This window comes from Tachyglossus aculeatus, chromosome 6, assembly GCF_015852505.1.
Source record: "Tachyglossus aculeatus isolate mTacAcu1 chromosome 6, mTacAcu1.pri, whole genome shotgun sequence".
Classification (NCBI taxonomy): Eukaryota; Metazoa; Chordata; class Mammalia; order Monotremata; family Tachyglossidae; genus Tachyglossus; species Tachyglossus aculeatus.
In genome coordinates, this window is record NC_052071.1 from 60,764,933 (window position 1) to 60,907,412 (window position 142,480).

Sequence of the window (142,480 nt, forward strand, 5' to 3'; positions counted from 1 at the left end):
ACTGTATCAGGCTCCTTGCTGACTTCCCCGCATCCTGTCTCTCCTAACTCCCGTCCGTACATCATTCTGATGCTCAGATCATTTTTCTACAAAAACATTTAGTCCATGTTTCTCCACTCCTCAGGAACCTCCAGTGTCTGCCCATCCACCTCTGCATCAGACACTCCTGACCATCACCTTTAAGGCACTCAATTGCCTTGCCTCCTCCTACATCACCTCACTACTCTCCTACTACCTCCCAGCCTGTATACATCACTCCTCTAATTCTAACTCAACCTACTCACTGTACCTCGTTTTCATCTATCTCACCACCTTTTCCAGAGTCTAGTCCCCTCCCCCTCCCCCAGGTGGGCTTCACCTGAATTTAGTGTTCAGTAGATAATAATCCCACAGCACAGAAATAATGGGAGTGCTCCTTCAGTGTTTGGGGGTGGCTAGTTTTAGAGTATTTGTTAAGCACTCACTATGTGTCAGGCACTGTATTAAGCACTTACAAGCTAATCAGGTTGGATATGGTACATGTCCCACATGGGGCTCACATTCTTAATCCCCATTTTACAGAGGAGGTAACCGAGGCACAGATAAGTGAAATCACTTGCCCAAGGTCACCCGGCAGACATTTGGTGGGGCTGGGATTAAAACCCGGGTCCTCTGATTCCCAGGCCCATCCTGTATCACCAGGTCATGCTGCCCCACCAGACTCTTAGAGTCTTAGAGGAAGGGTGATCAAGGATCTTATCCCCATTACACAGATGAGAAGACTGAGGCCCAGAGAGGTGAAGGGAATCACCTGATGTTATCCAGCAGACCAGGGACAGAGCTGGGACTAGAACCCAGGCATTTTGCTTCTCCGGCGACCAGCCCCGGTGTCATTTCCCGTCTCTCTCTCTTCCACTCCCCCACTTTTTTCTTCTTTTTTTTTAATGATATCTAAGTGCTTACTACGTGCCAGCCATTGTACTAAGGGCTGGCATAGATACAAGCCAATCAGATTGGACTCTGTCCATGTCCCACATGGAGCTCACAGTCTTAATCCCCATTGTACAGATAAGGTAACTGAGGCCCAAAGATGTGAGATGAAGTGACTTGCCCAAGGTCACACAGCAGACAAGTGGTGGAGTCAGGATTAGAACCCAGGTCCTTCTGACTCCCGGGCCTGTCCTCTATCCACTAGGCCACACTGCTCTCAGAGGGACCCCATCCTGTCTAGAAGGAGCCCTGAAAGAACTCAGAAATAGCAGTCTCCCCATGTAGAATGGCCCACCCAGATAATGGATTCAGGGACACACAGGATGCTACTTGGCACCTAGCACGCAGTGTCATGTGATGTCACACACTCCATTTAGTGGGAGTCCAGCCAAGAGTCCCAAATTTATGGCCTGTAGATGGGTGGCGGGGCTGCGGTGGCTCAGGAACTAGGAGGCAGTCAGTCAGAGGTCCTGAGCTGCTGTGCCCCCCCATCCCGCCAATCCCCCTCAAAGTGGGCGTCTTGTCTGAGCGGTGGCAAGAGTCAGTCAGTCATTCCTATTTAGTGAATGCTTACTATGTGCTGACCATTCATTCATTCATTCAATTGTATTTATTGAGTGCTTACTGTGTGCAGAGCACTGTACTAGGCGCTTAGCACTGTACTAAGACCATTGTACTAAGTGCTTGGGAGAGTACAATGTAACAAAGAATAGACTCATTCCCTGCCCACAATGACCTTACAGTCTGTCGAGGTGGAGGGAGGAGGCTAGGGGCTGATGAAAATAATAATAATAATAATAATAGTATTTATTAAGCACTTGCTATGGGCCTGGCACTGTACTAAGTGCTGGAGTAGATATACGCAAATCAGATTGGACACAGTCCCTGTCCCACATGGGGCTCACAGGTTCAAACCTCATTTTACAGATGAGGTAACAGAGGCCCAGAGAAGTGAAGTGATTTGCTCAAGGTCACTCAGCAGGCGAATAATAATGATGGCATTTATTAAGCGCTTACTATGTGCAAAGCACTGTTCTAAGCACTGGGGGAGATACAAGGTGATTAGGTTGTCCCACAGGGGGCTCACAGTCTTCATCCCCATTTTACTGATGAGGGAACTGAGGCCCAGAGAAGTGAAGTGACTCGCCCAAAGTCACACAGCTGACAAGTGGCGGAGCTGGGATTTGGACCCATGACCTCTGACTCCAAAGCCCGGGCTCTGTCCACTGAGCCATGCTGCTTCTCTAGTGACAGAGATGGGATTAGAAGCTAGGTCCTTCTGAATCCAGGCCTGTGTTCTATCTACTAGGACAAGCTGCTTTACTAGGCGACACTGCTCTAGGTTCATTCATTCATTCAATCATATTTATTGAGCGCTTACTGTGTGCAGAGCACTGTACTAAGTGCTGGGAAGTCCATATCTTACTGTGAGAGGACAGACTGGCTGGACCCCCGGATCCTGACTGCTGTTGTCCAAGGAAGGCAGAGAGGAAGGGAGGAAAGGCTGGCCGAGACCCCTGTGGCCCGAGTCAGAGAGGAGAGTTTGGCCAACACCAGACAGGCTGTGACATTGTCTCTGTGATGGGTCTGTGAATGACGGTGGGACTCCGGAGGGGCCTGTTGCCAACACTTTCCCGTGGAAAGTTGGAAAGGGCCCTGAGCACTGTCCAACTCCCTGCCCCGTCCATCTCCCTGGGGCTGGGCAGCTCAGAGCTCAGTCTGGCAAGGCCGGCAGATGGCCGAGCACCGCTGGGGATTTCTTCCTGGAGCTGGTTTGCCTGGCACGGAGCGAGGTGCGGCTGTCCCCTCGGTGATTTGCCCCAGCACTTCCCACATCCGCGGACCGGAGGAGGAGGGTGGAAGCCGGGAAGGGAGGTTAAAAGGGTTCATGGCGATGGTCCAGCTTCCTCTAAGCATCGCTAAGCAAGAGATGGAGCCGTGCCCCTCCCCTGCTCAGGATGGTAGCACACCAGGAAAGGGCGGGGGGCAGAGAGAGAGGCCTGAGAAAGGGGTCTCCACCCTCCTGGGTAAACGGGAGTGGAATCTTTGAACCTTCTGGAAGGGGCAGTCAGAGGGAAGGGCAGGCCAGCCCCTGGGACTCAAAGCAGAGGGCATCCAAAGACAATTGATTGATGGTATTGATGGTATTTACTGAGCACCTACTGTTTGTAGAGGATTCTGCTGAGCACTTGGGAGAGCTCTGCCCTCAGAGTTTCCAGTGTGGTAGAGGAGAGTGGAGATGGGCAGGCACAGATGATGTACTTAGTACAGTGCTCTGCACACAGTAAGCGCTCAATAAATATGATTGAATGAATTTGCTGACAGAGGAAGCAGGAGGAATATCAGGTGGTGGCATGAGGGTGTCAACGTAGAACCAGTGGACAGGTAGCTGTAGACAAGGCTGAGGGTAGGTGTGAATATACAAGTGCCAAAAGTGGCCAGTGGGTGTCATGACTGAGGGGAAGGGGATTAATCAGGGAAAGCCTCCAGGAAGAGGTGGAATTTCAGGAAGACTTTGAAGATGAGGATGATGATGGTGGTGGTGGTATTTGTTAAGCGCTTACTAAGGGGCCAAGCGCTGTTCTAAGCACTGGGGTAGATACAAGGTTATCAGGTTATCCCAAGTGGGGCTCACAGTCTTAATCCCCATTTTACAGATGAGGTAACTGAGGCACAGAGAAGTTAAGTGACTTGCCCAAAGTCACACAGCCAACAAGTGGTGGAGTCGGATTAGAACTCACGATCTCTGACTCCCAAACCACGCTGCAGTGTCCTGGTGTATTTGAAGGGGGAGGAAGTTCCAGATTGGGGGAAGGGCAGGGGTGAATGGATAGAGGCAGAAGAGTAGAGAGCAAGGGACAGGGAGGAGGTGAGTCTGGGCCAGTGAAGAGGTGTTTTTGTTGTTTTTTTAAATGGTATTTGTTAAGCACTTACTACATCCCAGGCACCGTTCTAAGCACTTAATTAAATACAAGATAATTGGGTTGGACACAGTCCCTGCCCCCAAAAGGCTCACAGTTTTAATCCTCATTTTACAGATGAGGGAACTGAGTCCCAAAGAAGTGAAATGACTTACTCAAGGCCACACAAAAGACAAGTGGCAGAGCTGGGATTAAAACCCAGGTCCTCTGACTCCCAGGCTCCTGCTCTAGCCATTAGGCCATGTTGCTTCTCTAGTGTGAGCTGGGGAATATTGGGAGGGAGAGCAGGGTCAAAACCTGGAAGCCGCAGGTCAGGAGCTGGTGCTTATTCCCGGGGAGGCAGAGACCAAGCGACATCTCAGGAAAATTATCTGGGTGGTGTCACTAAGTATGGGGCCAAGGGGGATAGGCTGACAAGAGGGAGACTACTGGAGGGTGCCCCACGGGCCCTGCTCTTTGGGGCAGGGACACCGATGGAGGCACAACATTCTCAGTGGTACTAATTGATACCCACCCCCAGCCCCACCCCACTCAAGTTCTTCTAAACCCTGTTCTTCCACTCTCTTACACTGGAAACCCCATGGGCTAGGGGACTTTGTCCCACCGGATTATCTTGCATAATAATAATAATAATGATGATTATGGTATTTGTTAAGCATTTTCTATGTGCCAGGCACTGTTCTAAGTGCCAGGGTAGATACAAGATAATCGGTCTGGACACAGTTCCTGTCCCACATAGGGTTTACAGTCATAATCCCCATTTTAAAGATGAGGGAAGTGAGGCACAGAGAAGTTAACTGCTCCAGCACTTAGAAGAGTGCTTTGTGCTTAATAAATAGATAATTGATCAATCATGTTTATCGAGTGCTTACTGTGTGCAAAGCACTGAACTAAGTGCTTGGGAGAGTATGATATAACAATACACAGACACATTATAACAATAACAATTATAACAATAATTATAATTATTGTTAATGTTATAACAATAACAGACACATTCCTTGTCCACAATGAGCTTACAGTCTAGAGGGATTGACAACAGTCTTAAGCACTTACTATGTGTCAAGTATTGTACTAAGTGCTGGGGAAGACACAAGATCATCAGGTCCCACCTGTGGCTCACAGCCTAAGAAAAAGACAGAACAGGCAGTGAATCCCCATTTTGCTGTGTGATTTTGGCAAGTCACTTAACTTCTCTGTGCCTCAGTTACCTCATCTGTAAAATGGGGATGAAGACTGTGAGCCCAGTGTGGGACAACCTGATCACCTTGTGTTTACCCCAGTGCTTAGAACAGTGCTTGGCACATAATAAGCACTTAACAAATACAATTATTATTATTTTACAGATGAGAGAACTGAGGAATAGAGAAGTGAAGTGACTTGCCCAAGGTCACATAGCAGACATGTGGCAAGCCAGAATTAGAACCCAGGTCCTCTGACTCCCAAGAATCTGCTTTTTCAACTAGGCCACAATGGGTTCCATTCCCATTAATATTATACTCCACCATTTCCCCTAATTATAATTTATTTTAATGTCTCTCTCCTCCTGTTGACTGTAAGATCCTTGTGCTGCAGGGACCATATCTACCAATTCTGTTATTGTACTCTCATGCACTTAGTACAGTGCTCTGCACACATTTAGTACTCAATAAATATGATTGATAACAATAATAATAATAATAATAATGGCATTTGTTAAGTGCTTACTATGTGCAAAGCACCGTTCTAAGCGCTGGGAAGGATACAAGGTGATCAGGTTGCCCCACGGGGGCTTCACAGTCTTAATCCCCATTTTACAGATGAGGGAACTGAGGCCCAGTGAAGTGACTTGCCCAAAGTCACACAGCTGACAATTGGAGGAGCCAGGATTAGAACCCATGACCTCTGACTTCCAAGCCTGGGCTCTTTCCATTGATATCAGAGCAAGCACTGTACAGGGTACCAACAGGGAGCTGTGTGATGGAGTATCATAGTTATTGAGTACTTATGTGCAGAGCTGAACTAGGTGACTGCTGTGTGCAGATCACTTCGAAGCAGTGTGGTCCAGTCGATAGAGCACAGGCCTGGTAGAAGGACCTGTGTTCTAATCCTGGCTCCCCAGATTGTCTGCTGTGTGACCTTGGGCAAGTCACTTCACTTCTCTGGGTCTCAGTTACCTCATCTATAAAATGGAGATCAAGACTGTGAGTCCCATGTGGAACATGGACTGTGTCCAACCTAATTAGCTTATAATAAAAATAATAATTATGGTATTTGTTAAGCGCTTACTATGTGCCAAGCACTGTTCTAAGCGCTGGGGTACATACAAGTTAATCAGGTTGTCTCACAGGGGGGCTCACAGTCTTAATCCCCATTTTACAGATGAGGTAACTGAGGCACAGAGAAGTGAAGGTCACACAGCTGACAAGTGGCGGAGCTGGCATTAGAACCCACGATCCCTGACTCCCAAGCCTGGGCTCTTTCCATTAAGCGATGCTGCTTCTCCATCTACCCCAGCGCTTAACACAGACCCTGGCACACAGTAAGTACTCAAAAATACCATCAAAAATAGTGAGTACTTAATAAATAGCATAAAAAAATCAGAGAATATATGCAGGGTGGATAATATACAGGACGTATTTATTGAGTGACTAATGTGTGCAGAGATTTGGATTGGGTGCTTACTGGGTGCTTTTGGTGCTAACCTCCACATTGTGCCTCATTCTCGCCTGTCCGACGTCGACCTCTGGCCCTCGTCCTGCCTCTGGCCTGGAATGCCCTCCTTCCTCAAATCCGCCAAACTAGCACACTTCCCCCCCTTCAAAGCCCTTCTGAAAGCTCTCTGCCTCCAGGAGGCCTTCCCAGACTGAGCCCCCCTTTTCCTCTGCTCGTCCTCCCTCCACTCTACCCCCTCCCCTCCCCACAGAACTTGTGTACATATCTATTATTCTATATATTTTATCCATGATGTGTATATATCTATAATTCTATTTATATTGATGCTATTGATGCCTATCTACTTGTTTCGTTTTGTTTTATTGTCTGTCTCCCTCCTTCTAGACTGTGAACCCGTTGTTGGGTGGGGACCGTCTCTATATGTTGCCGGATTGTACTTTCCAAGAGCTTAGTACAGTGCTCTGCACACAGTAAGCGCTCGGAAAATACGATTGAATGAATGAATGAATGAATACTACGTGCAGAGCACTGTACTGAGCTCCTGTTTTGTGTAAGCGCTCAATAAATACGATTGATTGAATGAATGAATGAATGAGTAGAGCATCGTATTAGCAGGTTAACGATGCAGTCACCGGGAAAGATGGGTGAATCTTGGGGTGTGTGTGTGTGTGTGTGTGTGTGTGTGTGTGTGTGTGTGTGTGTGTGTGTGTGTGTGTGTGTGTGTGTGTGTGTGTGTGTGTGTGTGTGTGTGTGTGTGTGTGAGAGAACTTGCTAAACTGCTGCCTCGGAAATCCTGGGCGGGGGTCGGGAGGAGGGCGGAAGGACTGGGGTTTGGTGTCAGGTCGGTTTATTACACTGCGGGTAGCGCATCTTATCGGTGATCCTCCTCCCTTCTCCTCTTCCCCCTGCTATTTCCCTCTTCTTCTTACCCTCCTCTTCCTCCTTCTCCTGTCCCCGCCTCCTTCCCCTTCCCCCCCCCCACCCCCACCACCTCGGCCTCCTTCGCCCCTTTACCTCTCTTCCTCCTTCCCCCGTTATCTCCTCCCCGATATTAAGATAGGGTGGGCGGAAGCACAACAACCTCCCTGACGCTTAACTCAGTTCCTGAGCTCGGCTTCGCCTTCCCCCCACCCCCGCCCCTCCCTAGGTCTCCCCCTTGCCCCCCACCTCCCCCTGGTCCGGGATCTCATGGGCCTGCTGACCTTCACTTCCCTCTGGTGGGGGTCTCAATCAGTCAATCGGTGATATTTATTGAGCGCTTACCGTGTGCAGAGCACCGTACTAAGCGCTTGGGAGAGTAGACTACAATACAGTTGGTAGACGAGTTCCCTTCCTACTAGGATCTTACAGCTTGGAGGAAGAGACAGATATTTAAATAAATTATGGATAAGTACATAAGTTCTTTGGGGCTGAGGGTGGTGTGAATATCAAGTGCTTAGAGGGGACAGAGCCTAACGCATACGTGATATAGAAAGGAGAGGGAATAGGGGAGATGAGGATTTAATTAGGAAAGGCCAGTTGGAGGGGATGTGATTTTAATAAAACTATGAAAGTGGGGAGGGTGGTAGACTCCTTAACTTCCATCTTCAACCACTCACTCTCCACTGGTTCCTTTCCCTCTGCCTTCAAACATGCCCACGTCTCCCCCATCCTAAAAAAAAAAAGCCTCTCTTGACCCCACCTCCCCTAATAGTTATCGCCTTCCTTTCCAAACTCCTAGAACGAGTCGTCTACACCCACTGCCTCGAATTCCTCAACGCCAACTCTCTCCTTGACCCCCTCCAATCTGGCTTCTGTCCCCTACATTCCACTGAAACTGCCCTCTCAAAGGTCAACAATGACCTCCTTCTTGCCAAATCCAACAGCTCCTATTCTATCCTAATCCTCCTCGACCTCTCAGCTGCCTTTGACACTGTGGACCACCCCCTTCTCCTCAACAGGCCTATCCAAACTTGGCTTCACAGACTCCGTCCTCTCCTGGTTCTCTTCTTGTCTCTCCGGCCATTCATTCTCCATCTCCTTTTGCGGGCTCCTCCTCCTCCTCCCATCCCCTTACTGTAGGGGTTCCTCAAGGGTCAATTCTTGGTCCCCTTCTGTTCTCTATCTACACTCACTCCCTTGGTGAACTCTGCTCCCATGGCTTCAACTGTCATCTCTACGCTGACAACACCCAAATCAATCAATCAATCAATCAATCAATCAATCGTATTTATTGAGCGCTTACTATGTGCAGAGCACTGTACTAAGCGCTTGGGAAGTACAAATTGGCATCACATAGAGACAGTCCCTACCCAACAGTGGGCTCACAGTCTAAAAGGGGGAGACAGAGAACTGAACCAAACATACCAACAAAATAAAATAAGTAGGATAGAAATGTACAAGTAAAATAAATAAATAAATAAATAGAGTAATAAATATGTACAACCATATATACATACATACAGGTGCTGTGGGGAAGGGAAGGAGGTAAGACGGGGGGATGGAGAGGGGGGCGAGGGGGAGAGGAAAGAAGGGGCTCAGTCTGGGAAGGCCTCCTGGAGGAGGTGAGCTCTCAGCAGGGCCTTGAAGGGAGGAAGAGAGCTAGCTTGGCGGATGGGCAGAGGGAGGGCATTCCAGGCCCGGGGGATGACGTGGGCCGGGGGTCGATGGCGGGACAGGCGAGAGCGAGGTACAGTGAGGAGATTAGTGGTGGAGGAGCGGAGGGTGCGGGCTGGGCAGTAGAAGGAGAGAAGGGAGGTGAGGTAGGAGGGGGCGAGGTGATGGAGAGCCTTGAAGCCCAGGGTGAGGAGTTTCTGCTTGATGCGCAGATTGATCGGTAGCCATTGGAGGTTTTTGAGGAGGGGACTAATATGTCCAGAGTGTTTCTGGACAAAGATAATCCGGGCAGCAGCATGAAGTATGGATTGAAGTGGAGAGAGACACAAGGATGGGAGATCAGAGAGAAGGCTAGTGCAGTAGTCCAGACGGGATAGGATGAGAGCTTGAATTAGCAGGGTAGCGGTTTGGATGGAGAGGAAATCAACAGATCTGCCCCTGCTCTCTCTCCCTCCCTTCAGGCTCGTGTCTCCTCCTGCCTTCAGGACATCTCCCTCTGGATGTCTGCCCACCATCTAAAACTCAATATGTCCAAGACTGAACTCATCTTCCCTCCCAAACCCTGCCCTCTCCCTGACTTTCCCGTCACTGTTGACGGCACTACCACCCTTCCCGTCTCACAAGCCCACAACCTTGGTGTCATCCTTGACTCCACTCTCTCGTTCACCTCTCACATCCAGTCTGTCCCCAGAACCTGCCAGTCTCACCTCCGCAACATTGCCAAGATCCTCCCTTTCCTCTCCATCCAAACCACTACCTTGCTGGTTCAATCTCTCATCCTATCCCGACTGGATTACTGCATCAGCCTCCTCTCTGATCTCCCAGCCTCCTGCCTCTTCCCACTTCAGTCTATACTTCATTCTGCTGCCCGGATTATCTTTGTGCAGAAACGCTCTGGACATGTTACTCCCCTCCTCAAAAATCTCCAGTGGCTGCCTGTCAACCTACGAATCAAGCAAAAACTCCTCACTCTTGGCTTCAAGGCTCTCTATCACCTCACCCCCTCCTATCTCACCTCCCTTCTCTCCTTCTACAGCCCAGCCTGCACCCTCTGCTCCACTGCCACTAACCTCCTCACTGGGCCTCATTCTTGCCTGTCCCACCGTCGACCCCCGGCCCATGTCCTCGCCCTGGCCTGGAATGCCCTCCCTCCGCACATCCGCCAAGCTAGCTCTCTTCCTCCCTTCAAAGTCCTACTGAGAGCTCACCTCCTCCAGGAGGCCTTCCCAGACTGAGCCCCTTCCTTTTTCTCCCCCTCCTCCCCCTCCCCATCCCCCAACCTACCTCCTTCCCGTCCCCACAGCACCTGTATTTATATTTGTACAGATTTATTACTCTATTTTACTTGAACATATTTACCATTTATTTTGTTAATGATGTGCATATAGCTTTAATTCTATTTGTTCTGACGATTTTGACACCTGTCTACATGTTTTGTTTTGTTTTCTGTCTCCCCCTTCTAGACTGTGAGCCCGTTGTTGGGTAGGGACCGTCTCTATATGTTGCCAACTTGTACTTCCCAAGCGCTTAGTACAGTGCTCTGCACACAGTAAGCGCTCAATAAATACGACGGAATGAATGAATGACTGTAGGATATGAATGGGGAGGAAGCTGATTAAATCCAAAAGTGAGGAGTTTCTGTTAGATGTGAAGGAGGATGGGCAATCAATGGAGTTTCTTAGGGAGTGGGGAAACATGGGCTGAATGTTTTTTTGGAAAAATGATCCAGGCAGCAGAGTGAAGTATGGACTGGTGTGGGGAAAGACAGGAGGCAGGGAAGTCAACAAGGAGGCTGATGCAGGAGTCAAAGCGGGTTAGGATAAGAGCTTGGATCTTCATGGTAGCAGTTTGGATGAAGAGGAAAGGGCAGATCTTAGCAGTGTTCTGAAGGGGGATCCACAGGATTTGGTGATAGATTTGAATATGTGTGTTGAATTCATTCATTCATTCATTCAATCATATTTATTGAGCGCTTACTGTGTGCAGAGCACTGTACTAAGCGCTTGGGAAGTACAAGTTGGCAACATATAGAGAGAGATAAGTCAAAGATATGGAGGTTATGAGCTTGTGAGACAGGGAGGGTTGTGGTATTGTCTACATTGATGGGAGAGATAAGCGGAGGACAAAGTTTGGGTGGAAAGAGGAGGCAGTCTGTTTGAACATGCTTAGTTTGAGGTGTCAGGGGGGACATCCCACACCTCATCCAGTTCACCTCCACATGGACTGTAGACTGTAAACTCGTTGTGGGCAGGGACTGTGTCTGTTACATCATACTCTCCCAACCGCTTAGTACAGAGTTCTGCACACAGTAAGCGCTCAATAAATATGATTGAATGAATGAATGAACATGGATGCATCCTGCCTCTCCCTCCACCACCTTACACTCAGCATGGCCAGAATCAAACGCCCCACCCGCCTGCCCTCCTTTTTCTTACGGTATTTGTTAAGTGTTTACTATATGCTAGACACTGTACCTAGCGCTGGACTAGATACAAGCTAACCAGGTTGGTCACAGTCCATGTCTCACATGGGGCTCACAGTCTTAACCCCCATTTTACAGATGAGGTAACTGAGACACAGAGAAGTGAAGATTTGCCCAAGGTCATACAACAGAGAAGTGGTGGAGCTGGGATTAGAACCCAGGTCCTCTGACTTTCAGGCCAGTGCTCTTTCCACTAGGCCTTGGCTTTCCCTCTCAGGGGCTAACACCCAATCAATCAATTGGATTCATTGAACTCATACTGTGTTTAGAGCACTGTACTAAGGCTTTGAGAGAGTACAATGCAATAGACGGTAAATATGATTCCTGCCCACAAGGAGCTTACAGTCTAGGGGGGAGGCATACATTAAAATAAGTTATAGATAGGAGAAATTGGTAGATAGAAAGTTATAGATAGAAGAAAGGGAACTAGTCTACCAACTCTGTTGTATCGTAATCTCCCAAGCACTTAGTATGGTGCTCTGCTAATTGTAAGAGCTCAGTAAATATCTACAGTTGATGGATTGATAAGTACATAACAGTTATGAGACAGAGGGTAGGGTGAATATCAAGTACTTAGAAGATACAGATTCATTCATTCAATCATATTTATTGAGTGCTTACTGTGTGCAGAGCACTGTACTAAGTGCTTGGGAAGTACAAGTTGGCAACATATGGAGACGGTCCCTACCCAACAACCGGCTCACAGTCTAGAAGGACAGATTCATTCATTCATTCAATCATATTTATTGAGCGCTTACTGGATGCAGAGCACTGTACTAAGTGCTTGGGAAGTACAAGTCGGCTACATATAGAAACGGTCCCTACCCAACAACCGGCTCACAGTCTAGAAGGAGGAGACAGGCAACAAAACAAAACATGGAGACAGGTGACAAAATATGTAGACATGTAAATGGTACATGTTAAGTGCTTACTATGTGCCAGACACTGGGGTGGATATAAGCTTATTAGATTCGACACAGTTCCTGTCCCCACATGGGACTCACAGTCTTAATCTCCATTTTACGGTTGAGGGAACCGAGGCCCGGAGAAGTTCTGTGACTTGCCCAAGGTCACACAGCAGACAAGTGACAGAGCCAGGATTAGAACCCAGATCCTCGGGTTCCCAGTGCCATGGACTATGGAAAGATCCAAATGTGTTGGTGGCTTTGAAGGTGGGAAGAGGGATGGACTATCAGATATGAAGGGCGAGGGCGTTACAGGCCAAAAGGAGGATTTCATTCAATCGTATTTATTGAGCGCTTACTGTGTGCAGAGCACTGTACTAAGCGCTTGTTGTGGATGTGGGCAAAAGGTTGTTGGTGGGATAGATGAGATTGAGGTAGAGTGATGAAATTTGCATTACCCCAATCTCCTACCCTATAAACCTCTTGGGTTCTCAGTTGATTTATCCATTTTTCCAACCTCTTGATGGTACCAGTCGTATTTAAGTTTCTCTTCCTGCTCCCACTGTAGATCTATACTCTCTCCTCTGCCTGCTTCACTCATTCGACTGTAGGTTCTCTGAAGTCAGGGTTTGTGCCTTTCACTTTTATTATACTCTTCCACAGGCCTAGTACAGCTTTTTCCACCAACAGGTACTCTGTAGATATTAATCAATGAGTAAATGAAGTGTCATCGCCTTCCCAAAGCCAGGGTTCTGAGGGCATCGCCCGAGTTATGCTCAGCTACATGACTGACCAGTTCACCTGGGGTGGTATGGCATGGCAGCCCCAGCCCTGCCGCAAAATAATAATAATAATGGTATTTGTTAAGTGCTTACTATGTGCCAGGCACTGTAGTAAATGCTAGGGTGGATACAAGCAAATCCAGTTGGACACAGTCCCTGTCCTGCATGCACTCACAGTCTTAATCCCCGATTTACAGATGTGGTAACTGAGGCACAGAGAAGCAGTGCGGCTTAGTGGAAAGAGCACGGGCTTGGGAGTCAGAGGTCGTGGGTTCTAATCCCAGTTTCACCACTTGTCTGCTGTGTGACCTTGGGCAAGTCACTTAACTTCTCCATGCCTCAGTTACTCATCTATCATCATCATCATCATCAATCGTATTTATTGAGCGCTTACTATGTGCAGAGCACTGTACTAAGCGCTTGGGAAGTACAAATTGGCAACATATAGAGACAGTCCCTACCCAGCAGTGGGCTCACAGTCTATAAAATGGGGATTGAGACTGTGAGCCCTACATGGGACAACCTGATTACCTTGTATCTACCCCAGTGCTTAGAACAGTGCTTGGCACATAGTAAGCTCTTAACAAATACCATAATAATAATAATAATTATTATTAAGTGAGTTGCCCAAGGCCATGCAGCAGACAAGTGGCAGAGCTGGGACTAGAACCCATGACCTTCTGGCTTCTAGGCCCATGCTTTTATCCACTATGCCCTGCTGCTTCCCCTATAGTGAGGATTGGCTCCCTTGGGTCTCTGCATCATCTCCCAGTGGCCCCTGGGCACAGTGTCCCAGTCCAGCCTCCCTCCATGCACCCCACACAGGGCAGCCACCCATCCTCCAGTGCAGCGGAAATCAATCGGCCAAGTGCAGCTCAGTGCTGGAGGCTCGAATGCACCCCAAAACCTTTCTGTGATCTCGCCTCGCCCCTTCTGGCTAGCACTGGTGTGTGTGGCACTTGTGAAGCAGCTCTGGACTCACAGCACGGGCTTGGGAGTCAGAAGGACCTGGGTTCTAATCCCGATTCTGCCACTCGTCCGCTGTGTGACCTTGGGCAAATCACTTCACTTCTCTGGACCTCAGATACCTCATCTGTAAAAAGGGGGATAGAGACTGTGAGCCCCGTGTGGGACGGGGACTGTGCCCAACCTGATTAGCTTGTATCTACCTCAGCGCTTAGAATAGTGTTTGACACATAATAAGCAACAGGGCTCAGATCCCATCCTGCCCAAGGAGGGGGTGCAGGGCATTAGGGTGAGCACGAGAAGGAAGTGGGACTGACAGAGAGTCATTCAGAGGAGCATAGCGTCCGGCCCAGCCATACATCCCGCTGGGATTCTGAAGGAATTCGAGAGCTGAAGCTGTTGACATCTGTGCAAAGGCTTGGAGCAGCTAGGCCTGGCCATAAATGGCAGGGTGATGCAGACGGCATTAGACCTTGAGAGATGATCATTACCGAAGCTATGTCACCCCGGCTCAGCCCTGGCCGACAAGGCCTACACTCTTGTCTCCTTCAGGGAACCCTGGGAGAACTGTGTGCTGATTGTCCTCTCTCAAGGTGAAGGATGGATCGACCAACACCCTTGACTCTCCCTCCTCTGTTCCTCTCACCCAGTGACCTAGCACGGACCTTCCTACACCCCTGACTCTCCCCTCTCTGTCCCTGACTTCATTCATTCACTCATTCAACCGTGTTTATTGAGCACTTACTGTGTGCAGAGCAGTATGCTAAGTACTTGGGAGAGTCCAACAATAAACAGACACATTCCCTGCCCACAATAAGCTTACAGTCTAGAGTGGAGAAGACAGACATTAATATAAATAAATTACAGATATGCACATAAGTGCTTTGGGGCTGGGAGGGGAGAAGAACAAAGGGAGCAAGTCAGGGCAAGGCAGAAGGGAGTGGGAGAGGAGGAAAGGGGGGCTTAGTCAGGGAAGGCCTCCTGGAGGAGATGTGCCTTCTAAGGCTTTGAACTAGGGGAGAGTATTTGTCTGTCAGATTTGAGGAGGGAGGGCATTCCAGTCCAGGGGCTGGAAGTAGGCGAGGCGTTGGAGGTGAGATAGGTAAGATGGAAGCACAGTGAGAAGGTTAGCGTTAGAGGAGCGAAGTGTACGGATCCAGTCATAGTAGGAGAGTAGTGAGGTGAGGTAGGAGGGGACAAGATGATTGATGCTTTAAAGCCAGTGGTGAGGTGTTTTTGTTTGATGTGGAGTTCGATGGGCAACCACTGGAGTTTTTTGAGTGGAATGACATGTCCTGAATGTTTTTGAAGAAAAATGATCCGGGAAGCACAGTGAAGTATTGATTGGAGTGGGGAGAGGCAGGAGGCTGGGTTGTCATCAAGGAGGCTGATGTAGTAGTGTGGCTCAGTGGAAAGAGCCCGGGCTTGGGAGTCAGAGGTTGTGGGTTCTAATCTCAGCTCTGCCACTTGTCAGCTGTGTGACCTTGGGCAAGTCACTTAACTTCTCTATGCCTCAGTTACCTCATCTGTAAAATGGGGATTAAGACTGTGAGCCCCCCGTGGGGCAACCTGATTACCTTGTATCTCCCCCAGCGCTTAGAACAGTGCTTGGCACATAGTAAGCTCTTAACAAATACCATCATTATTATTATTGTTATGTAGTAATCCAGGCTCTGTCAGCCAGCCCCTGACTCTCATCCATTGACCTAGTATGGACCACCCAACACACCTGACCACTTCTCCATCCCTGACTCTCCCCAGTGACCAACCACAATTGAACCAACATCCCTGACTCTCCCCTCTTCATCCCTGACTCTTCCCAGTGTCCCAGCATGGACCATCCAATACCCCTGACTCTCCCCTCTCCATCCCTCACTCTCCCACAATGATCCAGCACAGACCATCCCACATCCCTGACTCTCCAATCTCCATCCCTCACTCTCCCCCAGTGATCCAGCACAGTCCATCCGACCCCCCTAACTTTCCCTACTCGATCCCTGAGTCTCCCCCAGTGACCCAGCATGGGCCCTGGTGATGCCTTCTAGACGGGCCAGTGCTCCCAGCTGCCTTCAAAGCCCTCAGTAGGAACAGATTCCCTGTTCTCAGTACCTGCCGGGGGAAAAAAACTTTCTTGCTGTTCGTTCTGGACTTGCCGCCTTCCACCCCCTAGCCCTGTGGGGGTGGAATGTAGTGAGAAAAATTTCAGATTCTCCCTGCTTTGAACTGGCTACTCTGTGCAGAGTGCAGACTGAGCACTTACTGTATGCAGAGCTGCGTACCGGTGCCTCCTATGTGCTAAATACTCTGGTGCCTTCTGAGTGCAGAGACCTGTGCTCTAGTGCCTGCTGTTTACAGTGCACTGTATTGGACTCTTACGGCAATCAGAGCACTGTGCTGAGCCCCTAAAATGTGCAGAGTAGTGTGTTCAGAAAGACACAAGTGCCAAATGAGTTACCCCTCCCAACACTCCGCCCCCCTTCCTTCTGCTCCCCCCGCGCCTTTTCCAGGATGAAAGGCTGGCGCCCCATCCCAGGCGCCAACTATGGAGCCAACTAGTTTCTTGGAAGGGCCCTTTCCCCTTCCTGCCCCTCCTTCCCCTCTCCACCCTTTCCCCTCTCTCCCCTCCCTTCCCCTCCCAACTCGAACTCCCCCTCTTCCCTTTCCTCCCCCCTTCCCTCTTCTTCCCTCCCCTTTCCCCCTTCTTTTTCCCCTCCCTCTCCTTCCCCTATGCCCCTTCCTTTCCCCTTCCTTTCTCTCCCCATCTCCTTCCCCCTCCCTTCCCCTTCCTGCCCCTCCTTCCCCTCCCTCCCCCTCTTCCCCTCCATCCTCTAACTCCCCCCTTCCCTTTTCTCCCCCCCCCATCCCCTCTTCTTCGGTCCCCTTTCCCCCTCCTTGTCTTTCCTCCCCCATCCTTTCTCTCCTCCATCTCCTTCCCCTTTCCTCTTTCTTTCCCCTCTCCCACTCCTCGGTGTCTCCTCCCCCCTTCCTTCCCCCCCTCCTTGGTCCCCCGTCCCTCCCTGCCCTTCCTTTCTCTGTCCCCCATCTCCTCCCCCCTCCGTTCCCCGCTTGCCCCTCCCTCTCTTCCCTCCCCCCTCCCTCCCCAGGAGCCGGCAGACGGCCCCGGCCCTCCGAGCCCCCAGACCAGCTCGCCGAGCCAGCTGACCGGGTCTCCCGCCTACGGCTGGTTTTCTGGGGGGCCGCACACTAAGACAGGCCAAACACGCATATACCCAGGACGGACACACACAGACGGGCGCGAGGAGAGAGAGAGAGGAGAGAGAGACGGACCCACACAGGGCTCCTCAGTTCGAGGACGGACTCAGCGCCGCGGGGAGCCGGCCCCCCACCTCCTGGGGCGGGCCTGTTTTGGGGGATCCCTTGACCCGTCCCCTCCCACCCAAGCTCCGGCCCTCGTCCTTCCTCCACGGGGCTTGAGCCGCTCCTCTGCCCAGGACCGGACGCCAACGGTCAGCACAGCAGGTAAGAACCGACCGCCCTTCGACCCTCTGGACTCTTGACCCCCTCTTCCCCCAACCACCACCCGCCCTGGGCCTGGGGCCGCATCCAGAGCCCGGCGGGAGTCCGCCACCCCCTCCCCACCCCGCTCCCGAGAGCCGTAATAATAATAATAATGATGGCATTTGTTAAGCGCTTACTATGTGCAAAGCACTGTTCTAAGCGCCGGGGAGGATACAAGGTGATCAGATTGTCCCACCTGGGGCCCGCAGTCTTCATCCCCCTTTTACAGAAGAGGGAACTGAGGCCCAGAGAAGTGGAGTGACTTGCCCAAAGTCACACAGCTGACAAGTGGCGGAGTCGGGATTTGAACCCATGACTTCTAGCTCCTAATAATAATAATAATAATAATAATGGCATTTATTAAGCGCTTACTATGTGCAAAGGACTGTTCTAAGCGCTGGGGAGGTTACAAGGTGATCAGGTTGTCCCACTTGGAGCTCACATTTAATCCCCATTTTCCAGATGAGGTAACTGAGGCACAGAGAAGTTAAGTGACTTTTTTTTGATGGCATTTATTAAGCGCTTACTATGTGCAAAGCACTGTTCTAAGCGCTGGGGAGGTTACAAGGTGATCAGGTTGTCCCACTTGGGGCTCACATTTAATCCCCATTTTCCAGATGAGGGAACTGAGGCCCAGAGAAGTTAAGTGACTTGCCCAAAGTCACACATCTGACAAGTGGCGGAGCCGGGATTTGAACCCATGATCTCCGACTCCAAAGCCGGGGCTCTTTCTCCTGAGCCATTATGCTTCTCGAGCCAGGGCTCTTTTCACTAAGCCATGCTGCTTCTCTGTGTCCGGAGCCTGCAGAGACTGCAGGCTCAGCCCTCTTCTGGGGACCGACCCCTGCTCGGGGGGCGTCCGGGGGGGCAATGTTTGGACGGCGAGGGTCCCCGCGGAACGGAGGAGCCCAGCGGGCACAGTACCCCCTGCCCCTTGCTGCCACCGCATCAGCTGCTGCTGCTGCCACGGGGCCGGTGCCCTCGGGTGGGTGTCCCTGGGTCCCGCCTGGGGGGACGGGGGTGATGGTTTAGTGCCCCCGGGACCCGGCTGTGGGAGCGATCAATCAATCAAACAATCAATCAGTCAATCGTATTTATTGATCGCTTACTGTGTGCAGAGCACTGTACTAAGCGCTTGGGAAGTACAAGTTGGCAACATATAGAGACAGTCCCTACCCAACAGTGGGCTCACAGTCTAAAAGGGGGAGGCAGAGAACAAAACCATACTAACAAAATAAAATAAATAGACTAGATATGTACAAGTAAAATAAATAGAGTAATAAATACGTACAGACATATATACATATATCCAGGTGCTGTGGGGAAGGGAAGGAGGTAAGATGGGGGGGATGGAGAGGGGGACGAGGGGGAGAGGAAGGAAGGGGCGCAGTCTGGGAAGGCCTCCTGGGCGATGGGACCGGTGCCCTCGGGTCCCCGCTGTGGGGGCGATGATACCGGTGCCCCTGGGTCCCGGCTATGGGGGAGATGGAGTCGGTGGAGGCTGTGGGGGTGATGGGTCGGTGCCTCCAGGTCCCAGCTGTGGGGGCAATAATAATGATAGCATTTATTAAGCGCTTACTGCATGCAAAGCACTGTTCTAAGCGCTGGCAGTGGAAGCTGTGGAGGCTCTGGGGGTGATGGGTCGGTGCCCCCGGGTCCCGGCTGTTGGGGCGATGGGATTGGTGTCAATCAATCAATCAATCGTATTTATTGAGCGCTTACTGTGTGCAGAGCACTCTACTAAGCGCTTGGGAAGTACAAGTTGGCAACATATAGAGACAGTCCCTACCCAACAGTGGGCTCACAGTCTAAAAGGGGGAGACAGAGACCAAAACCAAACATACCAACAAAATAAAATAAATGGAAAAGATATGTACAAGTAAAATAAATAGAGTAATAAATATGTACAAACATATATACATATATACAGGTGCTGTGGGGAAGGGAAGGAGGTAAGATGGGGGGATGGAGCGGGGACGAGGGGGAGAGGAAGGAAGGGGCTCAGTGTGGGAAGGCCTCCTGGAGGAGGTGAGCTCTCAGTAGGGCCTTGAGTCCATGTCCCCGGGTTAGGGCTGTGGGGGCGATGAGACCGGTGCCCCCGGGTCCCGGCTGAGGAAGCTGTGGGGGTGATGGATGGGTCGGTGACCCTGGGTCCCGGTTCATTCAACCGTATTTATTGAGCGCTTACTGTGTGCAGAGCACTGTACGAAGCGCTTGGAAAGTACAAGTTGGCAACATATAGAGACGGTCCCTACCCAACAGTGGGCTCACAGTGGGGACGATGGAGGCTGTGGAGACTGTGGGGGTGATGGGTCGGTGCCCCCGGGGCCCGGCTGGGGGGGGCGAAGGGACCGGTGTCCTCGGTTGTAGCCGTGGGTGCGATGGGACCAGATGTCGGGGGCATAAGGTTGGCATCTTTCGTTCTAGGTGTAGAGGTGTTGGACCCCTTTCCCCCGGGTCCCGGCTGTGTGTGCGATGGGACCGGTGCCCCTGAGTCCTGGCCATGGGGGTGATGGGGCCGGTGGCCCCTGTTTTGGGCTGGAGGTGCGGAGGGCGACAGGGCCAGTGACCCCGGGTCTCGGCCTTGGAGGCAAAGATGAGGTAACTGAGGCACAGAGAAGTTAAGTGACTTGCCCAAAGTCACACAGCTGACAAGTGGCGGAGCCGGGATTGGAACCCATGACCTCTGACTCCAAAGCCCGGGCTCTTTCTCCTGAGCCATGCTGCTTCTCGAGCCAGGGCTCTTTTCACTGAGCATCATCCGCAAAGATGCCTGGGTGTATAATAGTGATGGTATTTATTAAGCGCTTACTGTGTGCCGAGCGCTGTGGTATCCGACTAGATCTGGTGGAAAAATACCGGCTCGGGAGTCGGGAGACCTAGGTTCCAATTCTGCTCTCCCGCTTGCCTGCTGTGTGACCCTGGTGAAGTCATTTAACGTCCCTGGACCTCAGTTTCCTCATCTGTAAAATGCTGATTAAAAACCTGTTCTCCCCACCACCTACTTCGAACTGGGAGCCCCACGTGGGACAGAGACTGTGTCCGACTTGATTATCTTCTTTTGACTCCAGCACTTCGGACAATGGCAGCGTGGCTCGGAGACAAGAGCCCGGGCTTGGGAGTCGGAGTCAATCAATCAATCGTATTTATTGAGCGCTTACTGTGTGCAGAGCACTGTACTAAGCGCTTGGGAAGTACAAGTTGGCAACATATAGAGACAGTCCCTACCCAACAGTGGGCTCACAGTCTAAAAGGGGGGAGACAGAGAACAAAACCAAACATACTAACAAAATAAAATAAATAGAATAGATATGTACAAGTAAAATAAATAGAGTAATAAATCTGTACAAACATATATACATATATACAGGTGCTGTGGGGAAGGGGAGGAGGTAAGATGGGGGGATGGAGAGGGGGACGAAAGGGAGAGGAAGGAAGGGGCTCAGTCTGGGAAGTACAAGTCGGCTGTGTGACCTTGGGCAAGTCACTTAACTTCTCTGAGCCTCAGTTCCCTCATCTGGAAAATGGGGATTAAGATTGTGAGCCCCACGTGGGACAACCTGATCACCTTGTATCCCCCCCCCAGCGTTTAGAACAGTGCTTTGCACATAGGAAGCACTTAACAAATGCCATTATTATTATTACTATTAATGGTCGACCCATAGTAAGCACTTAATAAATACCACACTTATTTCCATAGTAAGCACTTAATAGATACCACACTTATTTTCATCATTGTTATTATTATTATTTGTTATTATTATCATCAGCGGCTTGGAAAGCACCGACAAAGTGTCCCTGTGATCCGTTTGTTCTGTGCTGTCCTCCCGGATAATTCGGCCTATTCCCCCACCCAAAAAGCGAGGTACCCCGGGGAGACCCGCCCCAACCAGGCTTCCGGGGACCCCCCGCCCAAGCTTCCGATGTCCCTCCAACCAAGCTGAACCTTGGGCCACACCACAACGTACCCTCCCCCTTCCTCGTTTTCCCGCAGCTCCTCCCAGTCCGAGGGGGCGGGACGGCCTCCAAGCTGCCTGGGGTGGGACCAGCAGGGGCCAAGGCCGGTGGGGAGGGGGGCAAGCGAGCGGGAGCTTACTGTAGTGTACTTTCCAAACGCTTAGTACGGTGCTCTGCACACAGTAAACGCTCAATAATAATAATAGCATTTGTTAAGCACTTAGTATGTGCAAAGCACTGTCCTAAGTGCTGGTGGGGGGTACAAGATGATCAGGTTGTCCCACATGGGGCTCACAGTCTTAATCCCCATTTTACAGATGAGGCCACCGAGGCCCAGAGAAGTTAAGTGACTTGCCCAAAGTCACCCAGCTGACAAGTGGCGAAGCCGGGATTAGAACCCATGACCTCTGGCTCTCAAAACCGCGCACTTTCCACTGAGCCACGCTGCTTCTCAATAAATACGATTGAATGGAGTGAATGCTCCAATTTTGCCAAACAATGACTCTCCCTGACTTAAGAATAATAATAATAATGATGATGGCATTTATTAAGTGCTTACTATGTGCAAGGCAGTGTTCTAAGCGCTGGGGAGGTTACAAGGTGATCAGGTTGTCCCACGTGGGGCTCACAGTCTTAATCCCCATTTTACAGACTAGACTGTGAGCCCACTGTTGGGTAGGGACTGTCTCTATATGTTGCCAACTTGTACTTCCCAAGCGCTTAGTACAGTGCTCGGCACACAGTAAGCGCTCAATAAATACGATTGATTTATAGATGAGGTAACAGGCACAGAGAAGTTAAGTGACTTGCCCAGTCACACAGCTGACAATTGGCGAAGCCGGGATTTGAACCCCTGACCTCTGACTCCAAAGCCCGGGCTCTTTCCACAGAGCGACACTACTTCAAGGCCTCACTGAAGGCCCATCTGCTCCAAGAGGCCTTCCCATTCATTCAATCATTCATTCATTCAATCGTATTTATAGAGCGCTTACTGTGTGCAGAGCACTGTACTAAGCGCTTGGGAAGTACAAGTCGGCAACATGTAGAGACGGTCCCTACCCAACAATGGGCTCACAGTCTAAAAGATTTCCTAGATTAAGCTCCACTTTTCCTCATCTCCCCATTCCTTCCACGTCACCCTGACTCGTTCCCTTTGTTCTTCTCCCCCCACCCCCGCCAAACCACAGCACTTATGTATATATCCGTCATTTTATTTATTTATATTGATGTCTGTTTACTCGCTGTGAGCAGGGACTGTCTCTCTTTAATAATAATAATAATAATAATAATGATGTTATTTGCTAAGCGCTTCCTAAGTGCCAAACACTGTTCTACGTGCTGGGATAGATACAAGGTTATCACGTTGTCCCACTTGGGGCTCACAGGTTTGATCCCCATTTTACAGATGAGGTAACTGAAGCACAGAGAAGTGAAGTGACTTACCCAAAGTCACACAGCTGACAAGTGGCAGAGCCGGCATTAGGACTCACGTCCTCTGACTCCCAAGCCCGTAGTAATTGCTGTATTGTACTTTCCCAAGCGTTTAGTACTGTGCTCTGCACACAGTAAGCGCTCATGTGGCTTAGTGGAAAGAGCCTGGACAGAGGTTTTAATCTCAGCTCTGCCATTTGTCTGCTGTGTGACCCTGGGTAAGCCACTTAACCTCTCTGGGCCTCAGTTACCTCATCTGTAAAATGGGGATGAAGACTGTGAGCCCCACTGGGACAACCTGATTACCTTGTAATCTACCCCAGCGCTTAGAACAGTGCTTGGCACACAGTAAGCGCTTAGCAAGTATCGTAATAATAATAGTAATAATGATAATAAATTCGGCTGAACGAATGAATGATCCCCACGGACCCTTGATGATGATGGCATTTATTAAGCACTTACAATGTGCAAAGCACTGTTCTAAGCACTGGGGGATACAAGGTGATCAGGTTGTCCCACGTGGGGCTCACAGTCTTAATCCTCATTTTCCAGAGGAGGGAACTGAGGCACAGAGAAGTTAAGTGACTTGCCCAAGGTCACACAGCTGACAATTGGCGGAGCCAGGATTTGAACCCATGACCTCTGACTCCAAAGCCCATGCTCTTTCCACGGAGCCACGGACCCTTGCGTCGGGAGAGCTGGGTGGTGATGATGATGATGGTATTTGTTAAGCGCTTAATCAATCAATCAATCGTATTTATTGAGCGCTTACTGTGTGCAGAGCACTGTACTAAGCGCTTGGGAAGTACAAGTTGGTAACATATAGAGACAGTCCCTACCCAACAGTGGGCTCACAGTCTAAAAGGGGGAGACAGAGAACAAAACCGAACATACTAACAAAATAAAATAAATAGAATAGATATGTACAAGTAAAATAAATAGAGTAATAAATATGTACAAACATATATACATATATATAGGTGCTGTTGGGAAGGGAAGGAGGTAAGATGAGGGGGATGAGGGGGAGAGGAAGGAAGGCCTGGGAAGGCCTCCTGGAGGAGGTGAGCTCTCAGTCGGGCCTTACTATTACTATTAGTAATACTTACTATTTGCGAAGCACTGTTCTAGGCGCTGGGGGGGGAGACAGGGTAATCAGGTTGTCCCACGTGGGGCTAACAGTCTTAATCCCATTTTACAGATGAGGGAATTGAGGCACAGAGAAGTTAAGTGACTTGCCCATGGTCACACAGCTAAGTGGCAGAGCCGGGATTAGAAGCCATGACCTCCCGGGTGTCCTCGACGGGGAGACGAGAGGAGGGCACAGCCCTCCAGACTCCAAGGGGTGGGTGAATTGTGCCTCCCAAGGTAGTGTCCAAAGGGAATGTTGTTCCTCGGGCCTCGGGGTGCGGAGCCCAGAACCAGACGGGCGGGAAAGCGGATTAACGCCTGCTTTGCCGCCATCTAGCGGCCCGGTCGAAAACTGCGTGCCAAGCGGGCATTCATTCATTCATTCATTCATTCATTCAATCGTATTTATTAATAATAATAATAATAATAATGATGGCATTTGTTAAGCGCTTACTATGTGCAAAGCACTGTTCTAAGCGCTGGGGAGGATACGAGTTTGTCCCATGTGGGGCTCACAGTCTTCATCCCCATTTTACAGATGAGGTAACTGAGGCACAGAGAAGTTAAGTGACTTGCCCAAAGTCACACAGCTGACAATTGGTGGAGCCGGGATTTGAACCCATGACCTCTGACTCCCAAGCCCGTGCTCTTTCCATTGAGCCACGCTGCTTCTCTTGAGCGCTTACTGTGTGCAGAGCACTGTACTAAGCGCTTGGGAAGTCCAAGTTGGCAACATATAGAGACGGTCCCTGCCCAACAGTGGGCTCACAGTCTAGAAGGGGGAGACAGACAACAAAACAAAGCATATGAACAAAATAAAATAAATAGAATAAGCATGTACAAATAAAATAGAGTTATAAATACATACAAACATATATACGTATAGACAGGTGCTGTGGGGAGGGGAAGGAGGTAAGGTGGGGGGGATGGGGAGGGGGAGAAGGGGAGAGGAAGGAAGGGGCTCAGTCTGGGAAGGCCTCCTGGAGGAGGTGAGCTCTCAGTAGGGCCTTGAAGGGAGGAAGAGAGCTGGCTTGGCGGATGGGCCGAGGGAGGGCATTCCAGGCCAGGGGGATGACGTGGGCCGGGGGTCGACGGCGGGACAGGCGAGAACGAGGCCCGGTGAGGAGATTAGCGGCAGAGGAGCGGAGGGTGTGGGCTGGGCTGGAGAAGGACAGAAGGGAGGTGAGGTAGGAGGGGGGTAGTGAGGTAGTGTGATGTGGAGGGGCTCTCGCTCTTGCGGTACACCACACTGTCAGACCGGGACCAACGCGTTAGAGGGGAAGCTCCTTGTCAGTTGGTCGTTACCAGACTCGTAGACCAGTGCACTGCACCCAGCGGGGGCTCCATTATTCATTTATTACTCTGGTTCAGCCCCGCAATCCAACTATCCCTGACTCTGTCAGCAACAGAGGTAATAATAATAATAATGGCATTTGTTAAGCGCTTACTATGTGCAAAGCACTGTTTTAAACACTGGGGGGATACAAGGTGATCAGGTTGTCCCACGGGGGGCTCACAGTCTTAATCCCCATTCGACAGATGGGGTAACTGAGGCTCAGAGAAGTGAAGTGACTTGCCCAAGGTCACACAGCAGACATGTGGCCGAGCTAGGATTAGAACCCATGACCTCTGACTCCCAAGCCCGGGCTTTTTCCACTGAGCCTCGCTGCTTCTCTAGATGGGGAGATGGGGAGAGCCCTCATGGACATTTACCCTTATGGTTAAAGATGTGCCTTCCAAAACTGACTCTCCCCTCTCCATCCCTGATTTTCCCCCAGCGACCCAGCATTGACCATCCAACACCGCTGACTTTCCCCTCTTCATCCCTGACTCTCCCCCAGGAACTCAGCACAGACCATCTGACACCCTTGACTCTCCCCTTTCCACCCCTGATTCTCCCCCAGTGACCCAGCATGGACCTTCCAACACCCTGACTTTTGCCTCTCCACTCCGTGTCTCTCCCCCAGTGACCCATTGCAGATTATCCAGCACAGCGTTCCCCTCTCCATCCCTGATTCTCTCCTCTCCATCCCTGCCTTTCTCCCAGTGACGCAGCACAGACCATCCAACACCCCCGACTCCCCTCTCCATTCCTAACTCTGCCCCAGAGGCCCAACATGAACCATCCCACAGACCATCCGACATCCCTGATTCTCCCTTCTCCATCCCTTCTTCTCCTCCCACCCAGCCTTACTTCTCTCTCCCTGTTTCTGTGTGTGTGTGCATGTGTATGTACCAATGTGTGTGTATTTGTCCTTCTCATCTCTGCCCTTTCCTCAGATGCTCCGAGCAGAATCCCCATGGTTCAGCCCCAAACACTGTCTCTGGAGTGAAGTCCCAGGAACCTTGGGGGACTGGCTGCCCTTCTGGAGAAGCTGTAACTGTCCTACCCATGGCGGCCAACCCTGCTACCCTAGGAAATTTCCCAGCATCAATCTCTCTTGGCTTATCCCCAGTGGGAAACAATTGGAAGTGAGCCTTTTGGGCAGAGTCTGGAAGTTTCAATTAAGCATGTCCCGTGGTGGGAAGCTTGGAGTATTTCTGTTTCCCAGGCTGGGTCCAGAAGCTGTCATCATACAGGGACCAAATGGGGCCAACCAGCTGGGAGCCTCGACAGTGGTCAGAGGGGCCGGGTCAGTCCTGCCTTCTGGTGTGGGGGCGAGGGGTATAAGAGATCAAACCAGGCACTTTGGTATTGGGGATCTGGGAGACGGGAGTCCTGGGTTCTGGTGTAAGTTCGTTGAGGGCAGGGCAGGATATTGCACTCTCCCAAGCGCTCTGCACACAGTAAGCATTCAGTAAATATGACTGATTAACAGTGCCAGCCCTGCCATTAGCCTGTTGCTGTTGTCCCTCCTACTTAGACTGGGAGCCCCATGTGGGACAGGGTCTGTGTCCAACCTGACTGACTTGTATCTACCTTAACACTTAGAACAGTGTTTGACGCATAGTAAGCACATATCAAATACCGTAACCATCATTGGCTGGCTGTTGGTTATTTATTTTACTTGTACATATCTATTCTATTTATTTTATTTTGTTAATATGCTTTGTTTTGTTCTCTGTCTCCCTCTTCTTGGCTGTGAGCCCACTGTTGGGTAGGGACCGTCTCTCTATGTTGCCAACTTGTACTCCCCAAGCGCTTAGTACAGTGCTCTGCACACAATAAGTGCTCAATAAATACGATTGATTGATTGATGGTCCTTGAGCAGATCTCTGAACAGCTCTGCACCTCAGTTTTCTCCTCCTTTAAACTGTGGGACGATCCCTGCCTTTTCCCTAATAATAATAACTGTGGTATGATTAAGGGCTTACTATGTACCATGAACTGTATTAAGTGCTGGGGTAGATACAGCATGGCCTAATGGAAATAGCGTGGGCTGAGGTGGCAGAGGTTTTAATCCCAGCTCTGCCACTTGTCTGCTGTGTGACCTTGGGAAAGCCACTTAACTTCTCTGTGCCTTGGTTACTTCATCTGTAAAATAGGGATTAAGACTGTGAGCCCCAGGTAGGACATAGACCGTGTCCAACCAGATTAGCTTGTATCTATCCCAGAGTTTAGTGCATTTCCTGGCATATAATAAGCATTTAACAACTACCCTTAAAAAATGGATAATCAGTTTCTGTCTTACAAAGGGCTCACAGTCTAAGGGGGAGAAAGAACAAGCATTGAAAACCTATTTTGCAGATGAGGAAACAGAGGCCCAGTTAAGTGACTCGGCCAAGGGCACACAGAAGACAAGTGGCAGAGCCGGGATTAGAACTCAAGTCCTCTGACTCCCAAGCCTGGGCTCTTTCTAATAGGCCATGCTCTTTTTCTTCCCAGGGTTATTATGAGGCTATTTTGTGTTTTTAGTTTTATGAAGGCACTTGGAGGACAGACAGAGGGCTTGATCCCTGTCCTCAAGAGGTTTATGAGCTAAACAGAGGCACCAGGCAACAGCCCTGGACACAAATAATCGACACTGAAGGAATGTGAAAGCAGGACCCGAGTAATGAAGGCGGAGGGTGAGTCAGTAAGGGATCTGTAGCAGGCGAGAGAACCGATGAACAGACCAGTCCTGGGGCTCAAAGACGCTGGTGCCACCGAAGAGACTCCATCCGAAAGTGCCGGCGGAGGTTGCTGGGAGAGAATTTGAACGCTGGAACTCTGTGCCTTCAAGAACTCTGTCATCATCATCATCATCATCAATCGTATTTATTGAGCGCTTACTATGTGCAGAGCACTGTACTAAAGCACTTGGGAAGTACAAATTGGCAACATATAGAGACAGTCCCTACCCAACAGTGGGCTCACAGTCTAAAAGGGGGAGACAGAGAACAAAACCAAAGATACTAACAAAATAAAATAAATAGAATAGATATGTACAAATAAAATACATAAATAAATAAATAGAGTAATAAATATGTACAAACATATATACATATATACAGGTGCTGTGGGGAAGGGAAGGAGGTAAGATGGGGGGGATGGAGAGGGGGACGAGGGGGAGAGGAAGGAAGGGGCTCAGTCTGGGAAGGCCTCCTGGAGGAGGTGAGCTCTCAGCAGGGCCTTGAAGGGCCCTGTCGGCAGCTCTCCTGGCCCCTGACATTCAGGCAAACCTGGATCAGACACTGACAGTGTCTTTTAGTCTTTTAGTCAGTCTTTTAGACTGTGAGCCCACTGTTGGGTAGGGACTGTCTCTATCTGTTGCCAACTTGTACTTCCCAAGTGCTTAGTACAGTGCTCTGCACACAGTAAGTGCTCAAAAAATTTGATTGATTGATTGATTGATTGACAGTAAACAGGGGAAACGTCTGATCCCCACCAGCAGGATCTGTGCTGGAGTTGTGTCTGCTGCCGCGGTGATGGATTGCACTGAGCCATCCACACTCTCTTGCTCCTGTGTCCTCTCCCATTCCATCAGCTTGCAGGAATGAGATTTCCCCAGAGATGCACAGTAAGGGTCAGTGGGTCTTTTTTTACTTTCTTGTGCGATCGCAGGGAGAACTCACAACAACAAACAGAAAACAAACCCGACCAGTGCAGGAGAGGACGGTTGGAAGTTCACAGAGGGTGGACAGTCTGACCCCTCCCTCCTCCTGTAGTCATTTGGATTCTGGAGGGTCTTTCCATAATCAATCAATCAATCAATCAATTATTCAGTGGTATTTATTGAATGCTTACTGTGTGCAGAGCACTGTACTAAGCGCTTGAGAAAGTACAGTGTAACAATATAACAGACACATTCCCTGCCCAGAGCGAGCTTACAATTAGATGGGGAGAGAGACATTAATATAAACAAATACATTTTGGATAGGTACATAAGCACTTTGGGACTGAGCAGGGGGTGAATAAAGGGAGCAAATCAGGGTGATGCAGAAGGGAGTGGAAGAAAAGGAAAAATCAATCAATCGTATTTATTGAGCGCTTACTGTGTGCAGAGCACTGTACTAAGCGCTTGGGAAGTACAAGTTAGCAACATAGAGAGACGGTCCCTACCCAACAGTGGGCTCACAGTCTAGAAGGGGGAGACAGAGAACAAAACCAAACATATTAACAAAATGAAATAAATAGAATAGATATGTACAAGTAAAATAAATAAATAAATAAATAGAATAATAAATATGTACAAACATATATACATATATATACATATATACATATATACGTATATACATATATAAAGTCAGGGAAGACCTCTAGGAGGAGATGTGCCTTCAATAAGGCTTTGAAGTGGGGAAGAGTCATTGTCAGATATGAAAAGGGAAGGAGTTCCAGGCCAGAGGCAGGATGTGGGTGAGAGGTTGGTGGTGAGATAGATGAAACTGAGGTACAGAGAGTAGGTTGGAATTAGAGGAGGGATGTATACAGGCTGGGATGTAGACACTGGCAAGGAGTGTCTGTTTGATGCAGAGGTGGATGGCAACCACTGGAGGTTCTTGAGAAGTGGAGAAACATGGACTGAATGTTTTTGTAGAAAAATGAACCAGGCAGCCGAGTGAAGTATGGACCGGAGTGGGGAGAGATGTGAGACAAGAAGGCCAGCAAGGAGACTGATACAGTAGTCAAGGTGGATAGGATAAGTGCTTAGATTAACATGGTAGCAGTCTGGATGGAGAGGAAAGAGTGGATTTTAGTGATGTTGTAAGGGTTGGACGAATAGGATTTAGTTGGTTCATGAGGTGAAACCCCCTTGGTTCCTCCCCAGAAATGGATGCCAGGCAAAGCCAAGGACAGTATCAGGTGCCAGGCATGCCAGTGTGCCGGCTAGAGTAGCGTGGGTCTGGTGCCAGCAACCTGACTGGTACAGCAGGGGTCATTGGTAGGGACAGCAAGGGCCAGGGACCGGAGCAGTGAGGATCATTGGTAGGGACAGCAGTATCAGGGCCCAGGGCAGTGGGGGCTGTTTGCTGGGAGAGTGGAGGTCAGGGGCCAGGGCACCGGCCGGGTTACTTCTCCCTCCAGGCTCCCGGGCAGGGTTTACTGTATGGCGCTGTGTTAGAGAAGCAGCGTGGCTCAGCAGCGTGTGTGTGGAAAGAGCACAGGCTTGGAAGTCAGAGGTCACAGGTTCTAATCCCGGCTCTGCCGCTTGTCAGCCGTGTGACTTTGGGCAAGTCACTTAACTTCTCTGCACTTCAGTTACCTCATCTGTAAAATGGGGATTAAGACTGTGAGCCCCTCATGGGACAACCTGATCATCTTGTATCCACCCCAGCGCTTAGAACAGTGCTTTGCACATAGTAAGCGTTTAACAAATTCCATTATCATTTATTATTGCTATCCTTGTGTCTCTCCCCACTTTAATCCATACTTCATGCTGCTGCCCGGATTGTCGTTGTCCAGAAATGCTCTGGGCATGTTACTCCCCTCCTCAAAAATCTCCAGTGGCTACCAATCAATCTGCGCATCAGGCAGAAACTCCTCACCCTCAGCTTCAAGGCTGTCCACCACCTTGCCCCCTCCTACCTCACCTCTCTTCTCTCCTTCTACAGCCCACCCCGCACCCTCCGCTCCTCTGCCGCTAATCTCACCATGCCTCGTTCTCGCCTGTCCCGCCGTTGACCCCTGGCCCACGTCATCCCCCTGGCCTGGAATGCCCTCCCTCCCCACATCCGCCAAGCTAGCTCTCTTCCTCCCTTCAAGGCCCTACTGAGAGCTCACCCCCTCCAGGAGACCTTCCCAGACTGAGCCCCTTCCTTCCTCTCCCCCTCGTCCCCCTCTCCATCCCCCCATCTTACCTCCTTCCCTTCCCCACAGCACCTGTATATATGTATATATGTTTGTACATATTTATTACTCTATTTATTTATTTTACTTGTACATATCTATTCTATTTATTTTATTTTGTTAGTATGTTTGGTTTTGTTCTCTGTCTCCCCCTTCTAGACTGTGAGCCCACTGTTGGGTAGAGACTGTCTCTATGTGTTGCCAACTTGTACTTCCCAAGCGCTTAGTACAGTGCTCTGCACACAGTAAGTGCTCAATAAATATGATTGATTGATTGATTATTATTACTCACATGCCCAGAGCACATTCAGACCCAGAGCTGGGCAGTTGTGGACCTGCCCAACTCGGTGGTCGTGGGGGTGAGGATCTCCACACCAACCACTCTGACCTCTCACTCTCCCCCAGCATCTGCCACGCTAGCCACCTCCTCCCTCCCCCTCTACCTTGGACTTGGTCACTCCGTGTTGCTGGTGGCCTACACTCTCCCATTACCCAGGATCCAGGTTCCCACAACTTGCTCTTTTCTGGGATCAGACACCCCAAACAGTGGGAGAAGCCCAGGAAGAAAATTTCTGTCAGGCTGAAACCATTTTCCAGAAATCCCTCTGGGCTCCAGTCGTCCAAATGACTCGGCTGTGAATGGTGCCCGTTGCCACTGACATTTTCCAACACCATTCACGTGCTCTGCTCCAGCAGGTGCCTACTACAGTGCTCTGCACACAGTAAATGCCCAATCTAGTGTTCTGCACCCAGTATTTATTCTTGCATTCAATCGTACTTATTGAGTGCTTACTGTGTACTAAGCGTTTGGAAGGTACAATTCAGCAATAGAGACAATCCCAACCCAACAATGGACTCACAGTCCAGAAGATGGATAGAATATAGTGCTCTGCACACAGTAGGTGCTCAGTATAGCACTCTGCATATAGTAGGTGCCCAGCACAGTGCTTTCCACACAGTAGGCACCCATTCCAGTGCTCCAACTGCGGTAGGCACCCAATAAATCCCTTGGACGTCGAAGCTGGCTTCTTTGGTCTGCATGGAGCTGGCACTGCTAAGGTTAGTATTGACCCAGGCCAAGTTGGACCCAACAGGAATTTTCCACGAGTTTTTCTTGAGAAAGCGGGGCTGGCTAGGGGTCAGCTGCATCTCCCCGGGGAGCGGGGTGACTTCCGGACAGAATAGATTCCATGCCTCGGGGGACTACAGGGATCAGGGATCACCAGATGTCATTTAGGGTGGTTCTCACTGATGCTCTCCACAGAGCAACTCCTGGTGGGGGCAGGATCCCAGTTAGAGTGCTGGCGGGCAAGGACGCCAGGGGAGAGAAAATGCCCCCACCCCATCCCCAATTCTGCAGGCAGGAAGAAGTCACTCCTGAAAGCTGGACACCAGATTAGGGTCAGAAATATCCATGGGGCTGACTGGCCTCTGGGATCATCTAGTACTAAATATCTTCTGTGTGCAGGGCACTGTACCGGAACCTCCTTCGTATTCCAGCTCTGCCACTTAATAATAATAATAATGATGGCATTTATTAAGCGCTTACTATGTGCAAAGCACTGTTCTAAGCGCTGGGGAGGTTACAAGGCGATCAGGTTGTCCCACGTGGGGCTCACAGTCTTAATCCCCATTTTACAGATGAGGTAACTAAGGCACAGAGAAGTTAAGTGACTTGCCCAGAGTCACACAGCTGACAGTTGGCGGAGATGGGGTTTGAACCCGTGAACTCTGACTCCAAAGCCCGTGCTCTTTCCATTGAGCCACGCTGCTTCTCAGCTGTGGCTCAATTGTCACAAAGTCACTTGTCAGCTGTGTGACTTTGGGCAAGTCACTTCACTTCTCTGGGCCTCAGTTCCCTCATCTGGAAAATGGGGACTAAGACTGTGAGCCCCATGTGGGACAACCTGATAACCCTGTATCTTCCCCAGCGCTTAGAACAGTGCTTTGCACATAGTAAGTGCTTAACAAATACCATCATCATTATTATTATGGAGTGCTGTATTGGGCGCCTATTGCACTCAGTAGGAGTAGTGGTAGCAACAGTAATATGAGAAGCAGCATGGACTAACGGAAAGAACATAGGCTTGGAAGTCAGAGGACCTGGGTTCTAATTCTGGAGCCCAGAATTCTAATTCTAATTCTGGTTCCACCACTTGTCTGCTGTGTGACCTTGCGCATGTGACTTCGCTTCTCTGTGCCTCAGTTGCCTCATCTGTAGAATGGGAATTTAGAGTGTGAAACCCACGTGGGAAAGGGACTGTGTCTAACTTGATTCTGAGAAGCAGCGTGGCTCAGTGGAAAGAGCACGGGCTTGGGAGCCAGAGGTCATGAGTTCTAATTCCGGCAACGCCACTTGTCAGCTGTGTGACTTTGGGCAAGTCACAACTTCTCGGGGCCTTGGTTACTTCATCTGTAAAATGGGGATTAAAACTGTGAGCCCCACGTGGAACAACCTGATCACCTTGTATCCCCCCCGGCACTTGGAACAGTGCTTCGCACATAGTAAGCGCTTAACAAATAATAATAATAATACTAATGCTATTTGTTAAGTGCTTACTAATGATGTCATTATTATTAATCAATCAATCAATCAATCAATCGTATTTATTGAGCGCTTACTATGTGCAGAGCACTGTACTAAGCACTTGGGAAGTACAAATTGGCAACATATAGAGACAGTCCCTACCCAACAGTGGGCTCACAGTCTAAAAGGGGGAGACAGAGAACAAAACCAAACATACAAAATAAAATAAATAGAATAGACATGTACAAATAAAATAAATAAATAAATAGAGTAATAAATATGTACAAACATATATACATATATACAGGTTATATATTATTATTATATATACTATAATTAATAATAATCTATTATTATTATTATCATTATTCCCTTGGATCTATCCCAGCCATTAGACTAGTGCCTGACACATAGTAAGCACTTAACAAATACCATTAACAACAAAAATAGCCAGTGGCTGGCTGGGGGGCAGAGGTCCCTAGCAGAGGCATTCCTGGGGCTCTCTGCTCTGCGCCGTGGCCAACTCCAGGGAGGTAGGATTTGGCTTGCACTTAGCCCCAGACACTGGGGACTCAGTGCTCACAACCGTGGTGACCTCCCGCTCCTCCCAGCTTGAGTCTGTGGGGATCCTACCCTGGGGGCTCCAGACCACCCTGCCAGGGGCATCTCAGACTACAGCAGGCCAGCTCTGGCTCACAGGCCGGGGACCTGAGGCCAAGACACTGGGCGGACCCTGGGAGGAGGCCAGAAATGGGCTGGCCCTGGGAAGTAGACAAGCTCTGGGGACTGGGCCAGAACGGGATCAGTGGGATTTGGGGGACAGCGATTGTCTGTATACTCCCTCACTGGTCTGTAAACTCCAGCCTGCGTCCAGCCAGACTGCGGAGTCCAGACTCTCCTAGTGTGTCCTTGCCAGATGCTGCTCTGTCCCCATGACGGTCCTGGTGCCCTGGTCTGCCCCTGCCCCTGTCCGTCTGTCTGTCCGTCCTGGGCTGAGGACCCAAACCTGCCTCCCATCCCACTCCTGGGACAGAAGGATGAGGAGATTACACGGGAGCAGTGCTATGGGAACCCCAGGTTGGAGGGCCGCCTCTGTGGATAGGACTTTCCCTGCTAGGGGAGCCACAGGGCTCAAGGGAGTGAAGAGGGGAGAGCAGGCATCAAAATGTCCCACAGCTTTGTTCTGGGGCTTATCCCCCTCACCGTCATTGCCAGCAGTATTTTAACTTCAAGCAGCATAGCATAGTGGTTCTAATTCTGGCTCTGCCACTTGTCTGCTGTGTGACCTTGGGCAAGTGACTTCACTTCTCTGGGCCTCAGTTACCTCATCTGTAAAATGGGGATTGAGACTGTGAACCCCCTGTGGGACAGGGACTGTGTCCAACCTTATTTGCTTGTATCTACCCCAGCACTTATTTCAGTGTCTGGCACATGGTAATTGCTTAACAAATGCCATTATCATTATTATTACTATGTCCCGGAGTCTCTGGGGAGCATTGGCCCATGGGTTGGGGGCTGCCCCAACTCTGGGCTTTGCCCCCCAGACACCAGGGAGGGTCAAATAGACACTGAGAGCAAGCTTGGCCACCCCATGCTGCTGGAGACTCATGTTCTGGCCAACTGCCCACCACATCTGCAGGGAAAGGATTAAAGCCAAAGAAGGTTCATTCTTTCATTGTCATATTTATTGAACACTTGCTCTGTGCAGAGCACTGTACTACATGCTTGGAAGAGTACCATATAACAATAAACAGTTAAATAAACTGTTAAATAAACAATAAACTGCCCACAATGAGCTTACAGTCTAGAGTCTTGAGGTGGCAGTAGGGGGGAGCCAGAATTTAGAAAGGCCCAGGACTCTGCTCCATCACAACACAGATGCAGGCTCAGGGGAGTGGACTGGGCATATCAGTATTATTATTATTATTATGTTAATATGAATATTATGTAATGTTAATAATGATGATAATGGTGGAATTTGCTCCTCCTTCCCTTCCCCACAGCACCTGCATATATGTATATATGTTTGTACATATTTATTACTCTATTTATTTATTTTACTTGTACATATCTATTCTATTTATTTTATTTTGCTAGTATCTTTGGTTTTGTTCTCTGTCTCCCCCTTTTAAACTGTGAGCCCACTGTTGGGTAGGGACTGTCTCTATATGTTGCCAACTTGTACTTCCCAAGCACTTAGTACAGTGCTCTGCACACAGTAAGCGCTCAATAAATGCGATTGATGATGATGATGATGGGGCTTTTGGTCTAAGCAGGAGGGAGAATAGATGGATACTTTAGAGATCAGGAAAGGGGGTGAGGGCAGACATAAAATGGCTGCTCCTCAAATCCCACCCCATCAGGGTGAGGGTCCCCCCAACTGGAGCGGAGTGCAGCAAGTTCCTCAGCGGAGGGTGAACATGGGGGTGTTCCGGTGCAGCCGGAAACACAGGCAGGTCCAAAGAGGCTTGGACAGATTCCTGGACCAGTTACCATGCTGGGTCAGGGACAAAGAGGGGCAAGTCGGGGGTGTTGGATGGTTTATGCTGCGTTGATAGGGGAAGGTTAGGGATGGAGGGGGAGTAAGAGGGGCATCGGATGGTTCGTGCTGGGTCACTAGGGGACAAGTCAAGGGTGGAGAGGAGAAAGTCAGGGGTGTTGGATGATCCAGAGAAGCAGCATGACGTAGTGGATAGAGCACCGGCCTGGATTCAGAAGGTCATGGGTTCTAATCCCAGCTCCATCACTTATCTGCTCTGTGACCTTGGGTAAGTCACTTTACTTCTCTGTGCCTCAGTTACCTCATCTGTAAAATGGGGATTGAGACTATGAGCCCCATGTGGGACAGGGACTGTGTCCAACCCGATTTGCTTGCATCTACCCCAGCACTTAGTGCCGTGCCTGGCACATAGTAAGGGCTTAACAAATATCGTAATTATTATTATAATTATATTGTTATTGTCCATCCTGGGTCACTGGAGTCAGGGGTGGAAATGGGAGAGTCAGGGGTGTAGGATGGCTTGTGCTGGGTCACTGGGAAGAGTCAGGGACAGAGAGGGGAGAGTCAGGGGTGTTGGATGGTCCGTGATGGGTCACTGGAGTCAGGGAGAGTGAGGGGGAAGTCAGAGGTGTCGGATGGTCCACCCCTAGCTATGAGGCTGGGTGTCAAGGGGGGTGACTCCCGACTCCCAGTCCCAAGCCCCCTCCCCCAGGTCAACTGAAGGGGTAATTTGGGGCCACTGTCATCAGCTCCGTCTTTGACCTCACCTCTCTGCCTCCCCCACAGGCCCCGAGCCGACCCTCCGGCCAACCATGGACGGTGCGGCCAACACTACCACCCTCCCAGGACTCAACCTGAGCTGCCCAGAAGCCATCGATGACTTCCGGAACCAGGTGTACTCCACCGTGTACTCTGCAATCTCTGTGGTCGGCCTCCTGGGCAACGGCTTTGTACTCTATGTGCTCCTCAAGACTTACCATGAGAAGTCGGCCTTCCAGGTGTACCTGGTCAACCTGGCCCTATCTGACCTGCTGTTCGTCAGCACGCTGCCACTGCGTGTGGTCTACTACGTGCACCGGGGCACGTGGTTCTTCGGGGATCTGCTCTGCCGCCTCAGCACCTACACCCTCTATGTCAACCTGTACTGCAGCATCTTCTTCATGACCGCCATGAGCTTCTTCCGTTGCGTGGCCATCGTCTTCCCGGTGCAGAACATGAAGCTGGTGACGCAGAAGAAGGCCCAATGGGTGTGTGCCTGCATCTGGGCCTTCGTTATCCTGATCAGCTGCCCGTTCCTGATGAGCGGCTCCCACATAGACAAGTACAACAAGACCAAGTGCTTCGAGCCCCCGCAGTCCTCATCTTCCCTCACCTCCCTCCTGATCCTGCACTTTGTCGCCCTGGTACTGGGCTTCCTCCTGCCCTTTCTGGTCATCACCATCTGCTACACCATGATCGCCTGGACGCTGCTGAAGAACTCTCTGAAGAAGAATCAGGCAGACCGCAGGAAGGCAGTCGGGATGATCTTGGTGGTCACCGCCACCTTCCTGATATGCTTCACGCCGTATCACGTGCAGCGCTCCATGTACCTGCTCTCCATGGTCCTTTCCGGCCAAGACTGTGCAACCCAGCTCAGGATGCAGAAGTCTGTGGTCATCACCCTGTCGCTGGCTGCCACCAACTGCTGTTTTGACCCCCTCCTCTACTTCTTCTCTGGGGGGAACTTCAGGCGGAGGCTCTCCACCTTCCGCAAGCAATCGTGGTCCAGCATGACTTCGATGCCCAAGAGGCTGGCCTCCCTCCAGGACCAGTGTGGCGAATCTTTCAAAGAATGATGACCCTCCCCCCCAACCTGCCCTGCCCCCATCCCTGACCTCACTCGGCTATGCAGGGCTGCCTGGGGGTGGGGAAGAGAGGAGGGGGGCAAGCACTTGGCAATGAGAAACTTTGATCTCCCCCCCACACCAATTCCCACCCCTCAGAATCATAGGAATATTTCCTATGGTGGAACCCAAGCTGGAGAAGATGGGACACAGAGGTGGCAGATAGTCCAGATCGGCATGCTGTTGTCCATTCATTCATTCATTCATTCAATCGTATTTATTAAGCGCTTCCTGTGTGCAGAGCACTGTCCTAAGCGCTTGGGAAGTACAAGCTGGCAACATAGAGAGACGGTCCCTACCCAACAACGGGCTCACAGTCTAGAAGTCCACAGCTCTTCCTGAGTGGAGGAGCGACAGACAAGAAGGAAAAACGAGGAGAGCATTGGGCACTGACTGCAGACGGCAAATATGGCAGCACAGCATGGACAGTGTGTGTGTGTCTGTGTGTAGGTGTGTTGTTTATGTGTAAGCACCCAGCTCATCTGGGACTGTTGGTTCTGCACTGGTCCATCTGGCCACACCCACTCCCGCGGGGTAGCGTCATCACCAGCAGTATCTTCTGCAAGTGCACAGGATTACAGAAATTCCTAACTGCTGCCCAGGAGTGACTCCAGAGGAGGTGAGGGGCCTGCACCCTACCAAGCCCCTTTCTGGGCTCCAGATGGAATTGGAACTCGGACAGAGGGGGAGCAGAGTTGGAAGGGGAAAGCAGAGGTTGGGGGTTGAGCTGTGACAGAGGGTCGGTTCTCTGCCACAGGCCACCCCCAACCCAAAATCAGCTGCTTGGCTGAGGAAATGTGAGGGTAGGGCTGCTGGGGGAATATCCAGCACTTCTACATCCACTTGTAGATTGTAGGAATACGGCCCCACCTTTCCCCCTGGGGAAAGAGGCAGAGAGGACAGTGGGAAATTGGCCCATTGGATCAGCCTCCCAACCCCAGTGACCCAGTCCTGTCTGCCTGGCGGGGGATAGAGGGTGGGGTGAGAATGAACCACTCTCCTTCCTCTCCTTCGATCCAACCCCACTGAAACTCCAAAAGGGACGGGACCTTGTCTCCAAGCTTCTCAGTGGCAGTGTCCATCAGTATGAGTGGTCCTCTCCTATTACCCCGCTGCTTGTTGGGATGGTGAGCGGTGGGCAGAGAATAGGCTTTATTTGAGGTAAAGCCCCTAGCCTGAGAGAGCCCAGAAACTGTCCGGCTAGAATCGGGGAGCTGTGCATCTGTTCCAAGCAATGCTAGGAGCGGAGCAAGCTCTCCAGGCAGGCAAGGGCAGTAGACAGTGGGCGGGCTGAGCAGTGGACAGTGGTCTGGTCACAGTGGACTTGCTGAGTAGTGGACAGAGGACAGGCTGAAGAGTGGATCGGCCTCAGTTTTGGTTTCCATCTGTGCCGGAACTCCAGATAGGTGAACCAATGTGAATGCTTCTGGGCTGAGATCAGGGTCTGAGTGAGCAGATGACTGAGAGGAAATATCTTAAACCTGCTCAGGCAGGACAAGTGGACTTCTCTTTCCCAAGGCGAAGTAGTTTTCATTCCTGAATAGGACCTCGAGGATGGGGACTGAGTCTTCATCTTCTGCTGGAAGCACCCAGGCACCTTATCCAGCACTCTGTCTCTGGGACAGCTCTCTCTACTCAAGAGTTGCCCAGTACAGTGCTCTGATGTCTGAGCTCCTGATAACCAACTGGCTGGGCTCAGCTAGTTGGTGTTTGATGACGATGATGATGACAATGATGATTGTGGTATTTGTTAAGCGCTTACTATGTGCAAAGCATTGTATTAAACACTGGGGTGGACACAGTCTTGATTCCTATTTTACAGTTGAGGTAACTGAGGCCCTGAGAAGTTAAGCGACTTGCCCAAGGTCACACAGCAGACAAGTGGTGGAGCTAGGATTAAAACCTAGGTCCTTCTGATTCCCAGGCTCATGCTCTATCCACTAGGCCACACTGCTTCTCCACTTGTTTCCCTAGCTTGGACTGGTCAGCCCCAGAGCCTTGTAAAGTCCGGCCTTTGGACACCCTGACTTTTCCCCTTATCATTTCAACCCTCTCAGCACCCCACTGCCCCACCCTGTCAACAAGTCTCATTAAAGGATCTGGCCTCCGCCTGGGCAGGTGGTGGATAGGCTTGGTCATTTCAGCCCAAGTAGTTTGAATCAAAGCATTTCTCATTCCAGGCAGGAGCTTATTATATTGTTTAATATGGGAGATAGGCCTGGCCAAAACCGGGGTGTGTGTTTCACACCTGGGAACCCAGCTTGGACCGTTGTCCTGAGCTAAAGAGGAGCTGCAAGCTAATTTTTTTGATGGTATTTGTAAGCATTTACTAGGTGCCGGGCACTGTAGTAAGCACTGCAGTAGATACACGCTACTCAGGTTGGACACCGTCCATGTCCCACTTGAGGCTCACAATCTTAATCCCCATTTTACAGATACTATAACTGAAGTACAGAGAAGTCAGATGATTTGCCCAAGATCACATAGCAGACAAGTGGCAGAGCCAGGATTATATCCCAGATCCTCTGACTCCCAAGCCTAGGCTCTCTCCACTAGGCCACACTGCTTCTCACTCCCTTTCCCATCAATGCTCCATCACACCAAGTACCAGAGCTGAAACACAGGCCATGAAAACTACTTTCGATAGGAAGCAGGCCATCTCTGGGCCAGAGGTCAGTGGCACCAATCAATTGATCAATCAATCAATCAATAATATTGATTGAAAACATCTCTTATGCAAAGCACTCTGTTTATTACTTGGACCCCAGCAACATGTACCAGGTTCAGGCCTCTTCCCCTGATGGATTTCCACCAAGACTTCTGAGACTCTGACCAGACGCCTGACCCCTTTCTGTGTCTCAAAGATAATAGCTTAGAAATAAATCTATTCTGAAGACTTTAATTAAACTTGGACATGGTTTAATTTTTAGAGCATCAGACCATGAGCGGCCTCTCCCTGCTTCATCCCAGACCTAGAGTCTCTCTCTGACAGTGGCAAGAGGAGACTTGGAGAAACCATGTGCAGGTTTTCCTCCTGGGCTCCAACCCTCAGTGTGAGGGAGAGACTATCCTACACCCCTGACAATCCCCTCTCTGTCCCTGATTCTCCCACAGTGACCCAGCCTGGACCATCTAAGCCCCCTGACTCTCCCCTCTCCATCCCTGACTCTCCCCCAGTGACCTATCATGGACCATCCTACACCCCTGACTCTCCCCTCTCCATCCCTGACTCTCCCCGATGACCCAGCATGAACAACCCAACACCCTTGACTCTCCCCTCTTCATCCCTGACTCTCTCCCAGTGACCCGGCACAGACCACCCAACACTCCTGACTCTCCCTTCTCCATCACTGACCCTTCCCCAGTAACCCTGAATGGATTGCCCCCCTCCCCTGACTCTTCCCCAGTGACCCAGCCTGGACCATCTGACACCCCTGCCTCTCCCCTCACCATCACTGACTGTCCCTTTCCTGTAGTAGAGTCCATGTCTGGTTATCACTCAGTAACCTGGAGCTGAGTTCCAGCATCTAGAGATGTTGATTTTTGGGGGAAAGCCTGAACGCTGACTCCCACAGCAGTTCCCAGTCCCCCAGCCCGAAAGCAACTGACCAGGTAGATCCAGTTCCCTTGTGACATTTGGGCTGATTTCTGGGCAGGAAAATGAAGAGAAAGAACTTTTCACAGTTGAAGCCGAAACCCTTCCACAGCTCCACAGTCTATCAAATTTTAAACCTCCTGGCACCGAGTCAAGGTAAGGCTATGCACACTATACACCTAGGGGCTGGGGGAGGGGACGTTTTCTGAGGGGAAGGGGTCAGGGGGTGATCAAAGCTGGCCCACACAGACCAGGATTTTCAGCTGGAGGTTAAGAGCTTCCAGACTGGTCCAGGAAGCCTCCTGGCTGACATTCATTCTTTCATTCATTCAATCATATTTATTGAGTGCTTACTGTGTGCAGAGAACTGTACTAAGTGCTTGAGAAAGTGCACTATAACAATAAACAGACACAAACCCTGCCCACAAAGGGCCTACAGTCTAAAGAGGGAGCTTATGGTCTAGAGGCAGAGTTTGCAATCTTCACAGTTGCTGTCCAAAGGTCAGCACTGCCCACTTCCCCCGTGGCTGGTCGATCTGGACTGGAGGCAGTCAGCGGGCTCCCAAGGGAGACCATGGGGTGAAGGGGCAGAGTCTGTGGCTGGGACGAGCCAGCCAGCATCCGACCCACCTGGCACACATGCTGATGCTGGGCCCTGGTCCCCAGGTCCACACAGGACTGAGCAGGACGAAATGACTGTCAGACCTGGGCTAGGCAGAATTATCCTTCTTTCCAATTGGCCTGAAAGACTCCTAGGAGTCACCATCCCCCTTGCTAGAGGTCCCATTGTGCCCTCTTCATCACAGCAGCACAAAGAAGGCAGAGTGAAGTCAGGTGGCAGAATGAACTCAATCAACAGAATGAACTCAGGCGGCAGAGTGAAGTCAACCAGCAGAGTGAACTCACACAGCAGGGTGAAGCCAGGCGGCAAAATGAACTCAGACGTCAGAGTAAACTCAGGAAACCAAATGAACTCGGGCTACAGAGTGAAGTCAGGCAGCAGAATGAACTCAGACGGCAGAGTGAAGTCAGGCAGCAGAGTGAATTCACCCATCCGTCAGAGTGAAGTCCTGCGGCAGAATGAGACCTGCACTTTCAGAATTTAGGCTCTGAGATGGATGTGGCTGCAGTAAGTGCTAGATTCTAAGCAGCCCCACCTGAATGGTGAGAGGCCTGAAATTGTAGCCCCTGAGGTATTTATTCTTGCCCTGTCTTTTTACATCGTTTATATGTTTTTTATTATCTTGCCTTTCCTTATGTGTCCATCACCATCTCTAACCCTGCTTATTCTTAGAAGCACAGGGAACACGTCTGTTTCTCATCTTTATACTTTTTCCCAGTGCTTAGTACTATTCTTTGTACATGACAAGTACTTAATAAATATTGCTATTACTACTACTCCAACTGTGACTATTTGCTACTATTATTCCTCCTCCTCCTCCTCCTACTGTTGGAGGCTCCCAGCTAGCAGGCATGAGGTCCCTGGGGTGGCTGTGGGAGCCGGGCTAGGGGCAGGGAGGGGGAGGGCTGTCAATCCAAGGAAGACATGACCCTGCCCTCAGGAGGACAGAGGACAGGAGGACACAATGCAAGAGGTAAGAATTTCTGAGCTCAGATGTAGAGACTCCAAACTCTGGGTCTTTCTGCCCCTGTTAGCTCTCTGAAGTCAAAGGCTGCCTGCCCCTCCCTATTCCTGTCTTGCTTGCTTTCTCCCCCACCTACTCCCACACTCAAAATGGCCCCCATGATTGGAGTGGGGAGGAGATTGACCTCAAAACCACAAGAACCTCCAGTGGTTGCCAATCCACCTCCACATCAAACAGAAACTCCTTACCATAGACTTTAAAACGCTCAATCACCTTGTCCCCACTTACCTTACCTCCCTGATTTCTTACTACAACCCAGCCAATCAATCAATCATATTTATTGAATGTTTACTGTGTGCAGGGCACTATACTAAACCTTTGGGAGAAGGCCAACACAACAATATAACAGACACATTCCCTGCCCACCACAAGCTTACCACGCACTTCACTCAATCAATCAATTGTATTTCTACACTCACTCCCTTGGTGACCTCATTCGCTCCCATGGCTTCAACTATCATCTTTACGCTGATGACACCCAAATCTACATCTCTGCCCCTGCTCTCTCCCCCTCCCTCCAGGCTCGCATCTCCTCCTGCCTTCAGGACATCTCCATCTGGATGTCTGCCCGCCATCTAAAACTCAACATGTCCAAGACTGAACTCCTTGTCTTCCCTCCCAAACCCTGCCCTCTCCCTGACTTTCCCATCACTGTTGACGGCACTACCATCCTTCCCATCTCACAAGCCCGCAACCTTGGTGTCATCCTCAACTCCGCTCTCTCGTTCACCCCTCACATCCAAGCCGTCACCGAAACCTGCCGGTCTCAGCTCCGCAACATTGCCAAGGTCCGCCCTTTCCTCTCCATCCCAACCGCTACCCTGCTCGTTCAAGCTCTCATCCTATCCCGTCTGGACTACTGTATCAGCCTCCTCTCCGATCTCCCATCCTCTTGTCTCTCCCCACTTCAATCCATACTTCATGCCGCTGCCCGGATTGTCTTTGTCCAGAAACGCTCTGGGCATGTTACTCCCCTCCTCAAATGCCACGCCTCTCCTCCACTCCACCACTCCTCCACTCCACTCCTCTAATGCCAATTTACTCACTACCTCAGTCTCAGCTATCTCGCCAGTGAACTCTCACCCACGTCCTGCCACTGGCTTGGAACACCCTCCCTCATCATATCAAACTGATGATCACTCTCCCCAACTTCAAAGCCTTATTAAAAGTGCATTTAACAATAATAATAATAATAATGGCATTTGTTAAGTGCTTACTATGTGCAAAGCACTGTTCTAAGAGCTGGGGAGGATACAAGATGATCAAGTTGTCCCACGTGGGGCTCACAGTCTTAATCCCCATTTTACAAACGAGGTAACTGAGGCACAGGGAAGCTAAGTGACTTGCCCAAGGTCACACTGCTGACAATTGGCGGAGCTGGGATTTGAACCCATGACCTCTGACTCCCAAGCTCGTGCTCTTTCCACTGAGCCACACTGCATTTCCTCCAAGAGGTCTTCCCCTACTAAGCCCTCATTTCCTTTTCTCCCACTCCCTTCTGGGTGGACTTTGCACTTTCACCTCTAAACTATAAGTTTGTTGTGGGCAGGGAATGTGTCTTTTATAATATCATTATATTGTACTCATCCAAGTGCTTAGAACAGTGCTCTGCACACAGTAAGCACTTTATAAATATGATTGACTAACTGACTGAATGCCTTATTTGGTTTTGCACCCTTTATTCACCCCTCCCTCAGCCTCAGAGCACTTATGGATATATCCAAAATTAATTTATTTATATTAATGTCTATAACCCCTCCAGACTGTACGCTCACTGTGGGCAGGGAACATGTCTTCCAAGATTGTTATATCGTTCTCTCCCAAGTGCTTATTACAGTGCAATACACACACAGTAGTTGCTGTATAAATACCATTGAGTGATTGATTGAAAGGGCAAGAGACAGCATGGAAGAATTGTGTGACCTTGGGCAAGTTGCACAAACCTGTTCTCCCTTCCCCTTTGACTGTGAGCCCCATGTAGGACAAGGGCTGTATCAGTCAATGAATCATATTTATTGAGCATTTACTGTTTGCAGAGCACTGTACCAAGAGCTGGGAGAGTACAACATAACATAGTAGACATATATCTGATCTGCTTCCATTTGTTTCTAATCCCAGTACATTCATTCAAGCGCTTAGTACAGTGTTCTGCACATGGTAAGCGCTCAATAAATACGATTGATTCATTCATTCAATTGTATTTATTGAGCACTTACTGTGTGCAGAGCACTGTACTAAGCACTTGGGAGGTACAAGTTGGCAACATATAGAGACGGTCCCTACCCAACAGTGGGCTCACAGTCTAGAAGGGGGAGACAGGCAACAAAACAAAACATATTAACAAAATAAAATAGAATATGTACAAGTAAAATAGAGTAACAAATATGTACAAACATATATGCATATATACAGGTGCTGTGGGGAGGGGAAGGAGGTAAGGCAGGGGGGATGGGGAGGGGGGGACAGGGAGAGGAAGGAGGGGGCTGGTAAGCGGCTACCAAATAGCACAATTATTATTATTCTGGAGGTCAAATATGGGGGTGAGGGGAAGCAGTGGTCTGTGGGGGACATGGGGAATGGACAGGAGACAAGCAGCAGGCAGTCCACAGCCCTATATGAGTACCCCAGGGTGAGAAGGAGAGGGATATAACACTAGTCTAGGAGGCTGAGAGGGTGGGTGCAGGAAGAGGGTGGATAGGAAAGACCTTAGGGAAGGGCTGTCTGATAGAAGAAGGAAAGAAGAAACAATAACCATAATTAATTAATTTTTCATTCAATCATATTTATTGAGTGCTTACTATGTGCAGAGCACTGTACTAAGCCCTTGGAAGAGCACAACAATAATAATAATCATAATAATGGCATTTGTTAAGTGCTTACTATGTGCAAAGCACTGTTCTAGGTGCTGGGGAGGATACAAGGTGATCTGGTTATTCCATGTGGGGCTCACAGTCTTAATTCCCATTTTATAGATGAGGGAACTGAGGCTCAGAGAAGTTAAGTGACTTGCCCAAGTCACACAGCTGACATGTGGGGGAGGCAGGATTTGAACCCATGACCTCTGACTCCCAAGCCCGTACTCTTTCCACTGAGCCACGCTGCTTCTCTAATATACAGACACATTCCCTGCCCATAATGAGCTTACAGTCTGGGGGTGGGGAGAGATAGACATTAATATAAATAAATTACAGATATGTACATGTGTTGTATACATAAAAAATTGAATTTTTTATTTTCCCAAAGCAGTTTCACATGACACGTCTCACATTGTCCTCACAACATCCTCATGAGGTAGGAAGAGGCAGGTAGTAGTTTATATCATTTTCCAGATGAGGTCCACAGAGGTTCAGTGGCTTGCCCAAGGTCACACATCCCAGACCAATCAGTGCTATTTATTGCATGCTTATTATGTGCAGAGCTCTGTACTAAGCACTCAGCAGAGTACAATACAACAGAATTGTTAAGTTCCCTGCCAAAGGGAACTTAGAATTCAGTTCATTCATTCAATCATATTTATTGAGCACTCGCTGTGTGCAGAGCACTGTACTAAGTGCTTGGAAAGTACAATTTGGCAACAGATAGAGACAATCCCTACCCAACAACGGGCTCACAGTCTAGAAGGGGGAGACAGACAACAAAACGAAACAAGTAGACAGTCATCAATAGCATCAAAATAAATAGAATTATAGATGGGTATGGACCGTCTCTATATGTTGCCGACTTGTACGTCCCAAATGCTTAGTACAGTGCTCTGCATGCAGTAAGCACTCAATAAATATGTTTGAATGATTGAATGAATGGATATATACACAACATTAATAAAATAGATAGAATAATAAATATGTACACTCCTAGACCCCTGCTTTTTCCTCTAGAGCTGCTGTCCTTCTGGAGGGCTTCGCTGGGCCCACCCTCTGCTCTTCCTCCTACCTCAGTTACAATAATGATTAAATGGTTGCAGGGCCCTAGGATAGGCACAGGGTATTCAGAACAGTCACGGTTCCTGCTGGACAAGTGACTCACAAATTTCCAGGCACAGCAGTTGGGTGGATCTCAGGGACATTCCCTCCGATTGGGGCAGAATTACGGAAGGCTTCCAGGAGGCAGCCTGGCCTAGTGGAAAGAACACGGGCCTCGGAGTCAGAAGGTCATGGGTTCTAATCCCAGCTCTGCCACGTGTCTGCTGTGTGACCCTGGCAAATCACTTTTCTGGGCCTCAACTGCCTCATCTGTAAAATGGGGATCGAGACTGTGGGGCAGGGACGGGGTCCAACCCGATTTGCTTGTGTCCACCCCAGTGCTTAGTACAGTGGCTGGCACGTAGTAAGCACACAAACACCACACCTATTATTTATTATAAGAAGGAACTGGGTTATCTGTGCCTCAGTTACTTTGTCTGTAAAATGGGGATTGAGTGGTGAGTCCCATGTAAGACAGGGACTGAGTCCAACCTGATCGCCTTGTATCCACCCCAGCACTTAATGCAATGACTGAAACATAGTAAGCAGTTAACAAATACCATTTAAAAAAAAATTGAGCAGGCCGGGAATCATCATCAATCGTATTTATTGAGTGCTTACTATGTGCAGAGCACTGTACTAAGCGCTTGGGAAGTACAAATTGGCAACATACAGAGACAGTCCCTACCCAACAGTGGGCTCACAGTCTAAAAGGTTTCAGGGAATGGTTTCAGGGAAGCAGCGTGGCTTAGTGGAAAGAGCACGGGCTTGGGAGTCAGAGGTCATGGGTTCTAATCCCCGCTCTGCTGCTTGTCAGCTGTGTGACCTTGGGCAAGTCACTTAACTTCTCCGTCCCTCAGTTACCTCGTCTGTAAAATGGGGATGAAGACTGTGAGCCCTACGTGGGACAACAACTTGATGACCTTGTATCTACCCCAGTGCTTAGAACAGTGTTTAACAAATACCAACATTATGATGATTTTTCCACACCATTTCGGGGTTACCCAATTCCCATTCCGGGCAGCCCGGCCTCAGCCAAAGGAGCTGCAACAGCTGGAAGTGGCAGCAGCTGGAAGCAGGCCTGGGGCCCGGCCTGGGAAGTGGGGTGGGATCATGCCCCGGCCCGGCCAGTGATTTCCCCGGCCGGACACCCTCCCCGCAGGGATGGACAGGAGCTGGAAGGCTGCTGCCTGCCCACTCACTCACTCACTCACTTTCCCCCCTCCACTTCGCCTCCCTCAAACTGAGGACTGCGGGCGTAGGCTGCCCCTCAGCATTCATTCATTCAATCATATTTATTGAGCGCCGCACTGTACTCAGCGCTTGGGAAGTACAAATCGGCAACATATAGAGACGGCCCCTACCCAACAACGGGCTCACAGTCATTCATTCATTCAATCATATTTATGAGAAGCAGCGTGGCTCAGTGGAAAGAGCACAGGCTTTGGAGTCAGAGGTCCTGGTTTCAAATCCTGCTCCACCAATTGTCAGCTGTGTGACTTTGGGCAAGTCGCTTAACCTCTCTGGGCCTCAGTTACCTCCTTTGTAAAATGGGGATTATGACTGTAAGCCACCCGTGGGACAACCTGATCACCTTGTAACTTCCCCAGCGCTTAGAACAGTGCTTCGTACAAAGCAAGTGCTTAATAAATGCCATCATTATTATTATTGAGCACTCACTGTGTACAGAGCACTGTATTAAGCACTTGGGAAGTACAAATCAGCAACAGATAGAGACGGTCCTTACCCAACAACGGGCTCACAGTCTACAAGGGGGGAGACAGGTAACAGAACAAGTAGACAGATGTCAGTACCATCAGAACAGAAATAATTATAGCTATATACAACTCCTTAATAAAATAGAGTACTAAATATGTACAAATAAAATAGGGTAATAAGTATGTAATAATAATATTCTCTAGACTATGTGTAGAATTTGTGTACAAATATACACAAGTGTAGCGAGCAGGGGAAGAGGGTAGGGCAGAGGGAAGCAGAGTGGCTCAGTGGAAAGAGCATGGGCTTGGGAGTCAGAGGTCATGGGTTCAAATCCCTGCTCTGCCACTTCATTCATTCATTCATTCAATCGAATTTATTGAGGATTACTGTGTGCAGAGCACTGTACTAAGCGCTTGGGAAGTACAAGTTGGCAACATATAGAGACAGTTCCTACCCAACAACAGACTCACAGACTACAAGGGGGAGACAGACAACAAAACAAAACATGTGGACGGGTGTCAAGTCGTTACAACAAATGGAATTAAAGCTAAATGTGCATCAATAACAAAATAAATAGAATAGTAACTATGTACAAGTAAAATGAATAGAGTAATAAATCTGTACAAACATATATACAGGTGCTGTGGGGCGGGGAAGGAGGTAGGGCTGGGGGGATGGGGAAGAGGAGAGGAAAAAGGGGGCTCAGTGTGGGAAGGCCTCTTGGAGGAGGTGAGCTCTCAGTAGGGCTTTGAAGGGAGGAAGAGAGCTAGCTTGGCGGATGTGCGGAGGAAGGGCATTTCAGGCCAGGAGAAGGACGTGCCAAGGAGAAGAAGTGCCAAGTTGTACTTCCCAAGTGCTTAGTACAGTGCTCTGCACACAGTAAGTGCTCAATAAATACAATTGATGATGATGATGATGATGATGATGACGTGGGCTGGGGGATGATGGTGGGACAGGCGAGAACGAGATACAGTGATGAGTTTAGTGGCAGAGGAGCGGAGGGTGCGGGCTGGGCTGGAGAAGGAGAGAAGGGAGGTGAGGTAGGAGGGAGCGAGGGGATGGACAGCCTTGAAGCACTTGTCAGCTGTGTGACTTTGGGCAAGTCAATTAATTTCTCTGCGCCTGTTACCTCATCTGTAAAATGGGGATTAGGATTGTAAGAATAATAATAATAATAATGATGATGGTATTTGTTAAGCACTTACTATGTGCAAAGCACTGCTCTAAGCGCTGGGGGGATACAAGGTGATCAGGTTGTCCCACGTGGGGCTCACAATCTTAATCCCCATTTTCCAGATGAGGGAACTGAGGCCCAGAGAAGTGAAGTGACTTGCCCAAAGTCACACAGCTGACAATTGGCGGAGCCGGGATTTGAACCCATGACCTCTGACTCCAAACCCCGGGCTCTTTCCACCGAGCCATGCTGCTTCTCAAAGCCCCAGCTGGGACAACTTGATCACCTTGTATCCTCCCCAGTGCTTAGCACAGAGTAAGCGCTTAACAAATACCATTATTATTAATGGGGCGATGCAGAGGAAAAGGGGGGAGGGAGGACCGACTCCTCACCAACTTTCATTGCCTCGCGCCTGAGGTGGGCGCGACATCCGCCAAGCTTGCTCTCTTCTTCCCTTCAAGGCCCTACTGAGAGCTCACCTCCTCCAGGAGGCCTTCCCACACTGAGCCCCCTCCTTCCCCCTCTCCATCCCCCTCCCACAGCACCTGTATATATGTTTGTACGTATTTATTACTCTATTTATTTATTTTACTTGTACATATTCTATTTATTTTATTAATATGTTTTGTTTTGTTGTCTGTCTACCCCTTCTAGACCGTGATCCCACTGTTGGGTAGGGACCGTCTCTATATGTTGCCAACCTGTCCTTCCCAAGAGCTTAGTACAGTGCTCTGCACACAGTAAGTGCTCAATAAATACGATTGAATGAATGAATGAAAAGGTGGGGGTGGGCTGTGAGCCCGCTGATGGGCAGGGACCGTCTCTACATGTTGCCAACTTGTACTTCCCAAGCGGTTAGCACAGTGTTCTGCACACAGTAAGCGCTCAATAAATACGACTGAGTGAATGAATGAATGAATGAATGAATGAATGAAAAGGTTGGGGTGGGCTGTGAGCCCGCTGTTGGGCAGGGACCGTCTCTATATGTTGCCAACTTGTACCTCCCAAGCGGTTAGCACAGTGCTCTGCGCACAGTAAGCGCTCAATAAATACGACTGATTGATTGATTGTACTTCCCAACTGGTTAGCATAGTGTTCTGCACACAGTAAGCGCTCAATAAATACGATTGAATGAATGAATGAATGAATGAAAAGGTTGGGGTGGGCTGTGAGCCCACTGTTGGGTAGGGACCGTCTCTATATGTTGCCAACCTGTCCTTCCCAAGCGCTTAGTCCAGTGCTCTGCACATAGTAAGCGCTCAATAAATGCGATTGAATGAATGAATGAATGAAAAGGTGGGGGTGGGCTGTGAGCCCGCTGTTGGGCAGGGACCGTCTCTGTATGTTGCCAACTTGTATTCCCAAGCGGTTAGTACAGTGCTCTGCACACAGTAAGTGCTCAATAGATACGACTGAATGAATGAATGAATGAATGAATGAATGACAAGGTGGGGGTGGGCTGTGAGCCCCCTGTTGGGCAGGGACCGTCTCTCTATGTTGCCAACTTGTACTTCCCAAGGGCTTACTACAGTGCTCTGCACACAGTAAGCGCTCAATAAATACGACTGATTGATTGATTGTACTTCCCAACTGGTTAGCATAGTGTTCTGCACACAGTAAGCGCTCAATAAATACGATTGAATGAATGAATGAATGAATGAATGAATGAAAAGGTGGGGGTGGGCTGTGAGCCCGCTGTTGGGCAGGGCCCGTCTCTATATGTTGCCAACCTGTCCTTCCCAAGCGCTTAGCACAGTGCTCTGCACACAGTAAGCGCTCAATAAATACGATTGAATGAATGAATGAAAAGGTGGGGGTGGGCTGTGAGCCCCCTGTTGGGCAGGGACCGTCTCTGTATGTTGCCAACTTGTACTTCCCAAGCGCTTAGCACAGTGCTCTGCACACAGTAAGCGCTCAATAAATACGATTGAATGAATGAAAAGGTGGGGGTAATGTAATAATGGCATTTGTTAAGCGCTTACTATGTGCAAAGCACTGTTCTAAGCGCTGGGGGGGGGATACAAGGTGATCAGGTTGTCCCACGTGGGGCTCACAGTCTTCACCCCCATTTTACAGATGAGGGAACTGAGGCTCAGAGCAGTGAAGTGACTTGCCCAAGGTCACACAGCAGGTATGCGGCAGAGCCGGGATTCGAACCCATGACCTCTGACTCCCAAGCCGGGGCTCTTTCCGCTGAGCCACGCTGCTTCTCACAGTGAGCGCTCAATAGGTCCGACCGAACGAAGGAGGGAGAGACGGGCCGCCTCTTTTCGTCTCCTCAGCGGCCGGCAGGGCGCATGCGCGCTGGCCGCATTCCATCATGGCGGGGCCGGCCGGGCGCTGACGGGGCTGAGGAGAACGAGCCTGAGGAGGAGGAGGGAGGAGGGCTGCGCGGCGGCGGCGGCGGCGGCCAGGTGACTGTCGCCTTTGCCCCCTTCCTCCCTCCCTCCATCCCTCTGGCGACCGGCGGGGGCTGCCCGGGAGGCCGGGGCGCCGAGGAGCGGCCCAATCGGTCGGCGGGTGGGTTTCCCGGAGGGGAAGGCTATGGAGGGAGGGGGCGGGAGAGGCAAGCGGGCCGACGACGGGGGCCGCACCGGCTGGTGGTGCTGGTGCCGGTGGTGGTGCCGCCGCCGGTGGTGGTGCCCCCGTCCCCGCTTGCTTTTCCCCCGTCCCAGGGCCTCCTCCCCCCCGCCGCCTGGGCCGCCGCCCGGCAGTGCCACGTAGACTTGAGGCTGCGGCCGCTTCTCGGGAATCCACGGCGCCTCAGGCTCAGCCTTCTGGCGGGTTGGCGCCGTCTTCCTCCTCTTCCATCCCTTCCCAGTTCTTCTGTTCTCCCAACCCCTTCCCAGTCCTCTGCTTCTCCACAACCCCTTCCTCACTCTTCTGTTCCCCTAATCCTTTCCTAGTCCCTTCCCAGCTCTCCTGTGCCCCCAACCCCTTCCCAGTCCTCTGGTTCTCCACATTCCCTTCCCAACTCTCCTGTTCCCCCAACCCTTCCCGGTCCTCTGCTTCCCCACAACCCCTTCCTCATTCTTCTGTTTCCCCAACCCTTTCCCAATCCTGTGCCCCCAACCCCTTCCCAGTCCTCTGGTTCTCCACATTCCCTTCCCAACTCTCCTGTTCCCCCAACCCTTCCCAGCCCTCTGCTTCTCCACAACCCCTTCCTCACTCTTCTGTTCCCCCAATCCTTTCCCAGTCTCTTCCCAGCTCTCCAGTTCCCCCTTCCCCTTCCCAGTCCTTTGGTTCTCCACATTCCCTTCCCAGCTCTCCTGTTCCCCCAACCCCTTCCCAGCCCTCTGCTTCTCCACAACCCCTTCCCCACTCTTCTGTTCCCCCAATCCCTTCCCAGCTCGCCTGTTACCCCAACCCCTTCCCAGTCCTCTGGTTCTCCACATTCCCTTCCCCGCTCTCCTGTTCCCCCAACCCCTTCCCAGTCCTCTAGTTCTCCCCAATCCCTTCCCCACTCTGCTGTTCCCCCAACCCCTTCACAGCCCTCTGCTTCTCCACAATCCCTTCCCCACTCTGCTGTTCCCCCAACCCCTTCCCAGCCCTCTGCTTCTCCACAATCCCTTCCCCACTCTCCTGTTCCCCCAACCCCTTCACAGCCCTCTGCTTCTCCACAATCCCTTCCCCACTCTCCTGTTCCCCCAACGCTTTCTCAATCCCTTCCCAGCTTTCCTGTACCCCCAACCCCTTCCCAGTCCTGTGGTTCTCCCCAATCCCTTCCCCACTCTCCTGTTCCCCCAACCCCTTCCCAGTCCTCTAGTTCTCCCCAATCCCTTCCCCGCTCTCCTGTTCCCCCAACCCCTTCACAGCCCTCTGCTTCTCCACAATCCCTTCCCCACTCTCCTGTTCCCCCAACCCTTTCCCAGTCCCTTCCCAGCTCTCCTGTTCCCCCAACCCCTTCCCAGTCCCTTCCCAGCTCTCCTGTTCCCCCAACCCCTTCCCAGTCCTCCGCTTCTCCCCAATCCGTTCCCAATCCCTTCCCAGCTCTCCTGTTCCCCCAACCCCTTCCCAGTCCTCTTGTTCTCCCCAATCCTTTCCCAGACCTCCTATTTCCCCCAGTCATTCATTCATTCTGTCGTACTTATTGAGTGCTTACTGTGTGCAGAGCACTGTGCTAAGTGCTCCTTCCCCGTCTTCTGATTCCCCCCACCCCTTCCCAGTCCTCCTGTTCCCTCCACCCCTTCCCAGTCCTCCTGCCCCACCCCTTCCCAGTCCTCCTGTTACCCCCACCCCTTCCCAGTCCTCCTGTTCTCCCCACCCCTTCCCAGTCCTCCTGTTCTCCCCACCCCTTCCCAGTCCTCCTGTCCCCCCACCCCTTCCTAGACCTCCTTTCCCACCCATCCCTCCTCTTCTCCCATCCCCCTGCCCCCTACCCCTCTTCTTCCCTCATTCCATCTAGATTGTAAGCTCCTTTTGGGTAGGTAATGTGCCTGTCGTCTCGGTTGTACTGTACTCTCCCAAGTGCTTAGTACAGTGCTTTGCCCATAGTAAGTGTTCATTAAATACCAGCAAAGATGATCCCCCCCATCCTAGTCCTCCTACCCCCATCCAATCAGTTGTATTTGTTGAGGGCTTAGCGTGTCCAGAGCACTGTACTAAACCCCTGGGCAAGTACTATATCTGTAGTTTATTTATATTCATGTCTGTCTCACCCTCTAGATTGTAAGTTCATTGTGGGCGGGAAATGTATCTGTTTGTTGTATTCATTCATTCAATCGTATTTATTGAGCGCTTCCTGAGTGCAGAGCACTGTACTAAGTGCTTGGGAAGTACAAGTTGGCAACATATAGAGACGGTCCCTACCCAACAGCGGACTCAATGTCTAGAAAGCACTTAGTACTGTGCTCTGCACACAATAAGCACTTGATACATATGATGGAATGAATGAATACAATATATCAAAGTTGGTAGACACGTTCCTGGCAGAATGGTGCCATACTCCCCTTCCATCCCCACCAGTCTCTTCCTCCTTCCCCATCTCCTCAATACTCCTCCACCCCTCAGTCCTCTTCCCTTCATCCCGCGGTCCTCCCCCTCCATCCCTGCCAGTCCTCCCCATTGTCTCCTCTGTCCTCTCCCTTTCTCCCACCTTGGTCCCCCTCCCAGCCCCTTCAGTTCTCCTCCTCCCCAACCTCCTGGGAAAACCTGGCTCCTCACTTCCATCCTGACAGGGATCGGTGGCCAATACCTGCCAGTGGGGACGGGGTGGCCCCAGATGGCTTCTTCCTTGTGCCTTCTCCCCACCCGGTTCAGGCAGCAGAAGTCAATCAGCAAATCAGTTGTACTTATTGAGCGCTTACTTGGTGTAGAACACTGTATTAAGCACGTACTAAGGACTTCGGCACTGTGGAATTCAGGTAATTTGCAGGAGGCGCTGGGATGGTGATGGCCAGGGCTCCCAGACCCCTGAGCCCACTTTTGGAGACCCAGCTGCTCCCTTTCCTTCTCCCAATCCACTGGGGATCCTGAGCGTGGTCCCTGTGCCATCTGTGTGATAGCTGACCCCGGGAGTGCTCATCTCCTATGTTTCCGGGGGCTCCACCACCCCCACGGCTCATTTGGGTTGAGAAAGAGTATCTGTTGTCTGTCAGATGGCGAAACCCAGACTTGGCCTGCCAAGGTCCCGTGTCCCACCTGCGGCGGCCTCAGTGTCTCCAGCCGCTCCCCGGCTTGGGCACGCACCCTCTCCCGGGCTTCTGGGAAGCCCCTTCCTGGGACGGGAAGATTAGAGTCGCGAAAGGGGAGTGGGGAGTTGGGGGATGGACTTTGTCAACCTGTCTAGAAATGGTTTCACTGTCGTTTTTATTACCAGGCTACTGAATAGGTGCCTTGTGTAGAGTGTCTTACAGTTCTCTGGAGCAAGCTCTTACAAGCGGGTCACTGCAGGGTAGGCGCAGTACTGTTGCAACAAGTTTTTCCTTCGCAGTTGGCCTGAAGAGAGCAGGCAAGATCTTGGCAGTGACACAGGAAAATGTGTTTTTTGAAGAGCTTTTATTAAAAAATAGTCAAATATTCCCATATGGCATCTTTTATTCAGAACTGAGACGCTTCTAGAATTTCAAATGAGCTGAAAGCAGAGGCTGAGGGGTTAAGGCATTTAGTGGAGTCATTCGTAATTTTCACGTCGTTGGAGAAAGCATATCCTCCTCTTGCTGGTGCAGAAAGCTGCCCCTGGTTGGGCCTTGCCTCTGGGTGCCCATGGTCAGGTTTGACAGTTCACTGGACCTTCCAACACTCGCTTTTGGGAAGGGCGTTTGTCCTTGGCTGGCCTGGGGTCGACATCCGACCCAGAGGCCTCCGAAAGTGCCTGGTGAGCTAGCCCTTTAGGGGACCCTCGGGGTTTGCTTCTTGCACCCCAGCTTCCCCCTGTTTACTCAGGGGTCAGAGCTGCTGGGGCCACAACCCCTGGGTGGCCTGACCGCCCCAGAGACAAGGGTCTGGCAGTGTTTTCAGTGGCTTAGCTGGGTGAGCGGGACCCACGCCTGAGCAGAGATGCTGTCGTGACAACTCAGAGGAGTTGGAGAGCCTGCAGGACAGTCACTTCATTCAGTCATATTTATTGTGTGCTTGCTGTGTGCAGAGCACTGTACAACAATAAACAGACACATTCCCTGCCCTCAATGAGCTTGCAGAGACGGGGCCTGATTACGTGGTGGCCTGACTCTGGGCACTCCCATGTGCTGCTCCTGGGGTCCTGGCATCCCAGAAGGATGCTGACAGTTCCTGTGGCCAGCTCAGCACTGGAGGAGGCCTCTGAACAGAAGCTGTTGGAGGGGAGACTGGCTGCACTGTGTGGGGACCGCCTCCTTCCCTCAACCAGCCTCTTGCTCAGTGAATGAACCCCGTGAAAAACCAAGTCCCCGAAACACCTCGCAGCCTGGTCCCAACAGTCAGCGGCGGCCCAGAGACATGAGGGGAGGAGGGGGTGGGAGATGAGACGGAGGGTCACCCAAGGGCCAGCTGGGTGTCGCCTGGGGCTGATCGGGACACTGAATTGGGGAGTGTGAGTGCCACTCAAGGGAGCACGTCTTGATAATAATAATTATGCTATTTGTTGAGTGCTTACTATGTGCAAGGCACTGTACTAAGCATTGGGGTGGATACAAGCAAATCGGGTTGGACACAGTCCCTGTCCCACAGGGGGCTCACAGTCTCAATCCCCATTTTACCGATGAGGTAACTGAGGCACAGAGAAGTTAAGTGAGTTGCTCAAGGACTTACAGCAGACGAGTGGCGGAGCCGAGAGTAGAGCCCATGATCTCCTGCCCACCCTCTAAGGTGATCTGACGATCTTCCTCCAGCCACGGCATCCTCTGCCCAAAGATCAGCCTGGTTGCTTTATTCCCATTTTGGGCACCCTTGCAGTCTCCGCTTTGGGGTCATTCCCTTCCGTTGCCCAGGCCGGGTGACTCTGGAGGGGCCCCGTCCTTGAGCCGGAGTGTTGGCAGCTCTTCCCATTCACTCCATTCTTGTTGGCTTCCTCTTGAGGTCTGCAAAAGGGGCTGGACTTTCTTTAGATCAGATCACCTCCCTGCTGCTTGGAAATTCTGAAGCCTAAGCAATCACAGCCCTGCCTTTAGCAGAAGACTTTTTCCCTCCTGCTTTTGTACCTATCTCGGAGCCGGAGGTGGCTACCTGTAGCAGGGTTAAAGGTGGTTGTTTTTCTCCGCTATCACTGCTGCAAGCCAGCCTTCGCTAGGGAGTAAGTACACACACTGGACCCTTTATTACATTCCTGAGAAACTTATTGCCAAACCACTGGGCAATCGATTGTTGTCTTACTGCGTGCTCCCCGTCTCGGGGCTGGTCAGTGCAGGCAGAGGGACTCGAGGGCCCCAAGCCCACATTTAGCTTTTATATGTTTGTACATATTTATTACTCTATTTATTTATTTATTTTACATGTACCTATCTATTCTATTTATTTTATTTTGTTAGTATGTTTGGTTTTGTTCTCTATCTTCCCCTTCTAGACTGTGAGCCCGCTGTTGGGTAGGGACTGTCTCTATATGTTGCCAGCTTGTACTTCCCAAGCGCTTAGTACAGTGCTCTGCACACAGTAAGCGCTCAATAAATACGATTGATTGATTGATATGGAAACTTCCCGTGACTTTTGTCCATCCAGAATAGGTTTTATCAGGAAAATATGACCCAGTTTTCTTTTTCCTGTGTTGTCTGTCAGCACAGTCCCCACCCGCACAAAACTTTTGTGTGCACTTAGTGACGGGTGGTACCTCTGCCCGCCTTCTCGCTCACTGCACTCCGTGCCCTGGCAGGAGCATGACAGGAAGGGGCGGGAAAGCCCTTGTGCCGCAGGGCAACCCACCAGCTCTAGAATCAACTCATCCACATGAGGTTGCCGTCCTGGGCCGGTCAGTGGGTAGGATTTACTGAGCATCTACTGTGCAGGACACTATTGAGCATTTGGGAGACTCTACTAGAGTGAATAGACATGGTCCCCAGCCTCAGGAAGCTTCCAGTGTAGTAGGGGAGTCAGAGGATCCTTTTATCGTGCTTATCATAATGGATAGTTTAATATCACTGACTTGATGAGAAAGCTTTTTTCTTCAGAGGAGGGGATCAGCTCTTTTCCAACTCAGTGAGGTGTAGGGTGTTTGGATTTCTTTAACACACTTCACCTTGGACGTGACGAGGACTTAGAGTCATTTTTCCATTTGAGTTGTCTCTGAGGTATGCTGAGCTGTGACCCCTGAGCATAGCAGAAAGGGCGGGTCATTGAATCACTACGGTCTCTGGCCCCCTAGGGACCCTCTGTCAAAATGGGGGGTGCTGACCACAGAAACAGGATCAGGATAATGGGGCAGATACAACCAAACGGGCAGGCCGCGGCCTAGACAGGTGGTCAGTCAACGCGAAGCTGAGTCCCTGGTGGAAGGAGCCATTCTCGGACTGCTTCTTGTTCTTGCCGGACCAGAGTGGACATTGTCCCAGCACTCACAGTCTCCTGGAAGAGCCCCGGGACTCAGGTTGGGGGAGTCCAAGGGGGGAACAGCACCACAGGGCTACAGAGGCAGGCCATCTTCCCCCTCCGCACCTTCCCCGGATTGTGGCTGATGGGGGCGGACTGTGGGTACAATTCCCGCTCCCACCCACCACTCGGGCTCCTAAACTTTTCCAGGTCACTGAGTCCAAACGTATATGGCTTGGAATGACCAAGACCTCTCCCTCCCTGCCTGGATGCGTGTCTTTTCAAGTGCCAACTTGTACTTCCCAAGCGCTTAGTGCAGTGCTCTGCACACAGTAAGCGCTCAATAAATACGATTGATGATGATGAAGTGCCAGAGTTTGGTTCCTGAAAATGAAGGAACTGATATAATAATAATAATAATGGCATGTATTAAGCGCTTACTATGTGCAAAGCACGGTTCTAAGCGCTGGGGAGGTTACAGGGTGATCAGGTTGTCCCACGGGAGGCTCACAGTCTTAATCCCTATTTTACAGATGAGGTAACTGAGGCACAGAGAAGTTGTGACTTGCCCAAAGTCACACAGCTGACAATTGGCGGAGCCAGGACTTGAACCCATGACCTCTGACTCCAAAGCCCGGGCTCTTTCCACTGAGCCACACTGCTTCTCTGTGCTTCTGTGCTATTTTCATGGAGGTGCTGGATTTGTATCTGTAAGAATTCATTACAGATCTCTTTCTGAGCATTCGGGAGGACTCGAGCCTGACCCTAACTGCGACCTCAGGAAGCGGGCAAGCAAGGAGATGGGGACAAGTAAGTGGGCAAGCAGTGCCCTTGTTGCAAACAGCCCCTGTTGCCCTAGTTCCCGGTACCCTAGAAAGGACAACCTGGTCCTGGGCACTCTTTGCATCTCGCTGCCCACGAAGTCTCACTGCCGGACGCGGGGGTGGAGCCTTAGACAAGCAGTTGAGGTTTACAGTTCTGTCTAGAAATTGGCGCCTAGGAGTCATGTGATCCCGTGGCCTTGGCCCGGAGCTAGACTTCGCAGGGGTTTCTCAGTTTGCAAAGGTGATCGGAGGCTGGAAGTCTGACGTAGTTGTTGAAAAAGCCCTAGAATTGCCCACGGTTGCTCCGGCCCAGGCCCGGTTCTCTGAAGAGGGAATTTCGGGAAGGGGCAGTCGTCTGGGGGGGCCCCCGGAGTCTATCGTTTCGACCACCACGGAAGAGGGTGTCTAGTGCTGAGGGCCCTGCCTCGGTGTGCTCCATGGGAGGGCACCCACAATGGACAGCCGGTGGGAGACTGCGGGAGTCGGCCAGTGAGAATTTGTCTCTTCCCGGACTGCAGCTATTGTCGGCTCTTTGTCCCCTGGAGAATCGGGGGCAAAGAGAAGTAGCATGGCCTAGCGAATAGAGCCTGGGCCTGGGCACCAGAAGAACCTGAGATCTAATCCCCACTCTGCCACTTGTCTGCTGTGTAACCTTGGACAAGTCACTTCACTTCTCCGTGCCTCATTTACTTCATCGGCAAAATGGGAATTGAGACCGTGAGCCCCTTGTGGTACAGGGACTGTCCAGTCCGATTTGCTCGTATACATTCCAGTGCTTAGAATGGTGTCTGCCACATAGTGAGAGCTTAACAAAGAATATTGTTATTGTAATTATTATCTATGAGAGAGAAGCCCATATAGGATCGATGTGAAGAGTTGATTTTTGTTCCTGTAAGCACCTGTAGTAGGGGTTCTCTGTCGTGCTGGCCATGGTCTGGGCCATCCAGGGCTGTGCCCTTCAGCCCTGGATGAAGACAGGGACAGTGAGGAGTGAGATTAGGGATCATCCCACAGCCTATTCTTACTGCTCTGGGGCTTCTGGCCCTCGGCGATGGCCGGCCTCCAGTGGAATTGGCTCAATGTCAGGATCTTTCCAGAAGTGTTGTGGGGATGAGGGTAGGTTGTATGCCCAGTGCTTAAGGGGTACAGATCTGAGAGCCCAAGAGGCACAGACAGATGATAAGGGAAATTGAGGGCATAGATAGAGAAGGTCTCCTGGAGGAGATGTGATTTTAGTTGACCTTTGTAGGTGGAGGGAGTTCCAGGCCCAAGGGAGGCCATGGGCAAGGGGGCAGTGATGAAACAGATGCCATTCATATAGGAGCAAGTAGTTTGGTGTTAGAAGAGTGAAGTGTATAGATTGGGGTGTAGACGACTAGTGCGGTAAGGTAGGCTGGGGAGAGCTTGATTGATGCCTTAAAACCAACGGTAAGGAGCTTCATTCATTCAATTCAGTTGTATTTATTGAGCAGTTACTGTGTGCATTCTGTACGAAGCTGAGGTGGACAGACAACCACTCGAGGTTCTTGAGTGGGGAGACTGAGTGGTTTTTTTGTTCGGTTTTTTTTTCTGCTTTTTTTTTTTTAAGAATGACCTGGGCAGCGGAGCGGAGTATGGACTAGAGCGGAGGGAGACAAGTGGTCAGTGAGGAGGCTGAAGCAGCAGTCAGGATGGGAAATAAGTACTTGGATCAGCGAAGTAACAGTTTGAATGGAGAGGAAAGGGCAGTTTCCAGAGATGGTGTTTCCCCCTCAGAGCCAGAGCCAACAGGGGAGTTTTGCAATCAGACAGTCTCTGGGCTCCGGCGGCAGCCCGTCCCTCCCCTCCGCCCCCGCCAATCTGCCCAAAAGTGGAAGGGACTGTGTCTCAGCGTGCCATGCCGCCCCCTGAGAGGGGCCTAGTGATGCCTAACGCAGACAGTCCTGCTGCTTCCCACCCCCGCCTGGCTGGCTTGGTGGACCGCACCCATAGATTATTGTCGTTGTCGTTGTTGTTCACTTAGCTTTTACTTCTTGCCTGTGCTTTATCCCTGGTTTCTGGAAGAAGGTGGAAAAACAGCCCTTGTCCCTTACCAAGCCCATCTGAGGGTCACCGTTGATGATGGCTCACCCAGTGGGTGAAGATGACGTGTTCCCTTCTGCAGTCAAGGCCTCAGAGATGTCTGGCTCTGGGACCACAGGCTGTGCCTGTCCTCCCCCTGCCAGACATCTCACCGTGCAGGCCGCTGGGCATGTGTTTGGGTGGTTGGCTGGGTGGGTGGCCGGGGTTGGGCCAGACAGTGTGCATGGTTCAGTGTCAACCATTTACCATCTCCTCTTCCTGTTCTGTTGCACACCAACCACATGCAAGGGAGACAGCTGCCTCGGCCTACCTCCCTACTGGCAAAGGTCCCCTGGTTCTACCCCCCCACTGCCTCCCAGCTGGTGGGGCTGCCACCATGGGCCTTGCCAGGGGTTGTGACAGCTTCAGTGACCCAGGTGATTGCTGGTCTGAGGCTCTACTCCCTGGCGGGCGGCCCTGGATGGAGCCTGTTTGCCTTCTCCTCCACAGCCTCAGCCAAATGTGGCCTGTGGAAACCCCGCTCCCACATGGGGAAGCATCCCTTCATCCTTGTCCTGTTCCTGACCTAGTTACTCCTCCTCTTCACCATCGCCTGAAACCTGGCTCTCCCCAAACGATACGATCTCCCCTGCTGCTCTCTCCAGAGGGGCCCTGAGCTTCACCCACTCCCCCAGACTCACTGGGAAAGGAGGTGTTGGCTTCCTTCTCACTCCACAGTGCCGCTTTCGCACCATACCTCCTCCCCCATCCCTTTCTTTTCCTTCAAAGCCCATGTCATTTGCCTGTACCACCCATTCCAAACGGTCTTCTACCACCCCCCAGGCCCTACCTCCAGTTATTTTGATTCCTACTTCAAAAACCACTCCTCAGTCCCCTCTGTTCCCGTCCCCTTTTTCCCGGCTCCCCCGTGGGAAAAGATACCCAGAGTGTGGATTTAAAGGCTCGTTTTCCGGCTTTCCCCCTGCCAGGTTTGTCCGTGAGAGACCCAGTCAATGCGTGGCCCCCTTGGACATGATGGCTGACCAGCCTCCTCCACTGGAGGCCACCCCCATGCTGAGCGAAGTGCCTCTTCTCTCCGCCATGGTCAACGGAGACAGCATTCAGCAGGTGAGGGCACCAGGCGGACTCTGACTGGCCGAGCTTGTTCCCTTCCACTGGGGCGGAAGGGAAAACGGGATCCCGGCTCCGTTCCTTGTCAGCTGTGTGACTTTGGGCAAGCCACTTAACTTCTCTGTCAGTTACTGGGGATTTCAAATGGGGATTAAGACTGTGAGCCCCGTGCGGGACAGCCTGATTCCCTTGTATCTTCCCCAGCGCTTAGAACAGTGCTTGGTACATAGTAAGCTCTTAACAAATGCCGTCATTATTATTATTATTATTGTTATTATTATGTGCTGGGGGCCGTGGGAGTGTAAGTGTGAGACCCCTGCCCTAAGACTGCTCTGTCTCCGAACTGATGGCCTAGAGGGAACCCTCTCCGTCCCCCCTTATACCCCTGGACTCTCTCAGACCAGGCAGTTGCTCCTCCAGAGACCAACCTGTTCTTCTCCCCTGTCTCTCCGCAGGTGATATTGGTGCAGGTGAACCCAGGAGAGACCTTCACCATCCGAACCGAAGATGGGCACATCCAGTGTATCCAAGGTAATGCCAAAGAGAACTGAGTGTGCGGTTGTTGAGTAGTGTGTGTGTGCGTGCGTGCACATGCATGTGTATAGAGAAACTCCCATCAGCAACACATTGGCGGGTTTCTGTGGCCCCACAAAGCTGGTTTGATCCCTTTTGAGTTTTTTGCTTTTTGTATTTTTAAATGGTATTTAAGTGCTCATTATGTGCCAGACACTGTTCTAAGCTTTAGGGTAGCTATAAAGTAATCAGGTTGGACAAAGTCCCTGCCCCACATGAGGCTGACAGCCTTAATCCCCATTTTACAGGTGAGGCAACTGAGGCACAGAGAAGTTGTGACTTGCCTAGGGTCACACAACAGACAGGTGGAGGAACTGGGATTAGAACCCAGGTCCTCCTGATTCCCAGGCCCATGCTCTGTCCACTGTGCCACACTGCTTCTTGATTAATAGTAATAATAATTATGGCATTTATTAAGCGCTTACTCTGTGCAAAGCACTGTTCTAAGCGCTGGGGGGGGGATACAAGGTGATCAGGTTGTCCCATGTGGGGCTCACAGTCTTCATCCCCATTTTACAGATGAGGGAACTGAGGCTTAGAGAAGTTAAGTGACTTGCCTAAGGTCACACAGCAGACATGTGGCAGAGCCGGGATTTGAGCCCATGACCTCTGACTCCAAAGCCCGTGCTCTTTCCACTGAGCCAGGCTGCTGATTGTGTCGTGTCTGGGAGTTACTCCCAGGCTGGACATGGTCCCTCTTTGGGAGCAAGAGGCAGCAGGTGCCTGGGATGGGATGATACTTCCCTGCCCCTTGAGGCATGTTTCCTTTCCGCGGTCTGGGCCGGAGACCCAGCATGGGAGCCTGCTGCCTTCTTTCTGGACCCCCTGATTCTCCAGTGAGCATCTACAAACACGCCCTCCATCCCAACTCCAGGTAACATAGGGGTGGAAGTAGATGTGTTTGCTGAGGGCTGCGCTGGTCCTTAGCGAGAGGTGATGGACAATGGGGATGGTGAGAGTAGGAGTAAGTCTGCCCTGGCTCTGCCTCAGGGTCGGATCCCCGCTCCCAGGTGGGCCATCAGCCGGTGGCAACTTTTCTGTCGTTGGCCTGAAGTACTCTGGGATCTTGGAAATGCATGGGGCCGTTTTCATTTTTGCAGGAGGCACGGCATGGTTTCAGCCGGACAGTGCTGTTTTGGGAAAGCCAGTGTGTGTCAGAAGAATGGATCAATCAATCAATCGTATTTATTGAGCGCTTACTGTGTTTAGAGCACTGTACTAAGCGCTTGGGAAGTACAAGCTGGCAACATATAGAGACGGTCCCTACCCAACAGTGGACTCACAGTCTAGAAGATGTATGGATGCAGAGCAGTGCCATTTAAAATTTACTGTGAAATAGGTATGCAGTAGATGTTAGGGAAGCAGCATGACTTAGTTGAAAGAGCACGGGCCTGGGAGACAGAGGACCTGGGATCTTGCTTTGTGATCATGGGCAAGTCACTTCACTTCTCCGAGCCTCAGTTCCCTCATCTGTAAAATGGAGATTTACCCTTTTCTCCCTGTTACTTAAACTGTGAGCCCCATGTGGGACGGGGACTGTGTCTGACCAGATTAACTTCTTCATACACCAGAGCTTAAAACAGGGTTTGACACACAGTAAGCATTTAACACATGCCGTTAAAAAAAATTCAAGAATTCTCTTCATTCTCCCTACTTTGGGCCCTAAATTTTCCCACCCTATAAAAATACAGTCGTGTTAGTTGGTGGTTATTTACTGAATTCTTGCTAGCTCTGATGAGGTGTGTGTTGTTAATAACATTAGCAATAATTCATTCATTCAGTCTTTTTTATTGAGCGCTTACTGTGTGCAGAGCACTGTACTAAGCACTTGGGAAGTACAAGTATAATGCTACTTATATTAATACTGCTTATACTTCTTTAGGACCAGCCCATGTTCCCATGATGTCACCAAATGGTTCTATGCCTCCAATTTTTGTTCCTCCCGGTTATGTATCTCAGGTATGTCCGTGGGTGAGGCCAAGCTGTTATGTGTCGTTGTGTGTTGAGGCGGCACGCAGACAGGAGAGCCTAGGGGTCTGAGTGTGAGGCTGCTGTGGATGCCCCCCTTTCCCCACCAAGCGTCTAGGCTCCAAACTGTTCCCCTGGTCCGGAGAATTTGGGTCACTGCCGGCCAACTCCAGACCACAACACCTGGCCCAGCAGCGACACGGTGACCCAGTTTTCCCTTTGGGCCAGCAAGTGGCCAGAGAGTCTGTCCTGTTCCGTCCTGCCCTGCCCTTAGAGCCTCTCCCCACCCTCTGCCATGGGCTTCAGAGTCCCTGTGGAGGCAGCGGAGGTGGGGATGAGTGAGGGGCTGTTGCCAACACCAGGCCAGTGGTGTTGTCTCCTTCCAGTCCCTCCTTCTCTTTCCCTTCTCCCCTATCTCTACTCCTTCCCTCTTATTCTCCCTTCTCCCCTCCCTACCTTCCCTCCATTCTCCCCCGCTTCCTCTCCTCCCTTTCTCTCCTTCTCCAGCTCTGCCATTATCATGGCCGTGGCATTGGCCTGCACTGTCACCCTGGGTCATTTAGTAATGTTTGTTGAACACCTGTGGTGTGCTGAGCGTCGTGCACAGAGCACGGTAAAGTAGGCACAACCCCTGCTCTTGAAGAATGTACAACGTTCTGGGCAAAGATTTGCCCTAAGCATTTGGGAGTAATGGAGTGAGCAGACAATCTCCAACCTCAATGAGCTTATAGTATATTTACTGAAAGTCGCTGAATGCAGAGTGCTTTACTGAGCACTTGGGAGAGTACAGTGGAGTAAGTAGGCACGATCCCTGCCCTGAGCGGAGACTCAGGCCTTACAGTGGCACTGGTGCCGCCGATGCCCCCTCCTCATCCCCAGCCCCTCCCAACCCGCTCCCAGTGCCCTGCACTGGACAAGACGTTGGCAGAGGACCACACAGCCTAGAAGTCACAGGGGGTGAGATTAATCAGGGAAGGCTTCCAGGAGGAGAGAGTTTGTAGGAAACTTGGAAGGGTGGAGGTCTTGGGGTCCGGCCGATGTGGGGAGGGAAGGCGTTCCAAGCCAGGAGCGCAGCATGAGTGAGGGGACAGAGGCGGGGGAATCGACAGTGAGGCCCGATGAGAAAGTGAGCTGGGGCAAAATGCTAGCTGGGGAGCGCCGGTGAAGAGAGAAGACCTGTAGGATGGGGAGAGGGCTGGTGGCAAGTGAAATCCAATAGCAGCAGTCCAAGCACTGAGGACCATGGACTGCCCACGGTTGGCCCTCCCCCAAATCACATTTGATTGATTCCCTGCTAGATTGGAAGGTCCTTGAGAGCAGGGGTCAGGTATGTGAAACCTCTTATATGCTCCCAAGCATTCAGTACAGTGCTGTGCCCCAGTAGGCACTCAGTCAGTCCCCTCCCTAACACAGAGTAATGGGGAAGGTTGTGGCTGAGGGGAGAAGCCAAGGGCAGATGTGCTGAGGGTCGATTTCTTCAAGAAGAGGAAACAATCTCCCCTCCCCCCCACTACCACCTGAAGATCAGTTAGAAAAGAAGGTGGCTGGAGGGCAAGCGAGGATGAGAGGAGGAGGAAGGGGAAGAGCCATTTTGGTGTAAGTTGTCAGAACATTTGGAGACTTGAGGGCAAACGTATATGTTGGGGATGGGGTGTGGATGGAAGAGCTGGATGGGGGCAGAGCAGTGGCCTGGTGCCTTCTGGTGCCAGGACCAGAGAGAGGTTGCCAGCAGCCCGTTACCACCCAGAGATGAGGCAGGCAGCTGCCCACGGGTCCATCTTGAGCCGGGCCTGGAGAAATTCCTCAGCTCCTTCATTCATTGTCGTATTTATTCACCACACCTGCTCTCCTGAGACTATCTCCAGGACTGGTCTTGGCCCATCTCACTTTGAGGTGAACTGGAGGGCACGGACATCCCAGGGATCCGGTCCATTTTCGCCATCGTCCCCCAGCAGACTCATTTCTTCCTTCTCCTCCCTCCCCTCCTCCTCCTCTTCTTTGGCTTTCTCTGAGGTCATCTCACTGTGTCTCGTAATCCAGAGCAGGGCAATCTGCCGTAGGGCCCAACAGCCACTTCCGCATCCAGAGCTCCAGTGTTGCTCAACAGGAAATGCTAAGTTTTTGGTTTGGTTTTTCAGAATGCTCCCCAGATGGGGAGCGGGGAGGGTTTCAGAGGAACTTTTGGAACCAGGCCAGCATTCCCTCCATGAATTGGCAATCCCTCTGGAGCAGTGAGAGATCCCGGGAGAGGCTGGGTCTGGGATTCCCCCTAACAGGCAGTGGCTTTGAATTGAACCCCTCCTGGGGATCGCCGACTGACCCGCTTGCTTGTGGCCAGAGGTCCAGGTTACAGGAAGGCTGAATGTCCTAAGCTGTTTTCACTCAGAGGCATTTGAAGAGATCTAAGGGAAGGGCTTTGGTACTTTTCTCTGCGGCTCCCGGGCCGGGGAAACAATCACAGGCAGCTTGGGAGCCAGATGTCTGCCTTGGTCTTGCAGCCCTGCTGTCATTCTGGAACATGCTGGTGTCCTCCCTTTTGCTGGCATCCCCGCCCCAGTCCTCTCTGTTCCACTATTTCCCAGTTCCCAGTTGGCACGGCTTTTGCCTTTTGCCCTCAATCAGTAGCTCCTCTGGCTTCTAGGCTCCCTCTGCAGTTCAGAGTTCCGGCTCTTTTGTGCTGCCGACCTGCCCGCACTGGGCCTGGGGGTGGTTTCCGAGCAGGGGTGAGGGCGCCTGCCTGTCGGGCCTGACCACGATCTTGGGCCTAGGCCCTGAGTGGGCGTGGAGAAGGAGGGACGGCGGGCCCACCCTCGGTCACGTCTGTTTCTTTATCCGTCACAGGTGGTGGAAGAAAACGGAGTTCGGAAAGTGGTCGTCTTGCCCCATTCGGCCGACTTCCACCCTTCGCTGCACCCCCCGCCGCCTCCTCCCCCTCCGCCTCCGCACGTGCCCCACTACATGCACCCCCACCCCGCCTTGCTTCCCCACCCGCCTCACCCTGTGTACCCCCCAGTTCCAGGAGCCGGAGAGCTCCCGCCCCAGTTTCTCCACCAGCACCCGCCGCCCCCGCCGCCGCCCCCGTCCCATGTTTACCAAGAGCAAGGTAAAGGGGGGCTGCACTTCCCCGGAGGGAGGGGTGGCATGGGAGCCCTGGGGCAGAAGGGATAGCAAGGGGTCATTCAGTGAACATCCCCAGGTTGGTTGAGGGGGTCAAGACTTTCTGGGGTGGGCCAGGTGGTCCATTCCGTCAGTCAGTCATATTTATTGAGCGCTTACTGTGTGCAGAGCACTGTACTAAGCGCTTGGGAAGTACAAGTTGGCAACATATAGAGACAGTCCCTACCCAACAGTGGGCTCACAGTCTAGCCCCTCCACTGACCTGGCAATCTGGGCTGCCAGATCTGTGGCTGTTGGAGAGCAGGCAGGCTGGCCCACCTGGAAGGCCTACTGTCGTACCCCTGGACATGCCCACTGCCCTCGGACTTTCGGGTCCCGGGACGAGGCCAGTCTTTCTGAATCTTGTTGCCTGGCTGGGACACCTTTCCAAGATTCACTGACACTCCTCTCCTTGGGAGTCTTCAAGCTGCTGGGGGAAATGGACCACCGCCTTTGAAAAGTCTGGATGTGAGCCCACTGTTGGGTAGGGACTGTCTCTATATGTTGCCAACTTGTACTTCCCAAGCGCTTAGTACAGTGCTCTGCACACAGTAAGCGCTCAGTAAATACGATTGATTGATTGGATGTCGAAACCGGAGTGGAACTTGGTTCCAAAATGGTTCGGCTCCGATCGTGATTTGTTGGATTGCTTGGCCGTTTGCGGCTCACCTGCCCTCGCATTGGTTTGTTGTAGAGTCCCGGGGCCATGGAAGGATAAACTTTATTCAGAGAGACGAAAGAACTGTTAAGATGCAAGAGCATCTGAAGAAAAGACTGAAAGAACGGCAGGCTGGCGGGCCCAGTGGAAGCCAAGTGAACAGCCCGCCATCCTCCCCGCACAAGGGCCCCGGTCCCTGCGGAGCAAATTCTCTAAACGGCTGCGGGAAGGACCCATCCACCATGGCGGGGCCAGCCAAGCACAAGCTGGCAGCCAGGACAAGGGGCGGCCCACCCACAGAGGTGGGCGTCACAGGTAAGGCTTAGGGTTTTGCAGGCAGGTGACTGAGCCTCCTCCTCCCCCATCCCCCCCACCTTATCTCCTTCCCCTCCCCACAGCACCTGTATATGTGTTTGTACATATTTATTACTCTATTTTACTTGTACAGATTCATTCTATTCATTTTATTTTGTTAATACGTTTTGTTGTCTGTCTCCCCCCTTCTAGACTGTGAGCCCGCTGTTGGGTAGGGACCGTCTCTATATGTTGCCAACTTGTACTTCGCAAGCGCTTAGTACAGTGCTCGGCACACAGTAAGCGCTCAATAAATACGATTGAATGAATGAATGAAAGGTGGGGCCTCGGGGGTCCCCCGTCCATTGGAGGCAGAGACCGAACCTAAGCCTGGACTGTGGCACGGTAGCCAACTAGCCCGGGGATACCGGCTCTAGATCTGAGCCTTTGCAGGGCCGCTGCCCCCCCATTTCTACCACTTGCCGTCGAGAACCTATCTCTCCCCTGGTGCCCCATGCCCACCTCCTTGAGCTTAGGCTGTGACAGGAGACCCTCATGATAGACAGCACCAGACTTTTCGTGGTGGGTGAGGGCAGAGGGCAGCCCTAGAATCAGGCAGTAGGTGGAGGTGACTCATCCCAGGAGGTTTTCCCGGTCCTCTCCCCCTTCCACCAGTGCCACTCTGATCTCCCAGATGGCAGGGCCAACCCACTGGCCCGCAGTCTTCGCTGGCTATGCCCATCCTCACCAGGGAGGCCGGGACAGTTGAGTTTTTCGTTGTCATCCATAGAAATGCCAAGATAGCTGTTTTCCCATTCAAAACGATCACTGATTGAGCCTGCCAAACCCATTACAGAGACATAGACCCTGTCTTTCTCGGGCATTCTCCCTGGGGTCCTGGGCCAGCTTGAGGTGTAGACCCTTGTGTTTCTTCCCCAATAGGCTCAGCACGTTTATTGTTGACATCTGAGTCTCTGCTCACACCTGCCAAGGCCTTAGGGTTTGTCTGATCAGTGACATGGCACTGACCAGTGTGACCTGTTGCCCACTGCCGCTCTGGTTAGCCTGAGCTGCCTCTCTCATTATCCCACTGGCAAAGGTGCAATTTCCACTGCTTCTTCTCAGGAAACTATTCTATCGGAGCCCTTCTCGATCTGGCCGAGGCGCCTGCTCCCACCTGTGTCCCTTCATTCTTGGGAAATGATTCTTCTTTGTTCTGAGGGATTGCATTTGTCCAACTCTGTATTCCTAACCAGTTAAATCCCACCCACCCCTTCAGTCATTGCTCTGCTTCTTTGTCTCTTACTATTCCATCCTGCATTTGTGTGTCACCACCCCCCCCTTATTTTTCCCTCCCTTACCTGTCGTCCTCTTTCTTTTTGGCTCCTTCACCAGCTCTTTTGGACACAGGCCAGGGGATTGTTCGAGGAGGCGAGGTGGGCTGGGCGGTCAGCCGGCGGTCCAGAGTTGGGCAGGGAAACGTTGGTCACCAGGGTGGACATAGTAGCCGGGTGTGGGGCTTGGGGGGACGATGACAGGTGCCATCAGGGAGAGCTGAAAGAGCAGCCGAGGCCCCCCCCCGCCACCCACTCTACACCAGACACCAATGCTGAGAAATCATTTGCAGTGGTCCTGGACTCATCCGTGTAATGCAGAGCAGCTGTGGATGTGTTGCCAGACTCCTGTCCTTTCTCCCCTGAAACTGTCCACAAGATGCAGCCTTTCGCTCTGCATGGTTGTTCCCTCACTGCCACTCATCCCCAACGCCTCTGCCCCACCTTCCGTTCTTGTTATAATTATGGTATTTGTTAAGCAGTTAGTACGTGCCAGGCACTCTCGATGGAGGATGTGTGGGGCTTCCCCTCCAACAGAGGACCGGTATCAGTGCTGAGACCTCGGGAGAAGCCCCGTGCGGAGAACTGGATTCTAGCTCAGGTGTTTGTCACCATGCCACTCCTGCTCTGGTTCTCACCCGTCTGTGTTCCCGGTGGGGCCCAGGGTGCAAGATGTGGGGACGGGGGCAGAAGAGCGGCACATGAAGATGTCTAACGTGTCGTGCTTACCGATGGCTGCCGTGTCGGCAGCACAGTTCCGTAACTGGGCTTTAGTATTATGACCCGGCAGGCGGTGGTTGCAGTTCTCATTGCCCAAATCTGCCAGCTTTTGTTCAGGATTCCCAGTGGGCTTGCCCACCTCTTGAAACTCCCTGGGTGATTCCCCTGTCAGGATCAGAAACCTACCCCGGCAGTCAGAGCTGTGACATAGATGCCCCAGTTTCCGGAGCCAGGCTTACTCCCAGCAGGTGTGAGATCGACCTGAGAGACCCAGCTCACAGTCGAGTGAGCCCACTCTTCTAGACTGTGAGCCCACTGTTGGGTAGGGACTTGCCAACTTGTACTTCCCAAGTGCTTAGTACAGTGCTCTGCACGCAGTAAGCGCTCAATAAATACGATTGATTTAGTGGGCGGCCATAGTGACCCAGCTGGCCGCGGTGCCGATTGGCTCCCTGCGTGTTCCTTCTCTGGCCGAGACCCTGAGTCCAGCTGGGATATTGGCTGTAAGACAAGGCTAGTGAGCTGGGCCAGAGACGCAGAGTGAGAGTGGACATCCCGTGACTTGCCGGAGTTGGTTTGTGTTGCCAATATCCACGTAGAGAGGGGCTGTTTGCTGGGCCTTCAACCACTCGGGAATCATAAGTTCACAGGCTCCTGGGTGACCGTTTCGACAGCAAGGACAGCAAACGAATAAGCTCGTATTTTGGTGAGAATGAGTCCTTCTGTTCTCGGAACAGAGTAAACACTTCCTGACCGAATGCGTATTCTCCCATGGCGATCAGATGGGACAGCTGCCTCAGCTCACCGCACCCGGCCCTGCCAGAGGCAGCTACAAAGTGTACGCTCTGAGCTGAGGGTTTATGAGATGAGGGGCTTAGTGCACCATCCCAAGCGGGTGCCCAGGAAATCCTAATTCAGTCAGCACAGTCCCTCTGCTCCTCACAGGGCTCACAGGCTGGGGGCGGAGAGCAGGGAGCTTCTCTTCACTTCACGGATGGGGAAATGGAGGCCCGGAGAGGTTGAGTGACCTGCCTGAGGCCACGTAGGTTGGGGACAGGCCTGAGACTAGAACCCGGGCTTCAATCAATCAATCAATCAATCAATCAATCGTATTTATTGAGCGCTTACTATGTGCAGAGCACTGTACTAAGCGCTTGGGAAGTACAAATTGGCATCACATAGAGACAGTCCCTACCCAACAGTGGGCTCACAGTCTAAAAGGGGGAGACAGAGAACAGAACCAAACATACCAACAAAATAAAATAAGTAGGCTAGAAATGTACAAGTAAAATAAATAAATAAATAAATAAATAGAGTAATGAATATGTACAACCATATATACATATATACAGGTGCTGTGGGGAAGGGAAGGAGGTAAGACGGGGGGATGGAGAGGGGGACGAGGGGGAGAGGAAAGAAGGGGCTCAGTCTGGGAAGGCCTCCTGGAGGAGGTGAGCTCTCAGCAGGGCCTTGCCCTGCCCATGCCAGTTTTCCAAAAGCCACTGAACAGCAGAATCCCTGAGGTGGATTTATCATTCTTATGGATCGAGTATCATGTGCAGAGGACTGCACCAAGTGCCTGGAGGAGTGCAATACAACAGAGCCAGTAGACACGTTCCATGCCCTAAACGAGCTTATTTGTGATGATGGTTCCGATTGGATTGGGGGTAAGCCAAGGGTTGGGGGGTCCCAGGGGCCAGGGATGGGCAGCCAGTTTGGCATTTGGCTGTGATAGGATCATCATCAATCGTATTGAGCGCTTACTATGTGCAAAGCACTGTACTAAGCGCTTGGGAAGTACAAATTGGCAACATATAGAGACAGTCCCTACCCAACAGTGGGCTCACAGTCTAAAAGGGGCTCACAGGATCCATGCGGCCCCCTCATCAGGCTTGATCTACCCACCCGGCAGCCCTCCCCTTAACTCCATCCTCAAGGCCGGAGGGAATCCCTGGACTGGGCCATTCATTCATTCATTCAATCATATTTATTGAGCGCTTACTGTGTGCAGAGCACTGTACTAAGCGCTTGGGAAATACAAGTTGGCCAGACTCAGCCACCGTGGTTTCCGGGAGAAACTGGAGGCACAGTGGAAGTCATCCGGGGAAGCAGCTAGATGTTGGCAGGCGGACCAGCCATGGGCAATCCAGGTGCCCCCTGGTTTTTCCTAGGGCATCTTTCAGGCTGAACTGTTCCTGAAATTCACCTGCCCACTGGAGCTGACTCCACCCCCATGGGAGCCAGGCCCAGTATTTTGGCCATGCGGCTCGGTAGAGCCGTTGGCCCTTGTCCCTTATCACTTCCTTGTAACATCTTCCCTTCTCAATCTTTCCTAGAGTTTGACATAGACGTGCAAAAGTCGCCAGATCTCCTAAGCATCAGTAAACCTCTAGTAAGTAGCTCGGTTGTCTTTTAAAGCCACCCTTCCTCCGGTTGCATGCTCTCTTCTTCCGGCATGAAACCTTTCTGCTGGAAGAGCTCTAATTTGGGATTGGATTTCACTTTTAAAATGACTTCTCGATCTTCGGCTCACCTTCCCCATTCCCCCTCCCGCCTCTGCACCGGCGTGCCTAGAGGTGGATGCCGCCTGGGTCAACCTGTATCGGTGGAGGTTAGAGATCAGGCCATCCTCAGTGGGTCTGCCAACCAAAGTAAGACTGACTAATGCCGAACCTCTTTCTCTGCCCTAGGGCTTTAATTTTGAAATAATTGTGGTGTCCGTTAAGCAATTTCTGTGTTCCAAGCACTGTATGCATTGTGGGGTGGGTAATAGTTTATGCAGATGGGGCCTAGTCCCTGTGTCCCACATGAGGCTCGCGGTCCAACGGGGAAGGAGAACGGGCATTGAATTTTACAGTTGAAGGAACCGAAGCCCAGAGGAGCGCAATGACTTGTCCAAGGTCACCCAGCAAGCAGGGGGTGGAGCTGGGATTAGAACCCAGGCCGTCTGACTCCCCAGGGTTGGGCTCTTTCCACAAGGTCCTGCTGCTTCTGCTGATGAATGCCTTCTGTCTTGCGGAGCGCTTGGCCATCATCTGTTACATTTCCTCTGTAAATGCTAACTAGTAATTATGTTGGAGTGTAGTTAGCAGCAGCCTGGAATGCAAATTGGAATTGATGAGCATTGTTAAATTAGATTAAAAGCCTCAGAGCTCCGTGTCCATAAATAAGCATTAATGATTCTTCTTTCCATTTGGGCTCACGCTCATTTCTCTTGGCCCCTGAGTGTTTTTCTTTGTTACCCCAGCTGCACTAGGTCTTCATTTTTTATTGTCTCATGGCTTCTTTCCCCCACGGCCCTTCCCCCCCATACCAAAGTTTATAAAATTGCTTCCTCCACAGTTACATTGCTTGGGGGTACAAGTTCAGAACTGTTAGCGCAAAAGTAAGTGTGTCCCTTGTGGGTCTGTAGCAAAGCTAGATTGCCTGTGCTGTGCCATTAGCTCTCTTTATTCTCTAGCAAGGGTATTTAAGTACGGGCTAGATGCCAGGTACTGGGCTAAACGCTGGGGTGGATGCCAGATAATCATATCAGACACAGTGCCCGTCCCACACTGGCTCCCAGCCTCTGAGGGAGAGTCGAGCTGTTACTCCCTCGTACAGATGGGAAGACAAGGGTCCAGGGAGGGAAAGGGACTTGGCCATGGCCTCAGAGCAGGCCGGGACAAGAACCTGAGTCTCCCGAGTCCCCGACCCAGGCTCTCCTCACTAGGTGACACTGCCTTTTGAGGTGCTTTTTGCCCCTCAGCTCCCTGGAGTGGGGTCTGTGTGTGGGCTTTGTTGGCCACGTGGCGTGGTGCAATTACATCCAGCCCTCAGAGACCGTCACCTTTCCTCTCGATCACATCTGCCTAGCAGGGCGCCAGGGCCCTCCCATTGTGGAGGGGGTGTTGGGGTGCTCCGGTAAAGGGGTACTGGGAGGCAGCAGCCACCGCTCAGTGTTCCCGCCCCCACCTACATGGCCCACCGAAACGGCTCCCTCACATTCCATCAGCTAGTGGTATTTATTGAGCACCTACTGTGCTCTGTTTTTTTGCAGATGAGATAACGGAGGCACAGAGAAGTTAAGTGACTTTCCCAATCACACAGCAGTCAAGTGGTGGAGCCAGGATTAGAACCCGTGACCTGTGCTTTATCCACTACACCAAACTGCTTCTTTAGCCGGTTTTTCCTCTTATCTCGCTTTACACTCCTTTTATGTCCCCATCCCCACGTAGGTGGGCCTCTTCTCCATCCAAAACACGCCTGGGCACCGCAAAGCCCTTGTGCACGCTCGCCCTATTGGCTGCGGGGTCTCTGGGGCCCGGGCTCCCACTGACCACCCCGTTGGCCGAGCCCCCCTCAGAAGCACCCCAGAGCCCAGCAGCTTCCACTCCAGAGTTGTCCTCAGAGGAATGGGCAGAGAAGCCTTCAGTCAGAGACGCTCCCCACTCCTCCCCTTTGCTCTCTTCCCTGTAGAGGGATACGGGGAAAGGCGGGAGCCCAGCCTCTGGCTGACTCTGCCAGGAGGAGAAAGCGGAAATGCCGACGGCAGTAAATGCTGGCAGTTCTCCCAGAAGAATCCCGCCGTTTGTTTCAGTTTCTGCTTATCCACGCGCCAGCTAGCCCTGGGGACTGGCGTCTGGACCGAGGAATTGTGCCCCAAAAGGGACCACGCCCTCGAAAGAAGCCTCAAGCTGAGGCGGGCCACTGTGATGGAGGAAGTCGGGCCCAGTGGCCCCAAGTTTGAGTCCCAGGGCTCTTCTGGCCCGCTGTGTGGTCTTGGGCAAGTCACTGAACCTCTCTGGCCCTCAGTTTCCTCCTGCGAGGAACTGTGTCCGATCCTATTATCCTGTATCTACCCTGCTGCTGAGCACAGTGTTTCACACCCAGGGAATACTGAATAAACCCCATCGTGGTTTTTGTTACTTGTGACAGCCTCCTGACGGGTAGGGGTACAGATGTCCAATAACTGTTTATTTTTCCCTCTGACGAGTTGCTTCCGCTGGCCGGGCCCCATGAGGGAGGAGGGGCCGAGAGATTACTTTGAGGAGGAGAAAGGGAGCAGGGTTAAAGCCAAACAAGAGAAGCAGCATGGCCTAATGGACAGAGCCCGGGCTTGAGAGTCAGAAGGACCTGAGTTCTAATCTCTGCTCCACCACTCGTCTGCTGTGTAACCTTGGGCAAGTCATTACACTTCTTGTGCCTCAGTTACCTCATCTGTAAAGTGGGGATTGACTGTGAGCCGCAGCGTGGCTCAGTGGAAGGAGCGCGGGCTTGGGAGTCAGGGGTCATGGGTTCGAATCCCGCCTCCCCCACCTGTCTGCTGTGTGACCTTGGGCAAGTCACTTCACTTCTCTGTGCCTGAGTTCCCTCATCTGTAAAATGGGGATTAAGACTGGGAGCCCCACATGGGACAACCTCATCTCCTTGTGTTCCTCCCAGCGCTTAGAACAGTGCTTTGCACATAGTAAGCGCTTAACAAATGCCAACATTATTATTATTATTATTACAGTGCACTGCACACAGTAAGCACTCAATAAATACGATTGAATGAATGACTGTCTAACCCGTATTTTTTTTTGTCTCTACCCCAGCACTTAGTACAGTACCTGGCACATAATAAGCACCTAACAAATACCACAATTGTCGTTGTTGTTGTGGCTTTTCAGGGCTGCTCCCGCCTGGGGTCATGCCTCAACACAGTGCCTGGCTGTCCAGATCAGCCGACCTTCCACTCTGGCCCGGGCTTCTCGGGACTGCCCAGTTCAACTGACCCTCCGTCCCAGGCTCCTCCTCCGGACTCTCCTCAAATCCCACTGGCCCCGTGTCGTGTCCTGGTTCTGCTTGAAGCGTTGAGAGGCTCAGTGCGTGTGTTGTCTCCACCAGGTCTCGGCCCTTCGGGCCCGGTCAGCTGTCCTGTCGTGGGTCCCCACAGTGAGGGTGCCCGGCGGAGATGGCCCCACCGGACGCCTCCCGGGAGCCCTCACGTTTGAAGTGGCACTGTCCATCAGTGGGAAGAACGGCAAATTCAAGTCGGTTTACGTGTGAGTGTTCCTTCCTGACTCTACCAAGCATCCCTGGGGACACGGTGGGGTTTCTGAGGGGTCGGAGCCGCAGTTCTGAGATGGACCGGCCGCTTCACGCTAGGTGGGAGGTCCGGGGAACCACGAGGCATCAGTCGGGTGGGCACAGTCACCCTTGGGACCCCATCAGCTCGAGAGCTTTTGGCGTCATTAGAAAGCAGCAAGGTGTGTCTGCAGCGGGCAGTTGGGATTAAGTTGGCTCAGACATCCAGCAGGCAAACTTGGACAGCCCCTTTCTCTGGTGGTCACTAAAGGTCTTGATTTGGTCATGGGTCACCTGGGCAGCTGGAATGTAAATTTTGACCATGAACATGGGCAAAGCAGAGACTTTAGATGAAGCGTGGACCTGGGACATGCCTGCAAATGCATATATATGCGCACACGTGTGTCATTAGTGCTCCCCAAGAAACATCAGCATGGTTTGGTTTTCCCACGTGTGAGTTTCAGACCAGGGTTCCTCACCTCCTGACAGAGGCCCCGTGAGCCTCTTGAACTTTCATTCAATCGTATTTATTGAGCGCCTACTGTGTGCAGAGCACTGTACTAAGCGCTTCTCTGTCAGCACCCAACCCCCACCCTTTCCCACCACCCTCAGTCTTCCCCGCTTGCTCTGTTACGAGGGGAAGTAGCCAGTGCCCCAACCATCTGCCTCATCTTTCAATCAGTCCATCCATCAGTAGTATTTATCAAGCTACCTCCTGGGGGCAGAGGGCTCAACAGTCCAATAGAGTGAGCAGAGGCAATACCTGCCTTGGAGAAGATTATGGTGCACTGTGTGCACTTGGAAAAGTACGATGAAGTTAGTAGACATGTTGCCTGCCCTTAAGCTTACAGTCCACCAGGCAAGACAGACGCCATCCTACAGGTGGTCGGATGGAGAGGAAGGACATGCTTTAAGGAATGGTGCCCCCAACTAACAGGGTTTGTAAGATATGTCACTTGCCTAGGCTGGGAGCAAAACTGTACCCCCAGGGACACATAACCCAAAAGGACAGCTGGGCTTCCCGATCTAGACCTCACTGATCCCAGGGTGGAGCCTATGGGCACAGGCAATCAATCACTTGTATTTATTGAGCACTTACTTTCATTCATTCATTCAGTCATATTTATTGAGCACTTACTTTGTAAGGAGCACTGTACTGAGCACTTAAGGCAGTTAGGACAGTCCCCTTCTAGACTGTGAGCCCTTTGTTGGGTAGGGACCATCTCTATATGTTGCCAACTTGTACTTCCCAAGCGCTTAGTACAGTGCTCTGCATGCAGTAAGTGCTCAATAAATATGATTGAATGAATGAATGAAAGAACCAGTGGGGCCCAGCTCCATCACTCTGGCTCCCATTTGCACAGATCCTCAGGAGTATGGGTGAAATTATTTGTTCTGGAAGCTTATAATCAGGTTGCCGATGCAGTCCTCTTCATTTATAATAGTCATAATAATAATTTATAATAAGTGCTATTATTATTATTATTTGAAATCAGTCAATGGTATTTCCTGAGTGCTGAATTTGCAAAATGCTATACCGAGCGCTTGGGAGAGTACGCTAGAGCTGGTAGAATGGATCCTTATCTTGGAGAGTCTAGTGATGTAGGATAGGACATTTTTACACTTGTTAATCAGTCACTGGTATTGGAGTGCTTACCGTGTACAGAGCACTGTACTGAGCGCGAGGGTACAATACAACAGAGTTGGTAGGCATATTCCCTGCTCACAAGGAGCTTTCAGTGTAGAGGAGGAGACATTCATATAAATTACAGGTATGAACGTAAGTTGTGTGGGGCTGGGGGTGAGGTGAATATCAAGTGCTTCAAGGGTACAGCCAAAGGTGATGCAGAAAGTAGAGGAAGTAGGGAAAATGAGGGCTTATTTGGGGAAGTCTTCTTGGAGGAAATACGAATTTAAGAGGGTTTTGCAGGCGGGGTGAGTAGTGGTCTGTCAGATATGAAGAGGGAGGGAGGAAGCTCCAGGGTAGAGGTAGAACGTAGGCAATGAGTCGGCAGCGAGATAGACAAGATCAAGGTACAGTGAGTAGGTTGGCGTTAGAGAAGCAAATTGTGCGGACTGGGTTGTAGTACATATTTACCATTCTATTTATTTTGTTACTGATGTGCACATAACTTTAATTCTATTTGTTCTGACGATTTTGACACCTGTCTACATGTTTTGTTTTGTTGTCTGTCTCCCCCTTCTAGACTGTGAGCCCGTTGTTGGGTAGGGACCGTCTCTGTATGTTGCCGACTTGTACTTCCCAAGCGCTTAGTGCAGTGCTCTGCACACGGTAAGCGCTCAATAAATACGATTGAATGAATAGTAGGAAATCAGCAAGGTAAGAGGGGGAGGGAGGGCTGATTGAGTGCTTTAAAGTCAATCAGTGGAAAGGAGTTTCTGTTTAATGTGGAAGTTGGTGGGCAACCACTGGAGGTTTAAGCAATAAAAAGGCAACAAGTAGCGATTCATTAAAATCAATCTATGGCATTTATTGAGGACTTATTATGTGCAGAGCACTGTACCAAGTGCTTGGGAAAGTTCAGTACAACAGAATTAGCAGATATGTTCCCTGCCCATAACAAGCTCAGCTAATAAGGAATAGTCAGGGGTATTGGTTGGTCTAGTTTGGGTCACTGGAGGAGAGTCAGGGATGGAGAATGGGGAGTCGGCGGTGTTGAGTGGTCCTGGCTGGATCACTTGGGGAGAGTCAGGGATGGAGAGAGGCGAGCCGAGGTGGTCCAAGCCGGGTCACTGAGGGGAGAATCGGAGGTGTTGGGTGGTCCGCCCATAACCATAAGGGTGGGTGTCCAGGAGAGCAACCGACTCAGTTCTTCCAGGTGTTTGTGCCCCTCTCGGAGGCAGAGTCCCTGGCTGGGTGGATCACTGAACCAAGCAACACCATTTATATTGTTCTTCCGGTGGCTTTACTTAGTCTGTGTCAAGTTTAGTGAGTCCTGTGAAAGACGTATTAATCTTAATCTTCACAGTGGAGAAGAAGTAACGGTTACCCTACCTGATCTCCGGCCTGCAACAGACTATCATGTAAGGTGGGTGCCCTAACTCCAGGGCTGTTCATACAGCTTGGTACAGCCCAACAGATGTTATCGAGCTGTCTTGGGAACTGCCACTCGTTGCCCCGGGCCCAGGGGTTCTCCTCTGAGGCTAGTAACGAGCCTCCAACCTCCGAGAATCCCCAGAAGCCACAAGCCTCCAACCTCCCAGAATTTCCAGCAGCTACTAACCTCCAGCCTTCCAGAATCCCCAGCAGCCACAAGCTTCCAGCCTCCCAGAACCCCCAGAAATGGCAAGCCTCCTATCCCCAGAATCCTAGGAGCTCAGTAGCTTCTTTAACTTGGGCCTAGCTGGGGAGTTGAGATTAAGCTCGGCCTGCAGGCGAGTGCCTTGCCCTGGGCACCTCTTATACCAGGCGGGCAGTTTCACGGCTTCCTGCGGTTCTTACGTCCTGGTTGTGCGAATGAGGCTGCTGTGGAGTCCGTGGGAAACGGGCAGCAATCTTTCCGCATTGCAGGGTTTCAGCTACATGCAGCTCTGTGAAGGAGCCTGCTTCTGAGCTGGTCAGCTTTACCACCGAGAGTTGTGAGCCAGACCCACCCGCCCCTCCCCGCCTCGTCAGCCGGACCAAAAACAGCCTCAGTTTACAGTGGAAAGTGAGTAACGGTCAACCTGCCACTCCCCACAGCCCGCCTTCCTGCCTGCCCAACTGCCTCCCTCTCTCTCTGTCTCCTTCCCTCTCCCTCTCTCTCCCTCCCCTCTGGCAGGCCTGGGCTGGAAGCAGAGTTTTTCTCTTCAGTAAATAATCTGTCTGGCCAGATGCAGCCATTACCGACAACATGAAATGTTAGCTGGGAAAAGATTTGGACCTCAAAGGCATAGTAAACTGAGTTTAAGGGCAATGCTAGAAACTAACTGAAATGGAACACCATCTACAGAGGAAGACATTTGATGGGGTTGTGTCTCCAATACTCTGAAGTTGTTTTAAAGTCTATTGAGTAAAAGAAGCTGAAACCCTCACTTCATTTACCCCTTTTGTCTGTCCCCCAGACCCCCAACGACAACGGTTCCAAAGTGACCGGCTTTCTTCTGGAGTGGGATGAGGTAGGTTCTTTTTGGAGAGTATTGTTGCTCAGCCTTTCCTCGTCAGCGTCTAAGTGCTCAAACACCGTGGCAAGCTGTGGGGTGGTCCGGGTGCTGCTGTCGTCCGCCCCGAGAAGCCGTGTCCAGAGTAGTCTTCGTGGTTGGCTCATCATGCCATTTTACGCTGCGTGTTCTGGCCAGAGAAGAGATAGGAAGTGAGGGAATATCCCCTGCCTTATGAAAAATTGCCGAGAGTAGTCTGCCTTCCCCCCCTCCCCCCAGGTCCAAAAAAGCAGGCTGAACTTAAGCCTCTTTCAGATAGAACAAGGCTGTACTTGTCAGCCAGATTTAAGGTTTAACTCAGCATGGATTTCTGAGCGGCTCAAGGCCGAGTCCAGAAATCCCCGATTTCCAGACTCACAGCTTTAGGACTGGCGTGGCTGGTGTTCACCCGTGCTGCTCCCTGGTAACCCTCTCTGGAGGGGAAGCTTCATTCCCGTAAGTGACATTGGTGACTCAGTGTCATCTTAACTCTGTCCCATGGGAAGCTCATAATAATCACACCTTGGCTTTTGTATAGAGCTTTTATTCTCAAAATGCTCTCCAATTACTTATCTCACACTTGTCCCCACAACAACCCTGTGAGGTAGGAACAAAGACCGGTTCCCGTAGCCCCATTTTGCAGAGAGGGAAACTGAGGAACAGGGAGATTGTGACTCGCCCAAGGTCACCCAGGCTGGTGGCAAAGCTCAGGCTCGAACCCAGGTCCTCCGGCTTCCAGACTGGTGTTCAGCTCCATCACAATGTGCGGGCAGTCAGGCTCGGAGCCGGTCCGTGCGGGGAGCTGGAGTAGTCGTATAGTCCAGGCTGAGTCACTGGAGGGGAGGATCAGGGATATTGTATGATTCGTCCCGACCATGAGGACAGGTCTTGAGGAGGACAACCAGTACATGGTCCTTCCAAGGGTCGGTGCTCCTTTCGGAGACAGAGCCCTGGGCCGGATGACCCAGGGGGCCTGACTGGCGGTTGGTTCAGGGTCTTCTGGTGTTGCTTTAATCCCCAGATTGCTGCTTTTCTACAGGTATTCTACGTGAGAAGCAGCGTGGCTCATTGGAAAAGAGCACAGGCTTTGGAGTCAGAGGTCCTGGTTTCAAATCCCGGCTCCGCCAATTGTCAGCTCTGTGACTTTGGGCAAGTCACTTAACTTCTCTGTGCCTCAGTCCCCTCATCTGTAAAATGAGGATGAAGGCTGTGAGCCCCCCGTGGGACAGCCTGATCACCTTGTAACCTCCTTAGCGCCTAGAACAGTGCTTTGCACATAGTAAGCGCTTAATAAATGCTATTATTATGATGATGATGATGTTTAATGGGAGATCTGGGCAAAGGGCCAAGCGTGGGGCTCCCCAAATTCTCAGTTGATCATGATCCCGCCTGGTCACTGTCCCTTTCCAGGATTGGAACAGAGTTTCCTGTGGCCCAGCTCCATGGGAAATGTTATGGGAATGAATTCAGGGGCAGAGCAGGTGAGGATGGCAAAGCAAAGATCCAGAACCCCGCCCCAGCAAGGCCCTGCCTCTTAGCATTTTCCAGACCTGTGGAAGGGGATGGCGACGAGAGCATCATTTTAACTAGGATGAGAGGACAAAGTAAGGGGCGGATTGCTAGCTCAGCTTCCTGAGGACGATGGGGCCAAGTCCTGCCTCTGATTTGGAGTGGGGCAAAGACGGGGAGGGGGAGGTCGGCGTGACTTGGGCCTGCAGGGCTCTAGTCAGTCACACCTGATTTTTGAACTTGTTCGAACAATAGAAGCGCTTAGTACAGTGCTCCCCCATCAGATGAATTGCTCAGTAAATACCAACTGATGGATGGGCACAGAAGCCCGCCAGCTCCTCGCATTTTGGAATCCAGCTTCTCCAGTCTTAATGCTCGGTTTCTCCTTGTTTGCTTCCGTGGTTGTTGATGGAGGCGGCCTGGTATTTCTCCAAGGTGCCCTCGTCAGGATTTCCTTGCTTTTTTGTGACTTGGTTAAAAGTGCCCGCTTGCCAGGGGTGGAGTGGTGTTGGCATTTGAGCGCCTCCCAAGTGCCGGACGCTATACAGAGCGCATGAAACAAGAGAACGGATTTCTGCATCGTGCATTTGCACTCGCTTTCATCTGTCATCACCGCAGAGCATGTTCTAACATGCTAGTGCATGCGTGTGCACGTGTGTTTCAGGGGGTGCCCGGAACCTTCAAGGAATGCTATTTTGGCCACCTTAAACAACACAAACTAAGCAGACTCACTCCTTCGACCAAGTACTCATTTCGACTCGCTGCTAAGAATGACTTTGGACAAAGGTACGTTGTCCCTCCGCGCCCCTCCCCACCCGGCAGCATCGCCCCAAGGCCACCTCCCCGTGACCGCGCTCTGTTTTCCAGTGGGTTTGGCGAGACGGCGTTCTACTACACTGCAGGGAGCGTTCCCCCACCCCCTGCGGCCCCTCGCGTGGTGCGAGCCGGCACCACTTGCCTGTCGCTGGAGTGGAGCCGCCCCAGGGCCGTCACGGCGGACGAATTGCTCAGCTACACGCTGGACGTGGAGGAGGAGGGCACCGTGAGTGGCGGTGGGGCTGTGGAGTGGACTCCCCTGCTTCCATACCCTGGGAGACACGTGTTGGGGAGGCGAACCCCGTCCTCGTCCCTGACGGCCCAGCCGTCCTAAGAGCTGGTGGGGATGGTAGGGGGCACGCCCAAGTCAGCCCCTCTTTCTTTTTGCTTTCACAGGGTTATGGCTTCCAGCCCAGGCACAATGGAGAGGAGCTGTCGTGCACTTTAAAGAACCTCCGAAGGTGCACCTTGTACAGGCTTAGGGTAAGAGTCTGTCAACAGTCGGTTTGAAGGTCGGGGGCTTGTCCCCGTGGGTGATCATTACTGTGAGAAAAGGCTGCAGTGAGTAGTTTCTTTCCAACATTCATTTTTCCCAGGAATAATAATTGTGCTAGCTATTGAGCGCTTACTGTGTGCCAAGCACCGAACTAAGCCACTGGAGTAGGTACAAGATCATCGGGTCCCATACGGGACTCACAGTCTAAATAGAAGGAGAACAGGGATTGAAACCCCATTTTGCAGATGAGGGAACTGAGGCTCAGTGAAATGAAGTGACTTCCCCAAGATCACACAACAAGCCAGGGGCAGAGCCAGGAGAGCGGGGCCTATTATTTGGGGCTGCAGCCATGGCTTCCCAGCCATATGGCCTCTTTCCTCACTCCCCAGCAGCCACCTGAGCACTAGCCAACTCCTGGCCACCCAGAGCTCTTCCGTCTCGTGGCTCAGCGGAAATAGCCCGGGCTTGGGAGTCAGAGGTCGTGGGTTCTAATCCCGCCTCCGCCGCTTGTCAGCTGTGTGACTTTGGGCAAGTCCTCTGTGCCTCAGTTCCCTCATCTGTAAAATGGGGCTTAAAACTGTGAGCCCCACGTGGGACAATCTGATAACCTTGTATCCATCCCAGCGCTTAGAACAGTGCTTTGCACATAGTAAGCGCTTAACAAATGCCATCGTTGTTATTATTTAAGTATTAACTCAGGGGACCTCTCTCCTTTTCCTTCATGTCTCCTACCTTTTTGTGCTGTCCCAAGCTCTGCACAGAGTAAGTAGTCTGTGATCTCCTTGAGAGCAGGGGGCCTATCTGGTAACTCCGTTGGTGCTCAGCACAGTGTTCTGCACATGGTGGGTTGATTGGCTTAGGATGCTGTTGGCTTCTCACATCAGAATGAAGGTGAGCACTGACCAAATGATTTTCCCCCCACATCTCCCTCCCTCCCCCATCCCCCATTTTTTCCTCGCTCCCTCTATCTTCCTCCCCGCTGCCCTGGCAGGTCTTTGCCCACAACAATGAAGGGAAAAGCGGCCCCAGCGAGGTTACCGAGTGTACCACGTGTCCAGAGCGGCCAGGACCCCCGGGCCGGCCGACGGTCAAGGGAAAGATCCATGCTCACAGCGTCAAGGTCACCTGGGGTAGGTGGTGCCACAGGCTCTCGAGCCTCAGGTCAGCGTCCCCGTCCCCCCCTGCCCCAGTGGGCCCCTACTTGCCCCCAAAAGGACCCGCTGCTGGTGGCTTGTGTTTTGTGTGATGATGTAGCTCACGCACCTCCATGCTGGCCTTTTATTATTAATTATTATTATTAACATTATTATTATTTAGACTGTGAGCCCACTGTTGGGTAGGGACTGTCTCTATATGTTGCCAGTTTGTACTTCCCAAGCGCTTAGTACAGTGCTCTGCACATAGTAAGCGCTCAATAAATACGATTGATGATGATGATGAATTATTATTATTACTGCTGTTGTTCTTGTTGTATTTAAGTGCTTACTATGTGTTCTAACTGCTGGGTAAGTCCTGGGGTAGATAGAACTCAGATTGGACACAGACCCTGTCCCACCTGGAGCTCACAGTCTTAAGAGAAGGGAGAACAGTTATTTATCCCCATTTTACAGTTGAGGAAACTGAGGCACAGAGAAGTTAAGTGACTTGTCCAAGGTCACACCGTAAGCAATTATCAGAGCTGGGATTAGAACCCAGGTCCTCTGACTCCCAGCTCCTGCTGTTTCCATTAGGCGATGCCACTTGGAAAGAAAACCCTTTCTCAAGATATTGGGCAGTTAATTGGTAGCTAGTAAATAGTCAAAAGGGTGATTTTTTTTTTTCCCTTCAAGATCTAGAAAGTAATTTGGATTGCAAATCTCTTTCCAGACCCACCCAGGGATAACGGGGGAGCAGAAATTTCTAAATATATTCTCGAAATTTCGGAGAGTCTGACCGGTGAGGAATCTGATGCTTCCTATTCTCTGGAGCAGGGGGTGAGGGGATGTAACTTATTTGGACAGCCCCACCGAGGGCTCGAGTCTTTGAAAATGGCGAGCTGGGTGTTTTTGTTACTTGTGGTGCATTGCCGGAGCGCCGGTGGCACTGGGATAACATGCTTGGGGAGGGAGCATATGTTTTGTGGCAAAGCCCTGTCCTGCTTCTCATTGGAACAGACTAGGTGTCCCATTTCTGTCCCTCTCCCCAGGCAGCACTTGGGACACGGCATACAGCGGCCCTTGCAGAGAACACGTGTGTGACCGTCTGAAACCCGGCACGTGGTACCGGCTGAGGGTATCCTGCGTGAATGTCGCCGGCCCGAGCCAGGTGAGAGCGTGGGAGGAGGGGGCTTGAGACCCCGGGCTCACTCTTAGCCAGACGCTAAATGCCCTTAGGCTCCCCTACCGTGGCTGTCCAGAGCAGCCGGTCAGGAGATGGTAAGCGGCTCTCGCTGCCGTGTGGCGGGACGAGGGGGCGGGGACCGCGCGCCAGCCATTTTTCCCCACTTCGACCTAGCGTGTTCCCTCGCTCCCTCACGCCCCTCGAGCTGCTTGTGCGGGGTCCACCTGGGCCACGGGAGTGCTGAACACGCACAGTCCCTGTTCCTGGAAGGACGGGACAATGAGTTCACCCAAACCAGGCCTTGTGCTAATCCACAGCCTTTTCTGCCAGGTCTCGGACACATCGTCCGTGCAGACGCCCGCTGTTCCCCCGGGGCCGTGCCGGCCTCCCAGCTTGGCGGGCCGAGCGAAGGCCAGAGAGATCGGCCTGCTGTGGGGTAAGCCCAATGCCCCCACCCATTCCCTGGCCCGTTGCCGATTACGGGGCCCCAGGACTGAGCTCAAAGATGACTCCGTGCCTTCCTCTCCCCCTGCAAGTTGGGTATCATGGAGGACTGGTCAGCATGTTGGCCACCTAGGGTCTCACTGGGGCCAGCCAGCCCTCAACCAAGGTACTTTGCCTGGCAAGGGGCTGTTTTCTGTGGTCTAGCTTCTGATGGCCTCAGGGGACTTTGTCTCAGTTCTTGGGCTGTCCGCCAACAGAGCATTTTGGCGCAGAGCGCAACCGCGGCAGAGTGGAGGCCCAGGCCATTGTTGTAAGACACGAGCCCCGGCAGTCGCATCAGCTGGGGAGCTTTTAGGCATTCCGTGGCCAAGGGGCCCCAACCCATCGGACCGGCGAGGCGCTCTGGGTCGGGGGCCGGAGGCCGGCCTCCCTGTCCAGCGGCTAGTGGGAGCGGTGGGCTGAGTCCCCTCCGATCTCACAAGGTGGCCCCCAGAGGAGCGGCCAGTACACCTCTGACTCCTCTGCCGTTTCCCAGCTGCCCCATCGGAGGACGGGGGCTCGCAAGTGACTGAGTATGTGGTGGACATGGCGGGTGGCGAGCAGGAAGAACGCCGCCAGGTGTACCAGGGCCCCGACCTGGTCTGTACCGTGAGCAGCCTGCTGCCTGGGAGAACCTACAGCTTCTGGCTCAAAGCAGCCAACCACGCCGGGGTAAGGGTGGAACCCTTCTACCTACCTACACACCCACACTACACTCCACCACCACCCCCACTCACCCCCAAACTGATTGCTGTGCCCTCTTCCAGTTCGGCCCCTTCTCAGGCCCAGAGGAGATCGCCACTGCTCCAGGACCCCCAGAACAGTGCGGCGTTCCCCTGCTCACCTGTAAAGCAGCCACCTGTGTTCTGGCCAGCTGGGAGGTACGTTGTTGGCAACAGGGAGGGTGGGACGGGAGGGAGGTCACCTTCTGGCGGGAATGAGGTTGGAGCAGCAGGAAGAGGAATGAGTGCCTGCTGGGGAGGCAGGGACTGGACTGGGAACCTGCCGGGGAGGGCCTACTGTGTTCTGTCAGGTGAGGTGGTGTGTGATTGTGTCCCTCTGGGGTGTCCAGTTTATGTACCAGCCCAGAGCCCCAGAGCATCTCTGTGAGTCCCGGGTGAAGCAGATGTGGCCTGGCTGGGCCTGGGCCACGGTGGGGGTGAGGGGGGTTCAAGGGAACGGCATTCCGTGTGGGGAATGGTCAGGAATGTGCCCCACCTTTCCAGGTCCCCACATGCAACGGTGCCGAAATCAGCGATTACAAGCTGGAGTGGGGCCAGACGGAGGGTGCGATGGCGGTTATCTACAGCGGCCCCAGCCCGAGTTTCGAAGTGAAAGGCCTCACACCTGCGACCACTTATCTCTGCCGGGTCCAGGTACAGACTGAGCATCTTTCCCCCATACACACACCTCCTCCGTGGGCCACTAAGCAGTGCCTTAGGAGCACAGCCAGAGCAAAAGGACCAACGGGAGCATTGAGCTCCTGAGCCATTTGGACACCACGTACTTGTCAGTGGACTGTCAGCAGCCCCTTGATCACACCCTGGAATTCCCGCCCCCATCACATCTGACAGGCCATCGCTCTCCCTACCTTCAAAGCCCTTCAGTCATTCACACGAGGAAAGGGAGACGCGGCGAAGTGAAACGACTCGCCCGAGGTCACACAGCAGGACAGTGGTGGAGCCAGGATCAGAACCCAGGTCCTGTGACTCCCAGCACCATGCTCCTTCTCCCATTTGGACACACGGCTTGTCCAACCACTGCAGATGTGAATTTTCCGTGGGGCTGATACCCAGGGGTCCCCTCTGGATCTGGGTTTCAGGAAATCACTTGGAGAGAGGAGAGGCCCAGCAGTGGACCATCCTGACCCTGATGGGACCTTTCTATTTTCAGGCGGTGAACGTTGCTGGGGCCGGGTCATTTGGGGAGACGGGCCTCGTGACCACACTGGCGTCGACGCCAGCCGCGGTGACAGTGCTGCGGGTCCTGGAGGACGGGCCGGTCCCGGAGGACGGGCCGGCTGAGACCCCTCGGCCGCCACCGGCCACCACCCTGGCCCTGCAGTGGGAAGAGCCCTGCTGCCACGGCGAGGAGATCACCAGCTACAACATTGACTACGGAGAGAAGCAGGCCGTAGCCGTGGTCGGTGGAACGAGCCACGTCCTGGACTCTCTGCAGCCGGACACGGTCTATAGGTAAGGGACGGATGGTCTTCCCCCTTCCCGTGCCGTGTGGATTTGTGATCAGGCGGGCAAGGGCCCGCACGGGGCTTTGGGGCAGTTTTCACCTCGGGCATTCGCCTTGAGCGTTCATTGTCACACAACATCCCCAAACCTCAGGGCTCAGGTGACAACTTGTCCATTATTGTAGGCTCAGTCATGGTCAGTCAGTCGTATTTATGGAGAGATTACTGCGTGCAGAGCACTGAACTAAGCACTTGGAAAAATACAGTTTAACAGTTGCACTCCCTGCCCATCCTGGCCCTTGGCCCCGCGCTGGCACTCACTTTGGGATAACTTTGGGATAGCAGTGCCTCGGCGTTGATCTGGACCTTCAAGGCCCTACTGAGAGCTCACCTCCTCCAGGAGGACTTCCCAGACTGAGTCCCTTCCTTCCTCTCCCCCTCGTCCCCTTTCCATCCCCCCATCTTACCTCCTTCCCTTCCCCACAGCACCTGTATATATGTATATATGTTTGTACATATTTATTACTCTATTTACTTATTTTACTTGTACATATCTATTCTATTTATTTTATTTTGTTAATATGTTTGGTTTTGTTCTCCGTCTCCCCCTTTTAGACTGTGAGCCCACTGTTGAGTAGGGACTATCTCTATATGTTGCCAATTTGTACTTCCCAAGCGCTTAGTACAGTGCTCTGCACACAGTAAGCGCTCAATAAATACGATTGATGATGGAGACAGGCGGCGAAGCGGACCGGGGGCCGGCGGTGACCCCACTCCTCTTTCCTTACCTGCAGGATCAGGGTCCAAGCCGTCAACAGCCTAGGTCCCGGACCCTTCAGCCCAACGGTCAAAGGCAAGACCCGGCCCCTGCCCCCAGCCCCTCCGCCGCTGGAATGCGCGGTGGTCGGCTCCCAGAGCCTCAAACTCAAATGGGGCGACGGGCCGGGTCGAGCCCTGCATCCCAACCCCACGCAGTTCACCCTGCAGATGGAAGACAGACTTGGCAGGTGAGCGGGCACCGAGCGGCACGAGAACTGGGGGCACTCGGGGCTCATCCGCGGGGCTCTTACTGTCCCAAGCACGCGGCATTTTCCTGCGACCTGGTGTGGCGTACCCTTGGCGTAGAGAGCTGGGTGAGGCCAACACCGTGCCAGTCCTGTTTAATTTTCGCCAGTTTTTGGCGACAGCGACAATTGCCAAGCAGCATCTCTGGGCCCCTGGAAGCGGGGTGACAACCTCGTAGGCCGGGGTGGGCGTCGGTCACGGGTAATTATCTCTGGCAGGTTTATCACACTGCACAGCGGGCCCTGTCACACCTACAAGGTGCAGCGGCTGAACGAGTCCACCGCCTACCGCTTTAAGATCCAAGCCTACAATGAAGCCGGGGAGGGACCCTTCTCCGACATCTACACTTTCGCCACCACCAAGTCTCCGCCGGCCATGCTGAAAGGTGACAGCCCAGAGCCGCATCCTCGGGGGCTGCTTGGCCTGGACCCAGGGCAGAGAGCTACAGGGGGTGGCCCATTAGGAATGCTAGTCCCTCTAGCCCCCCAGGGACCGGTGGTAGGCTTCGGTTTCTTTCTCGGGCTCCCGAAGAGCCAAGGGCAGTGCTGTGGTGTACACAGAAGTCAGCAGGCTTGTGGAGAGGTTTAACTTGCCAGAGCCCAAGACAGCAGCAGCGAGAGGTCACGGATGGGCGCTGTGGGCCGGCCTGCGGGAGGGACGGCGGGGCCTTTCTGGCCCTCTTCTCCCATTCACAAAAATCGTCCTGTTGATCGATCGCTGTTGAGACGGCTCAAGGGAAGCCGGAAGTTGCGGTCCTGATGGGGAGATAGGGCACATTCCCCGGAATTGTATCCGGGAGTATTGACCCGCTTTGGACGGGCTGGCCGGAAATGCCTCGCAGGCTCGTCAGTGGTTTCTGGGTCCCAGCGCCACCCGCTTGGATATTGGGCAGGGCGGGGGTCACCGCCCCACGTGCTCCCCGGGAGCCCGGCCACCACCCCGGATGTCCTGATGGTGACGGAGGGAGGGTGTGGCGGGAGGGAGTCATGGGACGGGCTCACGTCTGTCGGCTTTTCCAGCGCCCAGGGTCTGCCAGCTGGCCGACGGGCTGTGCGAAGTGACGTGGGAACCGGTGGCCCCCATGAGAGGAGACCCCATCGTTTACCTGCTGCAGCTGGTCCACGGGCGGGGCATGGAGCAGGTACGGTGGCGTGCGCGGTCCCGTCTTCCTGTCTCTGGGTCCCCTTGCCGACCACACAGGGCACCGACGCCCATGTCCCCTGACCCCCCCAGGTGTACAAGGGACCGGAGACCTCGTTCCGCCTGTGCAACTTCCAGCCTGATCCCGACCATCGGGTGCGGGTATGCGCCAGCCGCCAGTACCAGGACAGCGCTGGGCCGCAGGAGCTCTGCGGGCCATACAGCCCGGGCACCGCCTTCCCCTGCCCAAAGCCCGCGGTGATGGGGCCGGAGCCAGAAGCGGCGCCGGGGACCGGGGCAGGGCCGGCCTGCCAGACCAAGCTGAGCGATGAGCAGTTCGCCCTGATCCTGGTGGTGGGATTCGCCGCCATCGCGGTGCTGTTCGCCGCAGTCATCCAGTACTTTATAATCAAGTAACCGGCCGTTCCGGCGGCGGCGGCAGCGTCTCTGCTCCAGCAGGCCACGGAGTCCCAGCGGGAGCCGTGGCCGGGAGCGGCGGGCCACCCGGTCTCTGGCTGGTCCCAGAGGCGGGTGGCGAGGCGGGAGGCGCTCCCTCTGCCCCTCAATCTTCAGATCGATCCCCTCCCCACCCTCCTTCCCACCGGCGCCTGAGAGTGGCCGGCTCTTCTCTTCAGGGTTAGCTCTGAGGAGACAGCACACAAGCGCCTTACTGGCCCCCCTATCCTTCCTCTCCTTCCCTTCACTCCAGGGACCCCCGAGGGCAGTACCAGGTCACACAGCGGATCTGCCGGACCGGGCCCGTGGTGGGCACCGGATCCCGCTTCCTCCCGAGGAGCCCGGAGCCTTGGGGCCGGGCCGCAGGTCAGGACCCGGCCGGGGTTGCCGACAATGCCACCCAAACGCGTGCAGGTGCACCCGCCGTGATGCTTGGATCTGGCACAAGACCTCACCAGAAAGCTCCGGTCCGCAGAGCCAGCCTGTCTTTTGCGGTTTTGCTGAAAATCAGTGCAAGGGGGGGATTGTGTCCAGCCCAGCCCTGGCCCCAGGGCATTCTGCAGTGGTGACCCACTGAGGCTGAGCCAGCTGGTCAGGCCGGCTGAGGGGTCAGGGGAGGGGAGCGGAGGGGCACCGGGCCCCGTGGCTTGAGAAGACACGGGAGCGTGCGTGGACACCGGTGCGATTGGGTCAAACCAACGCAGCAACGGAGCCAGGTGCGGATTCTGGCCGTGTCATGGGCCCCCCCCCCCGACCCCCCCCCGGGCCTGGTGGGGCTCCCACGAGGGAGGGCTGCAATGTAGCAATCCACAAACTGTCTTCCAACCACATTCCACCCCTCCGGCAGAGAGTTTTCATTTCTCCTGGCCCAAGCGGGCCTCAAGATTTTTTTTTTTCAATCTCTGGCACCATCTTAAGAGCTGTGGGAGCAAGGCACCGCTCACCCTCCACGGTGAGGGGCGAGGCACCGCGTACCCAACCGCGGTGATGACTTTTGGCTGCACGGTGGGCGCCCACGGGGCCCCTTTCCCACCGGGAGCCCCAGCCTGTCTGTTTTTGGGGGGATGGGAGGGGACGCATCTTTGAAGCTGGAAACTGCAAGTTTTTAATGTCTCGTTGGTCTCAAGGGGATCGTGAAATGTTAGCCCACGGGTCGAATGTTGATGTAGTCCACAATGTTTGTCTAGTTTTTGTGCATCGGAAAATTGCCCCGGTGTGCAGCATGTTTCTACAGAGGTGCAATGGCAGGGATTCCGGAAAGCTGTCCAGTGGAGAACTGGGGTGTCGAAAGGTGGAGGAGGAGGAGGAGGAGCGGGCCGGGGTCGGACAGGGGAGGGGGCGAGGCTGAGGGCGGCGTTTCCTTTGAAAGTAGATTGGGTGCAATCTGAATGAACCGTTTCAAAAAAAAAAAAAATACACTCATTTTGTATTCTATTTATTTTGATTAAGAAGTCCTGGAAAAACATGTATGTTTGAATGTATTGTTCTACTTATAGCAGAACTTTTTAACTTAATCATTTATTATACCGTGAAAGCCTTTTCTCCCACGGCGAGAGAGTTTTTATACAGATAATAGTATTTCTAGTTTGCAGAAGAGTTTATATTCTGCCTTTTTTTTCCCCCTTTCTTCCCTCAGATTTTTAAAAATAAAGTAGCCTGCTTTCGGCAAACCTATTCCCCCTTGTTTTTCCTAAGCAGAAATTTAGAAAGATGCGATGCAAATCAAGCCGCGCGAGGGATACCTATTGATTGTAGGAGTTTTATCAATTGAAGATGGATGAATCGGGCTTTCCGAGTGTGTACTAACCGGGATCGCGGCTGCTCCGAGGGAATGGAAACACTTTGTACCGATCCCAGAAATTGCGTTTTCCGAGCACCTTCTGGGGAAAGTATCTTTATACTACGGAATTCGAGGAGACCTGCATTCTGAGTGCTTGGACGCCCCGTGGTTGCAGGCTGTGCTAGGCAGTTCCTGCTTTTCTAGGGGGGCTCCTAGGGGGTAATCCTTCAAGTCTCCCCAACTTCTGTTAAAGCTGCCGTGCATCTGTAATAACTAAGTTGTAATATCAGATAGATAATATATTGAAAACGGCCAATAAAAATTACAAAAGCATTCCAACACACTTGTGCTGGTGAATTTCTGCTTCTCTCTCAAGCACTCAGTAAGTGCTCAATAAAGACAACTGATTGATTTTCATGTCTTAGGTGTCTTCCATCATCTGCCTACAGTAGTTCCAAAATGACTGGAACAACTCTTCCTCCCTTCAAGGCCCTACTGAGAGCTCACCTCCTCCAGGAGGCCTTCCCAGACTGAGCCCCCTCCTTCCTCTCCCCCTCCTCCCCCTCTCCATCCCCCCCGCCTTACCTCCTTCCCTTCCCCACAGCACCTGTATATATGTTTGTACATATCTATTCTATTAATTTTATTTTGTTAATTTGTTTTGTTCTCTGTCTCCCCCTTCTAGACTGTGAGCCCACTGTTGGGTAGGGCCCGTCTCTATGTGTTGCCAACTTGTACTTCCCAAGCGCTTAGTACAGTGCTCTGCACACAGTAAGCGCTCAATAAATACGATTGATTGATTGACTGTTTCCAGGACCTTGGGTGATGCTCAAAGTCTATTGAGATGCAAGTTTCCCAGAGGTTCCGAAGTGTGTTGGAACATCCTTATCCGGCTCTCTGTTTAGATCCTCTGTTTAGAGAAGCAGCGTGGCTCAGTGGAAAAGAGCACGGAGTCAGGGGTTCAAATCCCGGCTCCGCCACTTGTCAGCTGTGTGACTTTGGGTAAGTCACTTCACTTCTCTGGGCCTCAGTTCCCTCACCTGTAAAATGGAGATGAAGACTGGGAGCCCCCCGTGGGACAACCTGATCACCTTGTAACCTCCCCAGTGCTTAGAACACTGCTTTGCACATAGTAAGCGCTTAATAAATGCCATTATTATTATTATTATTATTATTATCCTCCACAGAGTAAGTTGAATAGGACAGGGACCGCTCTGTGTCCCTGCTTCCTTCCACTGGCCAAAGGGAGTGAAGTGGCTCATTCAAGTTTGGCCAGCAAGGCCCTCAAGAAGTCATTTCTAAACCTTATTATTATTAGGGTATTTGTTAAGCCATTACTTTGGGGCAGACACTGTTTTAAGCGCTGGGATAGATACAAGGTTTTCAGGGTGGGCACAGCCCTTAGCAGCATGGCTTAGCGGATAGAGCAATCAATCAATCAATCGTATTTATTGAGCGCTTACTGTGTGCAGAGCACTGTACTAAGCGCTTGGGAAGTACAAGTTGGCAACATATAGAGACGGTCCCTACCCAACAGTGGGCTCACAGTCTAAAAGGGGGAGACAGAGAACAAAACCAAACATACTAACAAAATAAAATAGAGGGAATGTGTCTGTCAGTTCTGTTACATTGAACTCACCTGAGCTATTAGTACAGTGCTCTGCACCCACTAAATGCTCAATATACATGATTATTAAACATGGGAAGCAGCGTGGCATGGTGGATAGAGCACGGGCTTGGGAGTCAGAAGGACATGGGTTCAAATTTCGACTCCGCCACTTTGCTGTGTGGCCTTGGGCAAGTCACTTAACATCCCTGTGCCGGTTACCTTACCCGTAAAATGGGGATTAAGACTGTGAACGCCACGTAGGACGTGGCCTGTGTCCAACCTGATTTACTTGAATAATAATAATAATAATGGTATTAAGCGCTTACTATGTGCAAAGCACTGTTCTAAGTGCTGGGGGAGAATACAAGGTGATCAGGTTGTCCCTTGTGGGGCTCACAGTCTTAATCCCCATTTTAATCAATCAATCGCATTTATTGAGCACTTATTGTGTGCAGAGCACGGTACTAAGCGCTTGGGAAGTACAAGTTGGCAACATATAGAGACAGTCCCTACCCAACAGTGGGCTCACAGTCTAAAAGGGGGAGACAGAGAACAAAACCAAACATACTAACAAAATAAAATAAATAGAATAGATATGTACAAGCAAAATAAATAGAGAAATAAATATGTACCTCATTTTACAGATGAGGTAACTGAGGCCCAGAGAAGTTAAGTGACTTGCCCAAAGTCACACAGCTGACAAGTGGTGGAGTCATGATTAGAACCCATGACCTCTGGCTCCCAAGCCCGTGCTCTTTCCACTGAGCCACGCTGACCTGTATGCATCCCAGCGCTTAGGACAGTGCCTGGCACATAGCAAGTGCTTAACAAATACCATTATTATTATTATTATTATTATTATTTATTAATAATCAGCCTGCAGTGGGATTGCGGGACTGAGGGCACAGGCTAAATAATGGATGGATCGATCGGCGATGCCGGGGGAGGAGCGGGCTGGCAGCTGAGTGCGGCGCTTAGTACAGCGCTCCGCACACAGAAGGCGCTTAAATAAACATTATTGGTGGACTGCTCTGCACTCAGTAAGCGCTCAATAAATACAATTGAATGAATGAATGAATGTGATATTCACTATTCTATTTATTTTGATAATGATGTGCATATGGCTTTAATTCTATTTGTTCTGACGGTTTTGACACATCTCTACTGGTTTGGTTTTGTTGTCTGTCTCCCCCTTCTAGACTGTGAGCCCGTTGTTGGGTAGGGGCCGTCTCTATATGTTGCCGTCTTGTATTTCCCAAGCGCTTAGTACAGTGCTCTGCACACAGTAAGCGCTCAGTAAATCGTGGCTCAGTGGAAAGAGACCGGGCTTTGGAGTCAGAGATCATGGGTTCAAATCCCGGCTCCGCCAACTGTCAGCTGTGTGACTTTGGGCAAGTCACTTAACTTTTCTGGGCCTCAGTTACCTCATCTGTAAAACGGGCATGAAGACTGTGAGCCCCATGTGGGACAACCTGATCACCTTGTAACCTCCCCCGGGGCTTAGAACAGTGCTTTGCACATAGTAAGCGCTTAACAAAATACCATTATTATTATTATTATTTGGAGTCAGAGATCATGGGTTCAAATCCCAGCTCCGCCAACTGTCAGCTGTGTGACTTTGGGCTAGTCACTTAACTTCTCCGTGCCTCAGTTACCTCATCTGTAAAATGGGGATTCATTCATTCATTCAATCGTATTTATTGAGCGCTTACTGTGTGCAGAGCACTGGACTAAGCGCTTGGGAAGTACAAGCTAGCAACATATAGAGTCGGTCCCTACCCAACAGCGGGTTCACGGTCTCTTGTGGGCCACCCGTGGGACAACCTGATCACCTTGTAACCTCCCCTGGTGCTTAGAACAGTGCTTTGCACATAGTAAGTGCTTAACAAAATACCATCATTATTATTATTATTATTATTTGGAGTCAGAGATCATGGGTTCAAATCCTGCCTCCACCAACTGTCAGCTGTGTGACTTTGGGCAAGTCACTTAACTTTTCTGGGCCTCAGTTACCTCATCTGTAAAATGGGGATGAAGACTGTGAGCCCCAGGTGGGACAACCTGATCACCTTGTAACCTCCCCCAGCGCTTAGAACAGTGCTTTGCACATAGTAAGCACTTAACAAAAATACCATCATTATTATTATTATTATTATTTGGAGTCAGAGATCATGGGTTCAAATCCCGGCTCTGCCAACTGTCAGCTGTGTGACTTTGGGCAAGTCACTTAACTTCTCCGTGCCTCAGTTACCTCATCTGTAAAATGGGGATTCATTCATTCAATCAATCGTATTTATTGAGCGCTTACTGTGTGCAGAGCACTGGACTAAGCGCTTGGGAAGTCCAAGCTGGCAACATATAATCAATCAATCGTATTTATTGAGCGCTTACTGTGTGCAGAGCACTGGACTAAGCGCTTGGGAAGTACAAGTTGGCAACACATAGAGATGGTCAATCAATCAATCAATCGTATTTATTGAGCGCTTACTGTGTGCAGAGCACTGTACTAAGCGCTTGGGAAGTACAAGTTGGCAACATATAGAGACGGTCCCTACCCAACAGCGGGCTCACGGTCTTTGTGAACCCCGATGGGACAACCTGATCACCTTGTAACCTCCTCCGGCGCTTAGAACAGTAAGCGCTTAACAAATGCCATCGTTATTATTATTATTATTAAATACGAATGAATGAATGAACGAATAGATGAACGAAGGCCTCGGGCTTAACAAATGCCATCGTTATTATTATTATTATTATTAAATACGAATGAATGAACGAATAAATGAGCGAAGGAACGAATCATCATCATCAATCGTATTTATTGAGCGCTTACTGTGTGCAGAGCACTGTACTAAGCGCTTGGGAAGGACAAATTGGATGATTCGGGCTTAACAAACGCCATCGTTATCATTATTATTATTATTAAATACGAATGAAAGAACGAATAAATGAACGAAGGAACGAATGACTCGGGCTTAACAAATGCCATCGTTATTATTATTATAATCAAACACGAATGAATGAACGAATAAATGAACGAAGGAACGAATGACTCGGGCTTAACAAATGCCATCGTTATTATTATTATTATTAAGTACGAATGAATGAACGAATGAACGAATGACTCGGGCTTAACAAATGCCATCGTTATTATTATTATTATTATCAAATACGAATGAATGAACGAATAAATGAACGAAGGAACGAATGACTCGGGCTTAACAAATGCCATCGTTATTATTATTATTATTATCAAATACTAATGAATGAAGGAATAAATGAACGAATGAACGAATGAGTCGGGCTTAACAAATGCCATCGTTATTATTATTATTATTAAATACGTATGAATGAACGAATGACTCGGGCTCGTCTCCCGGGGCTCCGCCCTTCCCCATTGGCTGTCCCGCTCCCGCGGCAGTCGGAGCGATGGTGGGCCTCGCTCCCATTGGTCCGCAGCCTGACCGGTCCTCCTCCCCGCCCTCTTATTGGTTAAAATCCCAGCCCCGCCCTTCTGGCGGCTCCCCATTGGCTGTCCCGCTCCCGCGGCAGTCGGAGCGAGGGTGGGCCTCCCTCCCTCGCCCCCATTGGTCCGCAGCCTGACTGGGTCCTCCTCCCCGCCCTCTTATTGGTTAAAGCCCCAGCCCCGCCCTCCTGGCGGCTCCCCATTGGCTGTCCCGCTCCCGCGGCAGTCAAAGCGATGGTGGGCCTCCCTCCCTCGCTCCCATTGGTCCGCAGCCTGACTTGGTCCTCCTCCACGCCCTCTTATTGGTCAAGGTCCCAGCCCCGCCCTCCTGACGGCTCCCCATTGGCTGCCCCGCTCCCTCGGCAGTCGGAGCAAGGGTGGGCCTCCCTCCCTCGCTCCCATTGGTCCGCAGCCTGACTGGGTCCTCCTCCCCGCCCTCTTATTGGTTAAGGCCTCAGCCCCGCCCTCCTGGCGGCTCCCCATTGGCTGCTCCCCCTATAAAAGCGCGTCCCCGGCGGGCGCGCGCGGCTCCGGGCCCGGAAGTCCATTCTGAGGCGACGGCGGGATGGAGCCGGCCAAGATGGCGTCGCCAAAGAGCGCGCCCAAAGACGCTCAGGTGAGGAGGTGGCGACCCCCTTTCGGCCCCTCAATGATAATAATAATGATGCCATTTGTTAATAATAATAATAATAATGACGTTTATTAAGCGCTTACTATGTGCAAAGCACTGTTCTAAGCGCTGGGAGTTTACAAGGTGATCAGGTTGTCCCATGCAGGACTCACAGCCTTCATCCCCATGCTGCTGTTAAGCGCTTACTATGCGCAAGGCACTGTTCTAAGCGCTGGGGAGGTTACAAGGTGATCAGGTTGTCCCACTGGGGGCTCACAGTCTTCCTCCCCATTTTCCAGATGAGGGAACTGAGGCTCGGAGAAGTGACTTGCCCGAGGTCACACAGCAGACACGTGGAGGAGCCGGGATTCGAACCCATGACCTCTGACTCCAGAGTGGGCCCGACTCTTCCTATCAATCAATCGATCGTATTTATTGAGCGCTTACTGTGTGCAGAGCACTGTACTAAGCGCTTGGGAAGTGTCCATCCGCCAAGCTAGCTCTCTTCCTCCCTTCAAGGCCCTGCTGAGAGCTCACCTCCTCCAGGAGGCCTTCCCAGACTGAGCCCCTTCCTTCCTCTCCCCCTCGTCCCCCTCTCCATCCCCCCATCTTATCTCCTTCCCTTCCCCACAGCACCTGTATATATGTTTGTACATATTTATTACTCTATTTGTTTTACTTGTACATATCTATTCTATTTATTTTATTTTGTTAGTATGTTTGGTTTTGTTCTCTGTCTCCCCCTTTTAGACTGTGAGCCCACTGGTGGGTAGGGACCGTCTCTGTATGTTGCCAATTTGTACTTCCCAAGCGCTTAGTACAGTGCTCTGCACATAGTAAGCGCTCAATAAATACGATTGATGATGACGATTGATGATGATGAAGTACAAGTTGGCAACATAGAGAGGCGGTCCCCACCCAACAGCGGGCTCACAGTCGAAAAGACTCTTCCTCCCCGAGCAGCGCGGACATTGAAGGGGTCGAGGGGGGTCGGGACGAGGGTGAGAGCCAGTCTGGGGGCTCCCCACCCCGTCCGTCCTTCCTAAATAATAATAATTATAGTATTTGTTAAGCGCTTACCCTGTGCCAAACACTAGTCCAAGCGCCGAGGTGATCAGGTTGGTCCACGTGGGGCTCACAGTCTCAATCCCCATTTTCCAGATGAGGGAACTGAGGCCCAGAGAAGAATAATAATGATGAGGATGGCGTTTGTTAAGCGAGCGCTGGGGTAAATGCAAGGTGGTCAGGTTGCCCCACGGGGGGCTCACAGTCTCAATCCCCATTTTACAGATGAGGAAACTGAGGCCCAGAGAAGAATAATAATAATGATGGTGATGGCATCTATTAAGCGCTTACTATGTGCAGAGCACTGTTCTGAGTGCTGGGGAGGTTACAGAGTGATCCGGTTGTCCCACGGGGGGCTCACAGTCTCAATCCCCATTTTCCAGATGAGGGAACTGAGGCCCAGAGAATAATAATAATAATGATGATGATGGCATTTGTTAAGCACTTACTATGTGCAGAGCTCTGTTCTGAGCGCTGGGGAGGTTACAAAGTGATCCGGTTGTCCCACGGGGGGCTCACAGTCTCAATCCCCATTTTCCAGGTAAGGGAATTTAGGCCCAGAGAATAATAATAATGATGATGATGGCATCTGTTAAGCGCTTACTATGTGCAGAGCATTGTTCTGAGCGCTGGGGTGGTTACAAAGTGATCTGGTTGTCCCATGGGGGGCTCACAGTCTTAATAATAATAATAATGATGGCATTTATTAAGCACTTACTATGTGCAAAGCACTGTTCTAAGCGCTGGGGTAGATACAAGGTAATCAAGTTGTCCCACGTGGGGCTCACAGACTTAATCCCCATTTTCCAGTTGAGGGAACTGAGGCCCAGAGAAGTTAAGTGACTTGCCCAAAGTCACACAGCTGACAAGTGGTGGAGCTGGGATTTGAACCCATGACCTCTAACTCCAAAGCCCAAGCTCTTTCCACTGAGCCACACTGCTTTTTAATCCCCATTTTACAGATGTGGGAACTGAGGCCCACAGAAGTCAAGTAACTTGCCCAAAGTCACACAGCTGACAGTTGGCGGAGTTGGAATTAGAACCCAGGACCTCTTGACTCCCAAGCCCATGCTGCGGCTCTGCCACTTATCGGCTGTGTGGCTTTGGGCAAGTCACTTAACTTCTCTGGGCCTCAGTGACCTCATCTGTAAAATGGGGATTAAGATTGTGAGCCCCACGTGGGACAACTTGATCACCTTGTGGCCCCCCAGCGCTTAGAACAATGCTTTGCACATAGTAAGAGCGTAACAAATACCATCATTATGTATTTATTATTCCCCTCCCCTCAGGTGATGGCCCAGATCCTGAAGGACATGGGGATCACGGAGTACGAGCCGAGAGTCATCAATCAGATGCTGGAGTTCGCGTTCCGTGAGTGAGCCGTCCGAGCCGGTGCGGGGATTTGGCCCCGGGACCCGTCCCGGACTGCCCTCCTTCTGTGGCCAAAACCTTTTCCTGAGCGCCACCGGACCTCTGATGGGCTCCCTTTTCTGGGCAGTGTGCCGGGCGGGAGGCAGAAGAATCTGGGTTCGAATGCCGGTTCCACTACTTGATGTTAATTATGGTATTTAAGTGCTTACTATGGTGCCAGTCAATATACTAAACGCTGGCGTGGTTACAAGCAAATCGAGTTGGACCCAGACCGTGCCCCGTGTGGGACCCACGGTCTCAGTCCCTATTTTACAGATGAGGTAACTGAGGCACAGAGAATAATGATGGTGTTTCAGTGCTTACTATGTGCCAAGCACTGTTCTAAGCTTCAATACTTGCTCTCCCTCCTACTCTATTTATTTATTTATTTTACTTGTACATATCTACTCTGTTTATTTTATTTTGCTAATACGGTTGGTTTTGTTTTCTGTCTCCCCCTGCTAGACTGTGAGCCCACTGTTGGGTAGGGACTGTCTCTATATGTTGCCACCTTGTACTTCCCAAGCACTTAGTACAGTGCTCTGCACACAGTAAGCGCTCAATAAATATGATTGACTGACTGACTGACTAAGCGCTGGGCGGATACAAGGTGATCAGGTTGTCCCACTTGGGGCTCGTAATCTTAATCCCCGCTTTCCAGATGAGGTAACTGAGACACAGAGAAGTTAAGTGACTGGCCCCAAATCACACAGCCGATAAGTGGCGGAGCTGGGATGAGAATTCCCCGAGCCCGTGCCCTTTCTGCTGAGCCACACTGCTTCTCTGGAGAAGTGAAGTGACTGGCCCAAGGTCACATAGACAAGCGGCGGAGCTGGGATTAGAACCCATGACATTCTGTCTCCCAGGCCCGTGCTGCTTGCTGTTACTTGTCTGCTATGTGACCTCGGGCAATACACTTAACTTCTTTGTGTATCAGTTGCCTCATCTGTAAAACGGGGATTAACACTGTGAGCCCCATGTGGGACAGGCTGTGTCATCATCAATCGTATTTATTGAGCACTTACTATGTGCAGAGCACTGTACTACCAACTTGATTATCTTTTATCCACCCCAGCACTTAGTACAGTGCCTGTTACATAGTTCGTGCTTAAGAAATACCATAAAAAGAGTCTTGAATTCCTGGGGGTGGCGGGGGGTGGGGGGCATACCCTAAATAGGAGAGCAGATTTCTGCCCCCAAGTCGCTTGCATTGTCGCTCTTGCAGAATTGCCCGGTTGGACCTTTGCCACAGAGCATATTGATGGTTCAGTGATAGAATTTTCAGCTATTCATCAACATCATCATCATCATCAATCGTATTTATTGAGCGCTTACTGTGTGCAGAGCACTGTACTAAGCGCTTGGGAAGTACAAATTGGCAACATATAGAGACAGTCCCTACCCAACAGTGGGCTCACAGTCTAAAAGGGGGAGACAGAGAACATAACCAACCATACTAACAAAATAAAATAAACAAAAATAAATAAAACAAAATAAAATAAATATTCATTCGTTCATTCACATTTATTGAGCACTTACTGTATGCAGAGCACTGTACTTAGAGTTTCGGAGAGTACACTATAGCAATAAACAGACACAGTCCCTGCCAACAATGAGCTTACAGTCTAGAGGGAGAGACATTAATATAAATAAGTAAATTACAGATATGGACATAAGTGCTGTGAATGAAGGGAGTAAGTCAGGGTGGCACAGAAGGAGGAGGGGAAAGGAGAGCCTAGTCAGGGAAAGCCTCTTGGAGGAGATGTGCCTTCAAATAAGGCTTTGAAGTGGGAGGGTTATTGTCAGTTGGATTTGAGGATAGAGGGAATTCCAGGCCAGAGATAGGATGTGGGCGAGAGGTCAGTGGCAAGAAAGACAAGATCGAAGTACAGTGAGAAAGATCGCATTAGCGAAGTGAAGCATGTGTGGGCTGGTTTGTAGTAGGAGAGTAGCGAGGTGAGATGTGGGGGCAAGGTGATGGAGTGCTTTAATGCCAATGGTAAGTTTTTGTCCGATGCAAAGGGGGATGAGAAACAATTAGTTTCTTGAGGAGTGGGGAAACGGCTGAATGTTTTTGTAGAAGAATGATTCAGGCAACAGAGTAAAGAATGGACTGGAGAGGTGAGAGGCAGGAGGCAGGGAGATCAGCAGAGAGGCTGCTAGAGTAATCAAGGCAGGGTAGGATAAGTGACTGGAATGTGGTAGCAGTTTGGATGGAGAGGAAAGGGCAGGTTTTAGCCATGTTGTGAAGGTTGAACTGACAGGATTTAGTGATAGATTGAATATGTGGGCTGAAAGAGAGGAGTCCATCGATCGATCAATCGATCAATCATATTTATTGAGCGCTTACTGTGTGCAGAGCACTGTACTAAGCGCTTGGGAAGTACAAGTTGGCAACATATAGAGACAGTCCCTACCCAACAGTGGGCTCACAGTCTAAAAGGGGGAGACGGAGAACAAAACCAAACACACTAACAAAATAAAATAAATAGAATAGATATGTACAAGTTGAGATATGTACAAGTTCCTGCTGAGAGCTCACCTCCTCCAGGAGGCCTTCCCAGACTGAGCCCCTTCCTTCCTCTCCCCCTCGTCCCCCTCTCCATGCCCCCCCCATCTTACCTCCTTCCCTTCCCCACAGCACCTGTATATATGTATATACGTTTGTACATATTTATTACTCTATTTATTTATTTATTTTACTTGTACATATCTATCCTATTTATTTTATTTTGTTAGTATGTTTGGTTTTGTTCTCTGTCTCCCCCTTTTAGACTGTGAGCCCACTATTGGGTAGGGACTGTCTGTATATGTTGCCAATTTGTACTTCCCAAGTGCTTAGTACAGTGCTCTGCACATAGTAAGTGCTCAATAAATACGATTGATGATGATGATGATGAAGTAAAATAAATAAATAAATAGAGTAATAAATATGTACAAACATATATACATATATACAGGTGCTGTGGGGAAGGGAAGGAGGTAAGATGGGGGGGATGGAGAGGGGGACGAGGGGGAGAGGAAGGAAGGGGCTCAGTCAAGGGTAACAGCTAGGTTATGGGTTTGTGAAAAAGGAAGGAGGGTGGTGCCGTCTCCAGTGATGGGAAAATCAGGGGGAGGATCTACAGTAAGTAATGGGAAAATCAGGGGGAGGACAGGGTTTAGGTGGGAATATAAGTTCTGTTTTAGACATGACCCCAGCGTGAGCATTCTTACTTGGGGAATGCTGGGAGCAGCCAGCTCTCCTCCCCTGTTTCAGCGTCCGGCAGGAGACCTGCCCACAGCCAGCCGAGCTGTGGGCAGCTCAACCAGTGGGAGAGGGGGACAGCACGAGTGTGCAGCAACTAGTAGGAGACCTGCAAAGGCTGGTGGGAGTTGAAAAGGGGTGGGTGGGGAGGAGGAGCTCCCCAGCTCCAGAAGGCAGCAGGAACCGTGGCCGGATCCAGCCCCGTTGGCCACACTGATTTCCTGTCCCAGGGTACGTGACCACGATCCTGGAGGATGCGAAAATCTACTCAAGCCATGCCAAGAAATCGAACGTCGACCCAGATGACGTGAGATTGGCGATCCAGTGCCGCACCGACCAGTCGTTCACTTCCCCTCCCCCCAGGGATGTGAGTGGCCTTTCTCCTTCCCCCCACCCTCACAGTGATCCGGTCCCCCAAGCTGGTCCCCCAGACCCTGAGCGTGATTCGGCCATGGCTCGGGCTGGCGGGCTCTGGACAGCGCAGCGTTGCTCACTGCCTCTCTGCTTACAGTTTCTGTTAGACATCGCAAGACAGAAAAATCAGACCCCGCTCCCCCTCATCAAGCCGTACTCCGGCCCACGGCTGCCCCCGGACAGGTACTGCCTCACGGCTCCCAACTACCGGCTGAAACCCCTGCAGAAAAAGGTACGTGTGCGGACCTCCCCCGAGTCCGGCTTCGGCCACAGGGACTTCTGCTGGCTCTTGACTGGCCCCCCCCAAATGAACCCTGGCTGGACCCATGCAGGCCCCTGTTTCTTGAGCCCCACTGCCCTGGTGTTGTTGCTGGCTCCACCTCCATGTGCGATTGGCCATGCCAGGCATGGATCTCGGGGACCTCTCGCATCTGGAAACCCCGAAACAGCCCCTGAATGCACCCACCCCTGTCTGGGGGCTGCACTGGGGATGCCACTGAGGGTAGAGAGAGTCTGAGGCTTGAGGGCCAGTCCATAAGGAAGGTGGCCTGTGGGGGCAAGGGGGCCACTGTGCAGTGAGACTCCGTCTGTGTGGCGGTCTCGGAGGGAGATGACGCGTGAGTCTTGTGGAGAGGGGGCCCCGCGCGGATCGGCCTTGGGAGGTTTTAATTGACGTCTGCTCTCTCCTCCCACAGGTGTCGTCCTCGGCGGGCAGAATCACCGTGCCACGGCTCAGCGTCGGCGCCGTCGGCAGCCGCCCCAGCACCCCCACCCTAGGTAAGGGCTCCCCGAGGCCAACAACGGGGGATGGTAGGGAGATGCAGTGGGGGTGGCACAGCTGAGGGCAATGTAGACCCCTGGTGTTGCCAGGATGGGAATGGGACTGATCCCATCCCCTGATTTCCAGAACTAGCTATGATTCTTCCCTCCTCCTCCCCACTCCCCGGGTTTGACTCTTGCTGTGGTTTCAGGAACCCCTTCGGCCCAGGCGGTATCCGTGTCGGCCAAAGTGGGGGGCCCCGTGTCCCTGGCTGGCCAGAGGTTCACGGTGCAGATCCCCAACTCCCAGGCCTCCAACGTCAAGTCAGGTAAGGATGGGGCCGGGGGGGTCGAGAGGCCGGGGCAGCTCCGAGCTGGGTAAACCGAGTTTGACCGTGGTCTCTGGCACCCACCCGACTCTTTGGCGGCCTTGACCACTCTGGCTTGGCCCTGATGACCACTACAACTGGGGTTTGGGCGTCCTTTTTTCTCAAGGTCCCCGTGTGCCATTTGGTTGGCAGTGGGCGTGGGCTGGGGCTCTCAGCGGGGCGGAGCCCAAGCCTGTCGTCGGGGTGGGAAGGGCACGGAGCTCAGGGCCGGGGCCCTCACTCGGCTTCCTGCCCCATGTGGGGCTCTGATTGACGTGACCATGTTGGACCTTCGCCCAGCCCTTCCCACAAGCCCGGCAGTCCAGAACGTGCTCATCAACCCCTCGCTCATCACATCCAAGAACATCCTGATCACCACCAACATGGTGGCGGCCTCCCAGAGCACCGGCTCCGAGCCCTCGGGGCCACTCAAACGGAAGCACGAGGACGACGACGACCTGGACGGCTTGTGAGGGGCCGGGCCGCTGGAGGACCGGACCGTCGGGGGCCGGGCTCTGGTTTCCTTCCAGCCGGGAGGCGGCACCTGTGAGGGGGCATCAAGTTGGACGCCGGGTTAGTGGCACGACGCAGCCGGGACTGTTGGGTTGGCTTTTGTCTGAGTGAGCGGGGATTCCATCGGCTTTCGGCCCCGGGAAATAAAGCTGCCACCCATCCTTCTCCACTCGGTAGAAGTGAATCCGGAAGCTTGTTCTGCGCTCCCCACTACACTCGGCAAGGGGCAGTCCCTGGACCATCCGATCGGATGCAGCTTTTCATCCCGCACGCAGCTCACCGTCTCGGAGGGAGGAAGGGCAACTGAGAGGGGTCTGAGGTCCAGAGAGATTCAGCCGCTTGCCTGAAGTCACGCAGTAGGGCTGGGCTAGAAGCAGGACGCCTGGCAGCCATCCCACTCTCTCTCCAACAGCCCCAACCAGTGACGCTCGGTCCCCAGTGCAGCCTGGAGGTAGGCAGTGGCCACAGGCAGGTTCAGTAGTGGTTACTGACACGTCGTGAGCCATGTGGGTGGGTTGCAGTTGGACCCCACTGATCAGGACCCCTGGATCTCTTCCAGGTCCTCAGGGTCCCCACTCCCCAGACCTGCCAAGGGGAGACCAGCCTGTTTGTGTGAAAGGAGGTAGGCAAGGTTTAGTGGGCAGAACACAGCCCTGGGAGTCAGGAGGTCATGGGTTGTAATCTCAGCTCAACCGCCTGTCTACTGTGTGACCTTGGGTAAGTCACATAACTTCTCTGGGCTCAGTTCCCACATCTGTAAAAAAAAAATGGGGATTAAGTATGTGAGCCCAATGTGGGACAGGGACTGTGTTCAACCTGATTAACTTGTTGCTACCCCAGTGTTTAGAACAGTGCTTAGCACATAGTAAGCACTTAGCAAGTAGCATAATTGTAATTATGCTCCTGTGAACTGGCCCGACGTCATGACCCCCAATTGCAGCATGCGAGAACCCCTTCAGACTGAGGCCGGGGGTCACCCAAGGAGCATCCTGCTGCTGTGGGGAGGTGGAGGTATCAGAGAAGGTACAAGCAGGGCAGGATTCAGGGTGGGAGGGCTTCAGGGCACAGCAGGGATTGGGGGAGACAACGTTCAGGGGCAGGGTTAGGAGAGATCAAGTCGACAAGTCCCTGGCTGAGGGGCGGCACGATGGCTTTGAAAGGTGGACGTGGTGTCTGGATAAAGCTAAAGCCAAGGGCCGGCAGAGGGAAATCTTGCCGGACCCCTCACCACCCCTGGATTCGCTGTCCCACTTGGGCTCCCCAGTGTCCAAGAGAGGCTAGCACGGAGGATGGGGCAGGCCGGAGAGGAAGGTGCGTGCTGGCATTTAAGGGGTCACTGATGCACTCTGCGTGCCACATTTCAAACCAGCATTATTCCCGTCCCCAAAGGCTCGTCCAACTCGCAAATCCCCTTGGTGGCATTCAGCCGTCCCTCTCCTACCACTTCCACCTCCTCTTAGCCCCCCACCACAACCCTCTCCCGCCAACCCCCGCTTTGTTTTTCCCAACAGTAGAGGTCAGCACAGCACAGGGAAACATTCTCTGTTTCCAGAGAATGTTTCTTTTACCCGTGCACGTGGAGTGGGCTTCTACCCAACCCCAGGTGTACACATATTCACAATAGCACACACATATACACCCCCTCTCACAGGCCCATTACCCTTGGAGAATTTGCAGTGTCTAAACCCTAATCCATTCTCTGCATCCAAACTTCTACTAAACTGCTATAAGCACTTATCCTATCCTGCCCTGCCTTAACTACTGCATCTGCCTCAATCAATTATTCATTCAATCATTCATTCAGTTGTATTGATTGAGCACTTACTGTGGGCAGAGCACTGTACTAAGCGCTTGGGAAGTACAAGTCGGCAACATATAGAGACGGTCCCTACCCAACAGTGGGCTCACAGTCTAGAATGGGGAGACAGACAACAAAACATGTAGACAAGACAGGTGTCAAAACCGTCAGAATAAACAGAATTATAGCTATATGCACATCGTTAATAAAATAGAGTAGTAAATATGTACAAGTAAAATAGAGCAATAAATATGTACAAATATATACAAGTGCTGTGGAGGGGGGAAGGAGGTCGGGCAGGAGGGGCGATGGGGAGGAGGAGAGGGAAAGGGGGGGGCTCGGTCTGGGAAGGCCTCCTGGAGGAAATGGGCTCTCAGTAGGACTTTGAAGGGAGGAAGAGAGCCAGTTTGGAGGATGTGTGGAGGGAGGGCATTCCAGGCCAGGGGGAGGACGTGGGCCAGGGGTCGACAGCGTGACAGGCGAGAACAAGGCCCGGTGAGGAGATTAGCGGCAGAGGAGCGGAGGGTGCGGGCTGGGCTGTAGGAGAAGGGAGGTGAGGTAGGATGGTGTGAGGGGATGGAGAGCCTTGAAGCTGAGAGTGAAGAGTTTTTGCTTGATTTGCAGGTTGACAGGCAACAACTGGAGATATTTGAGGAGCAGAGGGACATGCCCAGAGCATTCCTGTACAAAGATAATCCAGGCAGCAGAGTGAAGTATAGACTGAAGCAGGGAGAGACAGGAAGATGGGAGATCAGAGTGGAGGCTGTTGCAGTAATCCAGTAGGGATAGGATGAGAGATTGAGCCAGTGAGGTAGTGGTTTGGATGGAGAGGAAAGGGTGGATCTTGGCGATGTTGTGGAGGTGAGACTGGCAGATTTTGGTGACGGATTGGTTGTGTGGGGTGAATGAGAGAGCGGAGTCAAGGATGACACCAAGGTTGTGGGCTTGTGGGACGGGAAGAATGGTAGTGCCGTCTACAGTGACGGGAAAGGGAGAGAACGGTTTGGGAGGGAAGATAAGGAGTTCAGTCTTGGACATATTTAGTTTCTCTGGGGGCAGACATCCAGAGGGAGTTGATTTGAAGGCAGGAGGAGATATGATCCTGGAGGAAGGGAGAGCAGGAGTGGAGATGTAGATTTGGGTGTCATCAGTGTAGAGATGATAGTTGAAGCCGTGGGAGCAAAATTAGTGGTTTTATTGAGTGCTTACTATATGCAGAGCACCGTACCATGGTCTGGCAGAGTACAACTGAATTAGAAGATATTTGCCTGCCCACAATGAGGTTGCAGTCTGAAGGGGGAGACATGTTAAGGTAAGTAATTGATAAAGTAATTTAAAGATATATAAATAAATCCTGTGCGGCTGTGGGACAAATAGCATAGATGACTCAGAAGGGAGTATGAGTCAGGGAAAAGAGGGTTTAGTTGGGGAAGGCCACTTTCAGGATTTGTGACCTTAATAATGTTTTGATGGTGGGGAAAGTGCTGGTCTGGCGTATATGGAGGAGGAGGATGCAGGAAAGGGGTCCATGACCAGATAGACGAGATCGGGACACAGTGAGTAAATTGGCCCTAGAGGAAATGAGTGAGGTGAGGTAGGATGGGGCAAACTGAGTTCTTCAAAGGAGATAGATAATTCCTGTTAAATGCAGAGGTGAATGGGCAGCCGTTCAAAGGTTCTTGAGAGGTGGGGAAACAGACTGAACGTTTTTCTGGAAGTGATCTGTGCAGCAGAGAAGTATGGACTAGTGGAGAGAGACAAGCGGCCGAGAGGTCAATGAGGAGGCAGATGCAGTAGTTTAGGGTGTTCAGTGTGGTAGCAGTTTGGAGGGAGAGGAAGGGGTGGATTTTAGCAGTGTTGTGAAGATAGAACCGACACGATTTGGTGATAGAACGAATATGGGCATGGAATGAGAGAGATGAGTTGAGGACAATGCCAAAGTTCTGGGCTTGTAAATTAGGCTAGTGGTATTGTCTACTGTGATGGGAAAGACAGCGGGAGGACAGATTTTGGGCGTGAAGATAGAGTTCAGTTTTGGATATGTTTAATTTGAGGTGTCGGCAGGACATCCAGGTAGATGTGAATTGTACTTCCCAAACACTTGGTACAGTGCCCTGCACACGGTAAGTACTCACTAAATATGATTGAGTGAATATGTCCTGAAGGCAGGATTAGATGGGAGATTGCAGGGGAGGAGAGCGGTCAGGGCTAGAATGTAGATTTGAGAATTCTCTGCGTAGCGATGGTAATTGAAGCCATGGGAGTGGGTGAATTCTACGAAGGAGTGGGTGGAGGTGGAAAATAGAAGGGGACCTAGAACTGAGCCCTAAAGTACATCACTGTGGGAGGCAGAGGAGGAGCCGTCAGAGTGATAGGAGGAGAATCGGGGCAGTGTCGGTGAAGCCAAGGGGTGGATAAAATTTCAAGAAGGGAGTGATCTCTAGTGTCCAAGACAGCTGAGAGGTCTAGGAGGATTAGGATAGAGTAGAGGCCGTAAGATTTGGTGAGAAGAAATTAATTGGTTACCTTGGAGAGGGCAGTTTCTGTAATGGAAGGGGGCAGAAGCCAGACTGGAGGGGTATCTAGGTGAGGATTGGAGGAAACAAAGTGGAGACAGCAGGTGTAAACAGCTCTCTCAAGAAGTTTGGAGAGAAATGATAGGAGGAAGATGGGGCAATAGCTGGAGGAACCATGTGGTCAAGGGAGGGTTTTTCTTTTAGGACGGAGGATACGTAAGTACGTGTGAAAGCAGTGGGGAAGAAGCCATTGGAAAGTGAACGGTTGAAGATGGCAGTCAAGGTAGGAAGAAGGTAGGACATGGGTTCTAATCCTGACTCCGCTACTTGTCTGCTGTGTGACTTTGGGCAAATCACTTTGCGGAGCCTCAGTTAACTCCTCTGTAAAATGGAGATTAATAATAATTGTGGTACTTGTTAAGCTCTTACTATGTGCCAAGCACTGTTCTGAGCACTGGGATAGGTACAAGTTAATAAAGTTGGACATAGTCCCTGTCGCACACGGGGCTCACACTCATAATTCCCATTTTACAGAAGAAGTAACTGAGGCCCAGAGAAGTTAAGTGACTTGCCCAAGGTCACACAGCAGACGTAGCAGAGCCAGGACTAGGACCCAAGTCCTTCTGAGTTGCAGGCTCATGCTCTATCCATTAAACCACAATGCTTCTCAAAACTGAGAAGCAGCGTGGCTCAGTGGAAAGAGCACGGGCTTTGGAGTCAGAGGTCATGGGTTCGAATACCGGCTCCACCAACTGTCAGCTGTGTGACTTCGGGCAAGTCACTTCACTTCTCTGGGCCTCAGTTCCCTCATCTGTAAAATAGGGATTAAAACTGTGAGCCCCCCGGGGGGACAACCTGATCACCTTGTCACCTCCCCAGCGCATAGAACAGTGCTCTGCACATAGTAAGCGCTTAATAAATACCATTATTATTATTATTATTAACTGGAAGCCCAAGGTAGATTACCTTGTATCTGCCCCTGCGTTTATAACGGTGCCTGGCACATACTAAGCGCTTAACAAATACCACAATTATTTTTATATGTGCTTCACAGGAAGGGAAAGAGAGGGGTGGGATGGTGCAAAAGCGCATCGGGGAGCGAGAAGGACACGTACTCATCCCAGTTTCCCAGTGAATCTGGGGGAGTGGGAGAAGATGCGACCCCCTCTAGAGAGAGCGGCAGAGAGACAGTGTCATCTGAGGAGACCCGGCTTTCAATAATGGCGAGGGGGAGCAGTGACTGGATCAGGAACAGGTCAATGATGAAGTTTCCCCATGATAAAGAAGGAATTCCATCAACCGCACTTGGTTAGGATGGTGGGGACAGTGAGAGGGGTAGGGAGGGTTTGGATAGGAGTGAGTTTGAGGAGGGAAGGGGATGATGTGCATATAGCCTTAATTATGTTTGTTCTGACGATTTTGACACCTATCTACATGTTTTGTTGTCTGTCTTCCCCTTCTAGACTGTGAGCCCGTTGTTGCGTAGGGGCCGTCTCTATATGTTGCCGACTTTTACTTCCCAAGCGCTTAGTACAGTGCTCTGCATACATTAAGCACTCAATAAATACGATTTAATGAATGAATGAGGGGAGGCTCTGGGACAGGATGACAGGAATGGGGTGGGGGTGGCGCAATAATAGTTGTATTCATTCAATCCTATTGAGCGCTTAATATGTGCAGAGCATTGTGCTAAGTGCTTGGAAAGTACAATATAGCAATAAATACAATTGTATTTGTAAGCGCTTACTATGTGCCAAGCACTGGTCTAAACGCTGGGGTAGATACAAGGTAATCTACCTTGGGCTCACAGTTTTAATTGAGAAGCAGCCTGCTTAGTGGATAGAGCCTGGGAGTCAGAAGGACCTGGGTTCTAATCCCGCCTCCGTCACACAACTCCTATGTGACCTTGGGCAAGTCAAGGGGTGGAGGGGGGTTGGATGGGAGTCAAGGGGGAGGGGGGTGGGAGGGTTTCTGGGTCCGGAGGGCAGGGTTTGGGGGATAGGAGTGGGTGGGGCTGATGGGGGGGGGGGGTGCAGAAGGATACTAGGGCGTAAAGAAAGTCCGGAGCTGCAGAAGCTGATTTTTAGGCCCAGTGGCCAAGGCAGGCTCCTCTAGTAGGCGATGATTCAGCCAATCCCAGGTCGGGGGAGCGGGGGAATCCACAAGTTCTGAGCTACGACTAGCGAGTCATTGAAACTTCTGTCCGAAGTGAATGGGCAAATGGTATCGAGTCATTAGATGTGAGGGGTGATGGTTAGACACGTTGTTATCCCCTTGGAGAGTCGTCATCCTAATTCTTGGGCATCAGATCCCAGTGTGGGCGGGGGTTGGAGTCGGGGTGGAGGGAGGTTGGCGAGGCCTTCCTCCGGTCCAAGTCCTCGGTGCCTGGTTGCGATGGAGGGGGCAAGAGTTTAATCCGGTTAGACGCGGTCCCTGTAGCACATGGTGGTACACGAGAGAGGGGGCGGGGGAGTGTCGCTTTCCTCTGGGCAGTCCCGGGACTCTGGTGGGCAGGTTTGGGGGAGCGATCCTCCCCTTTGCTCAGTCCTCATGCACCCACGTGCAGAGGGCGACCCTTCCCTCAGGTGTGATTCTAGGCCTCCGGGGTGAGAGGTGGGGTGGGGGAGTCTGTGTCTTGGTTCTGGGGTGCTCTCCAAGGCACTCATTATAGTAGGTATCCAATACATCCCAGGGATAGATGTGGAAGATTCTCTCTTGACACTAACCAAGCCCTGGTGGGGCATCTGGGAGAGTGAGGGGAGAGTGCTTAGGACAGTGCTGTGAACACATTTAGTGGTCAGTAAATGCCACCGGTGATTGTGAGAATGATCACTCCCCTTCTCTAATGCCTACCTACTCCCTGTCATCATCATCATCAATCGTATTTATTGAGCGCTTACTGTGTGCAGAGCACTGTACTAAGCACTTCGGAAGTACAAGTTGGCAACATATAGAGACAGCCCCTACCCAACAGTGGACTCACTGTCTAAAAGACGATCTCACCTATCTGGCCGCTCTCGCCCACGTCCTGCCTCTGGCCTGGAGCGCCCTCCCTCCTCAGATCTGACAGACGATCACTCGCTCCACCTTCAAAGCCTTAGTGAAGGCACATCACCTCCAAGAGGCTTTCCTAGACTGTCCTCATTTCTGTTTCTCCCTCTCCCTTCTGTCACCCTTGCACTTGGGTTTGCACTCTCTATTGACCTCACCCTCAGAGCACTTAGAATAATGATGGTATTTGTTAAGCGCTTACTACGTGCCAAGCACTGTTCTATACACTGGGGGAGATACAAGGTAATCAGGTTGTCCCACGTGGGGCTCACATTCTTAATCCCCATTTTACAGATGAGGTAACTGAGGCACAGAGAAGTTGTGACTTGCCTAAAGTCACACAGCTGACAAGTGACGGAGCCGGAATTAGAACCCATCACCTCTGACTCCCAAGCCCATGCTTATATCCATATCCGTAACTTCTGATCTACAGCCATGCCCGAATCCCCCTCTAGACTGTGAGCTCGCTGTGGGCAGGTGACGTATCTACCAACTCTGTTGTGCTGTGCTCTCTCAAGCGCTTAATTCAGGTCTGTGCACACAGTAAATGCTCAATAACTACGATTGATTGATTGATTGACCAGCGAGCAGAGGTGAGGCTCTGGGGAACACAGCTGCTCTACTCCTCGGGATGGACGTCTAGGTGGGACAGCCACCCCCAGCCCCAACCCACCGACCAACGCTTAATACAGTGCTCTGCACACAGTAAGCGCTCAATAAATATGATTGATGATGACCAGGTGGTCTGGGGCAGCGGCGGGGGTGGGCCAATGCTGCAGGCTGCAAGAGGACCTGGAGATCTAGTCACCTGGAGATCAAGGAGGGTTGGTTGCTAGTTCTGACTGAGATCTCGCCCCTCCTTCACCCCCGTGCCCCAAGATGTTGCCAATTACCTCTGAGAGTTAAAAAGGGGACAATTAGATACATATTCTTATGTTAATAACCATCGGATTATTTAAAACTGTTTTTCTCTTAAATTCTTTCAAGGGAGAATTGGTAGGGGCGGGGAAATGTGGAAAAGTAGCAATTTCCCCTTTTTAGCGCAGAGCTGTTCTCATAAACACATCTCCGAGAGCAGTGTCGAGAGCTATTTTTCTAAGACTTACTGAGAAACACACCATCCTCCCTCTAATAACCTCCCGGAAACTGAAGGCAACATTACCACCAACTGCTGTGACTCTCAGAAGCAAGCCTACCTTAAGCCAACCTCCCTTTCCCTCCTGGGCCCAGACCCTCTTCCCATCCCGCTTAGGACTCGGTTATTATTATTATTAATAATAATATAATAATAATAATAGTATTTGTTAAGCACTTACTATGTGCCAAGCACTGTTCTAAGCGCTGGGGTAGATACAAGGTAATCAGATTGTCCCACGTGGTGCTCACAGTCTTAATCCTCATTTTACAGTCAAAGTAACTGAGGCACAGAGAAGTTAAGTGGCTTGCCCGAAGTCACACAGTTGACAAGCGGCAGAGGCGGAATTAGAATCCATGACCTCTCCCAAGCCTGGGCTTTTCCCAATAAGCCACGGGATTGTAAACTTCTTGTGGGCAGGGATTGCGTCTACCACCTCAGTTGAAATGTATTTTCCCAAACGCCTAGTACGGTGCTCTGAACGCAGGAAGCGCTCAATAAATGCCACTGGTTAGCCTCCCAAGTGCTCAGTACAGTGCTCTGCACACAGTGAGTGCTCAACAAATGCCATTGATTGATTAATTGACTCTGAGACGGGGATCGCAAAACACTGGGAGGTTCCTGTGTGCTTGTTGCCCTTCTGAGCACGCGATCAGTGCTAGACCATCGGACACCCCTGACTTTCTCCATTCTTGACTCTCCCCTGGTGTCTCAGCCCATCCGACATCCGACTCTACCCAATTCATCCCCGATTCTTCCCCAGTGACCCAGCACTGACCATTTGACACCCCGACTCTCCTCTCCCCATCCTTGACTCCCCCAGTGACCAGCACAGATCATTCAACACCCCTGACTCTCCCTTTTCCATCCTGACTCTCTGCTAATGACCCAACACGGACTATCCGACACCCTGACCACCCCCCTCCTCCATGAAGGGGCACCTGTACCCCCCCCCCCCCCCCCCCGACACCCTGGTGCTCAGCAGTCACAGATGTCCGCAGCCCGCACTACTCTGAGCACCGAGGCGGGATCCGGAGCAAAATGAACGGGATTTTTTTCCCCAACTAAGCAACCTGCTGAGCCCAGCGGCGTCTTGAAACTGTTTCTTTGAAAAGTGCTGAACTCATTTTCCTCCCAAATCTTTAAAAGACAAAAAAAATCTCCCTTTTCTCAGCCGGAGGGATTAATATCTTAAACTTTCCACATGAAAAGTGGATATTGTAATGGCAATATCTGCGGAGTCAGAGCACAGGCTAGTTGATATAGAAAAGAGCACCTGTCTGCGCGTGGGGAGAACGTCGGGCTGGGAATCAGGAGACCTGGATTCTCATCCCAGTGCTGACCCGGGGCCTGCTGTGTGACCTCGGGCAAGTTACTGAAACACTCTGGGCTTCTGTTTCCTAATCCGTAAAGTGACAATAAGATCCCTCTTCTCCCTCCTTCTCAGGAGGTGAGTACTGAATGGGGGCAGGGACTGTGTCCGATCTGATTGTCTTGTGCTTAGCACGGTGCAGGGACTGAGAGAGAATTGTAAATTCCTGGAGGAAGAGCAGGATCGTAGTTTGCTGAGAAGCTCTGTTGCATTCTCTCAAATGCTTAGTGCAGAGCTGCACGCTCTGTAGGCTCTCAGCAAGAACCGCTGATGATGGTGAGCAGGTGGAAAGACCAAAAGGTCCCAGGGGTTTCAGACAGATCTGTGGTCAAGTGTCCATGTCCACATTGGGTCACTGGGGAAGAGTCAGGGACGGAGAGTTAAAGTCAGGGCCGGTGGATGGTCCATGCTGGGTCACTGGGGAACAGTCAGGGATGGAAAGGGGATCCATCGGGGTGACGGATGATCCGTGTTGGGTCACTGGGGTAGAGTCAGGGATGGAGAGGAAAATTCAGGGGAAGCAGCGTGGCTCAGTGGAAAGAGCACGGGCTTTGGAGTCCGAGGTCAGGGGTTCAAATCCCGGCTCTGCCAACTGTCAGCTGTGTGACTTTGGGCAAGTCACTTAACTTCTCTGGGCCTCAGTTACCTCATCTGTAAACGGGGATTAAGACTGTGAGCCCCCCGTGGGACAACATGATCACGTTGTAACCTCCCCAGCACTTACAACAGTGCTTTGCTCATAGTAAGCGCTTAATAAATGCCATCGTTGTTATTATTCTTATAGATGGGTGTGCTGGGTCATTGGGGTAGAGTCAGGAATGGAGGGAAGAAGCAACATGGCCTAGAGAATGGAGCACGGGCCTGGGAGTTAGAAGGACCTGGATTCTAATCTTGGATCTCTCACTTGCCTGTTGTGTGACTTTGGGCAAGTCACTTCACTTCTCTGAGCCTCAGTTACCTCATCTGTAAAATGGGGATCAAAACTTTGAGCACCATGTGGGACATGAACTGTGTCCAACCTGACTACCTTGTATCTACCCTAGTGCTTAGAATCAATCAATCATATATATTGAGCGCTTACTGTGTGCTGAGCACTGTACTAAGCGCTTGGGAGTGCCTGGCACATAGTAAGCGCTTTACAAATACCACACACACAAAAAAAGAAGTCGGGGTGTTGAAAGGTCCGTGCTGGGTCATCGGGGGAGAGTAAGAGGTGTTAGATGGTCCGTGCCGTGTCACTGGGGAAGAGTCAGAGATGGAGAAGGAGAGTCAGGGATGTTGATGGAGAAGCAGCGTGGCTCAGTGGAAAGAGCCCAGGCTTTGGAGTCAGAGGTCATGGGTTCGAATGCCGGCTCCGCCACATGTCTGCTGTGTGACCTTGGGCAAGTCACTTAACTTCTCTGAACCTCAGTTCCCTCATCTGTAAAATGGGGATTAAGACTGTGAGCTGCACGTGGGACAACCTGATCACTTTGTACCCCCCCAGCGCTTAGAACAGTGCTTTGCACATAGTAAGCGCTGAACAAATGCCAACATTATTATTATTATTATTGTTGTTGGATGGATCATGCTGGGTCCCCAGGAAGAGTCAGGGAAGGAGTGGGGAGAGTTACTCACTATGGTTGAAGAGGAAAACTGTGAGTTCCTTATGAGCAGGGAACACATCTACCAACTCCACTATATTGGACTCTCTCAAGCGCTCAGTACAGAGCCGTGCACACAAACAGCACTTAATAATTACCATTGATGGACCGTTTGAAGTAAAGCTCTTTCCCAAGGAAAAAAATTATTGTCAGAGCCGCAGCACAGCACCCTGTGGGAGCCCGGGGATGCCGGCAGCGTGATAATAGAATAAAATAATAATAAAATAATGACGTTTATTAAGCACTTACTATGTTCTAAGTGCTGTTGAAGTTACAAGGTGATCAGGTTGTCCCACGGGGGGCTCACAGTCTTAATCCCCATTTTCCAGATGAGGTAACTGAGGCCCAGAGAAGTTAAGCGACTTGCCCAAAGTTACACAGCTGGCAAGTGGCGGAGCCGGGGTTTGAACCCATGACCTCTGACTCCAAAGCCTGGGCTCTTTCCACGGAGCCACGCTGCTTCTCTGGGTGACCCCAGAGCCCTTCTGTGGTACCTGAGGGCTGTGCGGGGGCAGGGTAGTGCAGGGTGGAGAGCACCTTGGCCTGTCTCAGACAAGAAAAGAGAAGGGGGGCTGGTGGCTTATCTAATAATAATAATGATGATAATAATGATTGTGGTATTAAGCCCATACTGTGTTCCGGGCACTGTACTAAGTGCTGGGGTGGATACAAGCAAATTGGGTTGGACACAGTCCCTGTCCTGCATGGGGCTCACAGTCTTAATCCCATTTTACAGATGAGGTAACTAAGGCACAGAGAAGTGAAGTGGCTTGCCCAAGGTCACACAGCAAACAAGTGGGGAAGCAGCATGGCGCAGTGGAAAGAGCCGGGTCTTTGGAGTCAGAGGTCATGGGTTCAAATCCCAGCTCCGCCAGTTGTCAGCTGTGTGACTTTGGGCAAGTTACTTAACTTCTCTGGGCCTCAGTTCCCTCATCTGTAAAATGGGGATTAAGACTGTGAGCCCCACGTGGGACAACCTGATCACCTTGTAACCTTCCCAGCGCTTAGAACAGTGCTTTGCACATAGTAAGTGCTTAATAAATGCCATTAAAAAAAAAAAGTGGCGGAGGTGGGACTAGAACCCACATGCTCTTTCTACTAAGCCACACTGCTTCCATTCACACCTTTAGTCACCCCTCCCTCAGAGGTCATTTATTTCTATTAATAATAATAATAATAGTAATAATAATGACATTGTATTAAGCACTTACTATGTACAAAGCACTGTTTTAAGCACTGGGGAGGTTACAAGGTGACCAGGTTGTCCCACAGCCGGCTCACAGTCTTCATCCCCATTTTACAGATGAGGTAACAGGCCCAAAGAAGTTAAGTGACTTGCCCACAGTCACAGCTGACAAGTGGCGGGGTGGGATTTGAACCCATGACCTTGACTCCAAAGCCCGTGCTCTTTCCACTGCGCCAAGCTGCTTCTCTAATTAATGCCTGTCTCCCCCTCTAGACTGTAAGCTTATCGTGGGCGGGGAACCTGACTACCCAATTCTGTTGCATTGTACTCTCCCAAGCCTTAGTACAGTGATCTGCTGTCAGTGAACACTCAATCAATACGATTGATTGATGGTGTTGACTCTGCCCTGGAGGGCCTGGGGTGGGATGCTTCTCCCACATGCTTCCTGAACCCGGAGCCAGAGACGAGCTGGGGTCACCGCGCCATCCATGGAGGGTCCCTGGCCGAGACCTGGGGCCAGGAGAAAAAAGACCTGAAGGAGAATTTGCCCCCAGCCCCCAGTGAGCCTAACTGGCAGGACACAATCCCCCAGGCCCCCTTCGACCCCTCTCCTAAACCCCCAGCCCTGGACCCTTCCTCCTCTGCTCCTCCCTGCTCTCCATTCATTCATTCACTCATTCAATCATATTTATTGGGCGCTTACTGTGTGCAGAGCACTGTACTAAGCGCTTATAATAATGATGGCATTTATTAAGCACTTACTATGTGTAAAGCACTGTTCTAATCAATCATTCATTCAATCAATCAATCAATCATATTTATTGAGCGCTTACTATGTGCAGAGCACTGTACTAAGCGCTTGGGAAGTACAAATTGGCAACATATAGAGACAGTCCCTACCCAACATTGGGCTCACAGTCTAAAAGGGGGAGACAGAGAAAAAAAACCCCAAACATACTAACAAAATAAAATGAATAGATATGTACAAGTAAAATAAATAAATGAATAGAGTAATAAATATGTACAAACATATATACATATATACAGGTGCTGTGGGGAAGGGAAGGAGGTAAGATGGGGGGGTTGGAGAGGGGGACGAGGGGGAGAGGAAGGAAGGGGCTCAGTCTGGGAAGGCCTCCTGGAGGAGGTGAGCTCTCAGCAGGGCCTTGATCGTATTGAGCGCTTACTGTGTGCAGAGCACTGTACTAAGTGCTTGGGAAGTACAAGTTGGCAACATATAGAGACAGTCCCTACCCAACAGTGGGCTCACAGTCTTGTTCTAAGCGCTGGGGAGGTTACAAGGTGATCAGGTTGTCCCACAGGGGGCTCACAGTCTTAATCCCCATTTTACAGATGAGGTAACTGAGGCACAGAGAAGTTAAGTGACTTGCCCAAAGTCACACAGCTGACAATCGTGACCCATGACCTTCTGACTCCAAAGCCCATACTCTTTCTACTGAGCCGCGCTGCTTCTCCACGTTCTGGACCCTTTCCCGGCACAACTGCGGAACACAAGTGGGTGAAGCCCACAGACATCTTTAATAAATTACCATCAAACCCAGCTAATTAAAAGCTAATCAGCCAGCTGTGCCTTTTCCCCAGCCATTCACACTGCGGCACTTAATCCTCGTCCAATTTTTAAAAATTTCTCTGGATTTTAATTGCTGGCTGTTATGGAAATCAGACGGATCCCAGGGCTCCGTTTTGGGCCCGCGATCCCTCTCTGAAATTGCCTCTTAGGATGGTAGGGGGGTCTGGGGGGCATCTGGGAGCCAATGGCCATGGTCCAGCACTCAGAGACCAGCGGCCGAAGTCCAACACTCAGGGTCCAGTGCTCGGCACCAAGCTGCCAGCTGGGATTAAGGGCCCAGGACGTTGGTTGAAGGGGTCGACAGGGAGGGAGGTAGTGACCCATCAGTCGGCGGTGGGTACTGAGCGCCCAGTAAGTGCTTGGCACAGTTCAGGGGGCACTTAGGAGAGCGCAGCTGCAGCAGCCCAGAGTCCAGCCCCCAGGGAGCTGCTCTCTGTAGGTGACCGGTTGGAACAGGGCCCTTGGCCAGAGTCAGCCCAAGCCCACCTGTGCAGCCTGAGCAAGCCCATAGAACTCCACCCTGTCCATACGCATTGTCCAGTCATTTATTCAATCATTTTTTTGAGTGGCTACTGTGTGCATAACACTGTACTAAGCCCTTAAGAAAGTACAAAGCACTTGGGGAATACAAGTATGGTCCACAGGGAGGGCTGAAAACTAGCACACAGGTGGTCCCACCTGGACCCTAACTCTAACTACGGCCCCCATGCCCATTCCCAGCTCAGATTGCTCCCTGAGGATCCTTCCTATTATTGTCTGGGGCTGATGGGGCCGGGGTGCCAGGTGCCAACTGTGGGGACAATGGGGCCGGTGTCCCCGATTCCGGCTGTGGGGGTGAAGCCACTGTTTCCCAGCAACTGTCCTTGCTGGACTCCATCAGACCTGAGAACTTGCGAGTGGTGGAAAGACCCCAAATCAGGACTTTTTCTGTCAGCAGCTGTGAACAGCCTGCTTGGCCCTGTCATGTTCTGCTCCAGGGCAGCCCCCGCTTTCATTCATTCAATCGTATTTATTGAGCGCTTACTGTGTGCAGAGCACTGTACTAAGTGCTTGGGAAGTACAAGTTGGCAACATATAGAGACAGTCCCTACCCAACAGTGGGCTCACAGTCTAGAAATCAGCCCTGCCGGGTCTCCCTCTCGGACCCCGCCTGTCCCTCCCCCCTCTTTCTAAGGTCTGGGTTAGAGAAATTCCCCCCACCCCACACCCCAAAGCTGGCTCCTTCCCAGCCCTGCCTTCAGGCCGGAACTGTAGAGGGAAACCCCCGCCTGGGTGAATACTTTGTGGAGTCATTCCAAAACTCATGATTTTTTGGCAAGGCCTGAGCATAGCTAATAGATACCAAACAACACGGGAGATAGGGTAATTCAACTTGAAAGAGGAAACGGAGATGAAAAGGAAAATCCAGGATCTCCGTTGAATCTATTAAAGTCGCCCACGGGGACGTTTATCTGCTGAGCGGGGACGAGAATGAAATTTATCGAATTATAGAAGATCCACTGAGGGAGGATCAGGGATGGAAAGGGAGGGTCAGGGGCTGAAAGGTTTGGGCTGGGTCACTGGAGAGAGTCAGGGACAGAGACGGGAGAGTCGGGGTTGTCGGACGGTCCTTGCTGGGTCAATGGGGGAGAGTCAGGGACGGAGAGGTGAGAGGCAGGGGTGTTGGCTCGTCCATGCTGGCTCACTGGGGGTCAATCATAAATGAAGAGGGGAGAGTCAGGGGTGTTGGATGGTCTGTACTGGGTCACTGGGGAAGAGTCAGGGATGGAGAAGGGAGAGTCAGGGACAGCCAAGGGGTTCCGTGCTGTCGGATGGTCCGTGCCGAGTCTCTGGGGGAGGGCCAGGGTTCTAGATGGGGAGGGTCCAGGGTGTCAGATGGCCTGTACTGGGTCAGTGGAGGATAGTCAGGGATGGAGAGAGGAGAGTCAGGGGTGTCAGATGGTCGATCGATGACTCTTCTCTGGGGACCTCAAATTGACCCATTAATCTAATTAAATCGTTTTTGATCCCCCGGAAAGACTTGAACATCGTGTCCGATCTCTGCCCTAACAAGGACTGAGGGCTACTTATTCATGCAGTACTGTTCCGTTTGTGATTTTGATTAATTTTTCTCCCAATAAAGATGTACGAATTGCATTTGTAGTAACGAGGTCTCTGTTTGTAATGTGCTGCGGCCTTTTTGCACGCTACCAACTTGAGCTCCTTGGCCAGGGAGAGGAGAAATACTTGGGAACTGGGCAGGGGCACTTGGCCCTGGAGGAGTATGGAGGAGTGGGGCTGGGGTCCGGCTCTCAGGAGGGCCCAGGAGGGGCGAAGTGTTCCTACGGGCAGTGCAGAGGGCAGGGGAAGGGACATGGGGAAGAGTCCAGTGGATCACCGTCAACGTCGCCAGCATATGCTGTGTCTACTGTGTGCAGAATGCTGTACCGGGCACCTACTGTTTACAGATAACTGTTACCTTCTCACTGTGCCTAAATCTCACCTGTCTCGCCGCCAACCCTAGGCCCACGTCCTGCCTCTGGCCTGCCCTCCCTCCTCAAATCCCACAGTTACTCTCCTCCCCTTCAAAGCTTTATTGAAGGCACATCTCCTCCAGGAGGCCTTCTCAGACTAAGCCCACTTTTCCTCAACTCCCACTCCCTTCTGCGTCACCCTGACTTGTTCCCTTTGCTCTTTCCCCCCTCCCAACCCCACAGCACTTATATATATCTGTAATTTTATGTATTTGTATTAATGTCTGTCTTCCTCCCTTTAGACTGTAAGCATGTTGCAGACAGGGAATGTCACTGTTTACTGCTGTATTATACTTTCCCAAGAGCGTAGTACAGTGCTCCGCACACAGTAAGCACTTAATAAATACGATTGAATGAATGAATGAATGGATGAATAAACTGGCCGCCGATCCCTGTACTGAATGCCCACTAAGGGGGCTCTGCAGAGCTCATTACTTGGAGCCTGCTTTGGGCAGAGCACTTTACTGGATGCCTTCAATCGTACTGAATGAATGAACAGAGAATCATTAAGAGAAGCAACGTGGCTTAGAGGAAAGAGCGTGGGCTTTGGGAGTCAGAGGTCATGGGTTCTAATCCCGGCTCCCCCACATGTCTGCTGTGTGACCTTGGGCAAGTCACAACTTTCATTCATTCAATCGTATTTATTGAGCGCTTACTGTGTGCAGAACACTGTACTAAGCCCTTGGGAAGTACAAGTTGGCAACATACAGAGACGGTCCCTACCCAACAGCGGGCTCTCATTCTAGAACGGGGAGACAGACAACAAAACAAAACATATTAACAAAATAAAATGAATAGAATAAATATGCACAAATAAAATAGAGTAATAAATACGTACAAACATATACACATATATACAGGTGCTGTGGGGAGGGGAAGGAGGTAAGGCGGGGGGATGGGGAGGGGGGAAGGGGGAGAGGAAGGAGGGGGCTCAGTCCGGGAAGGCCTCCTGGAGGAGGTGAGCTCTCAGTAGGGCTTTGAAGGGAGGAAGAGAGCTAGCTTGGTGGATGTGCGGAGGGAGGGCATTCCGGGCCAGGGGGATTACGTGGGCCGGGGGTCGACAGCGGGACAGGCGAGAACGAGGCCCAGTGAGGAGATTAGCAGCAGAGGAGCTGAGGGTGTGGGCTGGGCTGGAGAAGGAGAGAAGGGAGGTGAGGTAGGAGGGGATGAGGGGATGGACAGTCTTGAAGCCGAGGGTGAGGAGTTTTTGCCTGATGAATGATTGAATAATAATAATAATAATAATAATGGCATTTATTAAGCGCTTACTATGTGCAAAGCACTGTTCTAAGCGCTGGGGAGGTTACAAGGTGATCAGGTTGTCCCACGTGGGGCTCACAGTCTCAATCCCCATTTTACAGATGAGGTAACTGAGGCACAGAGAAGTTAAGTGACTTGCCCAAAGTCACATAGCTGACAATTGGTAGAGCCGGGGTTTGAACCCATGACCTCTGACTCCAAAGCCCGTGCTCTTCTCCACTGAGCCACGCTGCTTCTCTAATCCCCCAGTGATTGAATGAATGAATGAACTTCTCTGAGCCTCAGTTACCTCATCTGCAAAATGGGGATTAAGACTGTGAGCCCCACGTGGGACAACGTGATCACCTTGTATCCCCACCCAGCGCTTAGAACAGTGCTTTGCACATAGCAAGCGTTTAGCAAATGTCATCATCATCATTATTATTATTACTAAGCGTTTGGGGAAATACAATACAGCAGTAAAGAGTGGCGATCCCCGCTCATGACGAGCTCACAGTCCAGAGCTGTGTGCAGGGCATCACACTGGGCGTTTGGGCCCGTACAATGGAAGGGAGATCCCTGGTCTCCCCCTTCTAGACTGTGAGCCCGCTGTTGGGTAGGGACCGTCTCTATATGTTGCCAACCTGTACTTCCCAAGCGCTTAGTACAGTGCTCTGCACATAGTAAGCGCTCAATAAATACGATTGATGATGATGATGATGAATGAATGAATGGTGCCGGCAGAGTTAAAGTGACAGGAGCAGGGAAGCTGGGAGGGTGAAGAGGTGGAGCTTGGAACAACGACGTCATTCAGAGAGTCGGGGCAACGTTAAGGGGAAGGGGCAGGAGAAGGACACTCAGCTGTGCGGCCTGTCAGGGCCTGCTGGGCCGATGCAGGGGCGGGCTGAGGGGCAGCGGGACCCGAAAGCTATGAATAATAATTAATAATAATAATAATAATGATGGCATTTGTTAAGCGCTTACTATTTGCAAAGCACTGTTCTAAGCGCTGGGGGTAGGGGGGGATACAAGGTGATCAGGTTGTCCCACGTGGGGCTCACAGTCTTCACCCCCAATTTTACAGATGAGGTACCTGAGGCCCAGAGAAGTTAAGTGACTTGCCCAAAGTCACACAGCTGACAGTTGGCGGAGCTGGGATTTGAACCCATGACCTCTGGCTCCCAAGCCTGGGCTCTTTCCTCTAAGCTACACTGCTTCCCTTAATAACAATGATCGTGTTTGTTAGAGAAGCAGTGTGGCTCAGTAGAAAGAGCGCGGGCATGGGAGTCAGAGCCCACTGTTGGGTAGGGACTGTCTCTATATGTTGCCAACTTGTACTTCCCAAGCGCTTAGTACAGTGCTCTGCACACAGTAAGCGCTCAATAAATACGATTGATGATGATGAGGTCATGGGTTCTAATTCTTATCAGCTGCGTGACTTTAGGCAAGTCACTTCTCTGTGCCTCAGTTACCTCATCTGGAAAATGGGGATGAAAACTGTTAGTCCCATGTGGGACAACTTGATTACCTTGTACCTCCCCCAGTGCTTAGAACAGTGCGTGGCACATAGTAAGTGCTTAACAAATACCAAAATTATTATTATTATTATTAAGCGCTTAGTTTGTGCCAGGCACTGTACTGAGCGCTAGGGTGGATACAAGCAAATTGCATTGGACACAGTCCCTGTTCCACATGGGGCTCCCAGTCTCAATCCCCATTTTACAGATGAGGAAACTGGGGTGCAGAGAATGATAATAATAATAGTAATAGTAATGATATTTGTTAAGCACTTATTAAGTGCCAAGAACTGTTCTAAGCGCTGGGAAGGGAAGTAACTTGCTAAGGTCACACAGCGGACAAGTGCCGGAGCCGGGATTAGAATCTATGACCTTCTGACTCCCGGGACCGTGCTCTATCCACTAGGGACTCCTGTTGGCACGTAGGAATCCCTTAATAAACCCCGGTATGATTGTGGTGTTGATGATGATCATTCGGGGGTCTAAGGCCTCGGCTCTAATCCGTCTTCTGCAGCATGGCTCAGTGGAAAGAGCCCAGGCTTTGGAGTCAGAGGTCATGGGTTCAAATCCCTGCTCCCCGGGCCTGGAATGCCCTCCCTCTGCCCATCCGCCAAGCTAGCTCTCTTCCTCCCCTCAAGGCCCTACTGAGAGCTCACCTCCTCCAGGAGGCCTTCCCAGACTGAACCCCTTCCTTCCTCTCCCCCTCATCCCCCTCTCCATCTTCCTCATCTTACCTCCTTCCCTTCCCCACAGCACCTGTATATATGCATATGTGTTTGTACATATTTATTACTCTATTTATTTATTTATTTATTTATTTATTTATTTATTTATTTTACTTGTACATATCTATTCTATTTATTTTATTTTGTTAGTATATTTGGTTTTGTTCTCTGTCTCCCCCTTTTAGACTGTGAGCCCACTGTAGGGTAGGGACTGTCTCTATATGTTGCCAACTTGTACTTCCCAAGCGCTTAGTACAGTGCTCTGCACACAGTAAGCGCTCAATAAATACGATTGATTGATTGCTCCGCCAACTGTCAGCTGTGTGACTTTGGGCAGGTCACTTAACTTCTCTGGGCCTCAATTACCTCATCTGCAAAATGGGGATTGAAACTGTGAGCCCCCCGTGGGGCAACCTGATCACCTTGTAACCTCCCCAGCGCTTAGAACAGTGCTTTGCACTTAGTAAGCGCTTAACAAATACCATTATTATTATTATTCTGCTCCTGGTGGGACCTCAAGCAGGCTGTTCTACCTCTCCTTTAGGCTCTCGGGCTTGAGCAGCACTGATACCTTCCAGCCTGACCACTACACCTTCCTCCCTGGGACCCCAATGCCCCCTCCCCCAGGGGTGTGGCCAAAATTGGGGTTGAGGTGCTCCTCTCCCCAAGTATGTCCAAGGAGCAAGAGGCCCTGCCCCTCAGGGAAGTGCAAGAAGCACAAAATCCTGCCCCAGGTGTGTCCAAGGATCAGGGGGTCCCACCCATGTAAGACCCGAGAGACCACTGGGACCCTTTTCCCCTGCCCCATGTAAGTTCCTGGGGCCGAGGCTGGTTCAGACACCGGGAGAAAGAAGATAGAGTGAGCTCCGTCGACATTTCGGTGAGTCGGGGGGTGGATGTTTCAGTTGGCATCCTTCCCTCAGTTTTTACTGTTTTCTGCGTGGTTGGGTGTGATGATCATGAGGATTGCTGTTAGTGTGTTGCTGATATTGGTTATTGCACTGATGATAAATATTGTATTGACGTTTGTGGGGTCCGACACTGATTTGGGGTGGAGTCGGAAGAGAAGCATTGGCTTGGTGTTGAAGTGGCTGATATTTGGGTGGCTCAGGACTGTGTCGCAGGCTTCGTACTGAAGGATGGGAGGTGAAGGGGCTGTCTAACCCTGTCGGCTGGGTTATGTGTGAGCCTTGGGCTGTGGAGACTGGGCAGGGCTGGAGATATGGGGCTGATGTCGATGACCTGATTCAAAGGTTGCTGATACGTGACGGCTGGTCTCAAAATGATTATCGAGGCTGTTGGCTCAGGGGTTGTGAAGGTTCTGCTGGAGAAGGGAAGGAAGGGGAAAGATAATAATAATAATAATGGTGTTTATTAAGCACTTACTATGTGCAAAGCACTGTTCTAAGTGCTGGGGAGGTTGCAAGGTGATCAGGTTGTCCCACGGGGGGGGAATCACAGTCTTCATCCCCTTTTTCCAGATGAGGGAACTGAGGCACAGGGAAGTGAAGTGACTTGCCCAAAGAGTCACACAGCTGACAATTGGCGGAGTGGGATTTAACCCATGACCTCTGACTCCAAAGCCCGGGCTCTTTCCACTGAGCCACGCTGAAAGATGATCCCCTGGTGAAGTGGGGGAAAGTGACTGTGAGCCCACTGTTGGGTAGGGACCGTCTCTATATGTTGCAAACTTGTACTTCCCAAGCGCTTAGTACAGTGCTCTGCACACAGTAAGTGCTCAATAAATACGATTGAATGAATGAATGAAAGTGGGACTGCTTCGCCTTGGACGTGGGGAGGGTCAGTCCTGGCTTGGGACTGACCTGGGTCAGATCTGGGTCAGGGGAAGGTGAGCCCATGGGATCTGTGGCGGTGTGCATGTTCATTGTCTCTATATGTCTTCGTGTGTGTGTGTGTGTCTCTCTCTCACTTCAACTTCTAGTCACAGTCAAATTGGGGGCCATCCCCCCCTCCCCCCCCCGGCAGTTCTCCCTGTCCCGTTAGAGCTTCATCTCCATTGAATCTGAGGCTGTGTCCTCTTCCCAGGACAGGTCCCCCAGCCGTGGATGTGGCCAAGGTTTAGTGTTCCCAGTAACGGGGTCTTCTCATGTCAGCTGTGGGTCTGGCTAAGGCTGTGCCCCCTGTATAATCTGTGGATCCGTCTGAGGCTGTGAAGGGCAGGACCTCCCCCCTGCTCTGCATCTGTATATATGTATACGTTATGTATATGTTTGTATGTTATGTATGTATGTTATGTAGAGTATGTTATTACTCTATTTATTTTACTTGTACATATCTATTGTATTTATTTTATTTTGTTAATATGTTTGGTTTTGTTCTCTGTCTCCCCCTTCTAGACTGTGAGCCCACTGTTGGGTAGGGACTGTCTCTATATGTTGCCAACTTGGACTTCCCAAGCGCTTAGTACAATGCTCTGCACACAGTAAGCGCTCAATAAATACAATTGATTGATTGATTGATTGATTTGGTGGTCTATTTGAGTATGAAGGGCAAGACCCCCCTGTCGTATCACCTATGGGTGTGTCTGAGGCTGTGAGCCCCCCCGAGGGCAGGATCCACCCCTGTAATATCGACCATGGATCTGTCAGGAGCTGTGATTCCCCCGAGGGCAGGACCCCCACCCCCCACCCCAACTGCCTTCTGTGGGTCTGTCTGAGGCTGTGAACCCTTGAGGGCAGGACTACCCCCTGTATCATCCTTGGGTCTGTCTGAAGCTGTGAACACCAACCCCCGCCCCGCCACACCTAGGGAAGGACCCTACCAGTATTGGCTGTGAGCCCCTGAAGGCAGGATTCTCCCCTGTGTCTTCTGTGGATTTGTCTGAGGCTATGAGCCCCCCCGCCCAGCAAGACCCCTCAACACCCCCCACCCCCCACATCGTCTGTGCGTCTGTCTGAGGTTGTGAGCCCCCTGAGGGCATGACCTCTATCTTGCATCTTCTGTGGGCCTGTTTGAGGCTGTGAGCCTCCCCCCCCCCCACCCCCCGAGGGCAGGACCCCCCTCTGTATCATCTGTGGGTCTCAAATTGTGACCCCAACCCCCGGTATCATCTGGGAGTCCGTGTGAGGCTGCGAGCAGGACTGTGGAATGGCAGTGGGGACGAGTGGTGGTTGGCAGGGCACCTGTGCCGGTTTGTGCCCCTAAAAGTTGTTGTTCCGGCAGCCTCTTGAGGTCGGGGTGGGCTGGGCGTCAGAAGAGCCTGGGTTCTAATCCCGTCTCTTTGCCACTTTGCTGTGTGATCTTGGGTAAATCACTTCACTTCTCTGCCTCAGCTACTTCATGTGCAAAGTGGGGATTAAGACTGTGAGCCCCATCTGAGACATGGACTGTGTCCAACTGAATTAGCTTGTATGTACCCCAGTGTTTAGTACAGTGCCTAGCACATACTAAGCATTTAATACCATTTTTTTTAAAGAAGGTATTGAATCCCCATTTTACAGTTGAGGCAACTGAGGTACAGAAATGAAATGACTTACACAAGGACACAGCAGGCAAGTAGCAGAATGAGGATTAGAACCCAGGTCCTCTGATTCGCAGGCTCGTGTTTTATGTACTAGGCCACCGTGCTTCCCCACTGCTTCTCTGGCAGAGCCCTAAGTGGGTTTTAATTCACCCCATCGAGCTCCTGTTTGAGGCTCAGTGCTGCCTCTTCCTCCTCCCCAGCCCAGCTGGGTCCAGGTCTGAGCAGGTGGTTGGGAGGCTGTGTGGGCAAGGCCTGGCTGTGCCATCTACAGGGTTCTGCCCCCCACAAGTTGAAGTAGCCCCATAGCCCAGGGCTCTGAGCTCAGGTGGAGCCCCAGTCCAGCCCCCGTCTCTCACACATGCCATCCTATCCTCTTCCATCCCCAATCCCTCCACTATGAATGGGGCCGGTCACAGGACACCACTGCACTGAAGCCATCATTTATTCCAGTAGCAGCTGCCACCATCACAGAGCTTAGCAGCAACGTAGGGGAGATACGGAAGAGAGGATAGCACCAGACAATACTGCTTCCTTTTACATCAAACACTTCCACTTGCTCCTCACTGGGACCTCTGGGTTCTCGCACCCTGGTTGCCTCCCAACGCTGCTGCTCCAGAAGGGGGTGTCCTTGCTCTATCACTCTCTCTCTCTCTCTCTCTCTCTCTCTCTCTCTCTCTCTCTCTCGCTCTCGCTTTCCCTCTCCCTTTCCCTCTCCCTTTCCCTCTCCCTTTCTCTCTCCCTTTCTCTCTCCCTTTTTCTCTCTGTTTCTCTTTGTTTCTCTCTCTTTCTCTCACTCTCTCTTTCTCTCCCTTCCTCTCCCTCTCTCTCTCTCTTTCTCTCTCTCTGTTTCTCTCTGTTTCTCTCTCTCTTTCTCTCACTCCCACGTTCTCACTCCCTCACTCTTGCTCTCTCACTCTCTCTCGTTCTCTCTCTCTCTCTCTCGCTCTCTCTCCTGCTATCTCTCCCACTCTCTCTCCCACTCTCTCTCCTGCTCTCTCTCCCCGTTTCTCTCTCCCTGTTTCTCTCTCCCTTTCTCTCTCTGTTTCTCTTTGTTTCTCTCTCTCTTTCTCTGTCTCTTTCTCTCTGTCTCTTTCTCTCTGTCTCTCTGTCTGTCTCTTTCTCTCTCTCTCTCTTTCTCTCTTTCTCTCTCTCTCTCACTTTCTCTCACTTTATCTTTCTCTTTCTGTCTTTCTCTCTCTCTCTCCCTCTCGCTTTCTCTTTCTCTCTCACTTTCTCGTTCTCTCTCTCTCTCTCTTTCTCTCTCTCTCTTTTTATCTTTCTCTCTCTCTCCCTTTCTCTCTATCTTTTTCTCTCTCTTTTTTCCCTCCCTTTTTTTCTCTCTCTCACACACACACTTACAGTGACAGCCATCATTACCCATCTCACTCTCGTTAATAACATTAACGTTATTAACGTTAATTTTGAGGGAGCTGCTGGAGGATTGAGAGGAGAGTTGTGGGCCAACAATGGTTTGACCAACCAATGGTATTTTTTGAGTGCTTCCTGGATACAAAGCACTGTACTAAACTCTTGGGAGAGTGCAATATACCAGAATCATTAGATGTGTTCCCTACCCAGAAGGATAGTACAGTTTAGAGGAAGATGATCTGGGTGGTAGCCACAGTGTGCAGTGTAGACTGGAGAGGGCAAAGGGGAAAGTCTGGAGGCAGAGAGGAGGATGCAATAGTCTAGCCATGGTATGGTAACTACAGTATGTTTTTTTTTTTATTGCACTTGATAAACACAATTTGTCAGTCACCATCCTGAGTGTGGGGAAGATACAAGATAATTGGGATGGACATGTTCCTTGTCCCCCAGAGGGCTTATAGTCTTAATTCCCATTTTACAGATGAGGTAACTGAGGCCCAGTGAAGTGAGTTGCCCCTGACCACATAGCAGGCAAGTGGTGGAGCTGCAATTAGAACTCAAGTGGAATTAGATCTAATTAGAATTAGATAATAATAATAATGATGGTATTTAATGGTGGTATTTTAGAACTGTTCTAAGCACTGGGGTAGATACAAGGTAACCAGGTTGTTCCACGTGGGGCTCACAGTCTTAATCCCCATTTTACAGATGAGGGAACTGAGGCACAGAGAAGTGAAGTGACTTGCCCAAGGTCACATGGCTGACAAGTGGCAGAGCAGGTATTAGAACCCATGACCTCTGACTCCCAAGCCCGGGCTCTTTCCAATAAGCCTTCCTTCTAACCCAGGTCTAGGTTCTTTCCACTAGGCCAAACTATGTAGGTAGGTGGTGGCTGCTTGGGTGGTGGGGGAGATGTCAGCCAGGGAGAACCAGCAGGATTGGCAGGTGGATTGAATGAGATGGCTGAACACCAAGGTTGGGGGTGACTGGGAGCATGGGGCATTGTCGACTGAGATGGGAAAGTTTGCGGGGAGAGTGGGTTTAGGGAGAAAGATGAGGCTGTGTACTATTGATCAATAATTTGAGTGCTTATTATATGCAGAGCACTGTACTAAGTGGTGGGGCCGAGATGAGTATCGAAAGTGCTTAAGGGGTACACAGACAAAAGCTTGTACTAAGTGCTCAAGAGTGTACAACTTCGATAGACATGTTCTCTGCCTTCCAGGAGCTCACAATCTAATGGGGAGTCAGAGCTCAAATCAGGTGAGACAGAGAAAGGAGCGAGCAGTTCACACAAATGAAGAGCTCTTCCCCCTCAACTCCCCACCATGCTTCACCCCATATTTTCAACCCTTCTATGCCCCCCCCCTTCCTCACCACAGCACTTATGTGCATTATCTTTATATTCTGTCACTTCCCCTAACTATAACTAATTCTAGTGTTTCTCTCCTCTGCTGGGACGGAGATTGTGTTTACCAACTCTACTGTACTCTCTCAAGCATTTAGTGCAGTGCTCTATGTACAGTTCTTAAAGGGCAGGGATCGTGCCTACTAATGCTGTTGTTCTTTTCCAAGCACTTAGCACTGTGCTCTGCACACAGTAGGTACTCGTTAAATATCACTGATCTTCCTTTCTGGGAAAATTTTCTCCCCCTTGCAGTCCCTGAGAGCTTCCTGCGTTGAGGTCTGGGGCAGGGGAGAGTACAGGGAGTGGGGAAAAATTTGAGCCATCAGCGGTCCTGAATGTCAAGCGTGACCATGCGCTGCACCCCTGCCCACCTGCTCGTATGTTGCACCCTGGGGCCCGGTGGGATCATGACGGGCAGGATTGAATGAGCACAATCCGGTACTAGAATCAACTCCTCGGGCAGGGTCTCCATCTGTAATCCTCTGTGACTCAATCGACGGCAGAGAATACCAGACATAGTGTTCTTGTCATTACCGAGGTGACACCACCGGCCGGGGGGGATCGGAAGCCTGGGGGAGTGTGCGGCTCAGCTTCCATTACAGAAGGATTTGGAGGAGCGAGGTCTTCTCTGGTGAGAGCACGAGGGGCCACCCCAATTCCTGGGACCTCGTGGGGTGCCAAGGTGGGTGGTGCCACAGGATACTTGGTGTGGGGCTAACCGGGGGTGGGTGAGTGGCTCGGGTGGACCTGCCTCTTCTGGTCCCAAGCAAGGAAACGGCCCCCCTCTCCCACCCCGGCCTTTCTGCCCCGTAGCTGGATTGGGCTGGGCCAGGGCCGTCCTCGAAGACAACCAGCGTTTCTTTCAGAGCTGTTGTCGGAACTCGGATTTGCATCTTCGTCTACTTTAATAGAAAGGAAAAACAACAATTAAAATTCTACAGGGTTTCTGTTTTGCTTGGTTGCTATAGTAACTGAAAACTTTCCCCCTAATCTTCCGCGTCTATTTTTTGCCTCTCGTTTGACAGGGAAGGGCGGAGAGTCGACCCCCGGCAGGCAGGCAGGCACCAGGACGAGCTGCCAAGTCTGCACAGCGCCAAGTCAGGCTCGCCTCTCACACCCAAGTTGAGCCCGAGGCGGTTTCAGGGGAGACTGGGAACGGATCTGGGATGGGATGGGACAGCAGGGAGGTGGTGATGGTGGAGGGAGACCCAGAATCCAGTGGGGCCAACTGCTTGCCGGGAGCCAGATTACACAGGCTGGAGGAAGCGATCTAGCTCAGAGTGAGATGTGAGATCAGACGGCCGTTGTGGGGGTGGATGGATGGATGTGGGGGGGTCTGTTGCCTGGCATTACAGTCTGTGCAACAGCTTCTTAGGGCTGGGGGTCAGCTTCGACTCCCAACGCTACCCTGGCTGCTGAGTACCATGCTGTGTATGGCCAATGCTCAATAAATACCGGGGCTGGATGGACTGTGGGGTAGGTGCCTGTGTGCACTGGGCGCTGTGGTCAGCTCTCCCCCTCATCCCCCTCTCCATCCCCCCCATCTTACCTCCTTCCCTTCCCCACAGCACCTGTATATATGTATATATGTTTATACATATTTATTACTCTATTTATTTATTTATTTTGCTTGTACATATCTATTCTATTTATTTTATTTTGTTAGTATGTCTGGTTTTGTCTCCCCCTTTTAGACTGTGAGCCCACTGTTGGGTAGGGACTGTCTCTATATGTTGCCAATTTGTACTTCCCAAGCGCTTAGTACAGTGCTCTGCACACAGTAAGCACTCAATAAATACGATTGATGATGATGATGATGATGTGGTCAGACGCCATCCTGCTGGTCACTCATTTGGTCATGTTGCCCCGACTCCCAGCGAGTCAGATTAGCTTCTGCTGGGGAGAGCTCCTCAGGAGTTAGCTTCTACTGACCCCCCTTTTCCCGCCCTCTCTCTGCTGCCAAGCTCCCGCAGCCTGACTTGAGTGAGCTGCGGTAACCCGCTGTGACCAGTGTCTTGCTCGGTCAAAGGCCACCCTGGCCCAAGGCAGCTGGAGGCTTGAGGCCTGCTCCGGGGCCACCGCAGGGGAGACTGCAATTCCTGGCCCTGTCGTGGGTCACGGTGCATGCTGGGTTCTGCCTGGGTTATTGGGGGGCAGGGGACTGTGGCCCTTCTGATGAGATGCCTAAGCCATCCTCATCTCTGCTGGCCAATGGCCGTGGCCCCTGTGGAAGCCCAACTGTTGCTGGGGGCCGGGGGCCTGGTGGTGTCAGGGGAGTGAGGGATGATCCTGAGCCTCATGTCAGCTCGTCCCAGCCCGCTGCTCACAATCTGTAAATTGGGGATTAAGACTGTGTGCCCCACATGGGACAATTTGATTTCCTTGGGTCTACCCCAGTGCTTAGAACAGTGCTCGGCACATAGTAAGTGCTTAACAAATACCGTAATTATTATTATTCCCTGACGAAGCCCTCATTTTCCCTATCTGCCTTCCCCTTGGTGTCAAGACTGAACTCCTTATCTGCCCTCCCACCCCCTGCCCTCTCCCTGACTTTCCCATCACTGTAGATGGCACTAGAGAAGCAGCATGGCTCAATGGAAAGAGCCCGGGCTTGGAAGTCAGAGGAGCTGGGTTCAAATCCCAGCTCCACCAATTGTCAGCTGTGTGACCTTGGGCAAGTCACTTAACTTCTCTGTGCCTCAGTTACCTCATCTGTAAAATGGAGATTAAGACTGTGAGCTCCACGTGGGACAACCTGATCACCTTGTATCCCCCCAGCGCTTAGAACAGTGCTTTGCACATAGCACTTAACAAATGCCATCATTATTATTATTATTAATCTCCTTGTCACAGTTGGGGATGGGATCACCTCACCAGGGTCCTTGGCTCCTGCCCACCATGGCCAGTACTGGGCCGGGAGGGTCTGGGCCCTAGGTGCAGTTGGGCATCAATCAATCAGTCGTATTTATTGAGTGCTTATTGTGTGCAGAACACTATACTAAGCACTTGGGAGAGTACAATGTAAAAATATAACAGAGTTGGAAGACACATTCCCTGACTGAAACGAATTTACAGTTTAGAAGGGGATCTCAATCTTCTGGACTGTGAGCCTGCTGTTGGGTAGGGACTGTCTCTATGTGTTGCCGACTTGTACTTCCCAAGCGCTTAGTACAGTGCTCTGCACACAGTAAGTGCTCAATAAATACGATTGATTGATTTATTGATTGATTGATCTCAATAAAAGTGTTCTACAAAACCCAGCAAGCTCTCTTATCCTCACAGTAACCCCATGAGGCAGGTAGAAATAATAATAATTGTAATGATGATGAAACTTGTTAAGCACTTACTATGTGCCAAGCACTGTTCTAAGCACTGGGGTTGATAAAAGTTAATCCAGTTGGACACAGCCCCTGTCCCACAAGGGGCTCAACATTCTTAATCCCCATTTTACAGATGAGGTAACTGAGGCCCAGAGAAGTGAAGCGACTTTCCCAAGGTCACAAAGCAGACATGCGACAGAGCTGGGATTAGAAGCCAGGTCTTTCTGATTCGCAGGCCCATGCTCTCTCCAATAGGCCAGAAAGACAAGTGTTTTAATCCCCATTTTACTGATGAGGAAACCGAGACCTGATTTGTTCACTGTCACATGACAGCAGGCCGGTGGCAGAGCTCAGGTGCAAACCCATTAAATTGTAAACTCCTTGAGGTCAGGGAACATGCCTGCCAACTCAGTTGTATTGGACCCCCACTGTTGAGTAGGGACTGTCTCTATATGTTGCCAACTTGTACTTCCCAAGTGCTTAGTACAGTGCTCTGCACACAGTAAGCGCTCAATAAATACGATTGATTGATTGATTGATTGACTCTCCCAAGCATTCAGTCCAGTGCTTTGTGAAAGCTAAACATTCAAATCCCAGTGATTGATTGACTGATCAAACCTAGATGCATTAGTTTCTAGACACTCTCCTAGGCTCCTTTTCAGGAAGGTTGCTGAGGTTGGGGATGTGGTTAGGGTGCATGACCAGTGGATGGAGGCTTAATAATAATAATTGCGGTATTTGATAAGTGCTTACTATGTGCCAGACACTGTACTAAGCTCTGAGTCAGATGCAAGTAAATCAGGTTGGACCCAGCCCCTGTCCCACACAGCTTCAGAGCACTGTAGAGGTTTCCTGTGTGTCACTGGGCAGAGTGGAGCTGGGGTGTTGTAGGGAGCAGTGGCAAAGCCCAGCTGCTCGGGGCAGAGAGTGAGTCAGGCCCCGATGCTTAGCCTGGCGGGACATTCGCTTTCTGTGTGGGAGCACAAGGGCAACTATGGGTTTTCCTTTCCATTTCTGCTGTTCGAGCTTCTCTCTGAGGGATGTGATGGGCAAGGGGAGAGGGTGAGTGGTGGCATTGGCTCCTGGCACAGAAAAAAACCCGAGTTGTCTGTAGGTCAAGGATCACCATCTATGCCATTTATTGGCCACCTAAAGTGGGCAGAGCACTATACTAATTCCTTGAGAGAGAACAGTAGCATTGACACAATTCTTGTCCTCTCTCCAGGAGTTGTTAATCTCACACGGGAGGTGGACAGGGAATATTTTACAGCTGGGAGGAACAAGAGGAAAGAAAGAGAGAGAGAGATGAATCAAACAATGCTTTAATAGGAGACTGCATAAATGACTATTCCCCCAAGTGCTTCAGCCAGTTGGCCGTGGGGGTGGGGGGGTCGATGGTTCTGGGGGGCCAAAGTGGGGGTGGGTTGGCCAGGCGTTTCCAGGAGGCTGAAGTGGGATAGCAGGGAATGTGTCTTCTGACTCTGTGTACTTTCCCAAATGCTTATACAGTGCTTTGCATACATTAAGCATTCAATAAATATCACTGATTGATGGATGTCCCAAGGCCTTGAAGGAGAGGGTTGCTGGGTCTGACAGGTATGATGGGGCAGTGTAAACAGGAGAAGAGTATCTGGAGGAGCTGGAAGTGGAAGAGTGGAGAACTAGGCCCAGGGAAGAGGTGTGGGAGGAAAGAAGAACTGGAAGGAGGGGGCAGGGCTTCAGGGTGCCCTTGGTCACCCTCCCCAGTGCATTTCCCTCCCGCAAAGCCTCCACCTGATGCGCTCCCAGTGTGACCCGCTGACAAGAGCCTGAGCCCTGTTCTTCAAGCCAGGTGTGCTTCAATCAAGCAGTTCAAATGTATTTGAGTGCTTACTGTGTGCAGAGCACTGTGTACTGCACAAAGCACTTGGGAGAGTACGATATAACAGAGTTGGTAGACCCATTCCCTGCCCACAATGAGCTTATAGTCTAGAGGGGGACGCAGACATTAATATAAATAAACTATGGATATGGACATAAGTGTTGTGGGGCTTAGGGAGAGGGTGAATAAAGGGGGCATATCCAAGTGTAAGGACAACACAGAAGGGAGTGGGAGAGAAGTAAATAAGGGCTTAGTTGTGGAAAGCCTCTTGGAGGAGATGTTCTTTTTATAAAGCTTTGAAGAAGGGGAGAGTGATCCTCTGTCAAATATGAAAAGAGAGGGCATTCCAGGTCAGAGACTAGAAGTGGGTGAGAGGTCGGCAGTGAGACTGAGGTAGCATTAGTAGGTTGGCATTAGAGGAGCAAACTGCACGGGCAGGATTTTAGTAGAATATCAGGGAGTGGAGGTAGAAGCGGGCAAGGGGATTGAGTGCTCTAAAGCATGTGGTAAGGAGTTTCTGTTTGATGCAGTGGTGGATGGGCAACCTTGGAGGCTCTTAAGGAGTGGGGAAACGTGGACTGAACATTTTTGTAGAAAAATAACCTGAGCAGCAGAGTGAAGTATGGACTGGAGTGGAGAGAGTCAGGAGACAGGGCTTCTGGAACGGGTGGCTTCCCTCTCTAATAATAATAATGACGGCATTTATTAAGTGCTTACTATGTGCAAAGCACTGTTCTAAGCACTGGGGAAGTTACAAGGTGATCAGGTTGCCCCACAGGGGGGACTCACAGTCTTAATCCCCATTTTACAGATGAGGTAACTGAGGCACAGAGAAGTTAAGTGATTTGCCCAAAGTCACACAGCTGACAATTGGTGGAGCCAGGATTTGAACCCATGACCTCTGACTCCAAAGCCCATGCTCTTTCCACTGAGCCATGCTGCTTCTCTCTAGTGGGGCCAGTCTTCCTCGGAAAAGTGGTGAGTCCAGCACCCCAGAGCAAGGCTGACCCCTTGCAGCATGGTATCTGTGGATAGAGCAGGGCCTGAGGCTGCAGGCCCAGGCAGCAGAGGATGTCACGCTCAGGGCCCTGGAATTAAAGTTCCTTGTTGCCATATCAGACCAAGCAGGAAAATGAGCAGGACCAGGTGGAGCCTCCCTGCGAGGAGCCTCATCCACCGATTCTACCCTCAAACTTGGCTCCTCTCCATGCGCCAAACTTCCCAGGGTGGATTCATTCATTTGTTCATTCATTCAATCGTATTTATTGAGCGCTTACTTTGTGCAGAGCAGTGTACTAAGCGCTTGGGAAATACAAGTCTGCAGCACATAGAGGCGGTCCCTACCCAACAACGGGCTCACAGTCTAGAAGGGGGAAGACAGACAACAAAACAAAACGGTAGACAGGTGAACGGGCGGAACCGGATCCAGCAGTTCAGAAACTAACCCAGACCAGGGCTTGGTTTCAGGTGGCAGCAGCACTGGGAAGCTGGGACCAACTGGGTGCCCTCCTGAACTCCTGCCATCAGAGTTAGGGAAGGACCATTTGACACCCCTGACTCTTAACTTTCTTTTCTTGGCTCTCCCCCAATGGCCATCTCATCATCATCATCAATCGTATTTATTGAGCGCTTACTGTGTGCAGAGCACTGTACTAGGCGCTTGGGAAGTACAAGTTGGCAACATATAGAGACAGTCCCTACCCAACAGTGGGCTCACAGTCTAAAAGTCTAAAAGACATCTAACACCTCTGACTCTCCTCTCCATCTCTGGCTCTCCCTTAGTGGTCCAGCCCAGCCCATTTAATACCCCTGACTCTCTCCATTCCAGTGACCCAGCACCGACCTTCCAACAGCCCTGACGCTCCCCTCTCCATCCCTGGCTCTCCCCCACTGACCCAGCCCAGGTCATCTAACACCACTGACTTGCTCCTCTCCATCCGTGACCCTCACCCAGTGACCAAGCATGGGCCATCTGACACCCCTGACTCACCCCTTTCCATTCCTGGCACATAGTACAGTAAGGGGATGGGAGGGGGAGGAGGAGCCAGCAAAGGAGACTGAAAATGAACAGCCGGAGAGATAAGAGGAGACCCAGGAGAGGACGGAGTCTTAGAAGCCAAAGTTGGATAGCGTGTCTCCCCCTTCTAGACTGTGAGCTCATTGTTGGGTAGGGACCGTCTCTATATGTTGCCGATTTGTACTTCCCAAGTGCTTAGTACAGTGTTCTGCACACAGTAAGCGCTCAATAAATACGATTGAATGAATAGTAAGTGCTTAACAAATACTACCATTATTATTACTATTATTATTTCCTCTTTTCCCACCTCTTCTGTGTCACCCTGACCTACTCCTTTTATTCACCACCCAACCCCTGCCACCCCACAGTACTTATATATCTACCTATCCATAATTCATTTATACTAATGTCTGTCTCCCTCTCTAGACTGTAAGCTTGTTATGGGCAGGGAATGTGTCTGTTACATTGTTGTGCTGTACTCACCCAAGCAAGTACAGTGCCCTGCGCATTGTAAGCGCTCAACAAACGTGACTGATCCCTGGCTTTCTCCCAAGATATCCAGCCTAGGATATCCAATCAGTCAGTCATATTTATTGAGAGCCATATATGTTGCCAACTTGTACTTCCCAAGCGCTTAGTACAGTACTCTGCACACAGTAAATGCTCAATAAATACGATTGATT

General features: G+C 51.4%; 3 protein-coding genes across 3 annotated transcripts; all 3 read left to right on the plus strand.

The window, feature by feature from the left end:
* Window positions 1–17,430: 17,430 nt before the first annotated feature.
* On the plus strand, window positions 17,431–38,652 carry CYSLTR1 (cysteinyl leukotriene receptor 1). The gene is made up of 2 exons (XM_038748234.1): window positions 17,431–17,755; window positions 37,334–38,652. The coding sequence occupies exon 2, from the start codon at window positions 37,360–37,362 to the stop codon at window positions 38,380–38,382; it is 1,023 nt and encodes a 340-aa protein (XP_038604162.1). The 5' UTR covers window positions 17,431–17,755; window positions 37,334–37,359; the 3' UTR covers window positions 38,383–38,652.
* Window positions 38,653–52,926: 14,274 nt separating this feature from the next.
* On the plus strand, window positions 52,927–92,773 carry LOC119929852 (fibronectin type-III domain-containing protein 3A-like). The gene is made up of 26 exons (XM_038748187.1): window positions 52,927–52,937; window positions 63,311–63,449; window positions 63,908–63,983; window positions 65,908–65,984; window positions 68,835–69,096; window positions 69,844–70,122; window positions 74,492–74,547; window positions 78,024–78,181; window positions 81,194–81,253; window positions 81,736–81,874; window positions 82,269–82,322; window positions 84,517–84,638; window positions 84,720–84,894; window positions 85,065–85,151; window positions 86,156–86,294; window positions 87,031–87,099; window positions 87,350–87,468; window positions 87,814–87,919; window positions 88,463–88,638; window positions 88,734–88,847; window positions 89,193–89,342; window positions 89,860–90,161; window positions 90,946–91,158; window positions 91,435–91,601; window positions 92,236–92,357; window positions 92,450–92,773. Exons 2-26 carry the CDS (start codon window positions 63,354–63,356, stop codon window positions 92,771–92,773), a joined length of 3,642 nt encoding a protein of 1,213 aa, XP_038604115.1. The 5' UTR covers window positions 52,927–52,937; window positions 63,311–63,353.
* Window positions 92,774–100,204: 7,431 nt separating this feature from the next.
* Window positions 100,205–108,222, plus strand: TAF9B (TATA-box binding protein associated factor 9b). Its single transcript, XM_038748139.1, has 7 exons — window positions 100,205–100,283; window positions 102,632–102,713; window positions 106,230–106,366; window positions 106,511–106,645; window positions 107,109–107,190; window positions 107,385–107,501; window positions 107,841–108,222. Exons 1-7 carry the CDS (start codon window positions 100,233–100,235, stop codon window positions 108,011–108,013), a joined length of 777 nt encoding a protein of 258 aa, XP_038604067.1. The 5' UTR covers window positions 100,205–100,232; the 3' UTR covers window positions 108,014–108,222.
* Window positions 108,223–142,480: the final 34,258 nt, after the last annotated feature.

Coding starts and splice junctions, on each gene's coding strand:
- LOC119929852 (XM_038748187.1), top strand. CDS start 63,354: ATGATGGCTGACCAGCCTCCTCCACTGGAGGCCACCCCCATGCTGAGC. Junction 87,469..87,813: donor ATGTCGCCGGCCCGAGCCAG/GTGAGAGCGTGG, acceptor CTTTTCTGCCAG/GTCTCGGACACATCGTCCGT. Junction 89,343..89,859: donor CTTATCTCTGCCGGGTCCAG/GTACAGACTGAG, acceptor TTCTATTTTCAG/GCGGTGAACGTTGCTGGGGC.
- CYSLTR1 (XM_038748234.1), top strand. CDS start 37,360: ATGGACGGTGCGGCCAACACTACCACCCTCCCAGGACTCAACCTGAGC.
- TAF9B (XM_038748139.1), top strand. CDS start 100,233: ATGGAGCCGGCCAAGATGGCGTCGCCAAAGAGCGCGCCCAAAGACGCT. Junction 100,284..102,631: donor GCGCGCCCAAAGACGCTCAG/GTGAGGAGGTGG, acceptor CCCTCCCCTCAG/GTGATGGCCCAGATCCTGAA. Junction 106,367..106,510: donor CTTCCCCTCCCCCCAGGGAT/GTGAGTGGCCTT, acceptor CTCTGCTTACAG/TTTCTGTTAGACATCGCAAG.